Below are 137,642 nucleotides of genomic sequence, written 5' to 3'. Positions count from 1 at the left end.
CAATCTTTATTTGGTAACTAAAATATCTTTTTCATAAATAGATAAATGCACAATTAAAAATTAAGAGTTTAGCATGTTGTCGAGAAAGTATGGGAATACTTCTTAAAAAAAAAAAATCTGAATTACCAGGGCTATAAGTTATTGTTACCGAAAATTGTGGTTTTGTGCCTATTTGAGGCATGTGCTTGAACTATGTTTCTTTTATTTTTCTTCGATGGATCTACATTCTACATTCCTTCTGAAACCAGGTCTGCTTTCTAACTTAGAATTCTATTAGCGTTTCAATAGTTTTTAATCGAAAGCTTTTCTATGTCTGTCAATTGCCTGAGTATGTATCTTATGTGACAAGTACAACTTATGCCCAGGGAGCCAAGAATGTTTCCCATCCGAAAACATCTTAAGCCGGACCTACCATTGAATTCACCATCTCCGAATTGGGAATCTGACGCCTTTGCACGCCAGGCTAACGTCACGTCCGAGGAAATGTTACTTTCGGGGAAATGTCATATTCACGAATTTTTTCGAGGGATTGTCATTTTTGGGTGAAATGTCATTTCCGGAGAAATGTTTTCAAGGATATGATGCTTGCGGAAAATGTTATTTTAGGGGATATGTTATTGTCGGAAAAATGTTTATTTATTGGGCCTTTTCAATTACAAGAATTGGTTTCCGGGGAATTAACCAATCTCAAATAGCCTAACTAAAGAATGGAAAATTTTAAGTATGTCTAACGTTCGATATGCCTATCGTTCATTATGTCTTACGTTTACGCCTGAGGTACAGATTTTTAACATCGTGCACCTTACTTCTTCTTCACTCCCACCTCCTTTCCGTTCAACTTCATCTATAATTGCCTGCTTAGGATAAAGGATATTTGTTCCATTTTTCGTACATATCGGTCAAGGGGCTCAGAAGTTTTACTGAACTGCCGTAATCTGAAAAAGTGACGTAACAGCCATTTTACAACATGCATGTTTTCCATTTTTTTGATGAGTAGTACTCGTTAACACCATTTTTGGAAAATGGCGTATACGTCACTTTTTCAGATTACGGCAGTGAAGTGGTCGTTTTCTAAATAATATACTCCACGCTCCGTAACCCGCTTTTTCCAATGAACCTCCAACTCCTCTATAATCGTCACCTTAGGATTGAGAGAACGTATCCCAAATTTGGTTTAAATGGACAAAATGTGTAAAAATGTTCTTTAACATGCCCCTCCCCCCTTTTTCATTTGACCCTCCCATCTATTATATAATCGCCTTATATCTGAATGAACCGCGGAAATCACGAAATTTGGGAAAAAAAAGCACATAAAAAGGGATTCGTGTAAAGAAAACCGCGTAAAAATCAACTTCAGTGTACATCGAGAATGAAGCGTTGACTCTTCCTTCGACGAATGGTCCAAGAAAATTGAAAATTCATCTATAAACGTCTGAGATATTAGCCATTAAAGTCTATCACATTTCCGTGACGTTTTTCGATTTTTTGCAATCGTAAAGTGTACCCCAATATAGAAAAGACAGACGTAAAAAAAATATTACTCGATTCTTTATTTTTTTTAAGGTCAACTTTCCCAAAGAGCCCATATTTTTTTTGACGCATCTAAGTATTTTTAATTTTTACAAATCCTTATGTGCTTGACATTGAAAAACCAACATAGGGCAAGACGGTATATTGCGCCCCACCTGGCCAAACCCCCCTTTGATTTCTAGAAAACTATAACCACAGACAAACAGACGTAACACAAGAAAAATTACTATCGACCATGACTTCAACGATCAATTTGAATTTGATTGATTGCGCGTTTCACAACTAGAGGCACTAGCGTCGTAATCCTTCGAGTGTGACATTTCACTCCAGCGCCTTCTGGTGACGATGTCATACGAAACATTGTTTCGTGTAACATGCTCGCAAGGTGGTGGTAGAGGAGTTAAGCGATGGATTTTTCAGAAAAATGTTCAAGCTGTTACGTGTGTTTGTCTGTGCTATTAATAACTATGGGTCAAACTCAGTTGGCACCTTTAAATATTTGTAAAACCAGCATAATATGTGAATTAGGGAAGTATTTTTGTATTACATGATGAAAATAATAGCAAAATACAAAAATATGCAGTTTTGATGTAACTTCACGCAAAAAAAAAAGCGTTCATGAATTCGTGAACTAACGAGTTCACGGTGTATTTTTTCGGGAACAACAGTCACGGATTCGGGAATACAGTCATGTTTTCTAGAACGTTCTGGAAAACGTGAATGGTGTTCCCGAATCCATCAATTGGATCACGGTGTATTTTTGATGGTTCACAAATTCGGGAACGCTTTTTTTTTGCGTGTTTCCATGTTTGCTTAACATTCTAGAGCGACGTTAGCATACTGTCCGCAAAACTTGCACTGGAACACTCAGTTGAGCAACCAAATAACTTTTCTCATTGGATAATGTGATATAAAATTGCTTCCATCTTCAAAAATATAACGTTTTTCGAAAATATGTTTCACTGGTCAAAACGCCCCAGTGTAAGCAGGACGATATGCCCTTACCAACTGTACCCAAGCGCAGCGAGCTTGCAGCAGTTGCTTCCAAGTTATGTGGAAACTATTGAAATGTAATTCAAACCTGATTAAATGGACTTATGTGTCATGCACATAAGGATTTCTAACCTTTTTATTATGGGATTAATAAAATACTAATGAAGGGCTATGAAACGTCTTTGGCTAAGGTGTATTACCCAGGCACTTGTTGAAATCTATTTTTTCACGACTTTTCAAGAAAGCTTTATTACGTGTTATCTATGATACTCACGGGCAATGCATTTGCGACTTCCTGGTCTACCAAATAACACAAAGGTTGCCAAAATTGCGTTGAAAAGTAAAAAGTTATCAAGGTCTTGCCTTAGGGGGGACATATTATACCGTCTTACCCTAATAGTACGTTCAGACTTAGAATAACAATACATAGATACACCACTCAAGGTGAACACCGGGCAACAAAAAAACAGCGCTGTTCACACAACTACCGGTCATTGGGTGAACTAGTTGCTCCCTGCTCATTTCACGCTAACAAGAAACAAATCGAGAGTACTTTTTTCAACTATTTGTTGAAAGGACGTATTATATTTTTCTAATGTCGAATTAATTAATTCCCAGTGCAAACGTAGGTTAGTAGCAGTTGCAGCATAACTTCTGTTGTTTTTTTGCCTTTCTCGTACAACAAAGTTGTACCGAAAGGCTATCATTTCACTCCAAATTCGAATTTTTGATAGAAGTCCCGGAGACCCATAGTGTTATATACCATTCGACTCAGCTCGATGAGCTGAACAAATGTCTGTCTGTCCGTGTGTGCGTGTGTGTGTGTGTATGTGTGTGCGTGTGTGTGCACAAATGCCATAAAAACATTAGCCAAATTTTCACATAGAAACTCTTACCCGCTTTTCTTGCAACAAGTTGCATCCGACAGAGAATAAAACGCTGTTGATCACTATTGAATTTCATAATAATTGATAATTGCAAAAAATAGATAATATTAAAATAGTGATGAGACATAGTCACTTAGAACAATAATGTGTTATGAAAAATGCCTTGCATATATGAATATTTTTGAAGTTTATCCGTGGCTTGCTCCCATTAAGAGTTTCATCGTACTATAAAGATGCTAGTGTTGCACGCATTTAGGCGTAAGTATGCTCTTCGTTCAGTTTCATAGTACCATGAAATTGACCGAAAGTCAAAATTCGAACATAGGAAATTCGAGAAACTTTTGGCAGCGCCATCTGTCGTCTACTAGTGTAAATTTTCTATCATAATATTAGACGGTGTAACTGTTTTGCCTTTCTTGTACATCATCGAGGTGTAAGCGTAAAGGCTACATTTATTACCTTTTTACGCGAGAAAGGCGCCATCGCCGCTAGGTTGATTAATCTGGGTTTTATTTACACAGGTTGAATTTAGTTTAGCACTAGTCTAAACCCCAAAACACGTAGTTTTACCACGTTTTACATTGTGTTATTTTACAGTTTTGCACTTGATTCACCAATACAACTATGTTGGAATTGCCAAAACCATGGGGGTGGAATAAACAAGTAGAAGGGAAAACAATCCACAAAAAAACAATCGTTCTATATCTAGTACAAAATACCTAAGAAATTTGTTTGGCAAATATTCATAAGCTAATTTATGATTTCCCCCATGCGAATGTGTTAAATTAAATTAGGAAGTTGGAAGAAACTTGAATGAATCTCAGAATGCCAGAATCTCTGAATCTTAGAATCTCTGAATCTTAGAATCTCAGAATCTCAAAATCTTAGAATTTCAGAATCTCAGAATCTCAGAATCTTAGAATTTCAGAATCTCAGAATTTTAGAATCTCAGAATTTCAGAATCTCAGAATCTCAGAATCTCAGAATCTCAGAATCTCAAAATCTCAGAATCTCAGAATTTCAGAATGTCAGAATCTCAGAATTTCAGAATCTCAGAATCTCAGAAACTCAGAATCTCAAAATGATTCTCAGAATGCCAGAATCTCGAAATTAAAGAATCTCAAAATCTCAGAAACTCAGAAACTCAGAATCTCAGAATCTCAGAATCTCAGAATCTCAGAATTTCAGAATGTCAGAATCTAAGAATTTCAGAATCTCAGAATCTCAGAATCTCAGAATCTCAGAATCTCAAAATGATTCTCAGAATGCCAGAGTCTCGAAATTAAAGAATCTCAAAATCTTAGAAACTCAGAATTTCAGAATCTCAGAATCTCAGAATCTCAGAATCTCAGAATCTCAGAATCTCAGAATCTCAGAATCTCAGAATCTCAGAATCTCAGAATCTCAGAATCTCAGAATCTCAGAATCTTAGAATCTTAGAATCTCAGTATCTCAAAATCTCAAAATTTCAGAATCTCAGAATTTAAAAATCTCAGAATCTCAGAATCTCAGAATCTCAGAATCTCAGAATCTCAGAATCTCAGAATCTCAGAATCTCAGAATCTCAGAATCTCAGAATCTCAGAATCTCAGAATCTTAGAATCTCAGAATTTTAGAATCTCAGAATTTTAGAATCTCAGAATTTTAGAATCTCAGAATTTTAGAATCTCAGAATTTTAGAATCTCAGAATTTCAGAATCTCAGAATTTCAGAATCTCAGAATCTCAGAATCTCAGAATCTCAGAATCTCAGAATCTCAGAATCTCAGAATCTCAGAATCTCAGAATCTCAGAATCTCAGAATCTCAGAATCTCAGAATCTCAGAATCTCAGAATCTCAGAATCTCAGAATCTCAGAATCTCAGAATCTCAGAATTTCAGAATCTCAGAATCTCAGAATCTCAGAATCTCAGAATCTCAGAATCTCAGAATCTCAGAATCTTAGAATCGCAGAATCGAAGAATCTCAGAATCTCAGAATCTCAGAATTTCAGAATCTCAGAATCTCAGAATCTCAGAATCTCAGAATCTCAGAATCTCAGAATCTCAGAATCTCAGAATCTCAGAATCTCAGAATCTCAGAATCTCAGAATCTCAGAATCTCAGAATCTCAGAATTTCAGAATCTCAGAATCTCGAAATCTCAGAATCTCAGAATCTCAGAATCTCAGAATCTCATAATCTCAGAATCTAAGAATCTCAGAATCTCAGAATCTCAGAATTTCAGAATCTCAGAATCTCAGAATCTCAGAATTTCAGAATCTCAGAATCTCAGAATCTCAGAATCTTAGAATCTTAGAATCTCAGAATTTTACAATCTCAGAATCTTAGAATCTCAGAATCTCAGAATCTCAGAATTTTAGAATCTCAGAATCTCAGAATCTCAGAATCTCAGAATCTTAGAATCTCAGAATTTCAGAATCTCAGAATTTTAGAATCTCAGAATCTCAGAATCTCAGAATCTCAGAATCTCAGAATCTCAGAATCTCAGAATCTCAGAATCTCAGAATCTCAGAATCTCAGAATCTCAGAATCTCAGAATCTCAGAATCTCAGAATCTCAGAATCTCAGAATCTCAGAATCTCAGAATCTCAGAATCTCAGAATCTCAGAATCTCAGAATCTTAGAATCTCAGAATCTCAGAATCTCAGAATCTCAGAATCTCAGAATCTCAGAATCTCAGAATCTCAGAATCTCAGAATCTTAGAATCTCAGAATCTCAGAATCTCAGAATCTCGGAATCTCAGAATCTCATAATCTCAGAATCTAAGAATCTCAGAATCTCAGAATCTCAGAATCTCAGAATTTCAGAATCTCAGAATCTCAGAATTTCAGAATCTCAGAATCTCAGAATCTCAGAATCTTAGAATCTTAGAATCTCAGAATTTTAGAATCTAAGAATCTCAGAATCTCAGAATCTCAGAATCTTAGAATCTCAGAATTTCAGAATCTCAGAATTTTAGAATCTCAGAATCTCAGAATCTCAGAATCTCAGAATCTCAGAATCTCAGAATCTCAGAATCTCAGAATCTCAGAATCTCAGAATCTCAGAATCTCAGAATCTCAGAATCTCAGAATCTCAGAATCTCAGAATCTCAGAATCTCAGAATCTCAGAATCTCAGAATCTCAGAATCTCAGAATCTCAGAATCTCAGAATCTTAGAATCTCAGAATCCCAGAATCTCAGAATTTCAGAATCTCAGAATTTCAGAATCTCAGAATCTCAGAATCTCAGAATCTTAGAATCTTAGAATCTCAGAATCTTAGAATCTCAGAATCTCAGAATTTCAGAATCTCAGAATCTCAGAATCTCAGAATCTCAGAATCTCAGAATCTCAGAATCTCAGAATCTCAGAATCTCAGAATCTCAGAATCTTAGAATTTCAGAATCTCAGAATCTCAGAATCTCAGAATCTCAGAATCTCAGAATCTCAGAATCTCAGAATCTAAGAATCTCAGAATCTCAGAATCTCAGAATCTCAGAATCTCAGAATCCCAGAATTTCAGAATTTCAGAATCTCAGAATCTCAGAATCTCAGAATCTCAGAATCTCAGAATCTCAGAATCTTAGAATTTCAGAATCTCAGAATCTCAGAATCGCATAATCTCAGAATCTCAGAATCTCAGAATCTAAGAATCTCAGAATCTCAGAATCTAAGAATCTCAGAATCTCAGAATCTCAGAATCTCAGAATCTCAGAATCTCAGAATCGCAGAATCGCAGAATCTCAGAATCTCAGAATCTCAGAATTTCAGAATCTCAGAATCTCAGAATCTCAGAATCTCAGAATCTCAGAATCTCAGAATCTCAGAATCTCAGAATCTCAGAATCTCAGAATCTCAGAATCTCAGAATCTCAGAATCTCAGAATCTCAGAATCTCAGAATCTCAGAATCTCAGAATCTCAGAATCTCAGAATCTCAGAATCTCAGAATCTCAGAATCTCAGAATCTCAGAATCTCAGAATCTCAGAATCTCAGAATCTCAGAATCTCAGAATCTCAGAATCTCAGAATCTCAGAATCTCAGAATCTCAGAATCTCAGAATTTCAGAATCTCAGAATCTCGAAATTTCAGAATCTCAGAATCTCAGAATCTCAGAATCTCATAATCTCAGAATCTAAGAATCTCAGAATCTCAGAATTTCAGAATCTCAGAATCTCAGAATCTCAGAATTTCAGAATCTCAGAATCTCAGAATCTCAGAATCTTAGAATCTTAGAATCTCAGAATCTCAGAATTTTAGAATCTCAGAATCTTAGAATCTCAGAATTTCAGAATCTCAGAATTTTAGAATCTCAGAATCTCAGAATCTCAGAATCTCAGAATCTCAGAATCTTAGAATCTCAGAATTTCAGAATCTCAGAATTTTAGAATCTCAGAATCTCAGAATCTCAGAATCTCAGAATCTCAGAATCTCAGAATCTCAGAATCTCAGAATCGCAGAATCTCAGAATCTCAGAATCTTAGAATTTCAGAATCTCAGAATCTCATAATCTCAGAATCTCATAATCTCAGAATCTCAGAATCTAAGAATCTCAGAATCTCAGAATCTCAGAATCTCAGAATCTCAGAATCTCAGAATTTCAGAATCTCAGAATCCCAGAATCTCAGAATTTCAGAATCTCAGAATCGCAGAATCTCAGAATCTTAGAATCTTAGAATCTCAGAATTTTAGAATCTCAGAATCTTAGAATCTCAGAATTTCAGAATCTCAGAATCTCAGAATCTCAGAATCTCAGAGTCTTAGAATTTCAGAATCTCAGAATCTCAGAATCTCAGAATCTTAGAATCTCAGAATCTCAGAATCTTAGAATTTCAGAATCTCAGAATCTCAGAATCTCAGAATCGCATAATCTCAGAATCTCAGAATCTAAGAATCTCAGAATCTAAGAATCTCAGAATCTCAGAATCTCAGATTCTCAGAATCTCAGAATCTCAGAATCTCAGAATCTCAGAATCTCAGAATCTCAGAATCCCAGAATTTCAGAATTTCAGAATCTCAGAATCTCAGAATCTCAGAATCTTAGAATCTTAGAATCTCAGAATTTTAGAATCTCAGAATCTTAGAATCTCAGAATTTCAGAATCTCAGAATCTCAGAATCTCAAAATGATTCTCAGAATGCCAGAATAGCGAAATTAAAGAATCTCAAAATCTCAGAATTTCAGAATCTCAGAATTTCAGAATGTCAGAATCTCAGAATCTTAGAATCTCAGAATCTCAGAATCTCAGAATCTCAGAATCTCAGAATCTCAGAATCTTAGAATCTCAGAATTTTAGAATCTCAGAATTTTAGAATCTCAGAATTTCAGAATCTCAGAATCTCAGAATCTCAGAATCTCAGAATCTCAGAATCTCAGAATCTCAGAATCTCAGAATCTCAGAATCTCAGAATCTCAGAATCTCAGAATCTCAGAATCTCAGAATCTCAGAATCTCAGAATTTCAGAATCTCAGAATTTCAGAATTTCAGAATCTCAAAATCTCAGAATTTCAGAATCTCAGAATCTCAGAATCTCAGAATCTCAAAATCATTCTCAGAATGCCAGAATAGCGAAATTAAAGAATCTCAGAATCTCAGAATCTCAGAATTTTAGAATCGCAGAATTTTAGAATCTCAGAATCTCAGAATCTCAGAATCTCAGAATCTCAGAATCTCAGAATCTCAGAATCTCAGAATCTCAGAATCTCAGAATCTCAGAATCTCAGAATCTCAGAATCTCAGAATCTCAGAATCTCAGAATCTCAGAATCTCAGAATCTCAGAATCTCAGAATCTCAGAATCTCAGAATCTCAGAATCTCAGAATCTCAGAATCTCAGAATCTCAGAATCTCAGAATCTCAGAATCTCAGAATCTCAGAATCTCAGAATCTCAGAATCTCAGAATCTCAGAATCTCAGAATCTCAGAATCTCAGAATTTCAGAATCTCAGAATTTCAGAATTTCAGAATCTCAAAATCTCAGAATTTCAGAATCTCAGTATCTCAGAATCTCAGAATCTCAAAATCATTCTCAGAATGCCAGAATAGCGAAATTGAAGAATCTCAAAATCTCAGAAACTCAGAATCTCAGAATCTCAGAATCTCAGAATTTCAGAATCTCAGAATCTCAGAATTTCAGAATCTCAGAATTTCAGAATGTCAGAATCTCAGAATCTCAGAATATCAGAATCTCAGAATCTCAGAATCTCAGAATCTCAGAATCTCAGAATCTCAGAATCTCAGAATTTCAGAATCTCAGAATCTCAGAATCTCAGAATCTCAGAATCTCAGAATCTCAGAATCTCAGAATCTCAGAATATAAGAATCTCAGAATCTCAGAATCTCAGAATCTCAGAATCTCAGAATCTTAGAATCTTAGAATCTCAGAATTTTAGAATCTCAGAATCTTAGAATCTCAGAATTTCAGAATCTCAGAATCTCAGAATCTCAGAATCTCAAAATGATTCTCAGAATGCCAGAATAGCGAAATTAAAAAATCTCAAAATCTCAGAATCTCAGAATCTCAGAATTTCAGAATCTCAGAATCTCAGAATCTCAGAATCTCAGAATCTCAGAATCTCAGAATCTCAGAATCTCAGAATCTCAGAATCTCAGAATCTCAGAATCTCAGAATCTCAGAATCTCAGAATCTCAGAATCTTAGAATCTTAGAATCTCAGAATTTTAGAATCTCAGAATTTTAGAATCTCAGAATTTTAGAATCTCAGAATTTCAGAATCTCAGAATCTCAGAATCTCAGAATCTCAGAATCTCAGAATCTCAGAATCTCAGAATCTCAAAATCTCAGAATCTCATAATCTCAGAATCTCAGAATCTAAGAATCTCAGAATCTCAGAATCTCAGAATTTCAGAATCTCAGAATCTCAGAATCTCAGAATCTCAGAATCTCAGAATCTCAGAATCTCAGAATCTCAGAATCTCAGAATCTCAGAATCTCAGAATCGCAGAATCTCAGAATCGCAGAATCTCAGAATCTCAGAATCTCAGAATCTCAGAATCTCAGAATCTCAGAATCTCAGAATCTCAGAATCTCAGAATCTCAGAATCTCAGAATTTCAGAATCTCAGAATCTCAGAATCTCAGAATCTCAGAATCTCAGAATCTCAGAATCTCAGAATCTCAGAATCTCAGAATCTCAGAATCTCAGAATCTCAGAATCTCAGAATCTCAGAATCTTAGAATCTTAGAATCTCAGAATTTTAGAATCTCAGAATCTTAGAATCTCAGAATTTCAGAATCTCAGAATCTCAGAATCTCAGAATCTCAGAATCTCAGAATCTCAGAATCTCAGAATCTCAGAATCTCAGAATCTCAGAATCTCAGAATCTCAGAATCTCAGAATCTCAGAATCTCAGAATCTCAGAATCTCAGAATCTCAGAATCTCAGAATCTCAGAATCTCAGAATCTTAGAATTTCAGAATCTCAGAATCTCAGAATCGCAGAATCTCAGAATCTCATAATCTCAAAATCTCAGAATCTAAGAATCTCAGAATCTCAGAATCTCAGAATCTCATAATCTCAAAATCTCAGAATCTAAGAATCTCAGAATCTCAGAATCTCAGAATCTCAGAATCTCAGAATTTCAGAATCTCAGAATCTTAGAATTTCAGAATCTCAGAATCTCAGAATCGCAGAATCTCAGAATCTCATAATCTCAAAATCTCAGAATCTAAGAATCTCAGAATCTCAGAATCTCAGAATCTCATAATCTCAAAATCTCAGAATCTAAGAATCTCAGAATCTCAGAATCTCAGAATCTCAGAATCTCAGAATCTCAGAATTTCAGAATCTCAGAATCTCAGAATTTCAGAATCTCAGAATCTCAGAATCTCAGAATCTTAGAATCTTAGAATCTCAGAATCGCAGAATCTCAGAATCTCATAATCTCAAAATCTCAGAATCTAAGAATCTCAGAATCTCAGAATCTCAGAATCTCATAATCTCAAAATCTCAGAATCTAAGAATCTCAGAATCTCAGAATCTCAGAATCTCAGAATCTCAGAATCTCAGAATTTCAGAATCTCAGAATCTCAGAATTTCAGAATCTCAGAATCTCAGAATCTCAGAATCTCAGAATCTCAGAATCTCAGAATCTCAGAATCTCAGAATCTCAGAATCTCAGAATCTCAGAATCTCAGAATCTCAGAATCTCAGAATCTCAGAATCTCAGAATCTCAGAATTTTAGAATCTCAGAATTTTAGAATCTCAGAATTTTAGAATCTCAGAATTTCAGAATCTCAGAATTTCAGAATCTCGAAATTAAAGAATATCAGAATCTCAGAATTTCAGAATCTCAGAATCTCAGAATCTCAGAATCTCAGAATCTCAGAATCTCAGAATCTCAGAATCTCAGAATCTCAGAATCTCAGAATCTCAGAATCTCAGAATCTCAGAATCTCAGAATCTCAGAATCTCAGAATCTCAGAATCTAAAAATCTCAGAATCTCAGAATCTCAGAATCTCAGAATCTCAGAATCTCAGAATCTCAGAATCTCAGAATCTCAGAATCTCAGAATCTCAGAATCTCAGAATCTCAGAATCTCAGAATCTCAGAATCTCAGAATCTCAGAATCTCAGAATCTCAGAATCTCAGAATCTCAGAATCTCAGAATCTCAGAATCTCAGAATCTTAGAATCTTAGAATCTCAGAATTTTAGAATCTCAGAATCTTAGAATCTCAGAATTTCAGAATCTCAGAATCTCAGAATCTCAGAATCTCAGAATCTCAGAATCTCAGAATCTCAGAATCTCAGAATCTCAAAATCTCAGAATCTCATAATCTCAGAATCTCAGAATCTAAGAATCTCAGAATCTCAGAATCTCAGAATTTCAGAATCTCAGAATCTCAGAATCTCAGAATCTCAGAATCTCAGAATCTCAGAATCTCAGAATCTCAGAATCGCAGAATCTCAGAATCGCAGAATCTCAGAATCGCAGAATCTCAGAATCGCAGAATCTCAGAATCTCAGAATCTCAGAATCTCAGAATCTCAGAATCTCAGAATCTCAGAATCTCAGAATCTCAGAATCTCAGAATCTCAGAATCTCAGAATCTCAGAATTTCAGAATCTCAGAATCTCAGAATCTCAGAATCTCAGAATCTCAGAATCTCAGAATCTAAGAATCTCAGAATCTCAGAATCTCAGAATCTCAGAATCTCAGAATCTCAGAATCTCAGAATTTCAGAATCTCAGAATCTCAGAATCTCAGAATCTCAGAATCTCATAATCTCAGAATCTCAGAATCTAAGAATCTCAGAATCTCAGAATCTCAGAATCTCAGAATCTCAGAATTTTAGAATCTCAGAATCTTATAATCTCGGAATTTCAGAATCTCAGAATCTCAGAATCTCAGATTCTCAGAATCTCAGAATCTCAGAATCTCAGAATCTCAGAATCTTAGAATTTCAAAATCTCAGAATCTCAGAATCTCAGAATCTCAGAATCTCAGAATCTCAGAATCTCAGAATCTCAGAATCTCAAAATGATTCTCAGAATGCCAGAATAACGAAATTAAATCTAATCTAATCTCAGAATCTCAGAATCTCAGAATCTCAGAATCTCAGAATCTCAGAATCTCAGAATCTCAGAATCTCAGAATCTCAGAATCTCAGAATCTCAGAATCTCAAAATCTCAGAATCTCAGAATCTCAGAATCTCAGAATCTCAGAATCTCAGAATCTCAGAATCTCAGAATCTCAGAATCTCAGAATCTCAGAATCTCAGAATGTCAGAATTTCAGAATATAAGAATCTCAGAATCTCAGAATCTCAGAATTTCTGAATCTCAGAATTTTAGAATCTCAGAATTTCAGAATCTCAGAATCTTAGAATCTCAGAATCTCAGAATCTCAGAATCTCAGAATCTCAGAATCTCAGAATCTCAGAATTTCAGAATGTCAGAATCTCAGAATTTCAGAATCTCAGAATCTCAGAAACTCCGAATTTCAAAATGATTCTCAGAATGCCAGAATCTCGAAATTAAAGAATCTCAGAATCTCAGAATCTCAGAATGTCAGAATCTCAGAATCTCAGAATCTCAGAATCTCAGAATCTCAGAATGTCGTTTGCTGTTGGAGGTGGTCCCTAACCCTTAACCCCGCACTTCCTGGACAACCAAGGATGTCTGTTGAGCAGATTCCCCCTCCATTGCTTAGGAAGAAAAAAAAATGACTCGAACTATGCACATCACCCGATTCATTGTCACATTGATCAACCGTAGCAGTTTATCCGGAAATCCGTTTTCGTGCATTAGCTGCCATAGCTGGTCCCGATCGATTGTATCATATGCGGTTTTGAAGTCGATACATAGATGATGTGAGGGCACGTTGTTTTTGCGGCATTTTTGCAACATCTGGCGTACGGCGAACACTTGGTCTGTGGTAGAGCGTGCACCCATAAATCCTGCCTGGTACTGCCCCTCTCTTGCGATTGGTGTTAGTCGGCGGCATAAAATTTGGGAGAGTACCTTGTAGGCGGCATTCAGCAATGTAGTTGCACGGTAGTTGCTACTGGAACTGTAGTTGCGGAAAGGGACACACAACACCTTCCATCCACTCATGCGGCAGAACCCCATCCTCCCAAACCTTAGCGATTCCCCGGTGCATCGCTCTAGCCAGTGCCTCATCACTGTGTTTAAACAGCTCTCCTGGTAATTGGTCAACTCCAGGTACTATGTTGTTATTCAGCCGGCCGATCTCCTTCTGGATTTCCTGGAGATAGGGTAACGGAAGTCGTGTGCCCTGCGTGCCTGCTCCCAGGTTCAGTGGCGTAGCCACGGGGGTGGTTTTGGACATAAACCCCCCCCCCCCAAAGATAAAATTTTTAGAAGAAATTTTTTTACCAAAAAAAATGTTCTGGAACCCCCCCCCCCACAAATTTTCTGGGTACGCCACTGCCCAGGTTCATTACCATACCGCCATCGTTGTCTGCCACATTGCCATTCAGGTGGTCTTCGTAGTGCTGCCGCCACTTTTGGATCACCTCACGCTCGTTCGTAAGAAGGTTCCCGTTTATGTCCTTACACATATCGGGCTGTGACACGTGGCTTTTACGTAAACGGTTCAACTTCTAATAGAACTTTCGTGGTACAGTTGCTCCGTATCTTCACGGTCTCGATCTCCCTGCTGGCGCTTTTTCCTCCGAAAAATCGAGTTTTGTCAGTTCTGCGCCTTGTTGTATCGTACCTCGTTCGCCCTCGTGCGGTGCAATCTCGCTAATGCTGCATTCTTCTCTTCCTCTAACTGCTCACATTCGCCGTCATACCAGTCGTTTCTTTGATCCGGGGGCACCGTGCCTAGTGCAACGGTTTAGGTGCTACCAATGCAATATGGGGAATCCTCATACAAATGGGCGGCCATTTTTTCCCAATGGGAACTGTTTCTATGAAACATATATTATGTGAAGGACAATTTAAGAACCTTTTGTCACCAACTGTCACCCGTGAAAAAAAAACTTTTTTAAAATTTTTTTAGGGCATTTTTTTTAGTTTTTTTTTTCCATTACAGCATGCATAAAATAGAAAACAATCATATTTCTAGTGACAATGTTGTTCATTTTAAAATCATTACGAAGTATAGAGAATAAAAACTACAATTTTCAAGAAAACTTTGATTGCAGCGTTCTCATAAAAGCGCAAATATGCACATGCAAATCACTCACTAAAATGTGATACTAGGGTTATATTTCAATCACTCATCTACAGATGAGGGGACATTTGGGGACATTAGGTTTGCGGCACAATTTTACAGCGAAGAATAATGGTAATTAAAGTTTTGACGTAGAACTACGTCTGTCTTTTCTATATTGGGCTACACTTTACGATTGCAAAAAATCGAAAAACGTCACGAAAATATGATAGACTTTGATCGTTAATATATCAGCCATTTCTCGATAGATTTTCAATTTTCTTGGACCATCCGATCAAGGAAGAGTCAACGCTTCATTCCGATGTACACTTAAGTCGTTTTTAGCGCGTTCTATTTTTACACGAATCGCTTTTTATGAAATTTTTTTTCACTAAAATTTCGGGATTAACGCGATTCATTTAGACATATTTTGGAATTTATGCGGGTTTTTTATGCTGTTTTAATTTACGCGGCTCATATCCTCCGCGTAAAAACTGACTCCAGTGTGTTACATTTTTTTTTATTCGTGTATTTATTTGGTAGGCACTCTGTGTTCTTAACCGCTACTGTGCCTTGATCTACTGTGGTACTCTGCTGTACAGAGTCCACACAGAATCTATTTTTAGATGTCAATAATTCGTTATTGTTGTCATTGCCAGTCCATATCATCGTGAGACCATTGTGTTCATTTGTCCATGTGGTGAAACCCAGTGATCGTTGCTATGTTCGGTTACCATTAATCGAAGAACGTTGGAGGAATGCCTCCGAGAAGAACAGTTTTTATCAGTCGTCATCAGGTAGCCGTGTCGGCGAAGCGTTCCCCAAAACGCCACCGTACGGACTGCGCTTCTGGCGACTGACAAGGGTTTGGTGGAGGGGCTGGGAATCGAACCCATGACCATTCGCTTATGAGGCGAATGTGTAGCCAACTACGCTACGGGACCCCCCTATGTTACAATATTTATGTATAACTAGCAGACCCGACAAACTTCGTTTCGGCTAAAATTGATTTATTCTCTGATTATTTCTGAAGTTATGAAGACATTTCTGTTTCATTTGTATGGGAGCCCCCCTTTCCAAAACGGGGAGGGGTCTCGAACCATCTTAAGAACCTTTCCCGGCCCCAAAAACCTCTACATACAAATTTTCACGCCGATCGGTTCAGTAGTTTCCGAGTCTATAAGGTTCAGACAGACAGAAATTCATTTTTATGTATATAGAAGAAGAAGAAGAAGAAGAAGATTAAGATATTTACTACTGAACACTTGCTAACAGTTTGGCAATCGGTTTTGGTGAATCAGTCAAACTCGTAAGTGCATTGCAAGCTCTTATTCCATAGCACTACATTCCAACTGGAACTTGGACTGCTTTTCAACTTAGTATCAACTATTAGAATAAGGAAGATAAGTTCAAAAGTAGCATTTACCAATGCTTCGAATCGAGATACAATTATCGAACGACTTTTACCACAGAGAAAAGACATGGATTCTCGAACAAAATTTCGTTAAAAACGTTTATAAAGATTTATATCGCGCCGCCAACGCAGGCTGCCCGACATAAAAACTCAATCTCACTAAGTTATGGCGTTGGTACACACTGCATAAACAATGTAGTGCTGCCACCTAGGAGCGAGCCTAGGAGAAATTCAGAATGAACACTAGCGCTAAAAAGTAAAACACGGAAAATTTTAACCATCTTTATCAGCACACTAGCACCGCGCAACGGGGGCATAACGACATACTTCAAAATGACCAGTACAAACTTTTACACAAGTACGCGAATAAAGATGAACGTCTGTTCTCTGTGCTTTTACTCTCTAGCGAGTTTTTATCAATTGATAATTTGGTTATGTGTTCGCTTTGAAGTGTTGTTCATCCTTGATTATTTGAAAATTTTATTTTCATCATCCTTTTCAAATTTTGTTCTAAAAATTATATACATCACCATGGTTTGTAATGCTCACTCAATCTCAGCAGACAATCACGAAAACTATCAGTACTGCCACGTAGTTCAACGTCACCTTTGCGTACAGCCCGATTGGGCTGCACCTTTGAGTTTTTCTTCTATAACTTTTTGCCTTTCTCGTACAAATTCGAACTTTTGATAGAAGCCCCGGAGGCCCATAGTGTGATATACCATTCGACTCAGCTCGATGAGCTGAACAAATGTCTGTCTGTCCGTTAAGGTGGCTCAAAAAACACTGTTCCAAATATTTTGATGGGCCGCCCTTTTATTCGCTTCTATTTGATGCCCTGGTCACAGACAAACAGACGTAACACTAGAGAATTTACCATCGACCATGACTTCAACGATCATTTTGAATGTGATCGCTTGCGCGTTTCACAACTAGAGGCGCTGGTATCGTAATCCTTCGAGTTTGACATTTCACACCAGCGCCTTCTGGTGACAATGTCATACGAAACATTGTTTCGTGTAACATGCTCGCAAGATGGTGGTAGAGGAGTTGGTCGATGGATTTTTCAGAAAAATGTTCAAGCTGTTACGTCTGTTTGTCTGTGCCCTGGTGCTCTGGAAAAATGCTCAAAAAAAATCGGTCAACATTTGGGCGGTGCTAAACTTGTTGGAAGTTTTATATGTAAAAATGTATGAAGAAACATCGAAAAACAGTGATTTGCAGTTGGACGGTACAATTTACGATGAAGAACTATGATTCTCATTAAGTTCTTGTAAAATTAAATACAGAATGTTATGCTGAAAACCGCGAGAAGATTAGAGTTCATTGGGCAAAGATATTAGCATTTTACTGGAGTATTGTATGGGTGAATTTATTTCTTTTCAAAGGTAAAAGAAACGAAATTTGGTCGCTAATAACTTCGCCGGTAAACACTAATATTTTCGCAGTTTTCAGCATAACATTCTGTATTAAATTCTTCAAGATCTGAATGAGTATCATAGTTCTTCTTTGTAAATTGTGTCGCCTACCTGCAAATCACTGTTTTTGCATGTTTCTGCATATATTTTTGCATATAAACTTCCAGCGAGCTTGGCGCCGCCCAAACGTTGACCGAATTGACTGAAATTTTGTCCAGAGCATCAGGACAGCAAAAAAACCGAACAAGAGGGCGGCCCATCGAAAAAATTGAAAAAAGTTTTTTTCCATACTAATTTCAGCCACCCTACTGTCCGTGTGTGCATGTGTGTGTGTGTACACAAAATGCCATGTAAAACACTTTCTTGCAACAAGTTACATCCGACAGAGACTAAAACGCTGTTGATCACTATTGAATTTCATAATAATTGCGAATTGCAAAAAATAGATAATATTAAAATAGTGATGAGACATAGTCACATAGAACAATAATGTGCTATAAAAACCCAGAATAATCCACCTAGCGGTGATGGTGCCTTTTTCGTGTATTATAAAACAAAAAAACACATAAGAGTAACAAGAAAATCACATAAGAGAGGTCAAAAATGGACTTTAGGGAGATATATTCAGCTATTTTCATCAATTCACATTCAGTGGCGTTCATTTGAATGCATTGCAACAGTTTTTGAATTATAAAATTAATGTTTTTCTAATAACTCCGGAATGCAATGGCCGATTTTCAATAGCGAAAAATTAGGAAGGATTCCGCGTCGAATGCAACCTGTTATAAGCAAATCGGATGGGGCTAAGTACAAAAAAGTGTGTCTCACATTTTTTTGTACACACACACATACATACATACACACATACAGACATCACCTCAATTCGTCGAGCTGAGTCGATTAGTATATAACACTATGGGTCTCCGAGCCTTCTATCAAAAGTTTTGTTTTGGAGTGATCCTATAGCCTTTACGTATACTTAGTATACGCAAAAGTTGAGAATGCCTTGCATCTATGAATATTTTTAAAGTTTATCCGTGGCTTGCTCCCATTAACAGTTTCATCGTACTATAAAGATGCTCGTGTTGCACGTATTTAGGCGTAAGTATGCTCTTCGTTCAGTTTCATAGTACTAATTGTCCGAAAGTCAAAATTCAAACATAGGAAATTCGAGAAACTTTTGGACGCACCATCTGTCGTCTACTAGTGTAAATTTTCTATCATAACATTAGACGATGTAACCACAGACAAACAGACGTAACAGCTAGAACAATTTCCTGAAAATGCATCGCCCAGTTACTTTATCACCATCTCGCGTGCATGTTGCACGAAATGATGTTTAGTACGACATTGTCAACAGACGGCGCTAGTGTGAGATGTCAAATCGATAGGTAAACGATGAGCGCGCCTCTAGGTGTGAAACAAGTAATCAGTGTAATTTAAAACGATCGTTCAAAGCATGAACGATGGGAATTTCATCAGTGTTACGTATGTTTGTCTGTGATGTAACTGTTTTGCCTTTCTTGTACATCATCGAGGTGTAAGCGTAAAGGCTACATTTATTACCTTTTTGCGCGAGAAAGGCACGGTGATGGTAGGTGGATTATTCTGGGTTTTTATATTAAACTTTGCGAGCAAAGCAAACCGAACTATCGAAAAGCTAAGGTTTTAAGCTTTGAAATGGTATATAAAACTTTATATTTGGAGAAAAATTGACTTCATACCATACAAATCAAAGTAAGGAATGGTTTTTTAGTTTAATCAGATTTTTTCACTTCGCCAGCCCATATCTTTTGACTGAATAAACACAGCGCTTCAATATTTCCCGATTCTCTTATCTAGGGCATATACTTTCATACGATATATAAAATAAACAAATTGGAGATAGTATTTTTTTTGATTAATGGGCACCCTTTTCCCCATAGTGCAATGGTGGTTCGAATATCTCTCCACGAGAGAACGAAGAGAAAAACGAAGGAAAGGAAGAAGGAAGAACGAAGAAAGAGAGTGGGAAGAAAGAAGAAAGGAAGGAAGAAAAGAGAAAGAAGGGAAAAATAAAGAAAGAAAAAAAGAAAGTAGGAAAAAAGAAAGAAGAAAAACGAAAGAAAGGAAGAAGAAACGAAGAAAGAAGGATGAAAGAAGGAAGAAAAAAGAAAAGAAGGGAGAGAGAAGCAAAAAAGAAAGAGTGAAGAAGGAAAAAAAGGAAAACAGTAAAAAGAAAGAAGGAAGAAAAACAGGAAACATAAAAGGAAGAAAAAAAGAGGGAGAGGAAAAGAAATAAGATAGAAGAAATAAGGAAGAAAGAAGGAAGAAAGGAAAAAATAGAAGAAAGCGAGTAGGAAAAAAGTAGGAAGAAAGAATGAAAAAAGAAGGAAGAAATAGAGTGATGAACTTTGTAAAAAACTTAAAAATCACTCTAACAAAGTATTAAAAAAAGGAAGAAATAAGGAAGAAAAAAGGTAGAAAGAAGGAAGAAAGATGAAGGAAAGAAGAAAGAAAAAAGGAAAAAAAGAAAGAAGTTAGAAATAAAGAAGATGAAATATGGAAGGAAGAAAAAAGTAAGAAAAAAGATAGGAGGAAAAAGAATTGAACGAAGGAAGCACATGAAGTAAGAAAGAAAAAGGAAGATGGATGAGAGTAGAAGTAAAAAGAAAGAAGTAATAATTAAGAAGGAAGAAAAAAAGAAAGACCTTTTGGTCCTTTCGACCTTTTGTCCTTCGACCTTTTGACGCAGTTTTTTTTGTTTCGACCATTTGTCCCTTCGACTTTTTGACCCTCCGACCTTTTGTCCTTTCGAACTTTTGACCTTCGACCTTTAGTCCTTCGACCTTTTGACCTTTGACCTTTTGTCCTACAACCCTTGGACATGCTGCCCTGCTGCCTCGAAATAGCACAATGTTTGCATAAATTGCGTTGAAAAGTAAAAAGTTATTATAGGCATATAATACCGTCTTACCCTACTGAATAAATTCTCTAGCTTGAAGTGGTCTTGAAGATAGAGCTCAATCCCTGGTTTTAAGCGTTTTACTGGTGATAATCTAGAAGCAAGACAATGATGTGGCTAGAACTCCGATGCATGGCCAAATAATAGTATTACTGTTCTGTTTTCTCAAGAAAGAATGGACTTACCTATTGATAAGAGGCGCGCTTTCAATGGGATTGCTCTCTATGAAGGGTCTTAATAGCGGGACCTTGTCAGGATGTTCTTGAGAAAGCAAAACAACAACTGTATCGAAACCGATACACTGCATTGCTTCTCAATAGTTGTAGAGTAATTCGACATGCACCTAAACTACAGACAAACAGACGTAACACTGGAGAAATTACCATCGACCATGACTTCAACGATTAATTTGAATTTGATTGTTTGCGTCTTTCACAACTAGAGGCACTAGAGTCGTAATTCTTCGAGTTTGACATTTCCCTCCAGCGCCTTCTGGTGACAATGTCATACGAAACATTGTTTTGTGTAACATGCTCGCAACACAGAAAGAAATAATGAAAAGTAAACGGCGCGTAAACTTGAGGTGCGGAAATTTACGCTTTTCTCCGCATGGAATTATGCTAATAATGGCGTTCCATTTATGTACATGATTTTTAGCGTAAATTTCAGTGGATTTTCCTATCTGTGAAGGTGTTGGTAGAGGAGTTGAGCGTTGGATTTATCAGCAAAATATTCAAGCTGTTACGTCTGTTTGTCTGTGCCTAAACACTAAGGATACGGGTAACGCTACAATAGATGTAATAACTGGTCGCAGTCGCACACTCGAACAGGAAAAAAATGTTTTTTTAGGCGGATTTTGAGATTTACGCGTTTTAGCGATTTCAAAAATAAAAATATTTGAGAAAAAAAAAGTTTGGCAATTGAATGGTTTTGTTGTCAAAAGCTTAATCAAACACGAAGATATACGCGCCTCTGGATGTGGAACTCAATTCATGGTCGATGAAAATTTTGAAAGTGTTACGTCTGTTTGTCTGTGGTATAAGGTAAAAAGATTACCTCGTGCACTTCGTTTACACTCATTAGTGCCATTATAGTGATGCAATTTGGATTTTACTACCCCACTACTACCATCAACGCCATTTCTTGCATGCAATGATTCGAACGGTACCTTATTTATTTATTTATTTATTTCGTCAAGCATTGTAGACTACAAACACATTGTTTCACTTAAACACTATCTGTTTTAATCACTAGACAACTATTATGCTATACTATTCATTGTTTTCCTCACTAGCGTGTTAGACATTGATATGTCGATGACCTCACAATATTTATTATATATTTATGTTCATCATAGAGTTGAGCGGTCCATTTTTAGCATAGGATGTGCGTTGCAGATTTAGTTGAAATAAGTCACGATTTCTCAAGGTACGCGTAGGTGCATAAAAGTTCAAGCCTGACAGAAGGCTTTCTGCTTTTATCTGATGTGAGATTAAACCATTAACGAATGTTACACAACCAACTTCTCTTCTTTTCTTAAGTGTTTCGATATTAATTAGTAGGCACCGAGATTCATATGACGGAAGTGGTAGGGTTGACCAACCTAACTTTCTAAGAGCAAAAAGCAAAAACTGTTTTTGTACTGATTCGATTCGATTTGAGTGGACTTCTTGATAGGGTGACCAGACAATGCTACAGTATTCTAATATTGATCTGACGTAGGACACATAGAGTGTTTTTATCGTGTAAGGGTCATTGAAATGATAACTGAAACGTTTAATGAATCCAAGCATGTTATGTGCTTTATGAATAATGACGTTATAATGTTCTACAAAGGTCAACTTGGAGTCTAATAATAACCCTAAGTCTCTCACTTTTGTGCATCGTATAATTCGTTCCTGGCCTAGCTTACAGGTAATGTTTTGTAATATCTGCTTTCTAGTAAATGAAATTATGCTACATTTTTTTCACGTTTATATCGAGAAGGTTTTTTGAGCACCAGTTATAAAAATCGTCAATTTCTTGTTGAAATACGGCTAAGTCAGCATCATCACAAATTTCCGTGTACAATTTCATGTTATCGGCATAAATAAGGACCTTAAGGCGTTTTAATATGAGTGTTATATCATTAACAAAAAGAATGAACAATAATGGACCTAAGTGTGATCCTTGTGGTACACCAGAAGTAACATTAATTGGCGAAGACAATTTATTATGGAAGCGCACTAACTGTGTTCTATCTCTAAGATATGATTCAATCCATCTAACCAAATATTCCGAATCGCTGAAGCTTAAAGAGTAATAAAGAGATGTCAACTCTATCGAAAGCCTTACTGAAATCCGTGTACAAAGTTTCAACAGAGTTACCTCTATCCATTGCAGCAAGTGAAAATGTCACGAAGTCTAAGAGATTAGTGGCAGTGGATCTGCCTTTAAAGAAACCATGTTGGCGATTTGTGATCAAGAGCTTAACCTGTTCATAGAGTTTCATGTTCACAATAGATTCAAACAATTTCGGTATACATGATATAATTGCAATGCCCCGATAATTTTGTACGTCTGAGCGTTTGCCTGATTTGAAAATTGGAAGAAGATAAGATTTTTTCCATAAATGTGGGAATACTGGTTTTACAAATGAAGTAGCTAATTGTTTTAGTAATAAAGGGGGAATTCCATCGGGTCCAGGACCCTTGGACGCATCTAATGCTTCTAATGCTGTTACAATTTCATGTACAGTAATACCGGATATTGAAATATCATTTGTCTGATCAGGTAAATAATGGAAATAATCACGATCATAAACATCACCATGAGGTTTGTAAGTGCTTTGGAAAAAAATCGCGAAATAATTGCAAATTTCCTGGCTATCATGGCTAACCAATTCTTTAAATTTCATGCATTATGGAAAAGTATCCGATTTCTGTTTCTCTTTGACAAAGTTAAAGAAGGTTTTAGGATCCTTTTATATTATTTTCTAAAATCCTATTATAATTTTCGTATGCTTCTGATATTTGATCGGCAAGGTCCCTGCATATTTATGTATATTGGTTCAGAGGATGAGAGGTGCGATTGTTCCGATAGGTGTTATGCATGGTTTGTTTACGATTTCTTAGATTTCTTATCTCACGAGTGAACCAGACCGGATTCTTAGAATTGTTGAAAACTTTTTTGCGTTTCTTAGGTACTAGCTCATCTACTAACGCAAACAGTGTTTGATTAAAAAAATGTAGACTGCTGTTTATATCTAAGTTACTATTGAGTATTGTTTGCCACTCAACTGCGTCAAGTTCATTTCTCATTTTATCAAAGTCACAATTGTTGAAGTCATTCACCATTTCAAATGTACATTTATTCGGGCGAGTGCTGGCAGAATTTATTATTAATGAGTATTCAATTGCTGTGTGGTATTGTTCGTTTTTCCACAAAAGATGCTGGGCCTTATCAACATTGAAATCTTCCGTACAGTTAGTGAAGAGAAGATCTAAATGGACATTACGGTCGTTACTGACATGATTCACTTGATTTAATCCCAACTGACTAGATTTATCAAAAAGTGACTGTAAAGTTTCATTTTCACCAATGATAGGAAGTAGCAAAGACATATTATCTTCATCTGCAATAAATTCAATTGAGTTTTGATTAAAGTCACCGTATATGTGAATTCTATTTTCTGAATCCATGTCACTCATAACTTGTTCTGCTGTATTGAAAAACTTTTCATAAGATTGTTTCTTTGCAAATGAGGGAGGAAAATAAACTGACACAAATATATGTGTCTCATGGCCAATCAAAACCTTTACCCAAACGTCGTCAAACTCTTTAAATTTTTCCGTTTCAATTAAGTCGGAATCAAATGCGGTATTTACAGCAATTAGTACACCACCACCCGATTTTTTATCAGTTAAAATTAGGTCTCGATCACATCTAAAAACATTGTATTTATTACCGAACACTTCCTCATTTTTTATACTTTCTGTCCAACTAGTTTCAGTACCAATTATAATATTGTAAGCGCATGTACATACTTAATTGTGAATTTCATTAATTTTGCCAGCACCTCGCATGCGGTTAAAATTTTGACAGTATATTTAAATTTCATTAGGGACTTCGTGATCATTTTTACTTGCTACCACAGTCATGTCAGTGATACTGTCATCGTCACTTATGCTATGAATATTACATTTTTATTGCGATGTGGCAGATCGAAAAGAGTAACAATGAACGATTTTTTTTAATATCTTGGCCACAGACAAACAGACGTAGCACTAGGGAAATTACCATCGATCATGACTACAACGATCCATTTGAATTACAACCAGGTTTTTTTCACACGGTTTGGTTTTGATCGTTTAAGACCTTCAGGGTCAATGAAGCAATGAGTTAACCCCACCAAAAAATTCACAAAAAATCAAAGAAAATTCAGGGGGTATCTGAAAAGCTGTAAAAGTTCAGGTTAACCGAGAAATTAATGAATTCCAACCGCGTAAAAAAACCTGGGTGTAGATTGATTGCGCATTTCACAACTAGAGGTGCTTGCGTTGTAATCCTTCGAGTTTGACAGTTCACTCTAACGCCTTCTGGTGACAATGTACAACATGCTAGCAAGATGGTGGTAGAGGAGTTGGACGATGGATTTTTTAGAAAAATGTTCAAGCTGTTACCACAGACAAACAGACATAACACATTGAACATTCACTCATCAAATTAATCGTCATTCAAACACTAACGACATCTGTTAATTTCAGTTAGTTGAGCAAATCACGAATCAGATGGCACTAGTGAGCAAACGTCAAACTCGAGCAAATCTGATGCGCGCGCCACGAGTGTCAGATTGGCCAACTAATGATTATTTGAATCGACCAGTAAATCAGTGAACGATGGAAATTTTACGAGTGTTATGTCTGTTTGTCTGTGCTGTTACTTCTGTTTGTCTGTGTCTTGGCTGTGCTTTAGCCAGCAAGTGGTTGGCATACTAGAGATCGTCACACCTGTCAAAAAACACCTGTCTAAAGGGTTTGAGTCCCACCGAGAGACGTAGATCCTTTCTCGCAAAAATAATATCAATTCATTCTTTCGGTAACATGTACTGTGTAAATGAACAGCCAAGATATTTGATAAAAATTAAAAGTGTTGATATTAGATGTTTTTACTTAAAGTGAAATAAGTACTGACTAGCAACCCTATAACCAGAGACCGGCGGAGTGAAAAACTGTCGAAATGGCAACGTATGAAAATGCATGAAATCGTGAAAATGATGCTGGCAGCACTTGAACTTTTTGCTTGCTTCTTATAGGTGAAAAAAGTAAACAAGTCGAAATGGAACCGCTTTTGACGGTTCGATTGGAAACAAGATGGCGTCTTCGCCGATCTCTTATTCTAGTATTTCTAGTACTGACCATTTGAAAAAGTTTATACAATTCTATAACAAAGCAAGCTATGTCCAGCAAAAAATTGATACGGTTCGTTAATAATATTCAAAGTTATCAAACTTTCTACGAGGAAGGAAAACGATAAAAAGTCACTAAAATCAAATGTTACTCAATTTTAGTCATTTTCCATCATTTTCTTGTATCAGTAGATAAAAATGTCTTCAGGTTTCGAGAAAACAGGGGATCATGCGTGTCAACATTCCCTTACCCAAACAAATATCGTAAATATAGAACAAAAACTTGTTTCGATGTACTCTCTCGACTTATCAAATACTTGAAGGTAGGATACGACATGCTCTGTGGGTTTGAATTATCTTGATGTTTTTAACGCCACCAACGAAGATTCGCTGAAACAAATAAAATAAGCATCATAATAATAATAACTTCTTAGTAAATGCTCCTATTAAAGGAAAATATTGTAAGTTTCATTATTGAGTTAATTGCCTAATATAAATCCTACGATGCTTTTGGCAAACGGTATGCTCGTATCAAACTGCAACAAAAACATTGCTTCTACATACTTTCTCTCCCATAAATCATTTCTCTGGTGGTTTTCTCACGCCAAAAAAATGAGTCCTAAATCTAAGAATCGTAAGAGCAATGCGAACCATATTGCAGTGATGGATCGAAAACATTCTAAATTCGCATGGAGAAGGCAAAATTAATAAAATCGTGAGCCATGCGACAAGTCCAGCATCCCTGATGTTACTATTACTCTGCTCAGAATAATGTGCACGTGATCTACTGCAATGTTCGATTAAGTATTTACTTACCAGCCTGCTGTGTTAATTTGCTAATCGAATATTATCCTTTTGTATGGATTACTATCATTATAGCCAATGAGTCGGCAAACGGCAACACTTTTTTCTGATATCTTTAAATTTTAAAGCTTCATTCAAGTTTAGTAGATACAAATTATCAAGCAGAAAGTAAGAACATCACATAATGTCTTTCACAGACCACAACTCACTTTTGTAGCACTGAATAATTTCTTATTGTGCGATGCATACTCACAATCACGAAATAACTTCTAGTATCACTATTTTATTTCCGACTACACTTTGCATAAATCTTTATTCGCTTTGATACCGTTGAGACAACTATCGGGAGATGGGAATACATATTCAAACTTTTTCAATTCCTGATGTGCCTTTTTCGATGTATTAGCGAAGTTGAAAATGGGTAGACTTCCATCAAAAATCATGTAGCGTAAAAAGGTGCAGGAAAATTGAAAAGCGAAAAATCCTACCGAGCTGAGATTTTCACACGACACACACGCAATGCAATCTCACATTGGACTGATGATGCTATCTGGAAGAGGATTGAGTTGAGAGACTATACAAATATTACTTCCTTTGCAAACAAACTGTAAATGGGCAGAGAGTTCTAGGACAAAAGAGAAAATTCAATTTTCACCACATTGAGAACACAAAAGCTGTCACATGAGTTTCCCTAGAATTCGGAGCACAGCATCACTCTGGTAGGGTTTTTCAGTAGGTGTTCATTTCAGCATTGGTTTTCATTCGAGTCATCCTTACAGAAATGAGTGCGCAACATAACAGTGGGAGTAGGGTAGTCTTCAGCACCGGAGAGTATTGCATGCATATTGTTCTGGCTCAAATTCTGAGCATTACATTTTTAGTATAAAAATTATTATACGTATTAAGTATTACTCTCAAAATGTTTAATTCAAACGTTTTGTTCTAGTAGGTTGACATATGTAATACATTGTGTTGATCATTTCAATCAGCATTTTAGGCGTTTTTTTTTCGGATTCTCTTAGTACTCGTCAAGAGCTTTCTTTTCGTACATTAAGATCCAAAATCGGAGCATTTTTCATAAAGTTACACTAGGTACAAAAATATGGTGTCGCTTTACGCGAATTCAATGTGCTTCTGAAATAAGGGATAAAGCTTAGAAATTGAGAAATAGTTTCTTTTAAGTAAATGAGGACTTTAACATGAATAGCGTAACTAAATTGGGGGTGTAACGGGGTGTGTGATTTGGTAACTGTCCATTAGACTGGCCCAGGATACAGAAAGTCGTCCGATTCTACGGGGCACCCCCCAGGATTTTGCCTTTGAGTAAGAAAATCATTCTCTGAAAATTTCAGCCTGATCAGTTATTGCATAAGCTGGCGCAATTGATTTGAAGTTAATATGGGGATTTCAGCCGAAAAATATGGGAAAATACACCTCTGTTACTATTTCGTACAGGAAATTGGATGGAAAAGCCCGATTGAGCCCAGATTTGCAGGAAATGAAGTTAACATACCAATGAACAATTCGACATAAAATTCTACTATGATTAAATAAACTTTAAATTAGTTTTTAGCTGATTTATTTGGAGTTTGGTTGATCACTTTGAAATTCATTACTAAGGTCCAACTTGCGTTATACTTTGTTACACCAAAAGGTGGGGGAGGGGTGGGTACTACCAAATGTTACGCATAACGCGAATGAAAATTAATTTCAAACGCTTTTATTGGTATTGTATCTCATGATTAAATCTTTCAAACCAAAGCCAATGTTAATAGAGGCAACCCTGAGAGTTTTCATTTAAAGCAGTTGCATTTTAGCTCAACCACTTCAACCATGTAAACAGTTCAATTTAACCAATGTGCCTAAAAACTATTTGAATTGTCATGATCGCAAATTGCGTTTCTACTAGCTGCATTCTTAATATCCTTGGTTTTTAATCATGTTCCATTCCTATAATAACGCTGTTAAAAAAATACCAAAAACCCATATGCTTCAGAAAGGGAAAAAATCTGCCTTTAAAATTTTCATAGTTACGCGTTATACGGGGGAGGGAGGGGGTACCAAAAATGTTACTTTTTGTTGCGAGGGGGAGGAAGGGGGTCAAAAACTCGGAATTTTGCGTTACGTAATTTGTGAACAGACCCTTATGTTTCAGTGCGCGCGAAATCACGCAGCGCAGGCACCTTTGATTGCATGCATATGTTTTCATGGCAATTAATGAATTTCGAAGTGATCAACCCAACTCCAAATAAATCAGCTAAAAACTAATTTAAAGTTTATTTAGTAATAGTAGAATTTTATGTCGAATTGTTCATGGGCATGTATACTTCATTTCCTGCAAATCTGGGCTCAATCGGGTTCTTCCATTCAATTTCCTGTACGAAATAGTAACAGAGGTGTATGGAAAGGTGTGGAAAATTACAAATGTTTGGTGTTGCGTAGTACTCATTGGGGTCGTCCATTAATAAGTCACGTGAAACTTGAGTATTTTTTTTTTTATTCGAATGGACTGTGAGGCTTTTCAATCCTATCGCTCAGCGCTCAATATCACCATGCACTCATTTGAGTAAACGTAACGAACAGTTTGCTCTCGAACACGGTTTCCTTCTACCATGTAACGGATCGTCAAACTTGTTTGTGGAGGCACGTATTTTATTTTTTTTCAATATTTCGTTTATTTGAAAATAAGCCTTGACGTGAAGCGTTACGGAGCCGCAATCATGTTTTCAATACAAATTTTATCTTGATTCTTAAACATATTTTTAGCTTCGAGGAGCCGAGAGACACGTGTTTTTATTCTGCATTTCATTTGATGATTTTTACTATTTTTTTGGTTAATTTTCCTTTCGTTTGCACTCACTAGCTCGGCAATTTGAAGCAGCCGTAAACATATGTCATTTTAGTCGATATTTCAGCTTTAGAATTTTTACAGATTTGCACAGTCAATATCAGTTAAATAATTTCAGTGTGTTGGTACCGGCAGTCGAAAATATAATGAATAGCATCAGGCAAAAAACTTTACCAAACCACTGCAAGAATAATGGCCTATCGAAAAAAGTTAAAAGAGAGTTACAGCCTTGGGCTAAAAATCTCCTCAATAAAGACATATTGTATCAGACATCCGAATGAACTTCGCTTAGGCCTGAGTGAATATACAATAATGAGACAATTATTTTTCACCAGGACATAAACAATATTTTCAAAATTATAATTATTTTCGAATTAGTGCTGATGAGAGCGTAAATATTTGAAATGCATATAAGTAGTGCACTCAGAGCACGACGCATTCGCTCTTGTGATAAACAATGGTTGAGACATGAGACATAAATCAGTCTCTTCAGGAATAAATAAGAAGTTTAAAACAGACCATTCCAGTACAAAGTTCTTCTTCTTCTTCTTCTTATTGGCATTACATCCCCACACTGGGACAGAGCCGCCTCGCAGCTTAGTGTTCATTAAGCACTTCCACAGTTATTAACTGCGAGGTTTCTAAGCCAAGTTACCATTTTTGCATTCGTATATCATGAGGCTAGCACGATGATACTTTTATGCCCAGGGAAGTCGAGACAATTTCCAATCCGAAAATTGCCTAGACCGGCACCGGGAATCGAACCCAGCCACCCTCAGCATGGCCTTGCTTTGTAGCCGCGCGTCTTACCGCACGGCTAAGGAGGGCCCCAGTAGAAAGTTAAAAACGGCAGAAAGATTCCTCTTCAACATTGCTGAGCTTCTTGGGCCATTATCACCTATCATAATGGTTAACGTAGAAAAAAAAGCAATATAGGACTTTATAGTGTAAAAAACTCATTTCTAGGAGGATCGATCGTCTGACCACGTACTTAAAAATCGATCCGAATCATACTTGGGTGTGACTAATATAAAAATAGGAAAACCCATTACCATTTTTTCGTTTTAAAACTAGATATGTGACATGAATAAAATTGATTCAGTTCAAAATTTGTAGCGGTTAGTCCCCCAAATCTCAATAACCGAAACTCCAGATCGTGACCACCAACTCGAACTACATTCAACGATAGATAATGTGACAATATCCTGTGTTGAATACAACATGCCGCATCGAAATCGGCTGAAAATACGTATTCTAACAACGATAAACACGGTTGCGTAACGCGACACCATTTGCAGAACACTGTTTGTCGATCAGCGTAACGCGGCGGTGTTGATATCAATTTAGTAATTTTCCTTATAATCTCCGTTATTTCCCGCGATTTTAATTCACAGCCTCTTTTCTGTTGATGTATACGAGAAATGTTTAGAATAAATCAAGATTCCAAACCGTATACCAGAGCTAAAAAACGCACTTGCATTTCAAAATGAGAAAAAGTGCAATTCAGCGATGGTGTGCTTTACGAAATGCAGCGCGTTATATTTATCATATTCAAAGCGAAAAATCTTAAAATGAATATTCTATCAGAAAGGAAATTTGGTGAGGATAATTTTACACCTGTTTAATCATATGCCCCCCAAGCTAATTTTCGAATGCAGATCTAATTTCTCGCTGAAAGTCGGCTCCTCATGGTGTCGCGTTACGCTGGAATGTGTCGTATACGTCACGCAAAAATAGCTATTTTCAACTCCGATCGACTTTTGCCGTTTGTTCGTGTCATACACCAGAACTCTGCTCTGAAAGTAGCTCTTCAGAATGTGACACAGATAGTCGGGAACCTGCATTCTGTGCAGCGCTGCGGCAATAGCTTCAAAACTGGCGCTGAACGCGTTCTTCACGTCTATCGTAACGCACTGATCTTCACCATCACAATTCTGTACGCATCATCCCAGGGACTGGTGTCTGCTTCTCGGCGTAGCTCCTTGTAGCAGTCTGATTGGCTAATCTTGATTGCCCGTTTCAATGTGGTTCTAGCTTCCTCGAACGCCGCCTTGCGCTCCTCTCTTTCTGGTTCCGTCCTCACTCTCTGTGCCCGCCTCCTGGATCTGAGACAAGCAGCACGCAGCGCACTAAGCCTCTCGTTCCACCAGTAAGCTGGACGACGATTGCTTCTAGGTTCCAGCTTTCGCGACATTGCGGCGTCACAAGCCGTTAACATTCTCCTTATCAGTTCGGCCGCATCAATGTGCTCGATACTATTGTCCGGACGAAGTGCCTCACCGAAGTGCTCTCATCATCCACTTCTGCTCAACGGTCACTCTTCTCCGTGTTGTCGCAGGGTTTCGTTGCCCAATACAATAGTGAATCGCCTGGTGATCGCTATGGGTGTACATTTCACTAACTCTCCAGTTCACGTTCGGCATTAGCGATGGACTGCAGAACGTGATGTCGATGATAGACGTCTCTCGAAATGTGTTAACGGTGCCTTTATTGCACAATCGTACATTTAACTTCGCCAGAGCTTCCTGCAGAATGCATCCCCTCGTATTGGTTACCCTGCTGCCCCACTGTAACTACCGTCCCTTGTCGGTTAACTGCTCTAGCATCTGGTTGAACTGCTCCACTGTCCACCTTGGAGGTGCATAGTGTAGCATACTAGCATATCATGTCAGGAAAATCCAACAATCAGCAATAAGGATAAACCCATTAGCATAAATTATCGAATACCTAATTAGCTACCATTATCTTGTCATTGTCATTTGTCTACGAAAAGTACTCTTTACGGTTTTACCTAAAACAAACCCACTAACGGGTTTTGCCCAAAACATCACATTATAAACATCAACAATAAACGCCTTAACCTTAAGCACACTTCCAATGTCAGACACCACACCGTTATATTATTATTTTACCTACTCACGTGTTTGGGTCACGTACCTGAACGCAAGAAGACAATTGTAAACTAGTATTTAAGAAAGATACAATAAAGAAACGACGTTCATTCTTACTCAAGTCAAATCCAGACGGACATGCTGTCCGATGTGTTGTGAATCTGTTCAAGTTATCACCACCCGTGCAGGAGCACACCTAATGGCGAACCGTGACTCTAATCGGCGATCTAGCCTTTGCTGTTTGTACAAAGTGTCTAAGTAGCTCAGTGCGATCCGGACTTATAATCGGCAACCTATAGTTATCAGCGGAAAATTAGTGAAACCAAAGCCTGAAAATGTGGTTCGGTGACACGATAATCAACCATAATGAGAACACCATCGAAGTGCGAGTGATAGCGGGCACGTTTGTTATTATGCTAGGCGTACTGGTCGCTTACATGTGTATACGCGCCCACAATAAGTTCACAAGTGCGAAAATCCGACAAGCCGCCCAGGCGGAGATCCAATTAAATAACATACGCACACAGTGAGAACAAAAGTGCACACGCAGAAAAACGAACTAATGATAAAACTCGCGTGCGGCGTAAGGGGCTGTTGGCCCATAATAGTGACGACGACAACAGAGGGCAGTACGTCCACTCATTTAGTGGAAACTACCGAAAGTGAGGAATACTTACAAGTGCCAATGGAACAATTTAACATCAATGAAAACGTTATGTACTTAGCAATAATCGCCACGTTAGCGATAGCGGTGATAGTGCTCACAATCATCATTGCGCTATACAAACACAAACAACAAAAGAAGAAAAGTGAACAAGCAAAACTGATCAAAATAATCATAGCGACAGCGCAAGCCAGCGCGGTGAAGGATAGTGAAATGCAATAAGTCAGCCGTAGTTAGCAACATCCAATCATCACAACAAGGGCGAACGGTCGAAGCCAGACCACCCTACGAGACGCTACAACGAGTGCGGAGACATCACACATTGTCAGGGGCGAACGGTCAAACCTGACCACCCTGAAGACTGCCGGTGCCAGCAACCGTGGTAGCAGTAATACCGTTATACGAAGTAGTGAAAAACATACAGGTATGAAAAAAAAGTGCTAGAATATATTTATAATTCATATGATAAGCAATGATGGACTAGTGTGATGTGGAAAAACAATACTAAAATTCTTTCAACGACAATTAAAAAATTTGTTATAAATGTAAAATCCTTTTATTTGAAACTAAATGAATAGACTGAGAACGATCGATGAGTACGTTAGAAGGGAACATACAAATTTGTTGAAGAATATAAAACGTCCTCGGTCTCTACAGGGAATACTAGAAAAGGGCGAAATACTCAAAGATTTTTTAAATGAATATAAATCGGTCTTAAACAAAAACAGGCGTTGTCTTTCGGATACACAGTGGAACGACGAAGTGAAAATTTACCAAGCGTTAAAGGCTCGATACATGGAATGTACTAAAATCTTAGAAAATACACAAATTTTGAAAAATACGCAAATTTCCACTCCGTCCAAACCTACTCTAAAGTCTGTAGCAAACTCGATAATTTTTGTAAAAGGATAAGTGGTAAATTAAGAACGTGGGAAAATTCCCCCACCGTTCCAATCACGTCTACTCCAACCCCCATTAGCAAGCAGAACCCTACCACCATTTCAATCATGCCTTCCGAGACACCTAACGAAACTTTTTGACATCAAAACTGCTACAGCACTCGTGCAGCTGTACGACAGCTCTGCCGAGGGGCTGGACGCATTTTGGATGCCACTAGCTTGTTAGAGGAGATAACAGCAAACAATATGGTACCCAGGGCCATAAAATTCTTGAAAACACGTCTTACTGGCAAAGCCAGGCTGGGATTACCAGAAAACCTCAACACAATTGACGAACTAGCGCAAAACGTCAAACAACGATGCGCTAGCAAAATCACACCAGACAATGTGGTGGCAAAACTGAGAGCGGTTACAGAAAGGATCTGTAGAAAATTTTGCGACGAAGTAGACACGCTTACAAACAAACTGAAGGCGGTCTACATCGAGCAGGGTATTCCCGTGCAATTAGCAAACAGCATGGCAACAAAACGGGCGTTGAAACCCTAATTAATGGTACCAACTCCCAGGATAATAAAATTATATTGAAAGCAGGGACTTTCAATGACATAAAAGATGCGACACAAAAATGTTGGAAAATTCAAACAATAACAACCAACATGCTCAGGTACTCTCGTTCAACACACGCGATGCCAATACACATAGTAATCAAGGACAACACTCTAGGAACTACTGCGGAAACTACAGAAACCAAAGTTCCAGCAATAGAGATTCAAATTACTACCCTAGAAATTATTCGAACAACTGTTTCAGAGGCGGTCGGCCGCAACAACACCGCTCACAATTTAATCAATCACAATTCAATCAACCGCCACAACGACGGTATTACGGGTATAATAATAACCGTTTCCAGTGCGGAAGATCAAATTTCAATACGAGAAACATTTTCACAGCGAGCGCGCAGGAGCAAGCAATGCAAGTTCCATTGCCATTTAATTCTCCGATGGCAGTGGTAGGAAACCATCAACAAGGAATGTTGACGATGCCACTGGAGGCCCGGTTATGCAAACCAGGTGGCTCGATGCAAAATAACGCTTTTTAGGGCACCTGGTCAGTTCATGACCCCACAAAATTAGTATACACAATCAACACCAGTGCAGCCAATTTTGTGACACTGTATGTCCAATCGTCCAAATGTACATTTATAGTAGACTCAGGGGCAGAAATTTCCATCATTAAACAAAGAAAATTAAGCCCCACGCAACCATTTGATTTTTGCAAAATATTTAAAGTGACAGGCATTACAGAAGGTTTTACCAATACAGTGGGCGAGGCTCAAACCTGTATAACCTTCGCTAATGGTTTAACGTTAGAACATACACTTCAGATAGTCGGGAACGACTTTCCGATATTAACCGACGGTATATTAGGTCGGGATTTTTTCGTTAAATATAGATGCACCCTAGACTACGAGAACTGGTTGCTCAACTTTAGTTTCAATAATTGTTTGGTATCAGTACCAATCGAAGATAAATTTAACAACAGCATCATCATTCCAGCGAGATGCGAAGTGGTCAGAAAATTTCCAAATCTTAATGTTACAGCCGAATCAGTAGTATTATCACAGGAAATCCTCCCTGGAGTGTTCTGTGCAAACACTATTGTTTCACAAAGTGCTCCATATGTAAAAATTGTAAATACCACCTTCAAACAAGTGGCTATTACACACTTTGAACCAAAAATCGACTTGTTAGATGATTACATTAAACCTAAAAACGGGAGCAATGTTCCTCAGAAGGACCGGGACACACGATTGAGTAAAATCTTTTCAGAAATTAACATGGACCAAGTCTTACCCAGCGTAAAACCAAAACTTAAAAACTTAATTAATGAATTCTCTGATGTATTTTGCTTACCTGGAGAAAAGTTGACGACCAACAATTTTTATTCACAGCATATCCCATTACAGGATACTTCACCCGTGTACATACCAAATTATAAATCCATACATTCGCAACAAGAAGAAATTCAAAGTCAGGTGAAAAACTTCTGGATGAAGACATTATTGAACCTTCAGTGTCTTCTTACAATTCCCCAATTCTCCTAGTACCGAAAAAGTCTGATGATAGTTCAAAAAATGGAGACTTGTAGTGGACTTCAGGCAATTAAACAAAAGGTATTAGCAGATAAATTTCCACTACCACGCATAGACACAATTTTGGACCAATTGGGAAGAGCAAAGTACTTCAGTACTCTTGATCTTATGTCAGGATTCCATCAAATCCCACTAGACCAAGAATCCAGGAAGTACACCGCATTCTCTACTTCCTCGGGTCATTTCCAGTTTAAACGATTACCTTTTGGTTTAAATATCAGTCCCAACAGTTTTCAGAGAATGATGAACATAGCAATGGCTGGACTTACTCCAGAATGTGCGTTCATCTACATTGATGATATTGTAGTTACAGGATGTTCTGCTGATCATCACCTTGATAACTTACGAAAAACATTTGAGCGTTTAAGGCATTACAATTTAAAACTTAATGCCAGCAAATGTAAATTTTTCGGACTGAGGTTACCTATCTCGGTCATAAAATTACCGATAAAGGAATACTTCCAGATGACTCCAAATTCGATGTATTGAAAAATTTTCCTAGACCCACGAATGCTGAAGAGGCACGCAGATTTGTAGCATTCTGCAATTACTACAGGAAGTTTGTGCCAAACTTCGCGCACATTGCCAAACCATTAAACGAATTACAAAAGAAAGGTTCAACATTTCAATGGACCAAGGCCCATGAAGAAGGTTTCCAGAAACTCAAACAATATCTAATGTCACCCCAAATTTTACGCTACCCAGATTTTTCAAAGAAATTTATTGTCACTACAGACGCGTCAGATATAGCATGTGGTGCAGTACTCTCCCAAATGTACGAAGATGGAGATTTCCCAGTTGCTTTTGCAAGCAAAAGTTTCACACCCGGTGAACGTAATAAACCAATAATCGAAAAGAGTTAACAGCAATCCATTGGGCAGTTAACTATTTCACACCATATTTGTACGGAAGAAGGTTCTTGGTTAGAACAGACCATAGGCCTCTGGTATACCTATTCAATATGAAAATCCTACGTCAAAACTCACTAGGATGAGAGTTGATTTAGAAGATTTTAATTTCGATATCGAGTTCGTAGCGGGAAAAGCAAACGTTTGTGCGGACGCGCTCTCACGTATTGTAATTCCTACTACTTCAGAACAACTTAAAAGTCTAAGTGTTCTTGTGGTTAACACAAGAGCCATGACAAAGAAGAAAGAAACATTAAAAATACCCACGGATTCACAGGAAGCTAGCAGTGAGACTGATCACCTCACAGCTTGGCAAACTGAGAACCCTTCTCAGACCAATAAACTCCTTAAACTCGATGGTAGCGTGCACAACAATCGGTTAAGGATGTCCATTTTTAATCATAATTATAGAAAGATGCTAGGAACAGTTAACGTAACATTCACGCGCGAAAATGGAAGTCAAGCTTTAGAGTTTGCTCTTCTAGAAATATCGAAATATATGAAGCATTACAAGAGAGATAAGCTAGCACTCTCAACGGAAAACGAAATATTTAATTTTATCTCGCTCCATACACTCAAGGAAATCGCAAACAATGCCATTTCCACGTACGAGATAATACTTTATAAACCCCAGACGTTTATAGAAAATGAAGAGGATATCAATGAAATACTAACACATTATCACATGACACCTACGGGAGGTCATATAGGCCAACATCGGCTATATTTAAAATTGAGAGAAATATATAAGTTCAAAAACATGAAAAATTTAATATCAAACTTTGTCAGAAATTGTGAAAAATGTAAGGTGAATAAAGTAACCAGACATACTAAGCAGCCAGAAGTAGTCACTACGACTCCTTCTAGACCATTTGAAGTCCTTTCAGTAGACACTGCAGGTCCACTGACAAGAACTGATAAAGGGAACAGGTATATTTTGACAATACAATGTAATTTAACTAAATATGTGGTACTTGTACCAGTACCTACAAAGGAAGCTGCAATATTAGCCAGAGCACTAGTATACAATTTTATCCTGATCTATGGATCATTCTTGGAAATTAGAACTGACCAAGGATCAGAGTATAATAATGAGGTTATGGAACGAATTTGTAAACTATTGGAAATAAAACAAAATTTTTCGACAGCATACCACCCATTAGTCAATTGGAGCACTGGAGAGAAATCACAGATGTTTAAACGAATATCTGAGATGTTTCACCAATGCTCATCAAACAGATTGGGATGATTGGGTAAAATTTTATGAATTCACATTCAATACTACACCACACACCGAACATGGCTACACTCCTTATGAGTTAGTATTCGGCAAGAAAGCTAGGCTACCGCAAGATTCTAAAAATTTAAACTCAACAATTGAACCAATTTATAATCTTGATCAGTATGATGCCGAACTAAAATTTAGACTCCAAAACTCCAACCAAATAGCTAGAGATAGCTTGATTCAGAGTAAACAAAACCGACAAATTGCAGCAAATACAAATACAAACCCTATTTTATTAAGCGTAGGAGATAAAGTTTATATCACAAACGAAAATAGGAAGAAATTAGACCCTTTTACATCGGCCCATACGTAATAATTAAATCAGAAGAACCAAATTGTATAATCAAACATACGGTCACAAATAAACAGTCCAAAGTTCACAAAATAGATTGATTAAAGCGTAAAAAGTTAGGAGCGTACATCACTTCATATTGAAATTATATATATTTTTATTCTTTTCGAATGGTTACACCATTCTCCTAAAGGGGGCGGTGTAGCATACTAGCATATCATGTCAGGAAAATCCAACAATCAGCAATAAGGATAAACCCATTAGCATAAATTATCGAATACCTAATTAGCTACCATTATCTTGTCATTGTCATTTGTCTACGAAAAGTACTCTTTACGGTTTTACCTAAAACAAACCCACTAACGGGTTTTGCCCAAAACATCACATTATAAACATCAACAATAAACGCCTTAACCTTAAGCACACTTCCAATGTCAGACACCACACCGTTATATTATTATTTTACCTACTCACGTGTTTGGGTCACGTACCTGAACGCAAGAAGACAATTGTAAACTAGTATTTAAGAAAGATACAATAAAGAAACGACGTTCATTCTTACTCAAGTCAAATCCAGACGGACATGCTGTCCGATGTGTTGTGAATCTGTTCAAGTTATCACCACCCGTGCAGGAGCACACCTAAATAGCATGCCGTTGATTTTAGCGATAACGAATCCTTCACATAAACTCTCCCCTACTTCATGGATAGGGAGTCTGCCCATAACTTGTATCGCAGCCATTCCCGTTGCCACCCAGTTGTCATTATCAGGAGGAACTAGATGAGGCTCTGCAATTATTGCTATGTCATACATCGCTTCTGTTGTTGACTGCCATAACAGTTGCTGTGCGATTTCGTAGTGATGCGATTTCGCAGTAGGCAAGGCAGTTGCAGCCACCCGTCTGATGATCATTCCCTTCTTCTGGTGTGCAAAGCATACACTTGGGTCTTTGCGTGCAGTCTTTCGCAAAATGACCTGTTCCCCGGCATTTCCAACACATATTGGATCTGTCCGGACCCTTAAAAGCCCCTACCCGATGTCCGAAGCCAAAACATTTGAAACATCTCTCCGCTAGTTTGCAATCGATTTGTTCAAAAAAAATTTCATTCGACGCAGAATCCTGTACCATTGTTTCCTATTAAAAATTGGGCAGGTCGGACTATGGGATCCTCCGCTGCATCCGCCTCCTTGCTCGTAGGCAGGCGCGGCGCAGGTTCGCAATTGCTTGAGTTCACCAGTAAGCCGGTGGCCTCCCATTCCTAGGGTGGACTTTCCTAGGCATGGTGGCATCGCATGCACGCGAGAGTACTGTTACCAGCTACTCGCCGCTCAGACCGAGAGTATTGTGTTCGCGGCGGAGCGCTTCCTTAAACACCTCGTCGTCGAAGTATGATGTCTTCCACATACGAGGGCTAGGCCTCGCCTCTTCTTCTGTCCGCTGAATGCTGGTCGTATAGTCGATACTGTAGCGAACCGCCAGGTGGTCGCTGTGAGTGTAGCCATCATCTACACTCCAGTTCGAACTACTCGTTTGGCCAGGGCTCCAGAACGTAACGTCGATAATCGACTCGGCCCCGTTCCAGCTGTAGGTACATTAGCCAAGTCCACATCCAACATGGCCAGTGATTCCAGCAGGATCTGCCCCCGTTGATTTGTGGATCGGCTTCCCCATTCCACGGCCCAAGCGTTGAAGTCCCTCGCTATCACCACCGGCCTACGCCCCATCAAGTTAGCCGTCAAATAATCTAGCATTCGACCGAACTGCTCGATCGACCATCGAGGAGGCGCATAGCAGCTGCAGAAGAAGACCCCGTTGATTTTGGCAATGACGAACCCCTCGTGTGTCGAAGACACCAACTCTTGGACTGGGTATTTCCCCGTTGTCCACTTCGCCGCCATTTTAGATCCATCGGTGACCCAATTACCGCTCCTGGCGGGTACCCGGTAAGGATCTGCTATGATGGCGATATCCGTCCCCCCTTTTAGCAACTGTCTGACACAGCAGTTGCTGGGCTGCATCACAGTGGTTCAGATTTAGCTGCGTTACCTGCACCGTGATTTTGCAGCGCGCTTAAACGCCGGGCTCGAACCCGGCGGGGTGATCAAACAGTTGGGAGGGTTCGTGCAGCATTGTGCCTTATGTCCCTCCAATCCGCAGCGTCGACAGAGCTTGCTTCTGTCAGGGCCTTGGCAGTCCCATTGCTTGTGCCTCGGTTCCAGGCACTTGAAGCAAACTTCGGGTTGCTCATATATGCCCACAGGGCATACCGACCACCCCATATTGACGCTCCCTAACTTGACTACCTTGGAGGCGTCCGCTGCAGATAGCCGAACCAATGCTACCTGTATCCCTGCCGGACCTTTCCGTAGCCAAACGGCTGCGGTGGGCGCCTCCACTTCACACTGTCGCCGCAGTGCCGTGACGAGCTCTTCGACTTCGGTGATCTCGTCTAGGTCTTTAACCCTTAGATTCACCTCTGTAGTGAGTGCCCTCATCTTGACCGTCTCGCCTAGAACTTCCTTCGCCAACTTCCTGTAGGCGGCGCCCTTTTGCGATACGCCCCGCTTCAGCTCGAGGATCATCTCGCCCATCCGGGTAAGTCTTATTCGACGTACGTCGGCGCCGAGTTCACCGAGCTTGACGTCACTCCGCATCGCCTTCAAAACGTCCGAGTATTTAGCCTCGTCCGCCGTGATGACTAGGGCATCGCCCCTGGAGCGATTGGCGCCTACCCTAGACTTCTTGCTGCCCTCATTCACCTGGGCCTTCTTTTCGGCCCTTGACGTCTTCGGTTTCCTCTTGTTCTTGACCAGGGTCCAGGAGGCGTCATCCCCCTCTATTTCCCTGGTCTGGTGCGGCTGAGAACTTTCAGCCTGCCGTACCCAAGAAACAATTGTTGTTTGAAGAAATGTCTCTTACAGCTACGCTATTCAGCTGTATGTTTAATTATGATTGATTTATTGCATTTGATACTACTATACCAACCTTGTTCGCCCAAAAATGGAGAATCTATTCAAAAACAGTAGTTCTATAAGCATGTTGAAATAAATGTTTAAGCTATCACCTTGCCTCGATTGTTCAACTGCAAAAACAATAAAAGAGCTACAGCAACATTAATTCAACGCTTGTTACTACAAAGCTTATTACCCGAACTAATAAAGCTTTTGTTCAATGTTTTACAAATAAGGCTGTTTGATTTACTGTTGTTTGTGTTACATAGAAGATTGGAGGAAACTATTATTCACCATTAGTTTGAGAAAAAGTCCCGAATGCAAGTTGAATAACGTTGGTTTTGGTGGCATCTCAATTGTTGTAAGGAATATCTCAAATACAGCTTAGGGAAGATCCATTAATTACGTAACGCAAAAATTGGACTTTTTCAACTCCCCCTCCCCCCTATGTCACACTTTTTGTATGAAGCTTCTGAAAATTTTGTATGGATCGTAACACTTCACTCAACCCCCCCTCCCCCCTCTAAGCGTTACGTAATTTGTGGACGTTCCCTTATTACAAGTTTCCACAACAAGCATTTTTTTTATAAAAGTGTTAAAAAGAGAACTATTTCTTACGGATAATTTTTATCTTGATATTATTTTATGGCTTTCATGAACTATCGATTTTTCAACTAATTAATTTATAGAACTGTGACTTGTTTTTTTTAATCAACTAGACATTACTACAGTTATCACAATCTCGAACGATGTGAGGCTCGAACCCAGGACCCTTCGATTGACATCCGCCTGCTCTTCCGCTGCTCCATGCAAGGTCATATAAATCGACCATGTTAAATGTAGTTATACATTATTTAACACCAAATTGAACTATTTATTGCACAAACATTGCATAAACAACATTTGATCATGTTTATTAAATAGAATGTATATGACAACAATATTGTTGAAAACGTTTGCACAGCAACGTTTATATAAATTCAGATAAGCATCGAATGTAGTTGGGGCGATTGCAGTTTAAGAATCGTTGAATAATGAATTCCGAAACAATCTGCTTCCAATAGTCAATCCGTGCGCGCATCCGTTGATCATCACTGTCAAAACAGCAACAACAAACAGTGCGGTGCAGTGATCAAAGCGGTGAATATTCGCAGAAAAATGAGCAAAAGTAGGCACCAATTTCGTTCCTTCTTTTTGCTAACATGCATGCTCACTGCTGAAAAAAAATCACAAAAATAATAAACAAATCAAATACCTTTTCGTTGCTTTGTTTTTCGTAGGACCAATATCGGAGCTATGAGATGAAGTTCAGGAGCAGTAACCCTACGTATTTTTAATATTCTAGTGAAAAATTCATTGTTAAAGTGCAATTTAATATATTGTAGATTTTTGAGGTAATTGCAAAATTGGATTACACAGAGCCTTCTTCTTCAATGGCTTTACATTTCAACTGGAACTTGGCCAGCTTTTCAACTCGCAAGGCTACTGGAGATCCGTCATTGCAAAGGGCCCCCACGATTGAATCTGAGAAGGTTTACAATTTGGTTCTTCGTATTGATAAGGTTGTCGTAAACGGATGAAGAACTGTGTGCTTCTTCTCCTTCATCGAGTTCTTCTTCTATACGTTCATCCGGGAGCAGAAGAGCTCCAGATGAATCGTCTCCAGCGGAATATACTATTCCAAGTGTGGGCCCATGATCAGCCGAATGCTCAAGGGCATCGGCCGAATCATGACCGACTATTTCGGCGGAACCTCCACCAGCGGAATCGCTTGGATTAAACTCCATATTGCGTCCGTTACTGCCAGCTATACTTGTAAGACTGCCTGCCTTTTTGTCCTGGCCACCTTTTCGCCACTGATTTTTTCAAACTCTCCAACAGCCGAGAGTTTTTTAATGTATAGTTTCTCTTTCACTATCCATTTCCAGATCTCTACACATCTTGGAGTGCGTTAGCATAACATTTATTTTATTTGTCTGGGGCACGTTCTGTGAAAAGTATCATTTTCAGGAGTAACATTTGAAAAGGAACTATACATAGCTTTGACATTAATTTATTTATTTATTATTTCTTTTAATATTTATTCATTAGGATCATAATAACTTTCGCATGATACTATTCCACAATTCCCCTCTCCTCTACTCTTTTGCAATCATTTTTGCAAAAAAAATATTGTCAATGTCTCATAGATTATTTTTATTCAATCATCTAATGTACGGAACTTGTTAAAATCTACTGTTGGACTACTACTGCTATCATCGTAATATGTTTCCACAAGAAATCCAAATTATAATTAACTAAAAATGTAGCGAAAAGATTAACTTCTCAATACAACTATTCTCATATTTCCAGAGTTTGTTGAAACAAATAAACTCTAGATGCCCACGTTTCATTCGAAAGCAACAGCTTTCGTTGGCGCTATTACCCGATACACCCGATTCATCTGCCAACAGGGAGAACAAAGGATTTTGACATCTCACACTCATTGGAAGTGTGGAGTCCAACGAGGTGGGAAGTGCGCAATAATTTCAGCGTTAACTTTATTTTTGTGTTTGAAGAGTTTCATTATATTTACCGATCACCAGAGGGCCGTTCCTGGTCTCTGATGAAAAGGCCTTTTTTTGCTCGTTTTTTCGAACATGACATTAACGTCAATATGTCAAAACTGAGCCTCTGAAGCAGACAAAACGCACAAAACGCTTGCCGCAGTCCAGTATCGCCGTTGTTTTTGCTTTTCCGACAATTTTATATCTAGTTTTCCGATAGTTTCGTGCAGCGCTGTATTTCTAAGCCAACCTAGCATTGCAAGAATGGCGTATTCATGATATCTTACGTTCTGTGCGGTTTCCTGCTTTGCCCATGATGTCGAATCTCCTCAGATTCACGGGCTGAAAAAAAACCCAGAACACAGCATTAGCTTTCCAGATTAATAAGAAAATGTCCAACTCAAAAAAACGACCGAGAAGAAGAAAATCCTAATTATACCCTGAAGAAAATATAAGTGGTGCGGATAAACAAGGCTAAGTGAGCATGGAGCAAAAGGATCTGTTTATTTGCCAGCCATGAAGAGCGATTTCAGTTTAGCAAGGAGTAATGGTTCCAACAAAATGTATTAGTATGTATTTGTTTTCTTTATATTTTATTGTGATGACAGTACATAATTATGGTAATGACCAGAGTTAAATTTCGGTACTATTCAAAAATATTGTACAAAATCATATCTTCAAATTTGGATGGCATTTTAGTGGTACGCTTATTTTTCGGTCGCCCTTGTTGGTTCGCCGTCTGATGTATGTTATGGTCATCCTTTTCCTTCGATGAACCTGTATGAAAAATCATTTCAATTGAGCTTTATTAGGCACAGATTTAAAGTCAAATATTCTTACCGGTTCCTTCATCTTCTGCTACAATATTTTTAGGATCTTCAGTAGATTCATGTCCATCGTTGTCATCTGGAAGATCCTCATTGAGAATCTCAGTCGCCCTTTTGGCGTCCCTGACATTCCGTGAATAGATTACTCCACGATCACTCCTGATAACTATCTTAGCCCCATCTCTTGCTAATATGGTGAATTTTTCAGTTCCAAATGTCGGGTCAGATTTTAGTCGTTTCTGCTGAGGAAGCACCACCCTGTCTCCCACGCCCAAATCCGATTCCTTGGCTCCTCGTCTCCAATCGGTATATCTTTGCTTTCTTGCTTCGAAAAGGTGTCTTTCTCCCTAATTTCCTCAAGGTCAAGTTCTGTTATGGAGCTAGATTCCCACAGACAGGGAAACGTTCCGCGAAACTTCCATCCGACTAATAATTCAAACGGCGTTACTCCAAGCCGTGAGAGGGGTCTAACCTTATTATGATTGTGAACATAATTATCGAGTGCCAATCTCCAATTAGAGTTGTCTAACTTCGAGGCAGCCAGTGCTTTTTTTACACCTTGGTTCTGCCTTTCAATTGCCCCATTGGATTGGGGACTCAAGGGTATTGATTTCTGAACTGCGATTCCTCTGTTTTGCCACATGTTGATGAATTTCTCGCTTTGGAAAGGTGGCCCGTTGTCACTTTGTATAACCAACGGGTACCCCCACACAACAAAGATCTTATTCAAGGCCTCGATAGTAGATTCTGCTGTAATTTTTTTCATTTCCGTAACATGTAGGTATCTGGAGTATGTGTCAACTACCACCAGGAACTCCCCAAATCCAAATTCTTTTTCCGTGAAAAAGTCAATCTGCAGAATTTCCCAGGGACCTCTGGGAAGTTCTCTGCTCGTCAGGGGAATTGGTGGGTTCTTCCTTGACAACAACAAGCAAGTTTCGCAAGATTTCACGTATTTCTCAATTTCACTACTCATACCAGGCCACCAGAAATATTCTCTCATTATCCGCTTTGTGGACGATATGCCCATATGGCCTTGATGGGCTGACTTAATAGCTTTCTGACGCAATGCTAGTGGTAGAACCACTCGATCGTTTTTGAACACCAAATCTCCGAGCGAACGAAGATTTTTAGCTTGCGATTCATATTGTCGAAGTCCGGTGTCCCACAACCCGGTTTCAAGCGCAACCCTGACGCTATGCAGCTCGTCATCTTGTTCTGAAAATGATTCTACTTCCTCCCATGTTAACTCCATCGCACCTGCGTCGAGAAAGTAAAGCAAGTGCTTGTGTTCTGCTTCGTCGTCAAATGATATACTCGGTGGATTCTGTACAACAAGTCTGGAGAGTGCATCGGCCAGATTCAGGTTCCCTGGAATTCTTTTCACATTGAAGGTATAAGGCTGCAATCTCAAAGCCCATGATTCTGCCCTGGTTACTGCTCGTTTGCCAATTCTATGAAGACCCCCAAATATAAATTCATTGGCTTCGGCATCGGTTCTTATTGTGAACGTTATGCTCATCAAATACATTGAAAATTTCTCGACTCCCCACACAACCGCCAAAGCCTCCTTCTGCGTTTGGGGATACTTTTGCTCCGCAATAGTGAGGGTTTTTGATGCGCAAGCAATCACACGTGGATTATTCTCCTTGTCGAACTGCACTAATACGGCTCCTAATCCATATGGCGACGCATCGACAAACAACTCCGTCTCGTCATATCTGTTGTAGTAGCCTAGTGTAGTTATTGCTTTCCATGAATCATTTTTAAGGTATTCGAACTCTTCTTCTAGTTCCGAGTCCCAATAAAACCTCTCCGATTTCGCCTACTCTTGCAATCTCCATGTCCGTTGTGCACGGTGAGGAATAAATTTCTCGATGAAATTCACCAACCCCAAGAAACTTTTAACCTCTGCCAAGGTTTCCGGGCTCCGAAAGTTCTTGAGTTCCTCTGCCAATTTCCAGCCATCCGCTAATATGACGAATCCTAGGAAATCGACTGACTGTTTCCCAAATTTACATTTTTCCTCGTTAATCTGTACGTTGTGGTTATTCAAACATTCCATCACTTTTTCAAGATTTTTATCGTGTTCTTCCTTGGTTTTGCCAAAGATCATGATGTCGTCCAGATAGTTTATTACCCCTTCACATCCGGAGAGTATGACAGTTTGTAACACTTCCTGAAATATATCAGGAGCGTTACAAAGGCCAAATGGTAGCCTTTTATACCGATATATACCGTCGCCCGCAAAGAAGTTAGTTAGATGACGAGAACTTTGGTCCAATTCGATATGAAAGAATGCACTTTTCATATCCACGGTTGAAAACCATTTGGCACCATGTAGCTCCATCAAAATGGACTCGAAAGTTGGCATCTTGAATGGTGTTCTATGAATTGACCTGTTTGGGCCTCTCAGGTCTATTACTAACCGTATGTCATCCTTGCCTTTAGGCACTACAAGCAATGACGAACAAAACGAGCGATCCATATCCGGTGTGACTTTCTCGATTATTCCCGAGGATAATAAATCTTCAAGTTTCTGCTTGGTCAACTCCTTGTATGCGGTTGGGATGTGGGTGTATACATTCCGTGCGGGTGGCATTTCCGTATTGTATGTCAAGGTAACGGGAGGAATGTTGAATTTGGGGAATTCTGGGAAATGAGCTGCAGGGTTCAAATGGCAAATTGTCGGAGGGCTCATGCTATTCGGCAATTGTCCTAAACGTACTGGAACATTTAGTCCTATATCTAGAACGCTGTACCGGATTGCTGTGTTGAACCCCAAGAGTGCTCGCATTTCGTCCACGACATAAAACTTTTCAACCATTACTGGTCGATCTTCAGAAATGAACAACTCCGCTGAGAATACAGCAATAACTTTTATCTGTTCATTGGAGCCATAGCCTTTTAGTGGTCGATCAGTATTAGAACTCATTGTAACGATTTTCGAAGATGCAAAATTGTCGGTAGTTATTCTATCGAAAGAGAACTTGGTCACGGTATTTACTTGGGCCCTGAATCGATCATAAACTCGACGTTTATTCCCGCCACCTTGGCGTTGATGAGAGACATGGCAGAAGACCTCGTCTGAGTGCTGTGGTTTTGTACGTTGTCTATTCTTTGAATGCTTTCAAGATTTTGATGTTTGAGTGATGAGTCCTGAAAGTAACACGGTTTCTTTATTTTCTTGCGAATTCATATAACAAACCAATTTGTTACCACGTAATTATTGGTAAGCTACTAAAAATATGATGAAGCAGATAAATAAGCATAATAATTTACAATGGACGTTATTCCGTATTATTACAAAATCCTAATCATCATATTTTTGCTTTTCGTGAACACATATAACTGAGCATATAACAATAAAATATATATAGTAATGAACTACATTCAATTTATATCTCACATTTTTTTGTTATTATTTTATTTTATTAGAAATACTCTTCCATATTCAAATTCATCGTACCAAAATAAATCAAATGAGGAAATCAATTAGGACTGAAAAATCAAATTCATCAAACACAGTCGTTATCAAAATAAAATGAAAAAGAACAGTTTATTTAAGAATTTGTTGGGAGCCGTTTGCTGCAAACTACTCTGGATCTTCTGATTTCCGTACCTCATTGGCGATCTCCTGCTCCTCCATTGGGCTTTCAATAGCAGCAATTTTCTTCGGACCACCACGATCTTCCAGCTCGGCTGGTCGCTTCCACGATCAGTTTTGGGCGTTTGCGTTAGATGCTGAACAAACACGAGCTATGTGCCCAATTCGTCCACACGTATGGCATACTTTTATCGGCGTTAGGACATGAAAAATGTTGGTGATATACACTGCCGCACCTCCAGCAGGTAGAACTACGTTCGCTGCGCAAAACACCTTGATTGAAACCTCTCGTTCCTCTTCTAGAACTACGAGCGCCGCGTGAAGCTCCCATGCCACGCCAGCTTCCACGGAAATTTCCTGTATTTCCGTGCCTCTCCTGAGGGTTCCTAGAAACCAGTGCGAGAGTTGCCGTGTCGGTACGGCTGTGTGCCCTCTGAAATTCCTCCTCGTTTGCCTTTTCCAACTCCCGATCGCGTACTAGATCGATGAGATCTTTCATAGTACCATGTCTGACCCAGTTCCTGTGTGCTAACACTCGAATCCTACTATCATTAGCACCCTTCGTGATCACTCTTACAACCGCCTCCATTTCCTCGTCGACACCGTAGTTGCAAAGCTTTGCTGCATTAGCAACTCGACGGACGAATTCGATACTCGACTCAGTTTGTGACTGACACAAATTCATAAGCTTTCCCCTCTGTGACAAAATATATGCCCTGGACCCGAAATAATCGTCCAACCGCGCTATAGCATTAGAGAATGGTTCTGAACGCTCGTCAGGCATTCCGGGCGTCGATTCAGTCGTGTTGAAGATTTCGCGGAGCTTAGCACCTGCCTTGATTCGAAAAACCCCAAATTTAGCTCGCTCATCAGCCGAATTAACCAGTTGTAATGAGGCAACTAGAGTTTCCTTCCAAAACTCATAGGCTCGCTTGTCGATTTCCGTTTCTCCTTCCGTGGGTACACACTCCGGTATATTCAAGGTACCTAAGGTCCAATTGTTCATAGTAGAGAGCAAAGGGACTCGTTCCTTGAGTCAGACATATCCTCCCGCATCGTGCTTGTACGTGGATGACGAAAAGTGTCACCCAAGCCTTGATCTGCTGAGAGTCGAGTTACCTGTTCTCGAAGAAAATTATTTCTTTCAACAGCTTCCTTTAATTCTTTCATGAGCCTTTTCTTTGAAACTTTCCTGCAAAAAAGGAAAATTTGTTCTTATTTCCTTTGACAATATTTCTAAACAATCAAGTAACCCGAGCAATTTTTTTTTTTCCTTTTTTTTTTCTTTTTCTTTTTTTTTTTTTGGACGTCCGTCTATTTCCACCGGAGCCAGCCATAAATTTCTTTTTTTTTTTTTTTTTTGACTTCCGTCTATTTCCACCGGAGTCTACTTTTTTCCCTTTTTTTTTTTTTTTTTTTTTTTTTTTTTTGACTTCCGTCTATTTCCACCGGAGTCTTCTAACTTTACTATTATTATTATTTTTTTTATATACTTTTTTTTTTATTTCAGAGCTCCGTCTATTTCCACCGGAGCCTGTTTACTTCTTATACATTTTTTTTTCCTTTTCTTCCAGTTTTTTTATTTTTATTTTTATTTTTCTAAGGCCATTTTTTTTTAATTACACTTTTTTCGTTAACTTACTTTTTTGACGGAGCGTTAGAGCTACCGGCAGCGCCACTGTCGTAAACGGATGAAGAACTGTGCGCTTCTTCTCCTTCATCGAGTTCTTCTTCTATACGTTCATCCGGGAGCAGAAGAGCTCCAGATGAATCGTCTCCAGCGGAATATACTATTCCAAGTGTGGGCCCATGATCAGCCGAATGCTCAAGGGCATCGGCCGAATCATGACCGACTATTTCGGCGGAACCTCCACCAGCGGAATCGCTTGGATTAAACTCCATATTGCGTCCGTTACTGCCAGCTATACTTGTAAGACTGCCTGACTTTTTGTCCTGGCCACCTTTTCGCCACCGATTTTTTTTCAAACTCTCCAACAGCCGAGAGTTTTTTTAATGGATAGTTTCTCTTTCACGAACCATTTCCAGATCTCTACACAACTTGGAGTGCGTTAGCATAACATTTATTTTATTTTTCTGGGGCACGTTCTGTGAAAAAGTATCATTTTCAGGAGTAACATTTGAAAAGGAACTATACATAGCTTTGACATTAATTTATTTATTTATTATTTCTTTTAATATTTATTCATTAGGATCATAATAACTTTCGCATGATACTATTCCACAAAGGTATCGATATCTTGTCTGGCGTGTTTCGGTCTTAAATTATGCTTTTTGGTATGATTTTATAATATTAAGGTCACTCCTGACGGAATCCGAGTTTCAAAGTGCTCGCGTTTTCGGGGGCACACCACTCGATACGGAGGCGGCGCGCAACTGTAATTTTTGTTGATTTAGCTTTGCTGCGTAAATAAAAATGACAGTTGTGCGTTGCTTCCGTACCGAGTGGTGTGCCCCCGAAAACGCGAGCACTTTAAAACGTGGATTCCGTCAGGAGTGACCTTAAGCAAAGCAAAAACAAGCTTTATACCATTCGTAGGATCTGGTACAGCTTTGAGTTCTATGAACGTCGCTGCATTTTCCACTGGTTTGTGTTGTACTTGTACACAACAACCGGTGTTTTCACTAACCACTGATATGATATGTACCACTCTTTTTGAACTTTTTAAAATTATCCATTTTCACATAAATTCAATGCACAGTGACATCCGCACATCCAGACACAACATAATTGATTTTATCAACAATGATGAATCAACAGCAATTGTGTTGTGTTGAACAACATTTGAAAGAACATCACTATAAATAAATAAGTAAGTTATTTTAACAGTTATCATACAGTAAACTTATTTCACAATTAATCAACATGTTTGGCTCAAAGGCTTACAATCTAATATAAGACACATTACTTCATTGAATTGTACAACTTCGGCAGCGCTGTTGAAAAACAAATTCTAACAAATGTTATTAAGCATCACATAAACATGTTATTCAATATCAACTTGATTACACAAAATAGGATTTATTTCGGTGGAATAAAGTATATTTACAGTGAATAATACAACTGTACTTTGTTAAACTTTTATTCAATGTTTTATTCAAACAACAACAAAACAGGGAACTAATGCGGTGATTTCAATCAGTATAACATTTATTAAACAACTTCTTAAACATGCTTTATTGTTCAACTACCATCGCTTCTATACAACAATTGTTCAACAAGGTTGTTGATTTATGGCTCTGAATTGTTTCTTAGGTAACCTCTTACCACCGTCTTTCCTGAGTGGACGGACCTTTCCAGGTCCTTCCTCCCCCGGTTTTGGAGGTACCTGGCCGGGGTTCAGCTTCCCAGCCCCACTACCCTTGTTCGAGGTAGTAACCCTCCGCGTTTTGGAGCGGCCCCCAGGGAGCTCATCCCCTGGAGACTGTCTCCCCGTTTTTGTGTCTGCTCCGTTGGAGCAGTCACCCCCGACGTACCCGCAAATACTTGAGCCTCAGTCTGGGTAGACTTTGGTACCACCGTCTTCGCTGGCACGCCTTCGGTCGATTCGACCTTGCCCGAGTCCGCGAATCCTTGGGCCTCAGTCTGGGTAGACCTCGACTCCACCAATTTCACGGGTTTACACTTGGCCGTCCCGACCGCCCTCTCCAGCTTGGTGTCCAGCATCGACTTTCGAAGTTTCTGCAAGCTCCTCTTGAGGTCCTTGCTGATATTATGCTTTGTTGACGCAAAGTCGATGATGGCGTCCAGCTGTTCCGTCGCCACCTTGAAGGCCGAAAGCCCATCGCGTTTGCGGTTCATCGCCTCCACAAGCCATGGGCCGTCAATAACCCCTACCGGCGTTTTTTTAGCCGAGAGGAAGGTTGAGTAACCCACGCTGGCGCTGTGCACTGAGCTGCCGACTATTGCCTCTGGCCTCCTAGGCGGAGACCTGAACAACCCACCTCTTGCGAAGGGGTTGTCGCCTACACTACTACCACTAATTGAAGAATTGACTTGGTTTTCCATTTTGGTCCCACGAGTTGCTCGGGAAAGTGGTCCACCACGCCAGAGCCCAGCATGACGCGGTAAGGGACAATTACTGTGGAGGGTGCCTAGGTACCCCACAGGCTCCGTTAAAGGCCTAGCTTATTATTTCACCCCCTGGCCATGCATCCCCTCGGCACGGGTCGCTTGACGCCTTGGGATTAGGGGTTAGGGACGATGGTCCCGGTCTAACTCGCAGTGGCCATGGGGAGGGGTCGTCAAGCCCTTGGACAAAGTCCCTGCTGCCCCTCGTGTGTATGTATGGGTGTATTTTTTTACAAGGTAGAATGCATTTACACACTAACCCAGTACACGTGCATTGTAGTTGCCAAACTACCACACGGATTCGACCATACCGGTAGAACCGACTAAACTCCCTTGGGCTCCGCCATCGTTTCCCCCAGGAACTACCTCCCAGTACTACTTCTGGGGTATGGCAGTACTAAACGTACTCGCTCAATCTCGCTCACTCGGGCACCCGTCCCATGCGAGTCTGACTTGGATGCTCACTCTATCGCACCCTCAAACACACCCTACATACTCTGTTGCACCTTTGTCATGCCGTGTGGGTCTGACTTGTATGCCCACCTCTCTCATACCGTGTGAGTCTGACTTGTATGCTCACCCAAACCCTTGATTCACGCTCATGCACTCCATGCTTGCACACACGCTAACGCTCCTATGAGTCTGACTTGTGTGCTCACCTCTATCATGCCGTGCGGGTCTGACTTTTGTGCCCACCCTTCTCATGCCATGTGGGACTGACTTGTATGCCCACCTTTATCGTACTATGTGAGACTGCTCACCTCTTTCATTCAGTTCGCGCTGACACATACTGCTCTAGTCATTCGACCTAACACTCCCTCTGGCATCCCTTTGTGGTACATTTCACTCAGGTTCCCCCTTCTGACACACTATGTGAGTCTGACTCACCTCGCTCATACCATATAAGACTAGCTCAACTCAACTCAACTCATTCCTTTCGTACCATGTGAGACTGACTTGGATGCTCACCCACACTCCTCTGTCACGCCGCGGGGTATCAGTAGTCATAGGAACCAACATTCCTGCGCTACTCCCAGCGCGGCGTGTGCAGTCCATACATACACCTATTCATTCACACTTCTGCCATGCTTCGAGGTGACGATCTCTGTTGCCACCCGCTGCGCCATTACCTCTGCATGGGCAGACCATTCACACAATTCTCCGCGTTCGGCACTTTCGCTGTAACTAACCAATCACAAGTTAGTCATGCTTGTCGATTGTTGCTCGGCGCGCCAGATTCTCTGCAAGCTGCAGGCAGCTGCTGCAGACTGCGTTCCACTTCTCCACCGCTTGACACATCCTCCTGATAAGATTATCCGGAGTTGTGTCCCGGCCGCAAACGTCTAGCATTGCTCTTCTTTCGACGTCGAAACGAGGACATACGAACAGTATGTGCTCTGCAGTTTCGTCAACACCTGGGCAGTCAGGGCAGACGGGGACCTCCGCGTGCCCAAACCTGTGGTGGTACGGTCGGAAACAGCCATGGCCTGACAAGAATTGTGTCAGATGGAAGTGAACCTCCCCATGGGGTCTCCCCACCCAGCTTGATATGTTAGGAATCAGCCGGTGGGTCCACCTACCTTTCGAGGAGCTATCCCACTCGCGCTGCCATCTGGCAACCGAAGTCACCCTGGTACGCTCGCGGGCTCCTCTGGTGCCACGTAGGTCAAAACACTCCTCGTCTTCCCGGATGACCAGCCCGACTGGCATCATACTCGCTATCACGCAGGATGCGTCGCGCGATACCGTGCGGTAGGCCGATATCACCCTGAGACACATCAAGCGATAGGTTTATTTATTTATCATCAGACTAAGGCCGGAGTGGCCTGTACTGCACATAAAAGACTTCTCCATTCAGCTCGGTTCAAGGCTGCACTTCGCCAACCACGCAGTCTGCGGAGGGTCCGCAAGTCGTCCTCCACCTGATCGATCCACCTTGCCCGCTGTGCACCTCGCCTTCTTGTTCCCGTCGGATCGTTGTCGAGAACCATTTTCACCGGATTACTGTCCGACATTCTGGCTACGTGCCCGGCCCACCGCAGTCTTCCGATTTTCGCGGTGTGAACGATGGATGGTTCTCCCAACAGCTGATGCAACTCGTGGTTCATTCGCCTCCTCGGCGTACCGTCCGCCATCTGCACCCCACCATAGATGGTACGCAACACTTTCCTTTCGAAAACTCCCAGTGCACGTTGGTCCTCTACGAGCATCGTCCAGGTCTCGTGTCCGTAGAGAACTACCGGTCTTATAAGCGTTTTGTAGATAGTCAGTTTGGTACGGCGGCGAACTCTATTCGATCGGAGCGTCTTGCGGAGTCCAAAGTACGTACGATTTCCAGCCACTATGCGTCTCCGAATTTCTCTGCTGGTATCGTTATCGGCGGTCACCAGTGAGCCCAAGTACACGAATTCTTCAACCACCTCGATTTCGTCACCACCGATAGAAACTCGTGGTGGGTGGCTCACATTGACCTCTCTTGAGCCTCTTCCTATCATGTACTTCGTCTTCGACGTGTTGATGACTAGTCCAATCCGTTTAGCTTCGCTTTTCAGTCTGATGTAGGTTTCCTCCATCCTCTCAAAGTTACGTGCCATGATATCAATGTCGTCGGCGAAGCCAAATAACTGGACGGACTTCGTGAAAATCGTACCACTCGTGTCAATCCCTGCCCTTCGTATTACTCCTCCAAAGCGATGTTGAATAGCAGACATGAAAGACCATCACCTTGCCGTAACCCTCTACGGGTTTCGAAGGGACTCGAGAATGCCCTGAAACTCGAACTACGCACATCACCCGATCCATCGTCGCCTTGATCAACCGTATCAGTTTATCCGGAAATCCATTTTCGTGCATTAGCTGCCATAGCTGGTCCCGATCGATTGTATCATATGCGGCTTTGAAGTCGATAAATAGATGATGTGTGGGCACGTTGTATTCGCGGCATTTCTGCAATACCTGACGTATGGCGAACACCTGGTCTGTGGTAGAGCGTTCACCCATAAATCCCGCCTGGTACTGCCCCACGAACTCTCTTGCAATTGGTGTTAGTCGACGGCATAAAATTTGGGAGAGTACCATGTAGGCGGCGTTCAGCAATGTGATTGCGCGGTAGTTGCTACAATCCAGCTTATCGCCCTTTTTGTAGATGGGACACACGACACCTTCCATCCACTCCTGCGGCAGAACCTCATCCTCCCAAACCTTGATAATCACCCAATGCAGCGCTCTAGCCAGTGCTTCACCACCGTGTTTAAACAGCTCTCCTGGTAGTTGGTCAACTCCAGGGGCTTTGTTGTTTTTCAGCCGGCCGATCTCCTCCTGGATTTCCTGGAGATTCGGAGCCGGAAGTCGCATGTCCTGCGCGCGTGCTCCTAGGTTCATTACCATACCGCCACCGTTGTCTGCCATATCGCCATTCAGGTGCTCTTCGTAGTGCTGCTGCCACCTTTGGATCACCTCACGCTCGTTCGTAAGAAGGTTCCCGTTTATGTCCTTACACATATCGGGCTGTGGCACGTGGCCCTTACGTGAACGGTTCAACTTCTCATAGAACTTTCGTGCGTTATTAGCGCGGTACAGTTCCTCCGTCTCTTCACGGTCTCGATCTTCCTGCTGGCGCTTTTTCCTCCGGAAAATCGAGTTTTGTCTGTTCCGCGCCCGTTTGTATCGTGCCTCGTTCGCCCTCGTGCGGTGTTGCAGCAATCTCGCCCATGCTGCATTCTTCTCCTCAACTAACTGCTCACATTCGCCGTCATACCAGTCGTTTCTCTGTTCCGGAGCCACCGTGCCTAGTGCAGCGGTTGCGGTGCTTCCAATGGCGGATCGAATATCTCTCCAGCCATCTTCAAGACATGCTGCGCCTAGCTGCTCTTCCGTTGGGAGTGCCACTTCCAGCTGCTGCGCGTAGTCTTGGGCTAGTCTACCGTCTTGTAGCCGCCCAATGTTAAGCCGCGGCGGACGACTCCGACGCGTGTTGTACACCGTCGAGAGTTTTGAGCGCAGACATACTGCGACGAGGTAGTGGTCGGATTCAATATTCGCACTGCGGTAAGTGCGTACGTTCGTGATGTCGGAGAAGAATTTACCGTCGATTAGAACGTGGTCGATTTGGTTTTCCGTTACTTGATTAGGTGATTTCCATGTGGCCTTGTGGATATTCTTACGGGGGAAGAAAGTGCTTCGGACTACCATTCCGCGGGAGGCTGCAAAGTTTATGCATCGTTGGCCGTTGTCGTTCGATACGGTATGCAGACTATCCGGTCCGATGACCGGTCTATACATTTCCTCCTTCCTACCTGAGCGTTCATGTCACCGATAACGATTTTGACGTCCCGCAGTGGGCATCCATCGTATGTCTGCTCCAGCTGCGCATAGAACGCTTCTTTCTCGTCGTCGGATCTCCCTTCGTGTGGGCAGTGCACGTTGATGATGCTATAGTTGAAGAAACGGCCTTTAATCCTCAGCTTGCACATCCTTGCGTTGATTGGCTGCCAACCAATCACGCGTTGGCGCATCTTTCCCAGCACTATGAAGCCGGTTCCCAGCTCGTTGGTGGTGCCACAGCTTTGGTAGAAGGTAGCCGCTCGATGCCCGCTTTTCCACACTTTCTGTCCTGTCCAGCAGATTTCCTGCAGCGCTACGACATCGAAGTTGCGGGGATGTAATTCATCGTAGATTATCCTGTCGCAACCTGCGAAGCCTAGCGATTGTATCGAGTCGTATTATCTTCTATGTTGTTCGTAATGGTTGTTTTTAAAGGCGGCTTATTGGGCCTGCGCAAACCTCCTGTCTCGTCGGAGGGCCGTCGTGTCAGGGCTGTTTAGCGTCCCACTTAACACCAGGACTTGGGCTTGTGCGCTTTGAGCGGCACACGGTCGCTTTGGCGGAGCCTACTTGCGGATTCATGCAGCTTTTTATAGAGGTTTAACAGGGCCCACTGTCAAACCCCACCACATCCTAGGCAGGCGCCACAACTCGCAGATGGCCTGGGGAGGGATCGTCAAGCCCTTGGACATAGTCCCTGCTGCCCCCATCAAGCGATAGGTGCTCTCCAGTTTCTGCAGGTAACTGGTTACCCCAGTGCTTTTGCCCAGGACGGGCCACCGTACCTAAGAATAGATGCGGCAACACCTGCCAGTAGCCTACGTCTACTGGCGCACACCTTGGAGCTGTTGGACATCATCCTCGATAATGCCGCCACAGCAGTCGAAGCCTTCTTGCACGCATATTCGACATGGCTACCGAAGGTCAGATTGTCGTCTATGATGACCCCAAGAATCTTCAGACTCCGCTTTGAAGTGATCGCGACGTCTCCCACGTGTACAACTGCATGTTGTGCCGACTTACGGTTGCTGACGATAACCACCTCCGTCTTATGTTGAGCGAGCTCAAGGCCTCTCGCACTCATCCAGTCCGCCACAGTGCTGATCGCGTGTTCTGCGGTTAGCTCTACTTCGGGGATTGACTCCCCGTAGGCCTCTAGGGCTACATCGTCAGCAAAGCCGACGATCTTCACACCAGGAGGGAACTTTAGCTTCAGAACCCCGTCATACATCAGGTTCCATAGTACCGGGCCCAGGATTGACCCTTGCGGGACTCCTGTGGTAATAGGAAGACTTTTCTGACCGGCATCGGTCTCGTATAGCAGCACACGGTTCTGGAAGTAGCTTTCCAAGATCCGGTACAGTCCCACCGGCAGGCTAATCCGGTGTAACGAGAGCGCGATGGCATCCCATGTATGTGTTTATGTATGTGTGTACACGAAAGCTAAAAAAACATTAGATAACTTTTCATATTAGTAATCCTTAACCTATTTCCTCGCAACAAGTTTCATTCGACAGAGGGCAAAGGCTAGTTGATCAATTTTGAATGAATTATTGGCAGTGGCTGATTTTCCACCCGCCGCTTCCACATCCAGGCGCTATCGTATATGTCCAAATAGCCAGCAAGAGTTAACCGCCAGAAATTTGTATGGCGAAAGACATCTAACGCAGCTTTTCTCAAAATTAGGAACTTTTCATGAAAAACTATTTGGTACCGGTTATGAAGAATGGTGGCCGCTACTACGCCTACCAAATATTTTTTCGATGAAAGTGCTTAATTTTGAGAAATCGAACCTTAGATGTCTTTCGCCATACTGATTTCAGAAAGTTAACTCCTCGTGTGCCGCTGTAAGCACGCTCAAAGCAGGCGATTCATTTTAAAACGATCGACCGTTGCGTTTAAAAGTTATTAAGAAAATGGTACATCGAACCATATTCACTATATAAGGTTGGTGTCTTGGCTTAATGCGAGAAAGGCAGTATCACTACTCGGTGAATTAAGTTGGGTTTTTTGTAAGTAGTCTCCAAAAGCTCCTCTGCATTTTGTTCCATTGATGCAAAAACCAAGGAGAATGTTTGCTCCTATGTGTCATCTATGCTCCTTCGTCATCCTAGCATTGCTTTGATGCACTTGCATGGTTTTTAACTCCTCAGCAAAGACAAACACGTGGGTACCGAGCAACCAGTTCATTTTATCAGCAACTGGAAATTCGTTTATAGCAATGTCATTTGAAACTTATTTCATCACACATTTGAAGCGGTGTAAATACTAAAACAAAGTCCCATGAACTAAAAGTCCTAGATTCGAAACTCATCCATACTTTGAGAGATTAATTGCAGTTACGTAGGTATTTTACTTTATTATATTATTCCAGGTGTGCTGGCGGTATGGTAATTCCAGAACGGTGGCGGTATGGTAAAGAACCTAGGAGCACGCGCGCAGGACATGCGACATTCGGCTCCGAATCTCCAGGAAATACAGGAGGAGATCGGCCGGCTGAAAAACAACAAAGGAGTTGACCAACTACCAGGGGAGCTGTTTAAACACGGTGGTGAGGCACTGGCTAGAGCGCTGCACTGGGTAATTACCAAGGTTTGGGAGGATGAGGTTCTGCAAGAGGATGCTCTTTGAAGACTGTTTTGTATTGAAATTAACCATAAAAGTTATAGCCAGAATATTGGGTATTTCGATTTATATTCTACATAACTCGTGTTCAATTTGAATTCCGTGGATATAATTAAAACCTTGAAATATAAAAAATGCTAGCTCGTAGCTTGGAATATTATGGCAAATGTTCACGGTACAAACAATTTTTTTAAAATATGTATGAGCAATTGTCCACGGTGGGTATCTAAAACTGATCAGAACCTGTCCACGTGGTATCTGGACAGCCCCTAACCTCATTTTCCACGTGCAGCATCTGAAGTATGGCGTATCACCAGGAATTGACTTTTTTTTTAATATAAAAAGTACAATCCGATTTTTGTTTTGTTTTTGAAAATGACTACCATACAAGTAGTAGGATCCTTAAACCACATAGACTATCCGACGTAAAAGCTAGAACAATTTCCTGAACAAATCATCACCTATAACTTCATCACCATCTCGCGCGCATGTAGCACAAAATGTTATTTAGTATGACAATGTTTACAGACGATGCGTGTGTCTTTGGGTGTGAAACAAGGAAACAGTGTAATTTGAAACAACCGTTCAGAGCATAGACGATGGAAATTTCATCAATGTTACGTCTGTTTGTCAGTGACTCAACTATCAATGCAAGTAAGTGCAGCTCCAATCTATTTATCACCGTCTTCGGCATTTGTGTATAGACTGAAGTTTCAACTTTAGCTTATCTTATAGTGCATCATCAAATGAAAACAGCGCACCACTTCCGAAGTTAGGTTTAACGTATGGATTGTGAGAAAAATCCAACTTCGTTAGCGGCTATAACTCGATTTTCTACTGAATTGATAATACGTCCTTCAGGAAGATAAGGGTCATATTTCCCTCAGTAGTCTCCAGTAGAAAATGATTTGTTGGCTTTTTTGGTGAAAATTATACTTCTTATGTGCCTTCCAGATTACGAGCTATATCACTTGATATAGAGATAAGCGGTAATAAAATCGAAATTTCAAAGTATATGATTTTTCATTCCCCTTGGAAGCGTGAAGTTTTGGAGATGCATGGATGTGTCATTGAAGAGGTTACGGAGTATTCATTCCTTGACTTGGAGTCATCTCGATGTCTTAAGTGTTTCAAGCTGCAATTAAGAAAACTGTTAAATACAACCAGCCAAAAATACATCATATTGTACAGTTGCTCATTGTACAGTTGCTGAATTTTGAATAAAGTGTCACCTCAAGACCATTCACTTGTTCTATTCATTTATTTATAAAATTTATATATAAAAACCCAGATTAATCCACCTAGCAGTGATGGCGCCTTTCTCGCGGAAAAAGGTAATAAATGTAGCCTTTACGCTTACACCTCGATGATGTACAAGAAAGGCAAAACAGTTACACCGTCTAATGTTATGATAGAAAATTTACACTAGTAGACGACAGATGGCGCTGCCAAAAGTTTCTCGAATTTCCTATGTTCGAATTTTGACTTTCGGACAATTTCATAGTACTATGAAACTCAACGAAGAGCATACTTACGCCTAAATGCGTGCAACACGAGCATCTTTATGCAACTTGTTGCGAGCAAATCGGTTGAGGATAAGTGCCCGAAAAATGAGTGACATTTTTTACGCGATTTTTTTGAATGAATTTGTATTTTGGCCATAACTCTCGATCCCATAGTCTGATCTGGCCAATTTCAAATAGGAAAGAATGAGACAAGATTCTGCTTCGAATGCAACTTGTTGCGAGCAAATCGGATGAGGATAAGTGCCCGAAAAATGAGTGACATTTTTTACGCGATTTTTTCGTATGAATTTGTATTTTGGCCATAACTCTCGATCCCATAGTCCGATCTGGCCAATTTCAAATAGGAAATAATGGGACAGGATTCTGCGTCGAATGCAGCTTGTTGCGAGCAAATCGGTTGAGGATAAGTGCCCGAAAAATGAGTGACATTTTTTGAGTAGTTTTGCGCACACACACACACACATACACACACACATACACACACACACACACACACACACACACACACACAGACATCACCTCAATTCGTCAAACTGAGTCGATTGGTATATAACACTATGGGTCTCCGGGCCTTCTATAAAAAGTTTGTTTTTGGAGCGATCATATAGCCTTTACCGTATACTTAGTATACGAGAAAGGCAAAAAAAAGAAAAAAAACCCAGATTAATCCACCTAGCGGTGATGGTGCCTTTCTCGTTCGTTCAAAAGGTTTGGAAAAATCTCAAATAACACCAATATGTGGATTGGTCTTATTTTTCATATTTGTTTATATGCATAAAAAAAATTCTCGCCAAACGCAATTTGTTGCAAACAAATCGGATTAGCATAAGAGCAAAAATGGCATTTTTTTGTAGTTTTAAAATTAGTATTTTCGCCATAACTTTTGACCCAATTGTACGATCCGTCCAAGTTTCTATAGGAAACAATGGGACAAGATTCTGCGTCGAATGCAATCTGTTGCGAGCGACCTGAGAAGCACACATATTGCACATCAATCACAGTAACTTATATATGACCGGATTCAGTCACTATATGGTTACTGCAACCAGATTTGTTGAACTTGTGTTGCTTGGGGAATAGATGAAGTCTAAGTCACAATAAATAGTAATTTGATCAGAACATCTAAGCCCATAGTCCGATCTGGACAATTTTCAATAAAAAAATATGAGACATTCTGCGTCGAATGAAATTTAATGCGAGCAAATCGGTTGAGGAAGAGTGCCTGAAAAATAAGTGACATTTTTTTTAGCGATTTTTCCATAAAAAATGGTATAATTTTTGATCCCATAGTCCGATATGGCCAATTTTCAATGGGAAACAACGGGACAGGATTCTACGTCGAATGCAACTTGTTGTGAGCAAATCGGTTGAGGATAAGTGCCCGAAAAATGAGTAACATTTTTTACACGATTTTTTCGTATGATTTTGTATTTTGGCCATAACTTTCGATCCCATAGTCCGATATGGCCAATTTCAAATAAGAAGCAATGGGACAGGATTCTGCGCCGAATGCAACTTGTTGCGAGCAAATCGGTTGAGGATAAGTGCCCGAAAAATTAATGACATTTTTTACACGATTTTTTCGTTTGATTTTGTATTTTGGCCCTAACTTTCGATCCCATAGTCCGATCTGGCCAATTTCAAAGAGGAAACAATGGGACAGGATTCTGCGTCGAATGCATTTTATTGCGAGCAAATCGGTTGAGGATAAGTGCCCGAAAAATGAGTAACATTTTTTATACGATTTTTTCGTATGATTTTGTATTTTGGTCATAACTCTCGATCCCATAGTCAGATCTGGCCAATTTCAAATAGGACACAATGGGACAAGATTCTGCGTCGAATGCAACTTGTTGCGAGCAAATCGGTTGAGGATAAGTGCCCGAAAAATGAGTAACATTTTTTACACGATTTTTTCGTATGATTTTGTATTTTGGCCATAACTCTCGATCCCATAGTCCGATCTGGCCAATTTCAAATAGGAAACAATAGAACAGGATTCTGCGTCGAATGCAATTTGTTGCGAGTAAATCGGTTGAGGATAAGTGCCCGAAAAATGAGTAACATTTTTTACACGATTTTTTCGTATGATTTTGTATTTTGGTCATAACTATCGATCCCATAGTCCAATCTGGCCAATTTCAAATAGGAAACAATGGGACAGGATTCTGCGTCGAATGCAACTTGTTGCGAGCAAATCGGTTGAGGATAAGTGCCCGAAAAATGAGTAACATTTTTTTCACGATTTTTTCGTATGATTTGGTATTTTGGCCATAACTTTCGATCCCATAGTCCGATATGGCCAATTTCAAATAAGAAGCAATGGGACAGGATTCTGCGCCGAATGCAACTTGTTGCGAGCAAATCGGTTGAGGAAAGGTGCCCGAAAAATTAATGACATTTTTTACACGATTTTTTCGTTTGATTTTGTATTTTGGCCCTAACTTTCGACTTCATAGTCCGATCTGGCCAATTTCAAAGAGGAAACAATGGGACAGGATTCTGCGTCGAATGCATTTTATTGCGAGCAAATCGGTTGAGGAAAAGTGCCCGAAAAATGAGTGACATTTTTTACACGATTTTTTCGTATGATTTTGTATTTTGGCCATAACTTTCGATCCCATAGTCCGATATGGCCAATTTCAAATAGAAAACAATGGGACAGGATTCTGCGCCGAATGCAACTTGTTGCGAGCAAATCGGTTGAGGAAAAGTGCCCGAAAAATGAGTAACATTTTTTACGCGATTTTTTCGTATGAATTTGTATTTTGGCCATAACTTTCGATCCCATAGTCCGATCTGGCCAATTTCAAATAGGAAACAATGGGACAGGATTCTGCGTCGAAAGCAACTTGTTGCGAGCAAATCGGTTAAGGATAAGTGCCCAAAAAATGAGTGACATTTTTTTCACGATTTTTTCGTATGATTTGGTATTTTGGCCATAACTTTCGATCCCATAGTCCGATATGGCCAATTTCAAATAAGAAGCAATGGGACAGGATTCTGCGCCGAATGCAACTTGTTGCGAGCAAATCGGTTGAGGAAAGGTGCCCGAAAAATTAATGACATTTTTTACACGATTTTTTCGTTTGATTTTGTATTTTGGCCCTAACTTTCGACTTCATAGTCCGATCTGGCCTTCAAAGAGGAAACAATGGGACAGGATTCTGCGTCGAATGCATTTTATTGCGAGCAAATCGGTTGAGGATAAGTGCCCGAAAAATGAGTAACATTTTTTACACGATTTTTCGTATGATTTTGTATTTTGGTCATAACTCTCGATCCCATAGTCAGATCTGGCCAATTTCAAATAGGACACAATGGGACAGGATTCTGCGTCGAATGCAACTTGCTGCGAGCAAATCGGTTGAGGATAAGTGCCCGAAAATTGAGTGACATTTTTTACGCGATTTTTTCGTATGATTTTGTATTTTGGCCATAACTTTCGATCCCATAGTCCGATCTGGCCAATTTCAAATAGAAAACAATGGGACAGGATTCTGCGCCGAATGCAACTTGTTGCGAGCAAATCGGTTGAGGAAAAGTGCCCGAAAAATGAGTGACATTTTTTACACGATTTTTTCGTATGATTTTGTATTTTGGCCATAACTTTCGATCCCATAGTCCGATATGGCCAATTTCAAATAGGAAACAATGGGACAGGATTCTGCGCCGAATGCAACTTGTTGCGAGCAAATCGGTTGAGGAAAAGTGCCCGAAAAATGAGTAACATTTTTTACGCGATTTTTTCGTATGAATTTGTATTTTGGCCATAACTTTCGATCCCATAGTCCGATCTGGCCAATTTCAAATAGGAAACAATGGGACAGGATTCTGCGTCGAAAGCAACTTGTTGCGAGCAAATCGGTTAAGGATAAGTATCTGACAAAATGAGTGACATTTTTGGGTAGTTTCTGCACACACACACACACACACACACACACACATACACACACACACACACACACACAGACATCACCTCAATTCGTCGAACTGAGTCGATTGGTATATAACACTATGGGTCTCCGGGCCTTCTATAAAAAGTTTGTTTTTGGAGCGATCATATAGCCTTTACCGTATACTTAGTATACGAGAAAGGCAAAAACTTGTTTTGCATATGTTCGTTTTCCGTCATCAGCCGCTCTTCTTGCTACGCCACCACCTCAATCGACATGCCATCAATCATCCACCACACGCTGCTCGTCGCCATACGCCTACCGTCAACCGCCCAACGCCAACCACCCACCACCAACCGATTCCACAGCTCGTTAGTTAAGACATATTTACACAAATGTAAAGTTATATAACATATAATGCACCGTGTTCAAAGAGATACAAATCTCACTAGTGCCAAATTTGATGTACTACATGTGTTGAAAAGAAAAGGAGGTTTTATGCCTTTGGGAGAAGGAATTCTAAAGAACTCCACTCCCAGGGACTATTCCCAGCTCCAAATAAATAAATAATAAAAAACTTTTTCGTGTCATGTCCGCTACCGCAAAAGGAGTAGTATCGACTAAAAGTCGAAAATTTTCTGGGGTTTTCAACCCTCCTTACGTAATTATTTATTTATTTATTTAATTCTTTTAAACAGTACCATAAGACCACAGTCTTTTTAAATTGTTACATAAGCTTGCCTAGTAGAATGAGTGTTTAATTACAATCAATATTGATTCATTTCAGTCCAATAAATCAAATTACTATTAATTATTAAAGTATTCAATACATTTCCTCCTAAATGTTACATAAGATCTTTCTAGAGTTAAATCATTTGGTAGTAAATTCCACATAATCACGCCTCTCACGAAAAACGATTTCCCATACCTTGTAGTATTGAAACGCGAGATTCTGTACTTCCTGCACCTATTACTTCTAAAAGCTTCCAATTTGTTAAATAGATACCCAGGTTGCATTGTGGTGGCAAGTTTAAATAGGAACAGACAACATCTCATTTGACCAAATTTGTCAAAAGAGCAACCAATAAGTCGATGTTGTAGGTGCGAAACTCTGGAAAATCTATTTAAATGATAGACATATCGCACACAAGAGTTAAGTACAACGCGCAATCTAGATAAGGCGAATGATGAAACATCAAACAAAACATAATCGCAAGCGATAAAATGAGGAAAAATAAGACTTTTAAACAGTTTGAGTCTAGTTTTTTCATCAAGAAAACCACTCAATGGACTTAAAGTTCTCAAAGCTGCTATTATTTTTCCACATTTTTGCCTTTCTCGTATACTAAGTATACGGTAAAGGCTATATGATCGCTCCAAAAACAAACTTTTTATAGAAGGCCCGGAGACCCATAGTGTTATATACCAATCGACTCAGTTCGACGAATTGAGGTGATGTCTGTGTGTGTGTGTGTGTGTGTGTGTGTGTATGTGTGTGTGTATGTGTGTGTGTGTGTGCGCAAAACTACTCAAAAAATGTCACTCATTTTTCGGGCACTTACCCTCAACCGATTTGCTCGCAACAAGTTGCATTCGACGCAGAATCCTGTCCCATTGTTTCCTATTTGAAATTGGCCAGATCGGACTATGGGATCAAAAGTTATGGCCAAAATACAAATTCATACGAAAAAATCGCGTAAAAATGTCACTCATTTTTCGGGCACTTATCCTCAACTGATTTGCTCGCAACAAGTTGCATTCGACGCAGAATCCTGTCCCATTGTTTCCTATTTCAAATTGGCCAGATCGGACTATGGGATCGAGTGTTATGGTCAAAATACAAATTCATACGAAAAATCGCGTAAAAATGTCACTCATTTTTCGGGCACTTATCCTCAACCGATTTGCTCGCAACAAGTTGCAATCGACGCAGAATGCTATCCCATTGTTTTCTATTTGAAATTGGCCAGATCGGACTATGGGATCAGAAGTTATGGCCAAAATACAAATTCATACGAAAAATCGCGTAAAAATGTCACTCATTTTTCGGGCACTTACCCTCAACCGATTTGCTCGCAACTAGTTGCATTCAACGCAGAATCCTGTTATATTATTTCCTATTTGAAATTGGCCAGATCGGACTATGGGATCAGAAGTTATGGCCACAATACAAATTCATACGAAAAAATCGCGTAAAAAATGTCACTCATTTTTCGGGCACTTACCCTCAACTGATTTGCTCGCAACAAGTTGCACTCGACGCAGAATCCTGTCCCATTGTTTCCTATTTGAAATTGGCCAGATCGGACTATGGGATCAAAAGTTATGGCCAAAATACAAATTCATACGAAAAAATCGCGTAAAAAATGTCACTCATTTTTCGGGCACTTACCCTCAACCGATTTGCTCGCAACAAGTTGCACTCGACGCAGAATCCTGTCCCATTGTTTCCTATTTGAAATTGGCCAGATCGGACTATGGGATCAAAAGTTATGGCTAAAATACAAATTCATACGAAAAAATCGTGTAAAAAATGTCACTCATTTTTCGGGCACATATCCTTAACCGATTTGCTCACAACAAGTTGCATTCGACGTAGAATCCTGTCCTGTTTTTTCTTATTGAAAATTGGCCATATCGGACTATGGGATCGAAAATTATATCATTTTTGCCTTCCTCGTATACTAAGTATACGGTAAAGGCTATATGATCGCTCCAAAAACAAACTTTTTATAGAAAGCCCGGAGACCCATAGTGTTATATACCAATCGACTCAGTTCGACGAATCGAGGTGATGTCTGTGTGTGTGTGTGTGTGTGTGTGTGTATGTGTGTGTGTGTGTGTGCGCAAAACTACTCAAAAAATGTCACTCATTTTTCGGGCACTTATCCTCAACCGATTTGCTCGCAACAAGTTGCATTCGACGCAGAATCCTGTCCCATTGTTTCCTATTTGAAATTGGCGAGATCGGACTATGGGATCGGAAGTTATGGCCAAAATACAAATTCATTTGAAAAAATCGCGTAAAAATGTCACTAATTTTTCGGGCACTTATCCTCAACCGATTTGCTCGCAAGTTGCATTCGACGCAGAATCCTGTCCCATTGTTTCCTATTTGAAATTGGCGAGATCGGACTATGGGATCGAAAGTTATGGCCAAAATACAAAATCATACGAAAAAATCGCGTAAAAAATGTCACTAATTTTTCGGGCACTTATTCTCAACCGATTTGCTCGCAACAAGTTGCATTCGACGCAGAATCCTGTCCCATTGTTTCCTATTTGAAATTGGCGAGATCGGACTATGGGATCAAAAGTTATGGCCAAAACACAAAATCATACGAAAAAATCGTGTAAAAAATGTCACTCATTTTTCAAGCACTTATCCTCAACCGATTTGCTCGCAACAAGTTGCATTCGACGCAGAATCCTGTCTCATTATTTCTTATTTGCAATTGGCCCGATCGGACTATGGGATCAAAAGTTATGGCCAAAACACAAAATCATACGAAAAAATCGTGTAAAAAATGTCACTAATTTTTCGGGCACTTATCCTCAACCGATTTGCTCGCAACAAGTTGCATTCGACGCAGAATCCTGTCCCATTGTTTCCTATTTGAAATTGGCCAGATCGGACTATGGGATCGAAAGTTATGGCCAAAATACAAATTCATACAAAAAAATCGCGTAAAAATGTCACTCATTTTCGGACACTTATCCTCAACCGATTTGCTCGCAACAAGTTGCATTCGGTCGCGCTGCAGCAAGGTACCCGGCAGAACGTGGAACGTTATAGACGGAAGCGGAGACAGCAGACCCGCCTTTTTCAGGAGAAGAAACGCCGCCTGGAAGAAGCGGAGTGCGAGGAGATGGAGCAGCTGTGCCGTTCTCAAGATACACGCAAGTTCTATCAGAAGCTCAACGCATCCTGCAAAGGCTTCGTGCCGCGAGCCGAAATGTGCCGGGATAAGGATGGGAGCATCTTGACGGACGAACGTGTGGTGATCGAAAGGTGGAAGCAGCACTACGAGGAACATCTGAATGGCGCTGAGAGTACAGGCAGTGAAAGTCAAGGCAGCGGAGGAGATGACTACGTCAGTTCAGCGGACGATGGAAGCCAACCAGCCCCCACCTTGAGGGAAGTTAAGGATGCCATTCAACAGCTAAAGACCAACAAAGCCGCTGGTAAGGATGGTATCGGAGCTGAGCTCATCAAGATGGGCCCGGAAAAGCTGGCCACTTGCCTGCATAAACTGATAGTCAGAATCTGGGAAAACGAACAGCTACCGGAGGAGTGGAAGGAAGGGGTTATATGCCCCATCTAAAAGAAAGGCGACAAACTGGAGTGTGAGAACTTTCGAGCGATCACCATCCTTAATGCCGCCTACAAAGTGATATCCCAGATCATCTTCCGTCGTCTGTCACCATTAGTGAACGAGTTCGTGGGAAGTTATCAAGCCGGCTTCGTTGACGGCCGCTCGACAACGGACCAGATCTTTACTGTACGGCAAATCCTTCAAAAATGCCGTGAATACCAGGTCCCAACGCACCATCTGTTCGTTGATTTCAAGGCGGCATACGACAGTATAGACCGCGTAGAGCTATGGAAAATTATGGACGAGAACAGCTTCCCTGGAAAGCTTACCAGACTGATCAAAGCAACGGTGGATGGTGTGCAAAAACTGTGTGAAGATCTCGGGCGAACACTCCAGTTCGTTCGAATCGCGCCGGGGACTAAGACAAGGTGATGGACTTTCGTGCCTGTTGTTCAACATTGCGCTAGAAGGTGTCATGCGGAGAGCCGGGTGTAACAGCCGGGGTACGATTTTCAACAGATCCAGTCAATTTATTTGCTTCGCGGATGACATGGACATTGTCGGCCGAACATTTGCAAAGGTGGCAGAACTGTACACCCGCCTGAAACGTGAAGCAACAAAAGTTGGACTGGTGGTGAATGCGTCAAAGACAAAGTACATGCTTGTGGGTGGAACCGACCCCGACAGGGTCCGCCTGGGAAGCAGTGTTACGATAGACGGGGATACCTTCGAGGTGGTCGAGGAATTCGTCTACCTCGGATCCTTGCTAACGGCTGACAACAACGTTAGTCGTGAAATACGAAGGCGCATCATCTGTGGAAGTCGGGCCTACTACGGACTCCAGAAGAAACTGCGGTCGAAAAAGATTCGCCACCGCACCAAATGTGTCATGTACAAGACGTTAATAAGACCGGTAGTCCTCTACGGACATGAAACATGGACAATGCTCGAGGAGGACTTGCAAGCACTCGGAGTATTCGAGAGACGGGTGCTTAGGACCATCTTTGGCGGTGTACAAGAAGACGGTGTGTGGCGGCGAAGAATGAACCATGAGCTCGCTCAGCTCTACGGCGAACCCAGTATCCAGAAGGTAGCTAAAGCCGGAAGGGTACGATGGGCAGGGCATGTTGCAAGAATGCCGGACAGCAACCCTGCAAAGATGGTGTTCGCTTCCGATCCGGCAGGTACGAGACGACGTGGAGCGCAGCGAGCGAGATGGGCAGACCAGGTGCAGAACGACTTGGCGAGCGTGGGGCGTATTCGAGGATGGAGAGATGCAGCCTCGAACCGTGTATTGTGGCGTCAAATTGTTGATTCAGTGTTATCTGTATAGATGTAGACTAAATAAATGAAAATGAAGTTGCATTCGACGCAGAATCCTGTCCCATTATTTCTTATTTGAAATTGGCCAGATCGGACTATGGGATCGAGAGTTAAGGCCAAAATACAAATTCATACGAAAATATTGCGTAAGAAATGTCACTCATTTTTCAGGCACTTATTCTCAACCGATTTGCTCGCAACAAATTGCATTCGACGCAAAATCCTTTCCCATTGTTTCCTATTAAAAATTGGACAGGTCGGACTATGGGATTGGAAGTTATGACCAAAATACCTTTTTTCATAAAAATCACAAAAATGTCACCTATTTTCGGACACCTAACCTTAACTGATTCACACGAAACAAGTTGCATTCGACGCAGAATCCTGTCCCATTGTTTCCTATTGAAAATTGGCTAGATCGGACTATGGGATCGGAAGATATGGCTGAAACACCATTTTAGCCTTTTTATACGAAAAGGCTGTATGTTCGCTCCAAAACCAAACTTTTACAGAAGGCCTGGAGACCCATAGTGTTATATACCAATCGATTCAGCTCGACGAACTGAGATGATGTCTCTGTCTCTCCACTTCATACGGGAGTTTGGCAGAAAGACGGTCATGAGATTTATATCATAACAAATATTGCCCTCCGCTCGCGTGATGGGAATGACATTTTCGTTTTTTTTTGTGTAGTCGGAGCTTCAGTTCAACTAACATCCAAAAGTGATATCCTTAAAATATATGACTGGGTGAAATAAAACAGGGTTATGTACGTCAAAAAGATTGGAAAAGGAAACAAAAATGTCGAAATTCTTATTAGCATATTGTAGATCAAGCTGAAAACCGAACCGAGGTCCCGCGAAATCGCATTTCCGGATGTTGCAACTGCATCGCGAGTAGTGCGCAACTGTGCCATAGTCGGGCACCACTCGCGATGCAGTTGCGACATCCGGAAATGGGACAAAATATGATTTTCGGTTTTCAACTGGATCTACAATATCTTTGCCATAAATAATCTGATTTTCATAGAACGGACAAAGAAATTTGTCTTTTTTACTCCTAGCCACTAGCTCATCTTTTTTCAAGCACACACATTTTACGAAGGTCGAGAAAGGCACCATCACCGCTAGGTGGATTAATCTGGGTTTTTGAAAATAAATTTGTCAAAAGAGAAGTTATCATCGATTATTACACCTAAACTAGTGACATGATCTTTGAATTCTATTTGCTCGTCATTCATACTAAGGGTAGGTTTTAACACAGCATTACCTCGGTTACCACTAATAAATAATGCATCTGTTTTTTTTTAACATTAGGTGATAACATGGGCTGCAAATGGTGGGTTAACATCAAGGAAGGAGCGCCCAACAGAGCTCTGGTCCCCACAAGTCCCTATCTCACGCTTCCACGGGTCGTCCGATGACAAAAGACCGCCAGCTAAGGGTTGAGTACTTAGCTGGTAGTGCAGCCTGGGCACTGTTGTCCTTCTGACATCAGTTAGAGTGAGAAGGTACGCCTCGAGCGTCTGTTCACCAGGAGGTGCGGCTCAAACATCGTCTGCCTGGTACCCAGCGGCTGATTAACGAAATGCTGTATCGCGTCAGCTATACCTAAGGTGGCAGCCCCATCATCGCGATGTAGGTAACGCGACCCCGGTAAGGTAGCTTACTGAAGCCTCTCAAATACCACGAAAAATGGAGATAGAAGAAAAAGAGAACGTTATTTTTGGCAACCGACCCGGCAACGAAATAAGGACTATGATTGGAAACTCGGTACCTGGAATGTCAGGACCCTAAATGAACCTGGACGAGTGAGCCTTCTGGCTCGTGAACTGCAGAAGGTTGGAGTGAACGTGGCTGCTATTCAAGAAGTCCGATGGCCCAGATCCGGAGAGGGTGAATTCCGAGCCGTGGACCCCACGACCAATACTGCATTCAACTATAACATCTATCACAGCGGCGGTGAAAAAGCAGAGCATGGAGTTTGTTTCGTAGTGATGGGCAAGCAGATGAAGCGAGTGATGCGGTGGAAACCCATTAGCAAACGAATCTGTGTGTTGAGGATACGGGGCAAATTCTTCAATTATAGCCTAATCTGTCGGTGCGTAAACGATAAATCCGACGACGTGAAGGACACGTTTTATGAATGTCTTGATAAAGCCTATGGAGAGTGCCCAAAACATGACGTGAAAATTGTTATCGGAGACGCTAACGCTCAGGTCGGTAGAGAGGACTTTTTCCGTCCCATAATCGGTAGGGAGAGCCTTCACTCCGCTACCAATGACAACGGCCTACGGCTAGTAAATTTTGCTGCTGCCAGAGGGATGGCCATCAGTAGCACCTACTTTGCACGAAAGAACATCCGAAAGCACATCTGGAGACACCCAAATGGCGAAACTTGCAACCAGATAGACCATGTTCTGGTGGATGGGCGCCATTTCTCGGATGTTATCGATGTGCGGACATTCAGAGGTCCGAACATTGACTCTGATCACTACCTCATTGTCAGTAAAATTCGATCAAGGTTGTCAACTGTATCGAACGTAAGATCACAGCGAACGATGCGTTACAATATCCAGCGGTTGTCGGCGGAAGGAGTATCGCTGAGTACCGCCAGAAGCTCGACGAACGGATAAGTGCAATCAACGTTAGCGACAACATCAACGATCTATGGGAGTCGATCCATGGAGCGGTGAGCACAACAGCACGAGAAGTGGTAGGCACTGCACAGAGGCGACCCAGGACGGGTTGGTTCGATGTGGAGTGTCAGAGAGTGACAGACGAGAAGAACGTTGCCAGAAGCCGGATGTTGGTGTCAGGTACCCGATCGAATAGAGATCGGTACAAGGAAGCAAGAGAAGCCGAAAATCGAACCCACCGCAGGAAGAAAAAAGAGTACGAAGAACAAGTTATTTGTGAGGCGCAGAAAAAAATGGAGTAGAACGATATGCGGAGGTTTTATGAGTCTGTCAATGGCGTGCGGAGAAAGACAGCGCCATCTCCAGTCATGTGCAACGACCAACAATGGAATTTGCTGACAGATAAAACTGAAGTGGCTGCCAGGTGGATGCAACACTTCGAGACTTTGTTGAATGGAGGAAGTGACGGTGCATAGGTGAACAGAATGAATATTAGCGACGATGGACAAGCTGTGGAGTCACCTACACTAGATGAGAGTAAAAAAGCTGTCAAAGAGCTGAAAAACAATAAGGCTGCAAGGAAGGACCATTCATTTCATTTCATTTATTTAGTCTACATCTAAACAGATAACACTGAATCAACAATTTGACGCCACAATACACGGTTCGAGGCCGCATCTCTCCATCCTCGGATACGCCCCACGCTCGCCAAGTCGTTTTGCACCTGGTCTGCCCATCTCGCTCGCTGCGCTCCACGCCGTCTCGTACCTGCCGGATCGGAAGCGAACACCATCTTTGCAGGGTTGCTGTCCGGCATTCTTGCAACATGTCCTGCCCATCGTACCCTTCCGGCTTTAGCTACCTTCTGGATACTGGGTTCGCCGTAGAGTTGGGCGAGCTCATGGTTCATTCTTCACCGCCACACACCGTCTTCTTGCACACCGCCAAAGATGGTCCTAAGCACCCGTCTCTCGAATACTCCGAGTGCTTGCAAGTCCTCCTCGAGCATTGTCCATGTTTCATGTCCGTAGAGGACTACCGGTCTTATAAGCGTCTTGTACATGACACATTTGGTGCGGTGGCGAATCTTTTTCGACCGCAGTTTCTTCTGGAGCCCGTAGTAGGCCCGACTTCCATAGATGATTTATTATTATTTATTCAGACTAAGGCCGAAGTGGCCTGTGTGGTATATAAGAGTCTTCTCCATTCGGCTCGGTCCATGGCTACACGTCGCCAACCACGCAGTCTACGGAGGGTCCGCAAGTCATCTTCCACCTGATCGATCCACCTTGCCCGCTGCGCACCTCGCCTTCTTGTGCCCGTCGGATCGTTGTCGAGAACCATTTTCACCGGGTTACTGTCCGACATTCTGGCTACGTGCCCGGCCCATCGCAGTCGTCCGATTTTCGCGGTGTGAACGATGGATGGTTCTCCCAACAGCTGATGCAATTCGTGGTTCATTCGCCTCCTCCACGTACCGTCCGCCATCTGCACCCCACCAAGGGACTCGAGAATGCCCCTGAAACTCGAACTACGCACATCACCCGATCCATCGTCGCTTTGATCAATCGTGTCAGTTTATCCGGAAAACCGTGTTCGTGCATTAGCTGCCATAGCTGGTCCCGATCGAATGTATCATATGCGGCTTTGAAGTCGATGAATAGATGATGTCAGGGCCGGATTTAGCCGGAAGGGGGCCCCGGGGCCGACGGTATGTGGGGGCCCCAAAATGTACAAAAAAGGTTGGTTTTGGTACATAAGATTTGTGGGGGCCCGGGGCCACGGCCCCCCCGGCCCCCCCATAAATCCGGCCCTGGATGATGTGTGGGCACGTTGTATTCGCGGCATTTCTGCAGTACTTGGCGAATGGCGAACACCTGGTCCGTGGTGGAGCGTTCGCCCATAAAACCCGCCTGGTACTGCCCCACGAACTCCCTTGCAGTTGGTGCTAGTTGACGGCATAAAATTTGGGAGAGTACCTTGTAGGCGGCGTTCAGCAATGTGATTGCGCGGTAGTTGCTACAATCCAGCTTATCGCCCTTTTGTAGATGGGACACACGACACCTTCCATCCACTCCTGCGGCAAAACTTCCTCCTCCCAAATCTTGGTAATGACCCAGTGCAGCGCTCTAGCCAGTGCCTCACCACCGTGTTTAAATAGCTCTCCTGGTAGTTGGTCAACCCCAGGGGCTTTGTTGTTCTTCAGCCGGCCAATCTCCTCCTGGATTTCCTGGAGATCCGGAGCCGGTAGAATTATGTCCTGCGCGCGTTCTCCCAGGTCCATCACCATACCGCCATCTTCGTCTGCCACATCGCCATTCAGGTGCTCTTCGTAGTGCTGCCGCCACCTTTGGATCACCTCACGCTCGTTCGTAAGAAGGTTCCCGTTTATGTCCTTACACATATCAGGCTGTGGCACGTGGCCCTTACGTGAACGGTTTAACTTCTCATAGAACTTTCGTGCGTTATTAGCGCGGTACAGTTGCTCCGTTTCTTCACGGTCTCGATCTTCCTGCTGGCGCTTTTTCCTCCGGAAAATCGAGTTTTGTCTGTTCCGCGCCTGTTTATATCGTGCCTCGTTCGCCCTCGTGCGGTGTTGCAGCAATCTCGCCCATGCTGCATTCTTCTCTTCCACTAACTGCTCACATTCGCCGTCATACCAGTCGTTTCTCTGATCCGGGGCACCGTGCCTAGTGCAGCGGTTGCGGTGCTACCAATGGCGGATCGAATATCTCTCCAGCCATCTTCAAGAGACGCTGCGCCTAGCTGCTCTTCCGTTGGAAGTGCCACTTCCAGCTGCTGCGCGTATTCTTGGGCTAGTCTACCGTCTTGTAGCCGCCCAATGTTAAGCCGCGGCGTCCGACTTCGACGCGTGTTGTACACCGTCGAGAGTTTTGAGCGCAGGCATACTGCAACGAGGTAGTGGTCGGATTCAATATTCGCACTGCGGTAAGTGCGGACATTCGTGATGTCGGAGAAGAATTTACCGTCGATTAGAACGTGATCGATTTGGTTTTCCGTTTCTTGGTTAGGTGATCTCCATGTGGCCTTGTGGATATTTTTGCGGGGAAAGAAGGTGCTTCGGACTACCATTCCGCGGGAGGCTGCGAAGTTTATGCATCGTTGGCCGTTGTCATTCGATACGGTGTGCAGACTATCCGGTCCGATGACCGGTCTATACATTTCCTCCCTTCCTACCTGTGCGTTCATGTCACCGATGGCGATTTTAACGTCCCGCAGTGGGCATCCATCGTATGTCTGCTCCAGCTGTGCGTAGAACGCTTCTTTCTCGTCGTCGGGTCTCCCTTCGTGTGGGCAGTGCACGTTGATGATGCTATAGTTGAAGAAACGGCCTTTAATCCTCAGCTTGCACATCCTTGCGTTGATTGGTTGCCACCCAATCACGCGTTGGCGCATCTTACCCAGCACTATGAAGCCGGTTCCCAGCTCGTTGGTGGTGCCACAGCTTTGGTAGAAGGTAGCCGCTCGATGCCCGCTTTTCCACACTTTCTGTCCTGTCCAGCAAATCCATAGATGATGCGCCTTCGTATTTCACGACTAACGTTGTTGTCAGCCGTTAGCAAGGATCCGAGGTAGACGAATTCCTCGACCACCTCGAAGGTATCCCCGTCTATCGTAACACTGCTTCCCAGGCGGGCCCTGTCGCGCTCGGTTCCGCCCACAAGCATGTTCTTTGTCTTTGACGCATTCACCACCAGTCCAACTTTTGTTGCTTCACGTTTCAGGCGGGTGTACAGTTCTGCCACCTTTGCAAATGTTCGGCCGACAATGTCCATGTCATCCGCGAAGCGAATAAATTGACTGGATCTGTTGAAAATCGTACCCCAGCTGTTACATCCGGCTCTCCGCATGACACCTTCTAGCGTAATGTTGAACAACAGGCACGAAAGTCCATCACCTTATCTTAGTCCCCGGCGCGATTCGAACGAACTGGAGTGTTCGCCCGAAATCTTCACACAGTTTTGCACACCATCCACCGTTGCTTTGATCAGTCTGGTTGTTCTCGCTGTTCTCGTCCATAATTTTCCATAGCTCTACGCGGTCTATACTGTCGTATGCCGCCTTGAAATCAACGAACAGATGGTGCGTTGGGACCTGGTATTCACGGCATTTTTGAAGGATTTGCCGTACAGTAAAGATCTGGTCCGTTGTCGAGCGGCCGTCAACGAAGCCGGCTTGATAACTTCCCACGAACTCGTTCACTAATGGTGACAGACGACGGAAGATGATCTGGGATATAACTTTGTAGGCGGCATTAAGGATGGTGATCGCTCGAAAGTTCTCACACTCCAGTTTGTCGCCTTTCTTGTAGATGGGGCATATAACCCCTTCCTTCCACTCTTCCGGTAGCTGTTCGGTTTGCCAGATTCTGACTATCAGTTTGTGCAGGCAAGTGGCAAGCTTTTCCGTGGCCATCTTGATGAGCTCAGCTCCGATACCATCCTTACCAGCTGCTTTATTGGTCATTAGCTGTTGGATGGCATCCTTAACTTCCCTCACGGTGAAGGCTGGTTGGCTTCCATCGTCCGCTGAACTGACGTAGTCATCTCCTCCGCTGCCTTGACTTTCACTGCCTGAACTCTCAGCGCCATTCAGATGTTCCTCGTAGTGCTGCTTCCACCTTTCGATCACCACACGTTCGTCCGTCAAGATGCTTCCATCCTTATCCAGGCACATTTCGGCTCGCGGCACGAAGCCATTGCGGGATGCGTTGAGCTTCTGATAGAACTTGCGTGTATCTTGAGAACGGCACAGCTGTTCCATCTCCTCGCACTCCGCTTCTTCCAGGCGGCGTTTCTTCTGTGTTGGAAGTAGGTGCTGCGAATGCCCATATTCTTGGAGGCGGCGAAATCAATTAGTCGTAGGCCGTTTTCGTTCGTCAGCCGGTGTGTGCTGAACTTTCCAATAGTCGGTCTAAACTCCTCCTCTTGGCCAACCTGAGCGTTCAAATCTCCTATGATGATTTTGATGTCGTGGCTTGGGCAGCTGTCGTACTCACGTTCCAGCTGCGCGTAGAATGCGTCCTTATCATCATCAGTGCTTCCGGAGTGTGGGCTATGGACGTTGATTATGCTGAAGTTGAAGAACCGGCCTTTGATCCTCAACCTGCACATTCTTTCATTGATCGACCACCACCCGATCACGCGCCTTTGCATATCGCCCATCACTATGAAAGCTGTTCCCAGCTCGTGTGTTGCCGCAGCTCTGGTAGATGGTATGATTACCTCTAAACGTTCGCACCATTGATCCCTTCCAACAAACCTCCTGCAGCGCTACGATGCCAAATCCACGGTCCTTGAGCACATCGGCGAGTATGCGTGTGCTCCCGATGAAGTTGAGAGATTTGCATTTCCACGAACCGAGTTTCCAATCGCTTGTCCCTTTTCGTCGCAGTGGTCTTCGCCGATGGTTCCGGTCCGTACTCTCTTGTTGATTGTTCGTCGCGTGAGTTTTTTTTTGGCTGGCCTGCAGGGCCTGTCACCAAACCCCCTAAATTTCCGGAGGACCATCCCGAGCAAAGCTTGAGAGCAAATCGATAACTAATTTTGTTTTAGTGAAATCGCCTAATTTTGATAACTCAGGTTGATATCCTTTTGGTCGTTTTAACGGTTAAAAGATCAAAATCTACAGCAGAAAAATCTTACTGTGACATCAAATTGAAAACTATTCCTGCTATCGATGAGAGCAAATCGAAAACTAATTTTGATATTGGTTCCGATAACAAAATAAGTACACAGTTTGATGTCAGATCATACAATTTAGAAATCAACAGCAAAATGAGATCAAAATATGTAATCAGTCATAATGATTCATATTTGAAAACAAATTATGATTTCATTTTGATATCAATATCAAAATATGTTTTCTATATGCTCTCATTATGTTTTCGGACTTTGCTCGGGATTCCTCCTTATGTCCGGTGGACCATGGTGCACAGTTTCACTTAGAGTCCCTCGCTGGCACTTGGACGATGATCAGCCGCCCCTAACATGGAGAACAGACGCTGTTGTGAGCCGATCATGACATGGAGAACAGACGCTCAATAAGATTTTCACCTCCGGAGAGGAGCAAACCCACCCCCCTTCCCTGTCAGCATACGACCATAGTTCCCACCGGGGTTGGTTACCCGATCTTCCCTAAGGTTGCTCGTATCCCGGCCAGCACCGCGGAGAGGTAGGGATAGGAGTTGCTGGGTAAGAGGCTAAGGACCGCGAGATGGGGTCTATTTTATTCCTTCAGGTACGCGAAATACCAATGGTACGCTTTACCCAGCATTTGCCGTGCGGGGAAGGACCAGCTCCCGGCTAAACTTTTCGAACATGGCAGTGAGCAGCTTTATAAAGTTCTGCACCATATTATGTCGAAACTTTGGGAAGACGAGGAAATGCCTGCTAGCTGGTTGGACGGCCTCATTTGCCCTCTCTTTAAGAAAGGGCACAGACTGCAGTGTGCCAATTACCGAGGAATAACCCTCCTTAATTCGGCGTACAAAATTATGTCCCGTATTCTGTTCAACAGACTGAGACCGCTTGAAGAGTCCTTCGTCGGCGAATACCAAGCGGGTTTTCGTGAGGGCCGATCAACGACGGATCAAATATTTACCCTGAGACAAATCCTTGATAAATTCCGGGAGTACAACTTGCAGACACACCATCTGTTTATTGATTTCAAGGCGGCGTACGATTCAGTGAAACGGAATGAGTTATGGCAAATTATGCTTGAACATGGTTTTCCGGCGAAACTGATACGGCTGATTCGTATAACGTTGGACGGATCGAAATCAAGTGTAAGGGTTGCGGATGAAATATCGACGTCATTTGTTACCTTAGATGGATTAAAGCAGGGTGATGCACTCTCGAACCTACTGTTCAATATAGCGCTCGGAATTGATCGCCGTGCCGTGGAAGAGGCTTTTGCGCCTTTTAAGAGGGAGACAGTGAGGATTGGACTCACGATCAATACCAGCAAAAAGAAGTACATGGTCGCTGGCAATCAACGTGGGTTCATTAGTGGTGGTGGTAGCGAAATAGTGCTGGATGGTGAAAAATTTGAAGTAGTAGAAGAATTTGTGTATCTTGGAACATTAGTGACGTGCGATAATGATGTTACCCGCGAGGTGAAAAGGCGTATTGCAGCTGCAAATAGGGCTTGTTACGGACTTCGTAGCCAGCTTAAGTCCCGTAGTCTGCAAACGAAAACAAAACTCGCGCTGTATACTACTCTGATTTTTCCGGTGGCTTTATACGGCCATGAGACATGGACGTTAAATGAGGCTGATCGGAAAGCTCTCGGAGTGTTTGAGCGTAAGGTGCTGCGGACAATACTCGGCGGTAAACAGGAGAACGGTATCTGGCGGCGTCGCATGAATCACGAATTGTACCACGTGTATAAAGGGCTGGATATTATTAAGCTTATACAACACGGCAGACTACGGTGGGCTGGTCACGTTGTTCGTATGCCGGAAGAACGTCAAGCGAAGACAATATTTAGTAGAGAACCCGGAAGAGGCCGTAGGCTTTGTGGAAGGCCGCGTACACGATGGCTTTCTGCAGTTGAAGACGACCTCAGGGCGCTCAATGTTCAGGGCGACTGGAAGCGATTGGCCCAGGATCGAGTCCAGTGGAGAAGGATACTCCATTCGGCGTAGGTTCATCGAAGAGCTGTAGCCCATCAAGTATCAAGTAAGGAGATAACATATTTTTAGACGACCATTCACGGATCCTTGCTAAATCTTCATTGATTTTAGTAGAGATTAACGAAGAAGATTTATCATGACTATCATAATATAACTGGACATCGTCAGCAAAAAGATGAATTTTACAATCTTTCAGAACTTTTGTAATATCATTAATATATAAAGAAAACAAAATGGGGCCAATAATTGATCCTTGCGGAACACCAGAAATAATGGCAACAAAATCAGATATAATTCAGATATAAGGGAAGATCCATAAAGTACGTCACGCAAAAATGTACGATTTTCAACCCCCCTCCCCCCCTCGTCACGCTTTTTGTAACAAACCTCAAATTTTTTTGTATGGATCGTCACGCTACTCTGAACCCCCCTCCCCCCTAGAGGCGTGACGTACTTTGTGGATGGCCCCTAAACAGCTTGAGATGTACTTTGCAAAAAGGTTTCAATAAGATTAACTGCATGATTAGAAAAATTGAATTGTTTACGTAGTTTATCACAAAGTATCTTATGAGAAATCATATCAAACGCTTTAGAAAAATCGAGGAGAATCAAAACAACAGGTCTACCATTATCCAAGATAACACCAATGTCATCAAAAACTTTCAACATGGCAGTTTTGGAACTGTGATTGGGACGATATCCTGATTGACAACTATTAAGAAAGTTGTTTTGCTCAATATTATACATATTTGAAATTTAATAACCCGCTCGAAAACTTTGGATAAAGCACAAAGAATACTGATAGGTCGTAAATTATTTATAGTATCACTGGAAGCCTTCTTTTTTATGGGAATGATTTTGGATTTTTTCCATCCGTCGGGGAACCTACTAGTTATAATAATTGAATTAAAAATATGGGTTATTGGTTTAATAATCAATGGACAAATCATTTTTAAAATTTTTAGCGGCAATGAATCTATGAATCTAGTGTATGGCGATGAAACCTGTTGGATAGAATGTCCTTAAAAGTATGTTATTTGGAAAAGATTCTTAGAAATAACTTTTTTGTTTCAATACACTATATACTCATGGTGTATAATGCTTCAAAATTTAATATGAAAGGGGCTGTCCACAAACCAAGTAGACCGAAATTTAACATTTTCAAACCCCTCCCTCCCCCCTCGTAGACTTTCGTAGACTTTTCCGAAACCCCTCCCCCACCCAAGCAGCACAACTTGTTTCACTACTGAACATTTCACTGTGTTGCAACTATTCGGTAAGATATAGTCTTTGCGTATGTGCCATCAAAAATAACTCTCTTACAATCTAAAAAGCGCAAGAGGTGGAGCCTACGGAAACATCCTTCGATTGCAGTAAAATGGCAATAATGTTTCAAAATACTACAGCGGAAAAAAAATAAAATAAAAATATAAAATTGGATTCGATTTATGGATCTTGTGATTGATAGTCCTTCACTCTACCACAGCACCATTCAACACTTCGAAGGGACTGCATGTTGACTCACCATTAAAAACCATACGATTATGAAGTTTTGTACTGGAGTTTTCTGTTACTTGATTGCACCATCACCGGAAAAATGGTAAGTTGTCAAAACATTGAACGATGCTAAATTAAACATGAAGACACACTCAACTTATCTGCAACTTAATTTAAACAAACAAACAAATGTTGAAAGATGCATTGAAGTTACATGGTAAAAAATGTGCAACTTGATAATTTTGTTTCGTGTTTGCAACATAAAGTGCAGTATTCTTTGGTTGTTTGTTTCCAAATGTCAAACACGTACTGCATTGCAATGTTAATGAAACATTAATCACAACTCGAACGTTTTTGACATCTTGATGCAACTTTTTCGTGCTTTGATGTTTTTTCAATGCCTTTAATGAAACTGAATAGAAACATTATGCTTTTTGGAAGATGTTGCGTGTGCTACTTGGGCACCCCTTGAAGTCTACGTAGACTTTTTCAAATTTTACAAAACATCATATGTGATTGGGAAAATATGGAAATCAACCACGTTATTAATTCAGCTATTCAAATCCATTTCCATGTAAACAATATAATAAATTTTGAATTTCAAACATAACAAAATCCAACAAAACAAAAATCAATTCGAAATCAAATCAAATTGAATCCTCTATCCATAGCTCCTCAAATAAAATCTCAATGCCAAATAATTTAATTTCTGTTCAATTCTATTCGTCCTAGAGGTGTGCGCCACGCATTTGACCTATAATTCTCAACGCCGATTCAAATTTGTGAAACCGAAGAATTTTTAGAATTTTGAAAACATTTTGAGTTGAAATTCCGAGAATGTCAAGTATATATTCCAATAAGTTTTGCGAGGAAATTTCGTAAAATTTCCCAATTGATAACCTTTAAAGCTTCCAGGTAATACTCCAAAGAACTATCCGTGATAATTCCGATGCATTTCTTGAAAATTCCATGCAATATCCTGCTGAATAATCATCTGTTGAAATCTCAAGAATTTTCTTCTAAGTTCCAAAAGTTTCCCCGTTAAAAAATCCCGAGTAATTTTCCGTGAAAATTTAGAATTATTTCCCGAGGTAATTTCAATTTTAAACGGACATTCCGAAATATTTCCCGTGGAAATTTAGAATGGTTTTCTACGATATTTTTAAATTTCTCTTGCAAATATGGAGCAATTTCTTGAGGTAATTTAAAAAAATCTTGTGGACATTCCAAACAATTTTCTAAATAATTTTCGGTGAAACGACATGATTTCAATAGTTTCCAAACAAGTTCCTGCCGAAAATCAAAAGAAATTCTAGTAGAATCTGTAATAAAATCCAAGTAAATTTTTTTAATTTTTTCGCAAGTTTTTATAGAATACTTTGGAGAATTTTCCTGCTCAACACAGAAGAATTTTCCGGTGAAATCCATGATAGTTTTAAGACGTAGTTCAGGCTTTTACTCTAGTGAAATTCATTAGATTTTTATGGAGAAATGCAAGAGGTTAGTTCGGTAAAGTCTTGCAAAAGAAAAAAACCGGAACATCCTAAAAAAATCAAACTAGTGAAATTCGCACAAAGCTGCTGTATAAATCGTTTAAAAAAAAGACCTAAAAAAGACTACGTAGACTTTTGGTATACCCACCCCCCCCCCCCTTCCCCCTTCGTAGACTATCGTAGACTTTTTCGAAACCCCTCCCCCCTCTCAAAAGCGGCCGTCTACAAAAGTTCAAGATTGCTGTGCGGCCCTTGTTAGTAAGCATGCATACACCCAACCAGAGATTGCAACATTTTATTGCAATCTCGCATTAGTTTCGCGTACAGTTTGTCATAATTTGCGACATATGCACAGATTGTATTAAGTAAACGGCAGGCCCTTGTATTAGGTCTCCGGTCACGAGAAAATAAGAACTGGTTATGTGTTAGTGTCTATTGAATCTAATTTTACACTCACCCATCGAGGAGTGAAATGCTGTATACTTCGACAACCTCAGCAAGCATATAAAAAACTGGATCAAAGGCGGGAATTGAACCCGGACCCTCCACACTAAGCACATCTAGACTGACGCGCTAACCATCTGGACTATTTATCAGATGAGGAACGACGCGACCAAAGGCAATCATTATCCACGTTTCATGCTATGCGGATGTGACAAGTGGAAGGGTAACAGGGATAGCAATGAGTGATACGAGTGGAATAAGCACCGTGCATATTTGTGTCCTTTTCCGTTATCAAGCTAAATGGAATCGGAAAGATTGTGTGGGTTAAAGTTTTATTGCTGTACACGATTCATATACTTGTTCTAGGAGGAGTTAACGAGATTCGTTTGGATGTATTGATCGAAACCAAATAAACCGACTTAATGCAATGAGCTGTATTAACAAGTATGACATTCTCTGATCGGATTGAATGCGAGATGTGATACAAAATGCTTAATACAAAGAATGTCATACAGAATTGTTTTGGGTGTAATATGCATTGCATCCCTAGCAGCACAATTCACGTTGATTTGGTTGATATAACTCATATATGACCAAATTTAGTCTTATATGAGTATAATAGACTGATTTACAACATGTGTGTTGCTCGGGATATTCCCTTGAACACCTCCATTTCCCATAAATTTGCGTAACTTCAGGTTTTCCAATACATTTTATAATTTCTGGTTTTCCAATAAATTTTATCGATTTCGGCAAATAGGTTTTTTGTCATCTCATGCATGTCATGTCAAAATAATGTTTAAAAGAAATAATACAACAGTTGATTTTTATTTATTTGGCCCAACAACACCCCAATACATAATAAATTCGAAATCAATATTAAACCAACCAACATACTCTATGCTGCTTAATTAGAATTCACTGTCTTGAAAATTTCACTAAATCCTGTAATTTTAAGCAATCCCCAAAACAAAAACCAAATCATGAAAGCTTTTGCCACTTTGTCTAAAACCCACAGGGCTTTCAACTGCATTCGAGCTTTTGGCAGTGAGGTTAGGGGTTCCTTCAAGCAATATTGACGCCCACCGAGAATGATCCGTTTGAGGTAGTCCTTAGTATCGATCTTGTCGATATCCATATCGAATAACTCGAAATCCCGTGGAGTAAGGCTCTTTGCTATCGCTTGGTATTGCTGTGATTTAAAATCCCATTGACGTGTTGTGAAAAATTGGAGTAAATCCAACCCCTGTGAAATCATTGTCTGCAGACGGCACATACTGAAATCAACGAAAATAATATAATTCATTGCTAATAAAATGGAGTAAAAATTGCTTACAATCTTTTTTGACCAAAGCAAAACATCAAGAAATCTATTAAGTAAGCGGGTAACCAGTGGAAGAAAATTACACAGAAAGTATGATACAATTTGTTTGTTGTTATTCCTCCATCTGGGTACCATACGCCAGCTTCAAACGGATATTCATAAGCGGTTGCTTTCCCCATTTCCAGCACTTCTTTCCAAGTCGTTCGTTTGGTTTCTCGGCATGTAACGTTGTAAACTGGAATTTCTGGCGGCCTGAAATTTTTTTTTAAATCTGGCGCTCAAATAATGAAATTTGTTTGTATATACTTACATTTCCTTCATTTGACCGAGAGTATATGCAATCGTTATCAGACCGTTGATAGCAAGATCAACTGGTATGACTTCAGCGTTGTACTCGCCATTGCACAACATGGATCGCATAACTCCTTTGCCTCCAGCTACCATGATACCAACAGGGCCATTCAAGTTGTCCACCCATCCTTCGACAGGTTCCTTGTCTGCAGGGGTGACTGCAATATGCAAAGAAATAGATTTTACAATAATCAATTAATAACAGATGCATTTTGGCAATAGATTGTTTTCGTTATACAATCGGATTGGACTATGGGCTTGGAAGTTGTAGTCAAAATACTTTTTCACATAAAAAAGTGCGTAAAAAAGTCTAGCTCACTTTTTTGAACTTACCCTCAACCAATTTCTTAGCAAAAAGTTGCATTCGACGCAAAATTCTACCCCATTGTTTCCTATTGAAAATTGGCCGGATGGCCTTGGAAGTTATGGCAAAAATACTTTTTTCTCATAAAATAGCGCGTAAAAAAGCCTAGCTCACTTTTTTGCTCTAACCCTCAACCGATTTCTTCGCAACAGATTGCATTCAACGCAGTATCCTGCCTCATTGTTTCCTATTGAAAATTGGCCGAATCGGACTATAGGCTTGGAAGTTATGGCCAAAATACTTTTCTCATAAAAAAGCGAGTAAAAAGTCTAGCTCACTTTTTTGCACTGACCCTCGATCGATTTCTTCGCAATAGGTTGCATTCGTCGCAGAATTATAACTAAAATAAGTACTATCTTTAACGCACGAGAAAGGCACCATCACAGCTACGTGGATTAATCTGGGTTTTTATTATGTTCTTATTGAACTTAAATCTACGCTTTGTTTGTTTTACAACATTTCTGAAATATAAAAAAAACCTGATTGATCCACCTAGCAGTGATTATTCCTTTCTTGTGCATTAGATTTTTGCCTTTCTCGTACAACAAAGTTGTACCGAAAGGTTATAAAACTACTAAAAAAACAACTTTTGATAGAAGGCCCGGAGACCCATAGTGTTTTATATCGATCGACTCAGTTCGACGAATCGAGGTGATGTCTGTATGTGCGTATGTATGTGTGTTTTTTTTCTTCCTAAGCAATGGAGGAGGAATCTGCTCAACAGACATCCTGGGTTGTCCAGGAAGTGCGGGGTTAGGGGCCACCTCCAACAGCAAACGAGGGAGTCAGGACTGCATCCCCAACCCGCTAAACCGTTTCCATTGCCGTCAAGCCCATCATCCCTTCGGTACAACCAGAATGTAATGCTTCAAAGGGGGGCCAGTGCATAACGCACCTTCGAGGTTAGCTGCGTGTCCTTGCAGCATCGAACATCGTGACTCGCTTTTTTAGAAGAACACCATGGTATCGTGCCAGCGCATTGCCGGCTTTCCAGGTGGCCTTACCACGCCCTATGTCCTCGGAAGGTGGGAAGGGTCGACTTCGCGCCTGCTTCCCTCTGCACGACTGGTATCAAGAATGATGATGCCGCGTGCACCCCAAATTGACCTCTCTGTGATAGGGCCTATTCGCCAGCACACAGAGGGACTTGCCGACGCGGTGCCTACGCCTGTCCCAGCCTTGACAAGGACCCCTTTCCGTCCTCGGGCTCGGAACCCGCCCGGTTGACCGACGCCGCGAAAGCAACGATGCTATGTTGTTCTTCACGCGGCCACTTGTTCAATAAAAGGATCGAGTTCGACCACAGGGCACCGATATGACCCATGAAGCCGACTCCTAACCCTTGGACCACCTCTCATTCGCGCCTGAACTAGCCATTCCTCGAGTCCACGCGCCACCTTCTGTGTAGCACCGAGACCATTTGGACGATAGCCGATAAAACGGCGTTCCAGCCAACTTCATCCGGACTAGGTTGTCCGGGGTAGTGTCCAGACCAGTGTTGTAAAATGTCATTTGCATTCGTTTGTATAATTTTACCAGAACTTTTTTCAGTAGTTAGCTATCAACTATCAAGTATGGCGAACTTATAGCGCTTAAATGTGGCTACAACTTTGTCTAACAAGACATTGTTGTAAATATGTAATCTGGGGCGTGGGAGGCAGAATGTCATTCAAATGACATTATGTCAAATGACACGTGACATTTTGGAGAGATTTCACTCTCTAGCCTCAAATGTTATATTTAGAGCAATGTACCCTTGGACAAAAATATAGCACTACTCAAGCGTTATGCGTACATCTAAAATTATGAAGTTAATTTGGCTTCTGAAGAAAGTTATGAACAAATTAGTCAAATGACATGCAGATGACATTTTACAAGACTGGTCCAGACCACATGTGGCAAGCATGTGGTCACGCATTGTGCGAAAACGCGGGCACACAAACAACACGTGCTCCGCCGTTTCCTCTAAACCTGCGCACACCGGACACTCGGGCGAGGCCGAATGTCCGAACCGGTGTAGGTACTGTCTGAAGCAACCACGGCCTGTAAGGACCTGGGTCAGGTGGAAAGTGATTTCCCCATGGTGCCTCTTGACCCACGTACCTATCTCCGGTATCAACCTATGTGTCCATCTACCGACGACGAGTGTCCGAACCGGTGTGGGTACTGTCTGAAGCAACCATGGCCTGTAAGGACCTGGGTCAGGTGGAAAGTGATTTCCCCATGGCGCCTCTTGACCCACGTACCTATCTCGGTACGGTACGCGCTCGCAACTCTTAGGCACATGAGCCTATATGTACTTTCTAACTTCGTTCTGTAGCAGTTAATACGCAGGGCCGTGCCCCAAGCTGGCCCCCATACCTCAGTATGGACAGAGCGACGCTAGCCAGAAGCTTGCGCTTGCTGGCATAAACCGCATAGCTATTGGACATCATCCGGGACAATGCCACTATAGCTGTGGATGCACGCTTGCAGGCGTAATTGACGTGACTACCAAAGGTGAGCTTATCGTCAATCATTACCCCCAAGTGTTTGATGGAGCGTTCAGAGGTGACCGCGCAGTTGCCTGCCCTTATCACCGCTTGTTGCTCCGACTTTCAATTGTTAACAACAACCACCTCAGTCTTGTGGTAAGCCAGTTCTAACTTCCTGGAACTCATCCACTCCTCCACAATTGCGATCGAGTGGGCTGCAGTCAACTCCACCTCTTCGATCGATTCGCCGTAGACCTCCAGCGTAATATCGTCAGCGAAGCCGACGATTACCACGCCCACCGGGAACTTCAACCTCAAGACACCGTCGTACATGACGTTTCATAACACCGGACCCAGTATGGAACCTTGCGGAACACCTGAGGTTATGTCAACGCACTTCCGACGCGCCTCCGTGTCGTATACCAATAGTCGATTCTGGAAGTAGCTTCCGAGAATCTTGTACAGATACTCGGGAATTCCAAGACGCAGGAGCGCATCTGCAATAGCTGCCCAACTGGCACTATTGAAAGCATTCCTCACGTCGAGAGTCACTACTGCACAATAGCGAACTCCCATCCTCTTACGCTGGATAGCTATCTCCGCGGATTTGGTAACCGACAAAATAGCGTCTACGGTCGACTTACCCTTTCGGAAGCCAAACTGGTTACTCGATAGACCATCCGCACCCTCCGTGCGTATCAATAACCTGTTGAGGATGATCTTCTCGAGCACCTTCCCCGCCGTATCAAGCTGACATATTGGTCTATATGCCGACGGATCCCCCGGTGGTTTTCCCGCCTTTGGCAATAGGACCAAGTTCTGCCTTTTCCATGCTTCAGGGAACACTTCCTCGTCCAGGCATCTCTGCATGACATATCTGAATATCTCGGGAGCTTCAGCAATGGCCGCTTTGATGGCCAGGTTCGGAATACCATCCGGTCCTGGCGCCTTACCTACACTAAGGAACTGTGCAATCCCCGCAAGTTCCGCCACAGTTACTCTTCCCACCCTGACCCGTGGCAGCTCCACAAAGGGAAGCCAGGGACTTGGGGTCGTGACGTGGGAAGAGCCCCGCGATGATCCTATCCAGCATCTCTGGAGACCGCTCTGCAGAGGCCATCGCCCACGTGTCTTGGCTTTTTTGCTTGATCTAATCTCAGCCTTCAGAGCGGCTCTAGCAGCCACGAACGCCACCCGTCGTTCAACACGCTCCTCTCTGTGCGTGCTCGCTGCATCCGCCTCCTTGCCCGTAGGCAGGCACGGAGGAGGTTCGCAATTGCTTGAGTCCACCAGTAAGCCGGTGGCTCTGGCCTCCTAGGCGGAGACCTGAACAACCCACCTCTTGCGAGGGGGTTGTCGCCTACACTACTACCACTAGTTGAAGAATTGACTTGGTTTTCCATTTTGCTCCCACGAGTTGCACGGGAAAAGAGGTCCACCACGCCAGAGCCCAGCATGACGCGGTAAGGGACCTGGAGGGTGCCCAGGTACCCCACAGGCTCCGTTAAAGGCCTAGTTTATTATTTCACCCCCCTAGCCATGCATTGCATAACGTAAATCATGGTTCTTCTCTAATAAGCCCCACTTTCTAGTGTAAATCTTTTGTTTAAGATATATGCTCTAAGGTGAAAACATCATGTTATCCTTTAGTGCGCAACGATAGATTTTGCGCTAATTACCATTCACTTCCTGCTGCTGTAACAATATGTAATTCGTATTGCAGTTCTGTTGCGATTTTTCATCAGGGTTATTATCTGTTAACTTCGTTTGACTTCACACTTGGCATATAGCAAAAATAAACGTCCAAATATTTCTTCCTTCTTGTTACGTACCGATGCTAGGTCGCACTATACATACAGGCAGTTGCGGATAACTGTCCCTCACGAGACATTCTGTCAGTCGTTTGGAATACGTATATGTATTGGGATGTGGCTTCAACAAGTTGGGTGTTATGAGATCGAGTGTCTTCTCATCCATCCATTCGATCGCTCGCATTAGGTCATAGGGACTATGGTGGAAGTCATACACTCTTTCGTTTAGTACCTCCTACAGAGTAAACACATAAAGATGCATTATTGATAAATCGATGCGAAATGCATGGTTAAATATTAGTTCTTACCTTATCGCAATAGCAAAAAGCTGTTGACAGATGTAGTAAAACTTGCAACTTCTTCATCTGTTTGCACAAATCCAGCACTCGTTTCGTACCGACGGTGTTCATCTCTATAGCATCCTTCAGGTTTGCCTCCAACTTGAGAGTTGCAGCGCAATGGAAAACGATTTCGGCTTCATTAGTAAGTCTTTGTACGTCGTCGCGCGATATCCCCAATCCATCAAACGTTATATCACCTTGAATTGGAACTAGCTTTTTGAATACTTCAGGCTTCTGGTTTTTGATGCGTTGAAATACCTAAGATGGTAAAATATTCAAATTGAAAACTGTATAAGTTCAGAAAAAATCGAAAAGGGTTAAATTGTTGGACCAGGGACAAGACTCACGGTATCTTATTTTGAGATTCAATGTCTGCAGCATCTATTGATTTGAAATGTAATGTAAAATGTAATAAACGTTATAAAGCCTTCGGTGAAGCAATGATATATTTTTAAATGTATATTACAAAATATTTTGTCATTCATTACATATACATTACACCTCCTTATTTTTGAAGGAGTAATACGTTGTTCGTATTGCAGATCTTTTTGCCTTTTTCGTACAACGAAGTTGTACCGAAAGGCTATCATTTCACTCCGTAGACGAACTTTTTCAAAAAGTGTTTAAAATCTATTTGGGGTAATTTATTGTTTACACACGCAAGAGTGTCCATTGCTCTATGTGTTGAACGTTAATTTACTGTTAATTTGCGAAGAAGAACAAAAGAAAACGATTATTCAACTCAGCAATGATTTTTTAGGTGCTGAGTTGGGTGCGTTTCAACTCACGATCATGAGTTTTGATATTTTGAGTTTTTACCAACACTGCTGAGCGAAGTCGAGTCAATTTCCAAACCGAAAATTGCCTAGACCGGCACCGGGAATCGAACCCAGCTACCCTCACCATGGTAATGCTTTATAGCCGCTTATCTTACCGCTAGGCTAAGGAGAGCCCCTAAAACACATGCATAGAGTGAAACATTGATACTCAATCAAATAGCGTTTTTGTATTTTCACCAAAAGCATGGTTCATTTGGGGCCCTCCTTAGCCGTGCGGTAAGACGCGCGGCTACAAAGCAATACCATGCTGAGGGTGGCTGGGTTCGATTCCCGGTGCCGGTCTAGGCGATTTTCGGATTGGAAATTGTCTCGACTTCCCTGGGCATAAAAGTATAATCGCGTTAGCCTCATGATATACGAATGCAAAAATGGTAACTTGGCTTGGAAACCTCGCAGTTAACAACTATGGGAGAGGTTCCTTCATCAGTGCTGCCACCTGGAAAAGTTTAGAGAAAAAGTTGAACCATGGAAATTTGACATGGCGTGATATAGAAAATGAGAATTAAAATGTCTCTAGAACGTTATAGAAATTTTTTCGTCAAACAATTTTTAGTTTGTGGGGTTAGAAATTCAACAATCTTAAGCAATAACTGCTTATTCGAAAAAAAAATATATAAAAATCGAGATATCATGTCTATTTTGTGTGCTTTTTAAATTCTAACCCCGTAAATCAAGATTTTTTTGAGAAATGTCCTTAATATTTGTTTTATAACAAAAATATACTTCATTTCCTATACCACACCGTGTGAAATTTCAATGATTCCACTTTTTCTCTCGATGACAGCTGGTGGTCTTCTCCTCCCCTATGGAAGTGCTGAATGAACAACACTAAACTGCGAGGCGGCTCTGTTCCAGTTTGGGGATGTAATGTCAATAAGAAGAAGAAGAAGAAGATGGTTGATTTTCTGAGGCATCAACAATTTATATTTTTTAGTACATTGTACTATAACTTACCTAAGTAAGAGGTCTCGGATGTCGGATAATCTTCTTATTATGATAGTGGCAAAAAGTAATAGGTACAGAATAACATGTGAAGGCAGGATTGTTTAATTGATGATTTAACAAATTTTCCCGAATTTCAATCAAAAAACAATGAAATTATTAAGATTATTAAGAGAAAGTTCATACTTAAACTGCGTTACTGTTACAGATACATTTGTCAAATTTGTTTATACGGGATCAGCTGCCCTGTGCAAAGAGTACCTATCTATACATAATCATGTTAGCCTCATATCATACTATACAAATGCGTAACCTTGCAGTTAATAAATGTGGAAGTTCTTGATGGACAGTATACTGGTAGGTAATGGCGGAATGTAATGCAAATTCCTATTTTCGCTGATGAGTTTTTTAAATTTCAATCGATTGCATATTCTAGGTTGCCATAGATTTGATATTGTCTGTGCAAATGAAAACAGATGCAGAAAAACTTACCGGTAGCTTGAACCAATCGTCGAGCCGCGCTTGCGGTACTTTTCCTCGTTTTGGACGAACCAACACGTAAATTGTGCGTATTTCCGAGCATGCATACAGTAGTTTTTCCAATAATACCTGTACATTGATAAAAATTTCATGAAAGCCAAATATGTTTAACAATAAGATAAATGTTTTACCTTTCCCATAAAACCCGATCCTCCTGTGATGAATATTGTCTTTCCTGCATACCATTGTTGGACCGGGGTTAGAGACATTTTTTGCTGTAAAAGTACAGAAAATTTATCTTGATCAATTGTTTGTAATTTTATGTATATAAATTCAACATCAACAACAAGTGGATTGACTTATGTTTTGTGTAGTCATACATATATGGTTAGTTAGTTATCCAAAGCAGTACCTATTTTCTAAGTCTTACTGCCGTGATAGAGGAATATACAAATCGAAGCGTACAAACGGCAGTAAAAAAAAAGTTATTTAGAAATGTATTAGCATATTATGGTTCTATGAAAAAATATATTTCTCTAGAGGCTAACATTTTCTAAGCATCTCCAATTTGATCGAATGGATATCTCTTTTCTATTTTTTAGCGGTTACCATAATAGAAACGTTCTTAATAACTACAATCATAGCATTACTATCCATGTTAACTTTTCCGTTTTGCCTATAACATCAAGTTCAATCGCTTCCACGAAGGTCTAGCGTGCAAGAAAATCAAAGTGAAGCTACATTACCTTCACAAAAAGTAAAAAAATTCCCAGCGATTTACGCACTTCTCTGGCCAACCGGCATGCATGATCGCAGACGAAGAAAATAAATAAAGGTCACATCAACCGGCACGAAGGGGCGGCACATTGCGCCATTCGATTTTCTGTTAGGTTTTCAGCGAGCGTTAATTTAGAAAAAATACATCCCCAACTATAATTAATACGATGATGGAACAAAAGAAAAGATACAAACTCTGTCAATTGCAGAAGTTTTCTTTACTGGTTGGATACACATCGATACCAATTCACAAGAAATTCAATGCACTGCAGTATTTCTGAGATGGAACAGTTCAGTTTGTTTAAAAAACACAACTTGGGACCACTTGGTATTTCTAGTTTCGGTCATTGTCCCTAAAATGGACATTTCACTGTAAAATCTAGGATAAAACTATCTGCATAGCTAGTTTTTGTGTAAGAAAATAGTTATCGTTTTGTTTTAATAAACCTGTATTGATATTATTGGTTTTTGAGTCAGTTTCCGGGATAGAAAATTCTTTGATACTCGTATTTCTCAGAGGATTTTTCTGATTTATTTAGATAGAAAAAAATTAGAAAGGTCAAAAAAGCATTTTAGGAGAATGGATCGCAATTTTTATATAATTTTGCATTAATTGATATGCATTGTTACCAATTCAGAAAAAAAGTCGGAAAAACAATGATATTTCAAAAAACCCGAAATGCAATGTCGATCAATATTAAACAATAAGACCGCATTCCCCGTCGAATGCAACTTCTTGAGAGCAATAATCGGGTTATGCTAAGTTCCAAAAAGTGTGACTACAAAAGTTGTACACATACACACATATACATACACTCATACATGCACACATACAGTCATATGCAGCTGCTATGCACCTCCAAGGTGGACCGTGGATCAGTTTAGCCAGATATTGGATCTGTTAACCGATAAGCTGATCGGACGAAGGCCGGTAGTCATAGGAGGTGACTTCAATGCCTGGGCCGTGGAATGGGGCAGTCGAGTGACCAACACAAGAGGATATATCCTGCAGGAAGCTCTAGCGAAGCTAGATGTACGATTGTGTAATGAAGGCTCGGTGAGCACGTTTCGGAGAGATGGTAGACTCCCTATCATCGACATCACATTCTGCAGTCCTTCGTTGATGGCAAGTATGGACTGGAGAGTTAGCGAGGAGTACACCCACAGCGACCACCAGGCGATTCGCTACCGTATTGGCCAACGAAATCCTGGTGCAACACGAAGAAGGATATCCAGTGATCGGAGGTGGAAAACGAAAGCCTTTAACAAAGACCTATTCGTTGAAGCACTTCGACCGGACAGCAGTACTGAGATCATTGATGCGGCCGAGCTAACAAGAATGATGGTAAGGGCTTGCGACGCTACGATGCCACGAAAACTAGAACCGAGAAGCAATCGGCGTCCAGCTTACTGGTGGAACGATAGGCTCAGTACGCTACGCGCTGCTTGCCTCAAAGCTCGGAGGCGGGCACAGAGAGCAAGGACGGAACCAGAGAAAGAGGAACGCAAAGCTGTGTTCCGGGAAGCTAGGACCGCATTTAAACGGGCTATCCAGCTCAGCAAGTCAGACTGCTACAAGGAGCTGTGCCGAGAAGCAGACGCCAACCCCTGGGGGGACGCGTATCGGGTCGTGATGGCGAAGATCAAAGGCCCATCGACGCCAGCTGAAATGTGCCCGGACAAGTTGAAGGCAATTGTGGAGGGTCTTTTCCCGAAACATGAGCCGACCATGTGGCCGCCAACACCGTACGACGAAGAAGGAGAAGCAAACCCCTTAGATCGACAAGTGTCCAATAGTGAGCTTGCGGAAGCGACTAAACGCCTGAAAGCGAAGAAAGCCCCGGGTCCGGATGGAATACCGAACGTTGCGTTCGTTCAGGAAAGCGCTGCAAATGTGCCTGGACGAAGGCAATTTTTCAGAAATGTGGAAGATCCAGAAGCTGGTGTTGCTGCCTAAGCCAGGAAAGTCACCCGGCAATCCGGCCGCGTACAGGCCTATATGCCTGTTAGACACGCTCGGGAAGCTCCTTGAGAGAATCATCCTCAATAGGCTGACGAAATGTACAGAGGGAGAACGCGGGTTGTCGAATATGCAGTTCGGATTCCGTAGAGCAGTTTCGACGGTGGATGCCATTCGAACAGTGCTCGAGAGTGCTGAGAAGGCGTCCAAGCAGAAGAGACGAGGAGATCGGTACTGCGCAGTGGTCACGATAGACGTGAAGAACGCGTTCAACAGCGCCAGCTTTGAAGCCATCGCGACGGCGCTACACAGAATGCGGGTCCCCAACTATCTGTGCAATATCCTGAAAAGTTATTTTCAGGGTAGAGTTCTGACGTACGATACGAACGAAGGACATAAATCGATGCGCGTTACAGCGGGTGTTCCCCAGGGCTCCATACTTGGTCCAACTCTTTGGAACGGGATGTACGACGGAGTGTTGACTTTGCAGCTACCCAGGAAAGTGAAAATCGTGGGTTTTGCGGACGATGTGTCACTAGCGGTGATGGGCGAGACTCTTGAAGAAGTGGAGGTGTTGGTGATGGAGACGATAGCCATGAACGAGCGCTGGATGAGCGGTGTTAAGCTGCAGATAGCTCACCACAAAACGGAGGTGCTATTAGTCAGCAACTGCAAAGCGATCCAGCGGATGGAGATCGTCGTCGGAGGCCATGCGATTACTTCTAAGCGATCACTGAAGCACTTGGGAGTGATGATCGACGATCGGCTAAATTTCAACAGCCACGTTGACTACGCCTGTGAAAAGTCGGCGAAGGCAATGAACGCAATAGCGAGGATCATGCCAAACGTAGGCGGTCCAAGAAGCAGCACGAGGCGTCTGCTAGCTAGTGTCTCGTCATCGATACTGCGATATGGGGTTCCTGCTTGGGGTAATGCACTGCAAACCAAGCGGAACCGGGAAAAGCTGAAAAGTGTGTTCCGGCTGATGGCCATTCGAGTCGCGAGCGCATATAGAACGATATCGTCAGAGGCTGTATGCGTTATTGCTGGGATGCAACCCATCTGCATCACCCTGGAGGAAGACATCGAGTGTTATCGGCGAAGAGACACCAGAAACGTAAGGAAGGAGGTGAGAATCCGATCGATGGCGAGATGGCAACAAGAGTGGGACAGTACGGAGAAAGGGAGGTGGACCCACCGGCTCATCCCAAACCTGTCGGTGTGGATGAACAGAAAGCATGGTGAAGTGAACTTTCACCTGACGCAGTTTCTGTCGGGTCACGGATGCTTCCGGAAGTACTTACATCGGTTTGGACATACTAATTCACCGTTATGTCCAGAGTGCGAGAATGTCGAAGAGACTCCAGAACACGTGGTATTCGATTGCCCAAGGTTTGCGGAAGTACGTAGAGGAATGCCTGCACTAAGGGCGGACAACATCGCAGAGCGAATGTGTCACGAAGAAGGCACGTGGAATGTGGTCAGCAGAGTCGTGACGCAAATACTGTCAGAACTGCAGCGTAGATGGAGAAGTGACCAGCGAATAAGCGTAGTCTCGGGGAAATCCAGTGTGAGTCCAGTGAGCAGTGTTTGGCCTCAGGTCGTCGGGGCGCCAGCGAACCGGAAGTCTTCTGCCAACCGGAATCGTTGGACCGACCTCGGCACTCGAATTGCCAACCTGCTGAAGAAAGAAGAAGGAAGTGCTTCGGGTATGTAGGGCACCGCCAGTGCGGACGTCACCCACCACCGGAACTGTCGGACCACCTCTGCAACCCGAAGATGAAGACGGCGCAATGCGCGAAAGCGTCCCCTGCGATAGCCGCCGGTAGTCGGGGCACCATCAGTGCGGAAGTTTCCTTCACCGGAACTGGTGGACCACCCTCGACGCCGGGGGAAGTCAGGAGGATTCGAGTCAGGAAGTTCGGTGCATGACCGTCGAGGGATCGAGACTACGTTGCAGTGGAGCAGTTGATTAGCCAGCCAGTCGGCGAACTAGCCTAAGCTTAGGGCCGGAATTTTAGAAGAAGTGCATGAGCACAGCCCCCCGAAGTAGTCGCAGCATCCCGTGGTCCCGGGGGGATCGAGGCAAGGAAGATAAGGGACCCGGTTTATCCGGGAGGCACATTTTTAGCAGGTCGGGAGGAGCCCATCCCTGTTCGCCTTCGAGCATAGTGTGGATGCTCGAGGTGTCTGTCGCGCAGATTTTTGATGGCCTTTAACCCTTGTAAAAAAAAAAAAAAAAAAAACACACATACAGTCATCACCTCAGTTCGTCGAGTATAACACTATGAGTTTCCGGGCTTTCTATCAAAAGTTGTTTTTTGGAGTAATCTTATGGTCTTTCGATATAAATTTGTTGTATGAGAAAGGCAAAATCTTTAAATGGAATTCTATTGATTTCCAAGGAAAATTCATCGAGATCCCCATCCCCGAGAAATTATTCATGATAGGGGAAGGGGGGCAATATGCCCTAGCTAAGCAAACACTGCTTTATTGTCTTATTTGTAACGCTATTCATGGGTATTTTTACATTATGCAACAGTTAAACAAGATAGCTAGTTGATGCCATTCAAAAATTGTCAAAAATTTCAATAATATTGTATACTTTTCTGCATTCCTAGGAAAATTTTTCAATGACTCTTCTGAATACACATCCCCAGGAGGTTCTCCTGAGTTTACCCGGGAAAATCTTCTGAGCATACACTAAACAAAAAATGTATATTGAATATAATTGAGCTGTTAAAAAGATGAATCTGATTTTATTTTATCTCGAATGTAAGAACACTATAAGAATAACTTTATATTTCCAAATTGGATGAGGTTTCTATCTGGAATGCGCGTTTGCTCGTGTTTTCTATCGAACGCAGAACGATCGTGCGATCATCGAAATGTTTGGTTCTGCCTTGTGCGGGAGAGTAAACTAATAAGAAAGTAAATACTTCAGTGCGCATTTGCGCGTCCGCGTCATTAGGCATGAGTAAGTTAGGCATAAATACCTTAGACATAAGTACGTTAGGGGCCGTACACATATTACGTAAGCGGGCTTCGAAATGGTGAGTTGACATCTGGGAAGGAGCGACCTACACAGCTCTGGTCCTCACAAGTTCCAATCTCACGCTTCCACGGGTCTTCCGATGACAATCGACCGCCAGCTAAGGGTTTTGTACTTAGCTGGTAGTGCAGCCTGGGCACTGTTGTCCTTCTGACATCAGCTAGAGTGAGTGGGTGCGACCTAACCCCTAATCCCAAGGCGTTAAGCGACCCGTGCCGAGGGGATGCATGGCCAGGGGGGTGAAATAATGAGCTAGGCCTTTAACGGAGCCTGTGGGGTACCTGGGCACCCTCCACAGTAATTGTCCCTTACCGCGTCATGCTGGGCTCTGGCGTGGTGGACCTCTTTTCTCGAGCAACTCATGGGACCAAAATGGAAAGCCAAGTCATTCTTCAATTAGTGGTAGTAGTGTAGGCGACAACCCCTTCGCAAGAGGTGGGTTGTTCAGGTCTCCGCCTAGAAGACCAGAGGCAATAGAGGCATCGACTTTGCGTCATCGAAGCATAATATCAGTAAGGACCTCAAGAGGAGCTTGCTGAAACTTCGAAAGTCTATGTTGGACGCCAAGCTGGAGAGGGTGGTCGAGACGGCCAAGTGTAAACCCGTGAAATCCGTGGAGTCGAGGTCTACCCAGACTGAGGCCCAAGGATTCGCGGACTCGGGCAAAGTCGAATCGACCGAGGGCGTGCCAGCGAAGACGGTGGTGCCAAAGTCTACCCAGACTTAGGCTCAAGTATTCGTGGGTACGTCGGAGGTGACTGCTCCAACGGGGATGAGCTCCCTGGGGGCCGCTCCAAAACGCGGAGGGTTACTACCCCGAACAAGGGTAGTGGGGCTGGGTAGCTGAACCCCGGCCAGATACCTCCAAAACCGGGGGAGGAAGGACCTGGATTGGTCCGTCCACCCAGGAAAGACGGTGGTAAGGGGCTACGGCAGGCTGAGAGCTCTCAGGGTTCGAAGGGCCCGGCGTTTAAGCGTGCTGCAAATTCACAGTGCATGTAACGCAGATGGAAAAGGGCCCGTGAAGTGGGCATACAACGCATAAGCGTACAAGAGCTTAAAGCTCCTTACTACAACGGGTTATGAACTACAAAATACTCTGAAGGTTCAAGTTTCTGAAGTCACTTTCACTAAGTAAGTGTTTACCAAATATTTGGAAGCGCAATTGTGCATAGACTGGGCAGTTACATATTTGATGATAAGAAATTCCATAATCGGATTCACAACTATCACAAACAGATGATTCAACGCGTTGAATATTTGCCATGTGATAGTTCAGTTGGCAGTGACCTGTCAAGGCCTTGACTAAGACACAGCAATTCTGTTTAGACAGATTAGCTAAATAGCTTGCTACTACCGGAGATGGCTCCCGGATGTACAATTTTGTTTGATGACATGAATCCAGACTACTCCAATAACATTTGTGCTGAGTGACAGCCCAAGAGTAGATCAAAAGCTTCACCCACTTCACTTGGATATTGGAATAGCTGGCTCAGGACCAATAAAGTCATGTGATGCTTCATTACGAGCTAACTCATCAACCAATTCGTTTCCAGCTATATAAGAATGGCCAGGTACCCATATAAGGTGTAAAGTATTAACTGAATTCAGTTCATCAATTTGAGTTCGACATGCGATTACTAACTTCGACCTTGAGTTGGCCGAGGCGAGATCTTTAATAGCTGCTTAGCTATCTGAACAGAAGTATATTAATTTGCCCATAATGCGTTGCTGCAGTGCAGATTGCACTCCACACATGATGGCAAATATTTCCGCTTGAAAGACAGTGCAGTGTGTACCCAGTGAGTGTGACTGTTCCAATCTCAGCTCCAATGTATGTGTAGTGGAGCCACGTCGAAGAGAACTTCGAGAGCAGCCGTGGGAGTTGAAGAGAACGCACCAGTCATTGCCATTAGACACATCCTTTGAAGATGGCCTAATTTAGACTGAATTGTCCTCACTTCCCCCTTTTGCCACCACACAGGACATCCATAAGCCAAAATTGGTCGTACAACTGTTATGATATATTTGGGTTTAAGACCCCAAGTTTTACCAAAGGTTCGTCGGCATTGGCCGAAAGCCATACACGCCTTTTTGATTCTGTACTCAATGCTAGAAGTCCAGGAAACTTTGAATCCAAAATTAGACCCACATACTTTACTTGATCAGTTACATTGATTTCAGAGCCAAAAAAACTTGGGGTTGTATACAAGACACGACCGCTCGACGTAAACTACGTAAAACCAAATATATTATGCATCTCGAGGTAAAATAGAATACTGCGGCTTCCTGCTGGTTGCTTCTCAGGTAATCGCAGCGGTCACTAAACACGACAGAGTCAATGAAAATCTTACCCACCGTATGCACTTGCCATGATAAATACTCTCCATGTACTTAGTGACTCCGGTTGGCTCTCACTAATACAATCGAACACGGATGTCATTTGGCGAAAAGCACGTGGTTTCGTTTTGAGCGGGGAAATTCTGCCTATCTTTTAACACGGCGGCTATCTTGACGTTTACCTTCGCAGTCGAGCCTGCGAGCGTAAGACCGCCGCGGTATTCTAGAAAAAGATAGGCGCGACAATAGTACACTGAACCAACTATTCCGCTCTATATAGAAGAGAAGGAACTATCCCACGACAATACTACCCAGCGTCTCCCACTCTATGAAGAAGTAGGGACTCCACTGTCTAGCGCCTGGGCCACCCTATTCATACAACCCAGTTTAATAATAGATAATACCCTAAAAGTAGGCAATTACCAAGGATTGGAACGCGCTGTATAGGGGATGCACGATGCATGAAAGAACTAAAATTTTCAATAGTTTAGCGTTGATAATCAATAGTTTCAATACCACTGGCAAATTGGTGGAAAATTTACGAATCGATTGATATATAAATCATTAAAATCCATTGAAAGATAAAGGACCTATTAATGTTTCAAATCTTACATGATTTCGTGACGGTCTCCAGTTTTGAAATTCTCATTTGACACCCTGTATCCGAGTCTTCCCCTTAGACGTAGTTTACGTCAAAAGATGTAATGGACGAATACCATTACGCATACGTTTTCCGTGGAAAGAACAATACATAGATGTTTTATTCGGATTGACCGAAAGGCCATATTGGCGACACCAACTTTCAACTACCTGAAGAGCATTTTGCATCAGGTCGAATAAGGTAGTAATGCACAAACCCACTATCAATGATAGATAGCCGTCGGCAAATCCATATGTAGGAAAACCGCCATTATTGAGTAACCTCAATAGCGTATCTGCAACGAGATTCCACAAAAGTGGAGATAATACTCCCCCTTGAGGGCATACGCAGACACTTAATTTCCTAATCGCTGCTTGTCGTAATGTCGAGTAGAGATCTCGGTTTTCAAGCATCTGGTAAATCCATTTGGTAATAATATTAGGTAGCCTATGACAACGTGCGGCTTCCAATATTCCATCGATAGGCACGTCGATAGCACCTTCAATATCTAAGAAAGCACCCAAGCACGATTGCATATGAGAGAATGCTTTCTCGATATCGTGCACAACCTTGTGTAGAAGAGTCAGGGTAAGCATGTTGATTAACATGAAGAGGCATGTTTGCCAAACAGTCATCACGAATGTGATGATCGATAATACGTTCTAAGCATTTCAGAAGAAATGAGGCCAGACTGATGGGTCTAAAACTCTTTACTTCTAGGGGAATATACCCAGTAGCAAAACTGCAAACTAAAAGCTTTTTCAAAACATGTTTGATATGCTCAAAACCTCTCTGAAGTAGAACGGGATAAATCCCATCCTCCCCTGGAGATTTGTAGGGAGGAAAACTGTTAAGTGCGCATTGAGTCGATTCAGTAGTTATGATTCTACGTGCTTGAGCCCAAGACCCATCAGGTATCAGGTATCAGAACGTCGGCTCAGGAGGCACGTTTTCCTCAATTTGGGAGATTTGTGCCATCGCCTTCACTGGCCTTTCTCATCATTTACCTGACGGAAAAGGAAGTGAAAAGGAGAAAGGAAGAGGAAGTGAAGTTGGAATGGACAATGGAACCATTTATAGGAAAGCCAATTATGTAGACTCACACGCATTCAGCTAGGGACTAAAGAGAGGTGTCACAAAAACACAGAGGACGTAACAATGGACGAACGTCAAAGACGAAACACAGAATGCACTGTGAAAAACGCATAATGCGAATCCATATAGGTGACAATCACAAAGTAGGAGGCTATTTGTTGAAAACTAAGTAAAACACATATTCATAACCCCTCTCTTATTTAACCTCACGTTGAGATTGAATAAGAGTAGCCGAAGCCGTACGTCAAGGACGTGACACAGAGTACACTGTGAAAAACGCATAATGCGAATCCATATAGGTAACATACACAAGGAACATTGTAAAAAACGCATAATGCGAATCCATATAGGTGACAATTTGTTGAAAACTATGTAAAACACATATTCATAACCCCACTCTTATTTAACCTCACGTTGAGATTGAACAAGAGTAACCGAAGCCGAACGTCAAGGACGAGACACAGAGTACACTGTGAAAAACGCATAATGCGAATCCATATAGGTAACATACACAAAGTACATTGTAAAAAAACGCATAATGCGAATCCATATAGGTGACAATTTGTTGAAAAAAACTAAGTAAAAAAAACATTTCAATAACCCCACCCTTATTCAACATCAAGTTGAGATTAAACAAGAGTAGCTGAAGCCGAACGTCAAAGACGAAACACAGAGTACACTGTGAAAAGCGCATAATGCGAATCCATATAGGTGACAAACAAAAAAAGAACATTGTAAAAAAAATGCATTATGCGAATCCATATAGGTGGAAGTTTGTTGAAAAACTAAGTAAAACACATATTCATAACCCCACACTCACGTTGAGATTGAACAAGAGTAGCCAAAGCCGAACGTCAAAGACGAGACACAGAGTACACTGTGAAAAACGCATAATGCGAATCCATATAGGTGACAATTTGTTGAAAACTAAGTAAAACACATATTTATAACCCCACTCTTATTTAACCTCACGATGAGGTTGAATAAGAGTAGCCGATTATCTCGGAGAAGTAAAAAGTCAACTACGCCATAGCTCCGGTTAGCGCAGCGAGGGCTAAAATACTGTGAAGGGGGCCCTGGTGCTTCACAGGCTCCGTTTGCGGTTAGGTTCTTATTAGACCCCCTAACCATTCATTCGTAGGCACGGTAAGCATAAAGCCGCATCACACCGAGAATTAGTATGTCACCTGTATGGTGGACTTTTACCACTGGAACAGGCAATCCGTAATGTTATTCTTAGCCAGATAACCAGCTGCCGACACCACACGGCTATCTAGGCTGTTCGTGGAGAGAAGTTGACAACTCTCAATGTGGCCGAACAGCCTATTCTTTTTTTTTAATAAACAGTAAACACATCCAACAGATTAAAATAACTGACGATCTCTCTGTGCCCCGAGAGAAATGTCCAATGTGTTGCCCATTGCGAGATGAGACGAGGTTTCCTTATAAGATTTTGGTCCATCAGTCAAATCCCGCAAATGTGTTTTTATTGCGTTTTACATCTTGTTTTGCGCTGTTGCATCTCACTGCCAAGCCGTTGTATACATAGCTCAATTTGGTGTAGGATTCAGATCCTATTTTGGGTTGTGTACTTAGCTGGGGGTTCTCCTAAGTCGTGCGGTAAGACGCGCGGCTACAAAGCAAGACCATGCTGAGGGTGGCTGGGTTCGATTCCCGGTGCCGGTCTAGGCAATTTTCAGATTGGAAACTGTCTCGACTTCCCTGGGCATAAATGTATCATCGTGCTAGCCTCATGATATACGAATGCAAAAATGGTAACTTGGCTTAGAAACCTCGCAGTTAATAACTGTGGAAGTGCTTAATGAACACTAAGTTGCGAGGCGGCTCTGTCCCAGTCTGGGGATGTAATGCCAATAAGAAGAAGAAGACTTAGCTGGTAGTGCAGCCTGCGCACTGTTGTCCTTACATAAGCTAGAGTGAGAAGGTACGCCTCGAGCGTCTGTTCACCAGGAGGTGGGGCTCAAACAGCGTCTGTCTGGTACCCAGCGGCTGATTAACGAAATGCTGTATCGCGTCAGCTATACCTAAGGTGGCAGCGGCCCCGGTAAGGTAGCTTACTGAAGCCTCTCAAATACCACGAAAAATGGAGAAAGAAGAAAAAGAGACCATTACTTTTGGCAACCATCCCGGTAACGAAATAAGTACTATGATTGGAAACTCGGTACCTGGAATGTCAGGACCGTAAATGAACCTGGACGAGTGAGCCTTCTAGCTCGCGAACTGCAGAAGGTTGGAGTGAACGTGGACCCCACGACTAATACTGCATTCAAGTATAACATCTATCACAGCGGCGGCGGAAAAGCAGAGCATGGAGTTGGTTTCGTAGTGATGGGCAGCAGATGAAGCGAGTGATCCTAGACCGGCACCGGTAATCGAACCCAGCCACCCTCTGCATGGTTTTGCTTTATAGACGCGTATCTTACCGCTAGGCTAAAGAGGGCTACTAAGTATACGTAAAGGCATTGTTCCCTATTGAAAATTTGCCGTATCGGACTATAGGCTCAAAAGTAATGGCCAAAAAATTATTTTTTATAATTCATGAGAAAGGTACCATCACCGTTGGGTGGATTAATCAGGTTTTTTAATTTTCCAATTGTAAAAACACGACGAATCAAACTGGAATTTCCGGGCAAGACCACGTACATACAGCTAGTCTTTCTTTATAAAGATGAGTTTACATTTCCTTTGAGGCAATATAATTCACGAACGGATAAATCGATTCGTCTTCAAATCAGCTGTGTTTATATAGAAAGAAAAATATTTCTCCTGGGATAGTTTCAACATCACGGAAATGCGAAAAAGTTGATGAGATGTGGAAAAAGTAGGATCTTCTATATTTTTTCCACATCTCATCAACTTTTTCGCATTTCCGTAAAACGATAATGAGTGCGGTGCTGTAAAAAATGACGTATGAAAACAAATGTTCTGAACTCAATCAACGTTCTGCTAATTTGAATACAAATAATATTTCTAGTAAAATTTGCATATTCGATAAATTTGCATTAATCATGCAACCAATATTGTCCTATACTTCATGTTTTTTGATTTTGCATTATTTGAAAGATTATGTAGCTTACGATATCTTTGTGTTACATTTTCCTACATATAAAAATTTCTATTATACTACATATTAACATCTAAAACATTACTAACCTTGTTAAACTAACGGAGACATTGATCGAATTGGTTCTTGTAACCAGAAAGGGTTCTTCGATGTATTACGAATAATAGCTCGCAAATGCCAAGATACATATTCATGCAAATGCCGGGGATAGAAAAGCTATCAATTAATATATATATATATATATATATATATATATATATATATATATATATATATATATATATATATGTGATTATGTTGCATTAAATATTTTACTATTTGTCAAAACACCAAATCAATAGACTTAATTAAAAAAGCAATCGGTTTTTCAATGACAAATATATAAAGCTTTTTTTGTGTATTTGGCTTGCACGTTTGTGTACTGTTAATTACATAAGAAAACAGCACTCGGACCGCAAAGTCGATCTTCAATTACCAGATGCTGGCACTTTGCTAAATGCGCCACTTAATTCAATTGTGCAATGATTTCAAGCTATTTGTCTCGCCGGGCGTAAGTGAGTTACTCGACTACTCTACGGCTGTATCTTGCGGTGTTCACGAAATTTACCCAACACTTTTAATTTTGATGCTGCTTATTGACCTTCTTCGTCGGCAGAGTATGTGCTATTCATAACTGCATCAATCTCAGCATCTTGCATATAGGAGCACTTGATTAATCATTTATTTGCTCGGACATTGTATTGCAAATGAAGGCCTTATTGAAGCTGCCCCAGTGCGTCAAAAACATGTGTCTTGAAGTTGACGTCAAAGATCAAATTCATTTTTTACGGTCCTGCATCCAACGACCATCGTTGCATATAATGTTCAATTCTTCTCGTTGACTCCTCACTGTACGAGAAAAAGCGAATGCAAGGTCATTGTGTCAAGGCAGTATCGCCTTTAAGCCCAACATCAAACTGTTAGTCGTTTGTGAAGATCGCTGAAATATATATTTTTATGTGTCTCACTGTTCTATGAGGTAAGCATAATTCTCTTCGCTTTTTTTTCTTTCGCATTTGCCTTGAACGCAACACTTGAGCCCAATGTGAATGGCAATTGTTCAGCTAACCAAGAGTTGTAGAAGGTCTAGCCTCCTTATTATGGATTTCGTGTGGTTGTTCGGTCAGGGCGGTGTGCTCGCAAGTGAAAGTAACGAATTTATTGATTTGCCATGCTTAACGCCTCTCTCGGAACTGATAAATGCAGTAAAGTTGAGATAGTAGAACTAACTGAAGTGCAATGCATTTGATTCGTTCCAGTTTCGAAGTTTCAAAGTTATCTTACAGTGATCTTTGAAATGCAAAATAGTTTTCATTTGCATCTGTTAACGTTTTTCGCATTGTTTTGCAACAGTTCTCTGAAGCATATTTTCTATCTTTGGCAGATTTTAATCCAGTTCTGCAATTACCTTACAGAAACTGTATAATAATTGGGCATATACAATTTCGGAATATTTTAATACGATTGTTGTATTGAAATCTTACAGATTTGTATTATTTTAAAACAATATTTGTATAAAAAGCTTACAGAATTGTATATGCCCAGATTTTATACAATAATTGTCAGATTTGTTTTTTGGGTGTAGGCTTCAGCTGCTGTGGAATGCAACTTGGTGCGAGAAAAAACGGATAGACAGACATTTGCTTAGCTTATTCTAATGATATGAAACAATATGGGTCTCCGAGGCTCTAATAAAAAGTTCGTTTTTGGAGTGAGACGATATCTTTTCGGTTCAACTTGTTTGTACAAGAAAGGAAAAAACGAAGAATTAGAGTGCACATTGCTCTATTTATCATTTTAAAAAAAAATCAGCTTTGAGCTCGCATGATAGCATTAAAAGATGATACAGATTACTGATCAAGCCGAAATTGTCTATTTTGAACATGTTACTGATAATAGGACATAGGGTAAAGAATGTATTTTGGACAACCCTTACGGGAGCTCTTATTTTGGACCACCAAAAGGAGTTTGCACTCAGTGGTCCAAAATATGAGCCGTCGAACTGGTGGTCCAAAATACCTCCCTTACCCTATAGCCTATTTTCCGCAAACATAAAAATCTCAAAGAGAAAAAAGATTGGCTCTCGTTGCATATCGCATCATTACAGTTAAGTTGAGTTTGTTCGGAAGGCTCCTATTTTCGTTCAATTTTACCTGCTCCTTAGCACCGATACATACTCGTAAGCCAGATGCTGCTCGTGCAAAACTGTGTATCTGCGAACTGTGTATCTCTTTCATTCGCAATTGAAACCACTTATACATTGGAATATTATAGAAGTGAAGGTTTCTGTTCCTAATAAATAATCAATCCAATATTTGCAATAGAAGATATAAATCAAAATTCCAAAAAGGAAGTGAGTGCAAGTAATGGACTCTGTGCGTATAATTGATCCGCTGAACAAAACCCCATATTGAACGCTGGAATTGACGATTACCTGCAAACTTCCGTCGGATGAAGTCGCTTTATATATCAGGACAGCAGTGCAATACAATTGTTATGGACTGGGAAATTAGTAAATGTTAATACGTTAAAGGGTCCATTACTAGCACACAAGGGGTAGTCCATAATAGGCCCAAGAAACAGGTTGAAATAGAACATATAAACCAAATGGAAATACCGGAACACTTATAAACACAAACTCAACGTTGCGTAGTACTGACCCGGAGTGGCCATAATAGGCATACTGGCTACATCATTATAAAATGCTTGCTTTAGTAGTAAAAATGATTTTTTTTGCGAGTTTTATGAACGAAACACGTTACTGATACCTGCTTGCATTCTACGGGATCCATGAAAAAATGTAAAAAGTTGCACCCAAATCGGTCCCGATGTAGAAGTTTGTAGTTTACCTTTCTCATTCTTCGTTGACATTTTTCTGCAGCAAAAACACAACTAATCTAACACTATGCACCTGAGGACTGAAGAACTGAATCGTTCTTAAAATGATAAAGGACTAGATGTGCCTACAAATACATTAAACTGTAGGGGAGAACGATCCAAAATGCACCCCTGGGGCAAAATGGTCTTACTCATATAATCTGTTGTAGTACATTTATGAACGAATATTACCATTACAGTTCATAATTAGTTATCCATAATTGAGCTCCATTGAAAAAATTTAGCGGAATCCCTTTCATATTCACTCAAATTTAACGATTTTCTATTCTTCCACCACATCCGTAAGATTGTAGTTCAATCCATTAAGAAAAAACAAACAACCATGCGTTTACCATCAGTTTACATGCAATTGAGTCATTTTAGACCACCATTCGGGCGTTTTGCCCGAGGTCTATTTTTGAAACATTTTTTAAATGCGTTCGGAAGCCATGAAAACCTTATTGTTTTGAATAGGAGATCATTGTGAAATGTAGCTGGGTTTGTAAATTTTGCACCTATATGTTGAAATGGTTGGGTATTTTAGTTTATATGGGCGAAAACATCGAAAAAGATTAAGGGGTGCATTTTGGACCGCTCTCCCCTATGTCGCATGTCACAACCAAAGAATCGTGGGAAAAGAACAGGTAGTTAGGGAGCATCCATAAATTACCTAACGCCTAGAGGGGGAGGGGGGATGTCCGAAGTGTGACAATCCATACAAAAAATTAGAGGCTTCATACAAAATGTGTGACATAGTGGGGAGGGGGGTTGAAATGGCCAATTTATGCGTTACGTAATTAATGGATCTTCCCTTATCATGGGGTTTCCCTAATGCTTTATCCTCATTCTTCTTCATCTTCTTTTTTCTTCAGCCTATCTTTACATTCCAGCTGCATAAATATGTATTTTGTGGGGCAAGTACAATGCAAATACCTATGTAACTAATCGAGAATGTTTCCCAACCATGCTAGACCAGACCATAAATCGGACTCGCCATTCCCGGATTGACAATCCTACGCCTTTGCTCGCAATGCTCACTAGAGACCCCATACTTTATCCATAAGTTGCAAAAACAAATGTAAGCTTTGACGGTTTCAGCGGTTGCTGGTCATGATGTGTTCTAATGTTATCATTTTTGCCGTGTGTATTTGTGCAGAATTGTATAAATTTTTTATTTGTTTTAAATGTCACAATATGACGAAAATAAAAACTATTCATTTAGATCTTCACCAGTGGTTATGATAATGAAAAAGAGCGCATTGGAGAGAGCATTTATGTCTTATTTCTTACGTTGAGCTGTGGATTTTTGTTATTTAATAATACACAACTGAATTTATATGTAAAATACCAATATTAAATAAATACATATAGAAATTCAACCGATTTGGTTAGAATGTGGCATAACAAAATAACGCTTCTATTAATTCTACTTTTCCCTTATTATAAATATGCTCAGTATGTGGAGTTTTGCTGTATCCTTTATATAATTATTACCAAGGTTATATGTAGATAAATGTGTACTCTCGCGAATTGTGATTAATAGAAACAATTTGAAAATCGTGAAGGAGTATTAATGATCAATGTCCAAGTAGCGTAATGGGCATCTAAATTCATACGTTTTGTATTTTCATACTGAAATGATTCGATATATGAATTTTTATTGCTTAAAACATAAGACAACCAAATGACGTGTATGGTTTCGAAAGCCCATTTTTTTGTTCAAGTTGATCATTGATAATTAAAATAAAATGCTCTGGTATTATGCACAGGTTCAGCGCTTATATCGCGTTGATGTTGTCTTAAAATAGAAAGGAACAGTGCAATGTTTTTCTTCATGTACACTTTTTCTTTTTTTTTTACAACCGTTTCCAAAAATACGATAGTTATATAAACGGATTTTATCCAAGATTTCAAGAAACTAGTAAATTAGAATAATTGTTCCGGACTTTCATCTCAAAGCGCTCATAATCATCATTCAAAAAATAAAAAGTAAATAGGCTTGTTTCTTATTTTTGTGATAGCAGTAAGTTGTTAGCGTCTTCTTGAGTTTCGCATTTGAAGCGGAGGTGAAGTGGTATAACTCATTGCTGTATTTTTAAGTATGTTTTAATGAAGCAATAAGCACTACATGAGTTACGTGCAAATGAGCGTTAATAATATAACCGTGGGGCTATTTCTTCATCTCGACTCAGCCTTAAAATCCGGTTTATCTCGGAACTTCCGTGTCGGCGAATTTCAATTACGTTATTCTGGTATTTTAAGTTGATATTTTGTAAATTAAAAATTGTAACGATTTATGCTACTGACAAGGGTAGAGATTCTGATTTTTTAGTTTTCAAAACATATTATTTTTCCTATACGATGCAATTTTGGTTACGTTGTTTTGAGCTTTATGTATATGGTATTTATGTATTCTGGTATTTTAAGTTGATATTTTGTAAATTAAAAATTGTAACGATTTATGCTACTGACAAGGGTAGAGATTCTGATTTTTTAGTTTTCAAAACATATTATTTTTCCTATACGATGCAATTTTGGTTACGTTGTTTTGAGCTTTATGTATATGTATTTTACGCTTTTGTATATATGTACATGTTCTGGTTTATGATAATTTGACCAATTTGAATGTTATTATTTGTCCTATTTGCAATTGACCAGCATTCTATGGCAGCACCCAAAAACATACCTTACGTTTTATGGGGTCTAAGAATCTGATTATAATTGCAATCAAATGGCAGTTATGATTTAAAATTCAATAAAATCCTGAGAAAGGTGAATAAGGTATAACTAAAACGACAGGTAGATACCTGTTTGTAGCTATAGCATCAATCGTCACACTAGTGCATTATAAGCTTAATTACACATCAAATTACCACAAAACATGCTCAGGCCACTGAATCATCTTCATATGATACGATAACACTTTCAATCAAAGTTGTCAAAATTCAGCTTGTTTAATTTTTCCTTTGCTCCAATTACCACACCAGTGATCCAATCCCTTAAGAAAACAAGGGTACCTATTGGGAATAAAAGTTGGAAATATTGCAAAAACTGATACATTCGTTTCTACTGGATGAAGCGATTTTAGGTAAAATTGCAAAGATTAATGCAGTTTTCACATTTGGAGCAAAAAGGATACATCTGCACCGCCCACATTCCTATTACTTTTTAAATTGTTGTGCTTAGGTATGGTGACGATTGCTGCATGCATCCTAAATGATTTCTAGCGCTTAGAACTGTTTCAGTATGTGTGTCACTCGTTAATGTTGGAATGATCATACTATGTGGTGAGTATCATATTTTTTTAAATTAACTATAGATGGCATTGTAAGATATTTCAGGGAACGTCACTATGACATAACAAGAACTTTCCCTATCCAATAAGATTCTAATTTATTCATAGCAGTTTCTTAACTGGAACTTTTGTTTTAGTATTCTAGTAAGAATTCGTTCGAACTATGTTTGGACCAAGATTTTTTTATGTACTGGTTATCCGACTTGTCAATATCCCCAACTCACGCATCTTGGATTTTTGTATGGAATTTATGCTCGTTTGTTTACGTTTTGCACTGAAAATGTATGTTTCCCCCCCGCGCTGGTTATTCCCATCTACTGACGAAGTCGGATAACCTGTACATAAAAAAATCTTGGTTTGGACGACCCATTGATCATTTTTTTGCTTTTCTTTCTTCTTTTCTTTCTTCGGAAGTATCTATAAATTAACTTTGTAACGCAAGCGTATTACGTTTTATTACATTAGGGTCTCGCCGACATTTCTCACCAACACGAACGCAGGTTCGTGGTTGCAAACAATCCCATTTGATTTTGCCGTGACAGCTGCTCGTGGTTGCAAACAAACCGAGTAAAAGTGTGAGTGAAACGTGCGTGTACGTACACGATCGCTGAAAGCCTAATTGAGGAATGAGAAATTAAGGTGGTTATACAACAAAGCCACAATTCGGCCATCTTGGAAACCACGTGCTTTTTCTACTGATTTTTCAAGAGCACGAATTAAGAGAACCACAACGCACATGGGGATGAAACATCCGTAGATCGCTGGCTTACTCATGCTAAACAATCGACTTTAATTTCAGCATTGTACGAAAATTATTACGCTAGATTTGAACTTTTGATAATAGGAGTAGAAAACCGTGTGGTGAATTTGAAATTCACCACATGGCTTGATTGTATCACCTTAAATCGATATTATTTGAAGATAACTCCCTTAAAGCTGGTACTTACAAGTATTACTGAAGTGATAACATAAAAATGAGATACTGTTTCGTGCAATTTATTTGCGATAATATTCCGTTTCTATAGCCCCCCTGGTAAATTTTAGGATGATAAAATTTGACAAAGTCGGAGAAAAAATTTTCAATTATTTAGTTAACATCACATAGGTATATGAAGCCTTGCCTCACGAAAGCCTTGACAGACATAAAAAATGATTCATAATGAACAAAATTTATTTAATCACTTAATGACGGGGAAAGGTATTTGGGGTCGTTCAAAAATGACATCACAGGTTTTAGGAGGGGGGGGGGGATTCTAAGATGTTTTGACAGTACATATGATAGGTACACCTGTGTTCAGAATAATAGCAGCGGAAGCCGTTTTTCATACAAAATGGTCAACTTTGACAAGCTGTAGCTTTGCACTCCGATGACCGATTGAACTGAAATTTTGGCAGTGAACTACAAATATGATGAATTTTACACATACTAAGTATCATTTTTTTCGAATGACGCGTTCAAAAATTACGCACTAGGTCAAATTGTTCAAAATAATAGCAGTTTTTGTTTTGGAAATATCAATAAAACAATTGATTGGAATGTTATCAATTTGAATTCAGGTGCTGCGAGACACTAAGTTTATAATTTAAAAAATATAAATTGTTGAATTTGACATTTGAATTGGCCAATATAACAAAAATAAAAACTGCTATTTTTTGAACAATTTGACCTAGTGCGTAATTTTTGAACGCGTCATTCAAAAAAATTGGTACGTAGTATGTGTAAAATTCATCATATTTGTAGTTCACTGCCAAAATTTCAGCTCAATCGGTCATCGGGGTACAAAGTTACAACTTGTCAAAGTTGACCATTTTGTATGAAAAACGGCCTCCGCTGCTATTATTCTGAACACAGGTGTATACAAAAAAGCGAGACACAGAGGGGAAGGGGGGGGGGGGGGGGGTCTAGAAATCTCAAAAAGGAGTGGTGGTCAATAGAATAGACATTTTAGAAATTTCAAAGTCCAACTCGGTTCGAAAACGTATTAAAATCGGGGGTAGGCAAAATCGGGGAATGATTAAATTGGGTCAGCAATGTATTTCTAATTAATTAGACAATCATGATAGGTACTCGACCGAAAATCGACAGATACTCTTTAAGTTCAATGTTTGTAAATAACCTAGTCTTATTAGGAGGAAGAGAAGGTCCATGGAAGCATTACAAAAAAAATGATTTTCGACTGGAATTGAACCGAAATTTTTTTTCAATAAATCGCTATACATCCATGCGCTAGTTTCCACAGCTGTTCCAACTAATAAAAGATGTCGAACCAAATTCTATGTACATTTTTACATTACAAATTCTTATTTCAGTTTTAACCATTTGCTCATCATTACTCGTGATTTTCGCATAAGGAAATATCATATAAACCCGTCGGAAACGATAACGAAAATATCTGCTGAAAGAATGAAAAAAATCTATCTAACCGATTTCGAGTTATGCGGATACGAACACAGACCATTTCATTTTTATTATATAGAAGATATACAAATAAATTTTATATTATCTGTACGTAAAAATGAGTTTTATAATGTTTTGCTCGATGTGCACCGATCAATGTTTTATGCGCCACATTCCTTGTCACTGCGTTCGGAAAAATTGAATGGAATTAATAACGTTCGATTTGGCTCAACATTATATACTATTTTCAACTGACCAACAGCCCAGCAGTAACTGCTTAATATTTTGAAACTTTTGAAACTGAAAAACCTGAACAAGATGCAGGATGGTGCATATCTTAATACTTGTTCGTGGGATAGGTCTTATTACGAAATAAACAACTTTTCAAACGAATCGTGTCTTTCAATGCGATGCATTCTTCGAAGCATAAGCATTTTCGAAATAGGGCTATATGTATTCATGAATTATTCTGTGATAGTAATTTGCATTGTTTGCTACTTCACTATTTGATATATTATTGCTGGCGAAAGCACAAAAACTAGCAATAGAACATGAAATATGAGTACATACGAACCTTTGTTTATAAATCCTAATACAATAAAAAAAACTTAACAACACGCGCAAAACCTGTCTCAGAACCCGACCACGTTTATACGTCTGAATCGCGTAGAGTCGTTGACTCAACTGATCAGATGGAAAAACTATATTAAATATAGTCAGCTTCGCTTGTAAAGGAAGCACAGCGCAACTGCACAAAGTGGGGTCATAAAAGGGATGAATAATTATATTAGAAAAGCATATGGCCAGTGAAAAGCTTTCATTTCAAAGTTCAATTTAGCTGATAACTGAGGAATAAAGCTTGATTCAGCTTGAGTTTTGAAATTATAAATAATCAATCAATAGATGGCGCATGATAAGGTCCATGAATTATTTTATAAAATTATGGCAAGAATAAATAATTATAGCACGTTGCTATAATTATGGTTACTTATATTATAGTCAGAGGCGGGAGCATTGTTTGGCCAATGAGGTACTGCTTGCTACTGTTGCAGACTCATAGAACATTGTAGCAGGAGTTCAAATTTGGCAAATCATGCCTCGAACCAAATACATACTCACATACGTATAACACTTGTGTTTAGAATAGAAGCATTATTGATAATATTCAAATGTAAAACTATTTAATTACATTTTGGGCATCATTCATTTCAAGTTTGATAGTTAGCCTATATACACACAAATTATTTAATTTGAAATTTATACTTCTGCGGAATCTGTTTATTGAACATATAATATTTTATTTTTATTATTTAATATGAAATTTGATATGTTTATTTAAAATTTGTATACATATGCAACTGAGTGAGTTTTCCTTATGTTAACCCTATGGTTAAATATTTCAAATATGAAAACGAAACACAAATATGAAGTTATTATCTGTTGAATTTAAACGGTATTTGACTAACATGTAAAAACCTATTCCAAAAGCTTAAGTTCCCGGGAATATGAAAGTAACTAAAGATTTCTTAAAATTTTCCTCACAAGATGGCATTACGCTTAAAATTTTTCAGTACAACAGATCCATCTGGTATGCAAAGAAGTAATTAGTTTAACTTAATTCTAATTAGAAAAAAATAATCTTATCAGAAACATTTAGCTATAAAAGCTAAATCTTGCTTTTATACCAAAGTTCCGAAGTGTACATCAAAAACATAACTAGAACAAATTAGTTTGATATTAATATGAATGCTGAATAAAAATGGCGGTAACTCAAACTCAAGGTACTTTTTAATTTCTAGACATTTAAACAAAATGAAAATTGATTTCTGAATTTGGAGAAATTGAGGGTTAATGTACCAATCAGTGTTATAGCACTTTTCGCAGTGTTAAGGAACTCCACTTTTACGGCCACATTCGTATAACATAATATAACAAGATGAAATATAAAACAACATCTACGTAAGACGTTAATAAGGGCCGAACCACATATTCTAGAGGTTAAATATAAAAAGTTTGAAGAAGGGGGGAGGGTGTTTTTTTAGCGACGTACTTTGTGGATCTTTCCTTAAACGAAGAATAACGTTGTACATATCATTTTAATCCGATAAAATAATTTATTGAATAAGGTTAGTTAGCGGTGGATTTTGAAGACTCGTAAATAACACATATTACAGTATTCTACAGGAGCTGTAGTACAGGTTATTATAAATGTCAGATTAAATAAAAAACTATACATTTATTTGAACTGTTGTGTTTTTACCATGAGTATATCACCTTTACCGAGAATTGATATGACTTTCATAGTCTTACCAACATGTACAAGCAGTATAAAGGAGAAAACAAAATATTTACAAAAATCACTAACGTATATGGTTTTGGGTTTGGTTGGCTTGCTCAAAATAACAAGTAATATTAATATTAAAAGTAATAAGTAAATGTCTTTAAAAGAAAGAAGAAACAGAATGTGATATTCAAATTTTAGTTATACACCAGATGGCATTATTTTTATGCATTCAATTGCACAGCATAACAGCTTTATTTTGTATACAATTCAATAAGCTTTCATTTAGACCAAAACAAGTTTGTATACTAATTAAAAATATGTTGTCATAACATGCAACAAGTTTGGTGTAAATGCATTTACATGTTCCATGTATAACAAATTCAAGCTAAATTATCACAAATAAGATACGTTTTATGAAATGATTATTTTTTGTTGATTCTCCTTTGTCATCCCGTATATTCACATACGTGCGATTTGTAAATATGGTCGAATGTATGAAAACGGTCTAAAAAGTTTTTATCCTGCTTTTCTACAATAGATGTCACTACAGTCGATAAAAACTTTCTCACCAATTAATGAGCTTAATTTTAGTTTTTCTGAATTTCAATTCAAAATGTTCCTCTAACAATGTTTTCATACATATCTGTACAAAAAATACTTATTTTGAATTCTGATTCTGGGCACCAAACTGTAGATTTCCTTAATTTCTATTTTAATAAGGCCGAAACAAACATTTGAAAACAATTATGTCTCCCCCTCGGATTTTTTTGCTCAAAAATAATATTTTGAGGCGGCAACGAAAAAAAAATTTGGATTTTTTTGAGGATTGGCAAAACATTCTTTAACAAACCCGGGGAGTTTTTAGATTTTTTTCGTTTTAGTATTTATTTTTTTATTATCCTCGTTTGACCTGCCGGAGACCAGTAGGACATAATTTAAATTAAATATTTGTAATGGACTAAGTTCTAAAAACTCACTGTTAGTAATGTAAAATGTAATGTAAAATCTACTCCTCCGCTTATTTTTAGTCGCAACGAAAAATAAGCCCCAGATAGTCGCCTAAGAAGAACATAGGTACCTCCAGAAAGAAAGCAACTTTAATATTGTTGAAAATTTGGCTGCCCAGCCCGGTGGCATCCCTATCTCACACAATACACGCTTAGATTGATTTACCTATTTATGGGTACTTGCTTCACTCATATATGAGTAAATGCAATTATACCAATATTATTAGTAAACTTTACCTAAAAAATCGGTTAAATTTACTGATATTCTGAAGAAACTGACCTTACCTATATATGAGTGATCGCATTTACCCATATTTGGGTGAAAAAATAAACATAACAAATACGAACTGAGGACCACCGGCAGTCGCAGTAGTTTGTAAAATTCTCTGTTTTATGCTCAATACATAGTGACAATCGACGAGTATTTATGTAGTTCCGAGTGCAGTTCTTGATGTGAGGTAAATATTTTGTTTTCTTTCAGTTAAATTGATATATATTTATTTAATTACCACCCATTTTCTTCACACAGCTTTTCTTAACCAGTTCCGATCATTTTGAGCTCCTGTCGGATGTCAACCTCACAAGTGATGATCGACGCTATATTATGAGAAAGAGGACTAGCTCCTGAACCATCGGTGGAGACTTTCTCACAACTGCGAGTCTCTGACTCCGGTTTATTACGTTCTTGAAACCTACCACCAGTGCTACGGAATAAATGCGAAAACGACCATCATTGTTTTGCCATTGGGAGCTCCGCGGATGTCCCGAGAAGATTGCTGATTCCCAATCAATAGGGCCCCATTGCGCAGCATTTAACAATTGGCTCTTTAACGACTACTTCGGTGCGGGTGGAGCATTGATGGCACCAGGCAGTCTGGCATCCAAGATATAGACTTAGCTTAAATTCTCGTCCACGATCTGTTGCTAAAAGATCTACCGAACGTAAAAATCATTTCCGGACGTCAGAATCATCCAACGTAAAGATGTTCTCGATGTTCAGTTCAATTCGCATGCTGGTTCGTCTTGTCGCTCCCGGAAGTGGCCGAAAAGAAGAACAGGTAGGAAAAAGCGAAATGAGAAAAAATCAGTCGGACCGATCGACCGACTGACAGGGGCGTCGCCAGAGGGAAATGGAGCGTAAGCCAAGGAGGAGTTATATTCTTGATGCCCATCAAACAGCAGCTCTTGGTACAAAAACAACATCCGGATGGCAGATTTTTTATTAGATTGGTAGGTTGGGTAGGGTGCCTTATAAATCCTTTGACTCCAGTTTTCGCCCACCTCTGCTTCAAAATCATTTCTCAAAAACTAGTTGAGAAAAGTTTATACACTTATTGAAAAAAATATGCAACTCCTTAACTATCTTACCCTAGCAGAAATATTTTAAATTCGATGAATTAAATAACAATTCGATTTTGATATTTTTCAGATTTCGGTACGGCCAGTCGTTTCATCAATGTATCCAGCAACATCATCTTCAGATACCATCACCAGTTCAGGAATTGTATTGCGTCAAAATTTCGCACAGCTAACTTGTGATCCGGTGCTTGCTGCGATTGATGTTTCCTCCACCGCAGTGATGAGAAGCTGAGGGATGTTCCGGTCGAGGTTCCGGTTCGGCTGGAATTGCTATCATCAGATGTTATAAAAGATGTCTCCCGCAGCTGCTTGTATTGAAGCAATATTCAGGCTTCCGGCAAATGAATTACATGAAAAATCTATAATATTAATTTCATGCAATAAAATAATTTGCCTAATATAAATATTTATATTTATTATTTTTTTATTACGTGAAATATGAATTTTATTCAATGTGACTAATCACCAAACAAAAAAATAATACCCATATTTAGGTGAATTTCACCTATAATGGTGTACCCATAAATAGGTAAACATTACCAATATTTCTATGAACTACTTTTACTCAAATATGGGTAAATGGCATTTCACCCATAAATACGTATGTGCACTTTTTCCTGATTATGGGTAATGTTCACCCATATTTGGGTGAACTGAACTAAGCGTGTAGGTTTGTTTTGCAGCCAACATTACGCGACCGTATCCCACTGACAGTTCTGTATCCTAATGAGAATCAAATGTGATGCTTGTAAACAAAACACATACTATCATGAATTTTACACTGAGATGTTGGCTGCAAAAACATGGCGGCGTGCCACCCACCTGTGGCTGCCACGTTGTGGATTCTAGCGTTAAATGCATTGATAACATATGCTATTTGTACTGCGAAAAAAATTGACACATGTATGAGAGCCTTGGAAAATGATCACGAAAGTTGCCATTTTGTTGCAAGGCACAATATTCGAGCCATGATAAAATAATCTTGAATAGAGTGCTTCCTAATTGTTTTCTTCATCGAAGATAGCCTTGATTTCCATGTCGCCTTGTACAAGTTTATCCTCAGTATAAGATTCTGTTTCCCGAATTATATTCAAGGATAATCAATTAAGAAAAGTATCCATATAATATGTACCTACATATATACTCACCGTCGAGTGCGTGCTTTTGAGTATATATCTTCCACGAATGAATGGTGTCTTAAGACAAGGTATGATGTTTCCAAACTTCGTTTGTGCTTCTGCGCAATGTTAGCAGTACGGGGATGGATTTTTCTTATACGGTGTATAGAGTGCAATATCACAAAAAAGAATTTTAAAACTAAATGATGTGTTTTTGTATACAATATAAGAAAAGTCCAACTACCGTTTTTATTTAAATAGCTTCTAGAACTTATGATTTTTTTTTTAATTTCTTCGTATGCTTTTCTGTGCATTTTTTCAAATATTATTTTTCTGCTTCTTCTTCTACTTCTTAAAGCAAACTTTATACGCTAATAACCTGCCGAAAGGGATTTTTTGACGGTTATCGTGCATTCGAAACCTTGCCCCATCTAGGAAGTTTTCGGTTGTACATTGTACTTAACCTAACGGATGAAACAACAAATTTATGCTTCAAAACAAGATCTACACCTTTGGAGCTCTCCGTTTGAATCGGGAATTTGAAAAATGATTTCATTGATTGATTGATGCCAAAGTTTCAAATTAGAAAACAATTTAACAGGAGATTACATATTTCTTATTAGACATTTTTGATTTGCAGATTATATTTCTAGTCACCTGTCACCAGTGCCATCTATAGTTTAATAAACAGTAGATATACATTTTCACCACATTAGTGGTGATACAGACATTTTCATCACAGTAGATAGACATTTTCACTATACAAATTATGTTACCAGGTACCAGTCAAAACGATTAATGCAAGAAATGGCGTTTTTTCAATGGTAGTAAAAGCGAAAATTCATTATAGAGAATAGTGCAAACTAAGTGCAGGAGATAATTTTTTCACCTCATGCTTCATTCCTTATCGCTCTTCTAAAACACCACCATTTTCCATAAATTTGCAAAATACCTGATTTTTCCATACATTTTATCGATTTCCAACTACCATTCTTCCTTGTGAAAATCTCAAAACATAGAGTAGCAGGTAGCAGGTTCAACCACAGAGAACAGACGTTCATCTTCATTCGCGTACTTGTGTAAAAGTTTATACCGGTCATTTTGCAGTATGTCGTTATGCCCCCGTTGCGCGGTGCTAGTGTGCTGATAAATATGTGCAAAATTTGCCGTGTTTTACTTTTTAGCGCTAGTGTTCATTCCGAATTGCTCCTAGGCTCGCTCCTAGGTGGCAGCACTACTTTGTGTATGTATGCTTAGTGTATGCCAACGCCATCACTCAGTGAGATTGAGTTTTTTTGTCGGGCAGCCTGCGTTGGCGGCGCTGAAGTGCGATTTAAATCTTTACACACGTTTTTACCGAAATTTTGTTCGAGCATCCATGTCTGTTCTCTGTGGTTTAACTACACAGATAGAAACGCCGGTATTGCCACTTAGTGACGAGTATCGACGCGATGCCAGATCTACGGAAATTTCCGTAGATCTACAGGGTGTTCAATAAGTTCGAATACAAATGTTTGATCATTGTGTTTGTAAGCCCAATGTACATATTCTGTATTAGTTTTGGTGTCAGCGTTAGCGGTATATATAAGCCACAGACAAACAGACGTAACACTATAGAAAATTCCATCGACCACGACTTTAACGAGCAATTTGAATTCGATTGATTGAGCGTTTCACAACTAGAGGCGCTAGCGTCGGAATCCTTCGAGTTTGACATTTCACTCTAGCGCCTTCTGGTGACAATGTCATACGAAACATTGTTTCGTGTAACATGCTCGCAAGATGGTGATAGAGGAGTTGAGCAATGGATTTTTCAGAAAAATGTTCAAGCTGTTACGTCTGTTTGTCTGTGTATAAGCTATCGGATGTGTATGGTGTCGACATTCTGTCACTTGTTGTTTGTTTATTACGCGCGTTGAAAATGGATTGGGGCATCATAAATAGCCGTTTTTGAAGTTCAAAATCATTGCGGCGTACTTCAAATCTGAGGTTTTGTGGACGATTGATGCCCCCAGTGGCCCGGTGATAAGACGGAGATGAGCCCTACGTATTCCAATAGGACGATAACCCTTTATACACGAAAATTGTGATTTTAGCCTAACATGAGGACAATTTCATCGACTTTTTGGACAAAAGATTGCGACCACCCAGCTTCCCGGATTTGAACCCTCTTAGCTTTTTTGTTTGGTCCTTTATTATGTTAAAGCTGTACGAATACAAGGTCAGTAACTTGGACCAGTTCAAGACGTAATTCTCAAAATCTGGAACGAAATGCCCATGCAGACCGTGCGTGCCGCTTGCGATGGGTTTTAGAAACGTTTGAAGCTCGTGAAGAAGTACAAAATAGAGGTCATTCCAAAAGAAATGTTACAAACGTTCCTTATAAACAATACTTCCAATGAAATGCAACCGGAAAAAGAAATAATTTAATCTCAAGTTTTAAACATTTTTTGATAGTGTATTCGAACTTATTGAACACCCTGTACGGAATTGAATGCTTTCTACGGATTTACGGATCCGTAGAGAAAATCTACGGAAATTCGAAAATTTCTTCGGAAATCTACGGATTTTTTATCTTAGTTTTAATTTTTATCGGTGATTCATAGGGGCTCTGTTCCATATCAGTCTGTTAATGTTTTATGGTGTCTTGCTCACACACCCCTACGAGACATTCAACGACACGTTTTATCATGACTTTTACTGAAGACCTTGGATACTCGTAAAGGTAGCCTCACAACTCGGGAAAATTGGGATATTGGTACCCGTGGTATTTAAATGGGGTCGGGATTTTATTTTTCGTGCCAAAATTTCGAAAACATCGCATATGTAAAATAAACATGGGAAAAAATCCGCGGACCAAATTCCCGAGGTGTGAGGCTCGATTGGGAAGCAATTTCATAAATATATTGAGCTTACACCGTGTGTTGCTTGAAGTAAATTTTTCTTCTTGTTTCTTCCTTGTATAAGTATGACCACAGACAAACAGACGTAACACTAGAGAAATTCCCATCGATCATTACTTCAACGCTCAATTGGAATTAGATCGGTTGCGCGTTTCACAACTAGAGGCGCTAGCGTCGTATTCCTTCGAGTTTGACATTTCGCTCCAGCGCCTTCTGGTGACAATGTCATACGAAACATTGTTTCATGTAACATACTCGCAAGATGGTAGTAGAGGAGTTGGGCGATGGATTTTTCTGAAAAATGTTCAAGCTGTTACGTCTGTTTGTTTGTGGTATGACAATGGACATTTCAAAATCACCAAAATCACTATAGTTTGTCTTTTCTTCAAAAATTTATTCTGATACACCAGGATTTTTTTTTATAAATCTACTATTAAATTACTAAGTGTGTGTGTGTGTCATCTTCTATCCCTCACTCAGCTGGGGGTGTTGATCAAGTAGTACTACGAATAATTTGATCATATCTCATGCTACGTAATGGTGCCCTTATTGTAATGAAGACTAGTGCTACAAAAAGGATTGACTTCTGAAGAAAAAACTTCACAAGGACGCCCTTATTCGTACTAATTACTCAGGGAATAGAAGGTCGAGAAGAGCCACCGTTGCTAACTAAAGCGTGAACCGGATACCTGGGACTCCCACAATATCCGCGGCAATAGCAGCAAACGATCCCCTGTACGTATTTAGTATTAATATCATTTTTTTTAATTTCATATAGCAACAAAAGAAAGGAAGGGAAAAAATGGAGATTGATCAATAGTTGAGTCAAAATAGCTATAGTTTTGGACAGGTCTCAAGTACGCTTAGCTGTTAATTAGATTAATTACAAAATATCAACAAGGAGAAAACTATAATAGAATTAGGCATTTAAAAAAACAAATAAAATCTAAAAAACAGATATGGACCAAAACGTTATTAAACATAAAGGCTTGACGTATTGAATATGAAAGCAAATAATAACAAAGATCAATAGAAAAAAATGACTGGATTATTACGAGCATGTACTCTAATCATCGAAATCGCATTAGCCTGTGATGAGTACAAAAATGGTTGTGGAAAAAAGTATGATAATGGAAAACGCACACACAAGATGCATAGCGCAAACGCAACGTCTGTAGCGAAAGTCGGCTTGAGTATGAGGTACCGCAGCCATTCAGTAAAAATTTTTTGGAGAAAACAGGATCAATTGAGAATCAAAGATTAGATCAAGGATATGACAGTTAAATGGCATAGTTAAAAAAGATGGCAACAGAGAATTTAAAATAATATAGGATTGATCTCACCAAATGCAAACTGACTTCCGATGATTTTATGCATCTTTCGAAACAAACGGCTGATCAACCAAATCCATAGCACCAGCAACCCTGCTGGAAATATTGCTGAAGAAGGTGCGCCATCGCTTGATTTAAATGCAACAGTTTTGATGACTACGATTCAACCTTGAACACATTCCACATTGATCATCAGTCGGCAGCTCTTCATTAGATCCGTGCTGAATTGGGATGGCAGCAGCTTTCTCAATGTCCGGATTAGGTAGTAGAGATCCGACAGTAGGTAAGAGGCAAACAAATATGTACACGCTGGCCTTTAGGATGCGGCGACTTCGGGTACCACATCTTCGCCTTTTATCGAATTGTGACGTATGGTATGTTATATTATGCAGTTTTCTTTTAAGATTTCACTTTTCACAGACACGAAAAACATTTAAATTTAAATTTAGGTGGAAAGCTAGAAAATTCATCAAAAAAAAATGACGGATAATTTTCTTTTGCATCCTTTCCGCTCAACACCTACTTAGATTCTCAATCTACTATTAAATTGCTAAGAGTTTTAAACTGGAATTTTCAGAAATTCGTTTCATAGATTTCCTCCAGAAATACTCCCACAAATTCGAAGAACTCTCCTGGATGAACTCTTGTTGGAAATCATAGGAGGAGGTTTTATGGAAACTCCCAAAAATATTTCAGAAAAAAAAATTCAAAAATTTACGGGCACTACCTAGAAATTCTTGAAACGTTTTCTGAAATCAAGAATTGCTGGAAAAACTTCGGGGACATCTCTTGGAAAATGAATTACGGAATAACCTGCGAAGTTTTCGAAATACGAAATAATCTCCGTAGTTTCTGGAGGAATTCACAAAATAATTTTTAGATAAACTATAAACTAGGACTCATGGAAGAACTTACGTAACAATTTATAGAGGAATTTGTTGAGGAATTCCTGGAAGATCTCCCAAAAGGATGCATGCATGAACTCTCAGAATTGTTTCTATTTAAACTCCCTGAGTTATTTCCAGAAAAGAAAGATAATAAATACTTCCCAAAAACAAATCCTTGAATACTACGCCAGCTTATTGTCGTCAGTTTTTATTCAGTAGTTATTCTATTTTATTATCCAGCAAAATCCATTTAACTGTAAATCCAGTGAAAATAAATTTATGTATTCGTCGGTGAGCATTTGTTCCTGTTGTGATTTAAGCTAAACTTAAATATATTCGTCTCTGACTTTCTACGTGCGTTTCTTGATACATCTTTATTCTAGAACAAATAGCCACCAGATGGCCAAATATTCAATTGAAATTTTATTCATTTGAAACGTTTTTGTTGAAATTTGGACAGGATATTCCTCGTTTAATAAATTACTGTTGAGCAATTTAGATCAATGGAAAATAATTAAATTTTGAACAATCAGCTTATGTAAATTCCTAATGAGACTGATATGCGGGTCATTCAATATGGGACAACGTTGGTTCACTATGTTGTTACATTTCTTTGGAACAAAATCTCATATTTCATGACTAAGATCCATAAAATAAAATGCTATTTATGGAATTAACTTTTAAAAAACCAAATGCGAGTACCAGCAGACATATCAATTTTGCTCGACAGATTATGATTATGAAACTTATTATTTGCTGGTTTTCTATATTCAGATTGACACAACCTGTAATGTTTATTTTATTCGGTGCTTCCGAGCAGATATACAATTTTGTAGTGTGGTGTACTTATTTTTTTTTGTTTTCATCGAATTATCTCTTAAATTTTGAAGTGAGTACACTGGGGTCGCTGGGATGTCACTTAATTTTTGAAGTGGAACTGCCAGGTTTGTGGCTGATCACCGGAATTGGGTCATCCAAAATATTTAAGCAAATCTACGGAATTCATGTTGAAACAATCTGGCATCGCTGAGTATCGTGAACATGGTGCAAGAAAGATTGTTGTCTACACTCAGGCAAATGAACATACGAAATACATAAGGCAAAACTTATGAATCTACAAGATTGCTGAAATTGGTTGAAACATAAGTCCCTCATGCTTTTCATATTGAGCGCTTTAGACTTCATTATTGGGAAGTATGTTGTTAATTAGTTGCATGTAATGAATTTCATAAGGCACCTTTTGGTACTTTGTTCAAAGCTAAAATGAAAAAAATCATAATGCATTTTATGAAAAACATCATGCTCATTTTATATACCCTAATCGGAAGGAAGAAGCTTCTGTCAAGAGAATCATGTTCTCACATATTGCAAAGTTTTCAAGTCGTGCGGCTGAATTTGACATCGAGGCGGTTTGAAGAAAAGATAAAGTTGAAGTGTTCTCAAAGTGTCAGCGATGAATAACATAAGTGTTCAACGGTGAAATAACAATTGCACTTACATGTGCAAAGTATCAGTTTTAATTCGAATAAGATACATAATTTTTTCTTCGAATGTAGATTTAGAAACACGTCCGACACCGCTCACTTATTCATACCCCCTCGATGTCCTCGATTAAGCCGAAACGCGAATTTGAAATCACACATAACCATGAATGAATCAAATATTTTAATTACATATTTAATTTTCTGCTATTAAGCACATGGTCTAAATTCGAGAAAATTTTCAATATGCTCAATTTAGGAATTCATAATGCAGCATTATGGATCGATAATATATTGGAAAATGCAATAATAAATTCATAAATTCGCATTATGAATTTATTAAGATATTTCATAAGAATTACGAAATTCATAAGGCGTGATTATGGGCTCCAAATGCTACTTCTGCAATTCATAAGGTAGAGGTTATGGATTTATTCATGCCTAGCGTAAAGTGTTCATAATGCTTCATTGTGATTTCATAAATCAGACTTAAGAAAATGTTATGTTTTGTATTGATCATGAAAATTTATTTCATAATGAGTCCTTTTGAATTTTAAACCCAAAACTTGTGGCAAATTTCCAAAAGGCAGAATTATGATATTCGAAAGCCAATTTGCCTGAGTGTACACTTTTTACGGCTGCTGCACCCTGGAAGTAAATGTCATCGAAGTAAACAGTCGATTCCTCATTAGTTTAGGCACAGAGTACAGACATACAAGTTCGTTCTCAATCGTGTGTTAACGGACGTTTTGCGCAACACAAGTGGCAATCTCACTCTGGTTTCAAATCCATATCCGTATTGTTAGCCCTGTTTGTCTGTCCGGTGACTAGCCAACCAAACGCAGCACGCGGGGAAATTCTCACAAAAAAATAAAATATCTGACACTTCAATGTGCTTCAATTCTTGTTTACTATTGTCGGCGTAGCACCAAGTTAGAATTTGTTACCCGTGACTAGCTACGGCGAGGCTAGGGAGGGAAGACAATAACAGGGTCGTTAACTTTGATCCACACACACACACACTAGTCCTTCACCCTTCACCTACAGTAGGAGCATACACACGTGTGTAGCGCGACACGTGCTCTCTGCTGTGACCAAGCGGAAAGGTTGCCAAAAGATATCGTGACAAAATTTAATGCTCAAAAGCTTACCGAAATAAGACACTCAGTACCTGACCTCTGCGGGCGAGGCTTGACGACTCCTTTGTGAGTCCGGAGGACGACAATAAAGCAAAAAGAAGAAGAAACCTCAGGGAGTGCTTGCTCTGGAAAGAATATGCTACCTACGCAACTTGTTTCATTTTACATGCTTATTTATTGGCCTACGTTGGCCTTTCTATAGTGACGTCATATAAATGTAGGGGTACTTATCACTCGTTGGCCTCTTAGGGCATATGATGTCGCTGGTAGACGGCATCCAAGGACCGGAATCGGCGAATGGTTGCCGGTAGCAGCTGCTTCGGGGACCGTTCACTTGATCGGTGAATAGATCCACGGGATAGACTCCAATCTCACCGTCGTGGCGACGATCGGACGTTGATTCAGCGTAGGCAGCGATGCGATGGTGACACGTGGACCTTCTGGTTCGCTCCACCGGCTTGGCAGAGAACAATGCTGGTTGCAGGAGGTTTGCTCAGCGAACTGGTGGCTTACAGCGATGGCGGCTCGGCAGGCTGACGAGAGGGTTGCTTGGCTGGGCGGACGTGTGACTGATGCGATGACGGAATTGCCGACCGGCTTTTGGCTACCGGGCGACACGATGGTTGATTGAAACGGGCACACAGCTGGCTAATAGCGATGGCGGATTCGTCGGCCGGTTTCTGGCTACCGGGGCGACAAGGTGGTTCACGTGTGGCTAATAGCGATGGCTGATTCGTCGGCCGGCTGTTGGCTACCGGGGCGACAAGGTGGTTCACGTGTGGCTAATAGCGATGGCTGATTCGTCGGCCGGCTGTTGGCTACCGGGGCGACAAGGTGGTTCACGTGTGGCTAATAGCGATGGCTGATTCGTCGGCTGGCTGTTTGCTACCGGGTTGACGAGATGGTTGTTTGCTCGGGCGATGGAATGCCCACTGTCGGTCCACAGACCTCGATAAGGTGTGAGGGATGCCCGTCCGCGTTGGAAAGCCACCGAACCCACTTCCAGCGATTACCGTCCTGCCAAGCAACATAAAAAGAAGAAAAAGGCCACTAAACGGACCTGCGGATATAATTAGTACCCCCTTTATGACGTCACTTTCCAATTACTACTACTTATTTATACAAGCGAATTACCTTTTTCTTGTAGATAATGATGATTTTACAATTTGGGTTGATTAACGATTTGCCACGTGTGGTGGTTTAGATCTTTAAGCTATAATAACATGCGAACAACATATAAATTAGCAATGGCTGCCACTAACAATGCCTTATATAACTGACCGTACTATCACAATTATTCCCGTACTATTGTTTTCCGTACTACTTATTGTCTTTGTCTAGACCACACACTAACTTCGAGATTAGCACTTAGAAATCTTCTTCAGTTTAACTTGGTTTAACTGGTTACCACTTCAATCTAATTTTAATTTTTCCGGCGCGCACTACGATTCCCATAGGAGGTCACGGACAGACTATCCTCTTTCGGAATCAAGCTGAGCTTTTTTATTTAATAATTAATTACGATCGAACAACGAACCAAGCCGATGTTGTTCTTTCAATTTGGCAACCATTCTCTCCTGAGACAACGGAGAGCAAATGAACGAAGTGGTGAGCGTTCTATTTTTTATGCTCACGCTCAAACCGCTGTAAATAAATGACTGAGTGACGCGTATATGCAATGAATCGCCTGCTTTGAGCGTGCTTACAGCGGCACACTAGGAGTTAACTTTCTGAAATCAATATGGCGAAAGGCAGCTAAGGTTCGATTTCTCAAAATTAAGCACCTTCATCGAAAATATATTTGGTAGGCGTAGTAGCGGACACCTTACTACATAACCGGTACCAAATAGTTTTTCATGAAAAGTTTCTTATTTTGAGAAAACCCGCGTTAGATGACTTTCGCCATACAAATTTCTGGCGTTTAACTCTTGCTGGCTATTTTGCGCATATACTATAGCGCCTGGATGTGACAGCGGCGGGTAGAAAATCAGCCACTGCCAATAATTCATTGGTCTTTACCATTTTATCTTAGTGAGAAGGATCTCATCTTCTCACTAACATGAGATGGGATTATTACACGGTGGGTTGAAGGACAGGAAACCATCGCTTGCGGAGGAGCCGCGAGTAACATTGGTAGCCGCAGGTTACAAATTCGGAAGTCGGGACTTCCGAACCGAACTTTCTTCCGAAGTTTTATTTGTCAAACTAATTGATGCGTTGTTTAGCGCATCTTTAGGCGAATCCAGTGCACTACTTCCGAAGTTGGGAAAGTTGCCTGTATCTGGAGAAAAATCCAACTTCGGTATAAAAAGCGGTATAAATTTATTCCGGATACACAATATCAGATGCAGAAAACAAAACCAGTGACAACCTTAGACAACCAGACACAGCATTTGATGGAAAAAATCACAAACAACAGACATTGAAAATTTTGATTTTTTTAATGCGAACCGTTTATAATGAAAAAAAGGCAAAAAAACGAGCAATGGGTAATGTTTTCATAACGCGCATATCATCACGAGTAGAAAAACAGGCCATAGACGTCCATTCCTTCTTTTCCATTCATCCGAAAGCATCCCTTTAACATGATCCAGCATCAAATCCAGCTTAAAAGTAAACTAGCCACAACGAAATGTGACTTGAGAGCTTCATCCAATCCTAGCCAAACGATGAACTAGCTCCGAAGCTTCGAGACCGCATCGTGCTTTCGTGCTGTGCGGTTCTTTCTCTCTTTGCGGAAGGAAGTTTTTAATACTACCCGAAGCTATTTTAATTTCAACGGTGCTTCTTAGCGCTATTTGTACCCACTGATCCCGTTACGATCTTTGCAAGGACCCGTGCCTTCGTTTTACGTTGGACCCGTTTGCGGAAGTAAAATTCCGACAAGCGGTGGTAATCCTGCAGGGACAACGTTCTGGGAAAAAACCTCTTAGAAGGTCACGTCTCCACGCTCAGCAATGAGTATTAACAAAAACAAGAGGAAGAAGGAGTCTCTGAATTCTCCACTTCCTTCAAAGAAACAAGGTTTCAAGACCGTCCTGCCCAAGCGCGGAAAAAATAGAAGGAAGCTGGAGAATTCAGATATTCCTTCTAACTCTAATATCGGAAATAATTCTTCTCCAATCGAACTGAGCAATCAGTTCGATTTGATTAATGATGAAATTGAGCAAATCGAATCTACCTCTAGCCCAGGTGATTCGATTCATGCGAAAAAGCAAAGGATTCCGCCAATTGTGGTATCTGTTGCCGAGTTTTCTGGCTTCCGGAATGAGATTTTGAGTAACCTTCAGGGGATCAAGGTTTCATTTCAGATTGCTAGGAAGGGTGACTGCCGCGTTTTGCCGGGATCCTTTGACGATCGCAAACGTCTTCTTCACTATTTAACTGAGAAGCGCCATAAATTCTTCACATACGACGACAAAACTGAGCGATTGTTCAAAGTCGTCTTGAAAGGTCTCCCCAGTGATGACAAATCACTGGATGAGATTAAAATTGAAATTTCTCAATTACTTGGATTTTCACCAGTCCAAGTAATTAAGATGAAAAAGAAATCCCATTCTGGTACTTCCCAGAGGGGCATTTCTCAAGAATTTTATTTAGTTCATTTTAACAAAAGTGAACTAAATAATATGAAAAGTTTGGAAAAGGCCTGTGTTATGTCTCATGTCCGTGTTTCATGGGAACATTTCCGCAGGCCTGGGGGAAATTTCCAAAACCCTACCCAGTGCCGTAAGTGCCAAAAGTGGGGTCATGGAACCAAACATTGTCACATGGATGCTAAATGCATGATTTGTGGTGGAACCTCTCACGCCAAGGACGCATGTCCTGTGAGAGAAGATTCCAATAAATTTAAGTGCGCAAACTGTGGGGGCAATCATAAATCCAATTTCTGGGAATGCCCTTCACGCAAAAAAGTTTTGAATTCCCGTGCAAAATTGATGACGGGAAATTCCAATCGGATCCCAGATTCGACGGGTAGAAATTTTTCAAACACTCAAATTTCGAAACCGGTTACCGGTCGAGCAATTCATACCCACCACAATTCACAAACAAATTTTGCCGCTCGTCAACGGGTAGCAAGCACTTCAGTAAAATCCAATTTTTCGAATGTACCTACGTATGCAAACATCGCTGCTGGTAGACAAAATTTCTCTTCTCAAAATGAGGTTTATACCCATGTCCCAACGGAAAATAACGGTCATGTTGCCGATTCAGGTAGCATGACTGCTTCCGATTTTGATTTTTAACTGAACAATTGCATCACATGATTGATGCAATGTTCAAAGCAAATACCATTCCTGAAGCTGTCCAGGTTGGTATAAAGTACACACAAAACATTGTTATCGGACTCCGTTTCAATGGATCCAAATAATTGTGTGAAAGTTCTAAATTGGAATGCCCGCTCTCTAAAGGGTAAGGAAGATGAATTTTTCAACTTCCTTTCAGTTCATAATGTGCATATTGCCATTATAACTGAAACGTATTTAAAACCAGGACTCTCCATTAAAAGAGATCCAAACTATTTTATCTACAGAAATGATCGTCTTGACAGCGCCTGTGGTGGGGTCGCCATTGTCATTAATAGACGTATCAAACATAAATTATTTTCTTCGTTTGAAACCAAAGTTTTTGAAACGTTGGGAGTTTCTGTTGAAACAAATTTTGGACAATTTTCCTTCATTGCAGCCTACTTGCCTTTTCAATGCAATGGGCAGCAAAAGAATTTGTTGAAAGCTGATCTTCAAATTCTGACTCGCAACAAATCAAAATTCTTCGTAATTGGTGACTTCAATGCCAAACACCGTTCATGGAATAATGCTCAAAGCAATTCCAATGGTAAAATTTTATTTGAAGATTGTTCTGCGGGATATTATACTATTCAATATCCCAATGGACCAACTTGTTTTTCTTCAAGTCGAAATCCTTCTACAATTGATTTAGTTTTAACGGATTCAAGTCCAAGGATTGGTAACTCATGCTGACTTTGACTCTGATCACCTTCCTGTGACATTTGAAATCTCACAAGAAGCCATTTATAATCCAATCAGCTCTACTTTTAATTATCATAGAGCTGATTGGGATTTATATAAAACGTATATCGATAGGAATTTTGATGTTGATATTCCTCTCGATACCAAAAGTGATATTGATAATGCTCTCGTATCTTTGACAAATTTAATTGTCGAAGCCAGAGGCATTGCAATTCCGAAATGTGAAGTTAAATTCAACTCCGTTATTATTGACGACGATCTTCAGCTACTGATCCGTCTTAAAAATGTGAGGCGAAGGCAATACCAAAGAACTCGCGATCCCGCGTTGAAAGTTATTTGGCGAGATTTGCAAAATGAAATTAAAAAACGTTTCGCTATTCTGAGAAATACCAACTTTGAGAATAATGTCTCGAAGTTGGATCCCAGTTCGAAACCCTTTTGGAAATTAACAAAAATTCTTAAAAAACCTCAAAAGCCAATTCCAGCGCTTAAAGAGGGAAATAAAATTTTATTAACAAATGGCGAAAAGGCTCAAAAACTTGCTCAGCAGTTCGAGAGTGCCCATAATTTTAGTCTAGCTCTCACTAGTCCAATTGAGGATCAGGTTACACGGAGCTTCGAAGACATTCTCAATCAAGAGAATGTTTTTGACCCTGCGTTGGGAACCAATTTGGATGAAGTGAGATCTATTACTAGAAACTTTAAAAATATGAAAGCCCCGGGTGATGATGGTATTTTCTACATACTTATCAAAAAACTTCCTGAGAGCTCTTTATCCTTTTTGGTTAATTTATTTAACAGATGTTTTCAATTGGCATACTTTCCAGATAAATGGAAAAACGCCAAAGTTGTTCCAATTTTGAAGCCGGACAAAAATCCAGCTGAGGCTTCTAGTTATCGCCCAATCAGTTTGCTTTCTTCAATAAGCAAACTGTTTGAAAAGATTATTTTAAATAGAATGATGGTTCATATTAATGACAATTCTATTTTTGCTGATGAGCAATTTGGTTTTCGCCATGGGCATTCAACCACTCATCAGTTATTAAGAGTTACGAACTTAATTCGGCTCAACAAATCTGAAGGATATTCGACTGGAGTTGCTCTTCTTGATATAGAGAAAGCATTTGACAGTGTTTGGCATGAAGGTTTGATTGTAAAATTGATGAATTTTAATTTTCCTCTGTACATCATTAAACTGATCCAAAATTATTTATCAGATCGCTCGCTGCAGGTAAACTATCAGAATACTAAATCTGATAGATTACCTGTAAGGGCTGGTGTCCCCAAGGCAGCATACTGGGGCCCATATTGTATAACATTTTACTTCTGACTTACCTGATTTACCACCAGGGTGTCAAAAATCTTTGTTTGCAGATGACACGGGCCTTTCAGCCAAAGGGCGAAGCCTTCGTGTCATTTGTAGTAGATTGCAAAAAGTTTGGATGTTTTCTCCACTTACTTGCAAAAATGGAAAATTTGCTTCGAAAACTCAGCTTATAATTTTCCCACATAAGCCGAGAGCTTCTTATTTGAAACCTTCTAGCAGACATATTGTCACTATGAATGGGGTTCCAATTAATTGGTCTAGCGAAGCTAAATATTTAGGACTTCTGCTAGATCAAAAATTAACTTTTAAAAATCACATTGAAGGCCTTCAAGCCAAATGTAACAAATATATTAAGTGTCTATATCCACTTATAAACAGAAAATCAAAACTTTGTCTTAAGAACAAACTTTTGATTTACAAACAAATTGTTAGACCTGCCATGTTGTATGCTGTGCCAATATGGACTAGTTGCTGCAATACCTGAAAGAAGGCACTCCAGAGGATTCAACATAAAATTTTGAAAATGATTCTGAAGTTGCCTCCGTGGTATAGTACCAACGAGCTTCATAGAATTTCTAATATTGAGACATAGCAACAAATGTCCAACAAAATAATTCCAATTTTAGACAAAAATCGTTGCAATCTTCTATTGCAACGATTAACTCCTTGTACCCTTAGTATAAAAAAGGTTAAGTTTAGTTTAAGTTGAAAACATTGTAATTCCTATATGGTTCAATTCAACCAGAGGAAAAATTCTAACTGCCAGAGGCAATTGAAATGTATTAATAATAACTAAAAGCGTAACATAGCAAATAAGGATGATAGTGTTAAGAAAACACGGAACACCTAGTCTAAGAGATGAATGCATGTATTAGATAATTAGCAAATAAAATTAGTTAAAAAAAAAAAAAAAAAAAAAAAGCTCCGAAGCTTCCACACAGCTACTTTATTTTACCGGAGTCGGTAAAATTTTACTGAGTTTTTGGACTACGGATTGCCCAGTAATTTTAGTAGCAATATTTTACATTACCGAGTTGTCAGCATAAACGAGAAATGTCAAACAAGCATTAAAGTCGGTAATAAAGATAGTTGTTTATGTGAACATAACTGAGTTAGTCAGTAAATGAGGATTTATGTTTTGGAAAATATTTTACTGATTGGACAGTATATCTAATCAATGCGCTTTCGCATGAATAATAAGCATAATAAGTAGGGGAAATGTTCCGATTTCCATCTCACTGTACATATATCCATCTCATCGCTAAACAAAGAAATACGGCACCAAATTCGTCGCTTCTTTTTGTCAACATGCGTGCTCACTGCTGAAAAAAATCACAAAAATAATAAACAAACCAAATTCCTTTCCATTGCTTTGTTTTTAATGGGATGGAAATAGGAGCTATGAGATGAGAAGTGACGAACCGTTCCCCTACTATGAAAAAAAATCAGGGGTTTTGTGATAAATTCTGCTACATTTTGTAAATGGAATACGATTTTATAATCTTGATCCAAAGTTATACATGGTGTAACGAAAATATGGCAGAGTTGGATGTTTCTGCAGATTCTGGTTATCACTTTTCTGGTCGGAATCATCCGCCAATTTTTTGCAAGGTTGATTTCATCCCACAAAAAAAAAAAGAATTGACACATATTGAAGGCGGCGCGGCTTCTCCGTGAAAACGGCAAATACCTCACCCCGCAATCGTTCGATATGAGACGGCCACGGCATTACTTCAACAATGAGGAAACGGGTTATTTCGCGACGCAGATACGGGCTCCACCCAGTCCCAATTGATCCGCAATGTTGTCCGATGTGGTTACTTCATCAACATTTTACCGTTGATAGTAATCGGTGGCTGCATCAATTAGAAGTTCTCCGGGTTCTTGACGACGAAGGTTCCATTCCCGCTGACGTTGCGCGTCAAGCCGATCGAATTGTCCTCGTGTTCGGCCTGAGAAGCATCTACATACATACTGGTTCTGGGAGAAAACAATGCCGCTGATCAGACGAAAACCATGCAAGAACAAATGTCCGGAGCAGCGGTGGTCACGCCGCAGGATCCCAAAGCCGCCTCAAAGCAAAGTGGGAAGCGCTCGAAGTACCAGCATGCTCTGACGAACAAGCGGCCAGTGGCGTATCTCCGTCGGATGCTGTCTACCACAGCCGAGAGGAGGCTGCTCTTAAAAACTTGAATCGAGACTAAATATGGCAATTAGTTGTTGTTTTTGATTTGTTGGCGATTATTTTGCATAAATTGCAATTGCAAACTTGAGACTTTAGAGACTTGTGTCCGACAAAATAATTTCCAAAATGGTAAATAACCAAGTAAACAACAGCAAAGGGCTCTACAATTGCGTTCAGTATTTTCAAATAACTAGGTTGTCGGTAAATTTTCATTTTCACCGGTTGATATGTGCTGACTTTTTGTGCAGTTCAGCAATTTACGAATTTAATGATTTGTTCAGTAAAAATAAGTAAACGTCAGAGCGATTAACATAGTTTTTTACCGAAACTCGGGAATTTATTACTGACAATCATTGGAAGTCTACTAAAAAACTTGTATTTCAGTAAAAAAGAAATTTTACAGTTGAAACTCAGCAAACGAAATACCGAACATTGAAATGCTGGTTA

The 137,642-nt window shown here is 40.5% G+C and overlaps 1 protein-coding gene, 2 long non-coding RNA genes and 1 pseudogene across 5 annotated transcripts; 2 read left to right on the top strand and 2 right to left on the bottom strand.

The window, feature by feature from the left end:
- Positions 1-85,497: 85,497 nt before the first annotated feature.
- LOC134211805 (putative fatty acyl-CoA reductase CG5065) lies at positions 85,498-115,895 on the bottom strand. Of its 3 annotated transcripts, none has more exons than XM_062689064.1 (8): positions 115,758-115,895; positions 93,817-93,900; positions 93,638-93,754; positions 91,332-91,622; positions 91,045-91,258; positions 86,334-86,532; positions 86,036-86,275; positions 85,498-85,976 (listed from the first exon to the last, which is right to left on the bottom strand). In XM_062689064.1, exons 2-8 carry the CDS (start codon positions 93,892-93,894, stop codon positions 85,607-85,609), a joined length of 1,509 nt encoding a protein of 502 aa, XP_062545048.1. In that variant the 5' UTR covers positions 93,895-93,900; positions 115,758-115,895; the 3' UTR covers positions 85,498-85,606. The 3 variants fall into 3 exon arrangements, with proteins under 3 accessions (XP_062545048.1, XP_062545047.1, XP_062545046.1); XM_062689063.1 differs by lacking the exon at positions 115,758-115,895 and adding an exon at positions 109,463-109,519; XM_062689062.1 differs by lacking the exon at positions 115,758-115,895 and adding an exon at positions 109,382-109,420.
- A 2,770-nt stretch (positions 115,896-118,665) lies between these two features.
- LOC134215965 (uncharacterized) lies at positions 118,666-120,163 on the top strand. Its single transcript, XR_009980398.1, has 3 exons — positions 118,666-118,932; positions 119,004-119,704; positions 119,904-120,163. It is a non-coding gene; the product is annotated as an uncharacterized LOC134215965 (long non-coding RNA).
- An 8,378-nt stretch (positions 120,164-128,541) lies between these two features.
- On the bottom strand, positions 128,542-130,261 carry LOC134211814 (uncharacterized). Its single transcript, XR_009979107.1, has 3 exons — positions 129,974-130,261; positions 129,827-129,905; positions 128,542-129,752 (listed from the first exon to the last, which is right to left on the bottom strand). It is a non-coding gene; the product is annotated as an uncharacterized LOC134211814 (long non-coding RNA).
- A 6,298-nt stretch (positions 130,262-136,559) lies between these two features.
- Positions 136,560-137,214, top strand: LOC134209596 (ER membrane protein complex subunit 3-like; annotated as a pseudogene).
- Positions 137,215-137,642: the final 428 nt, after the last annotated feature.

This window comes from Armigeres subalbatus, chromosome 2 (genome assembly GCF_024139115.2).
Source record: "Armigeres subalbatus isolate Guangzhou_Male chromosome 2, GZ_Asu_2, whole genome shotgun sequence".
In the NCBI taxonomy this organism is placed as follows: domain Eukaryota; kingdom Metazoa; phylum Arthropoda; class Insecta; order Diptera; family Culicidae; genus Armigeres; species Armigeres subalbatus.
This window is presented reverse-complemented; position numbering and strand designations above follow the sequence as displayed.

Excerpts from the sequence above, each read along its gene's own strand:
- LOC134211805 (XM_062689062.1), bottom strand. The coding sequence starts at position 109,405 with ATGGATCCCGTAGAATGCAAGCAG. Across the intron at positions 86,276-86,333 it reads CTCGGTCAAATGAAGGAAAT|GCCGCCAGAAATTCCAGTTT; the intron begins GTAAGTATATAC and ends AAAAAATTTCAG. Across the intron at positions 85,977-86,035 it reads TGCTTTGGTCAAAAAAGATT|TATGTGCCGTCTGCAGACAA; the intron begins GTAAGCAATTTT and ends CGTTGATTTCAG.